This window comes from Lissotriton vulgaris, chromosome 1_1 (assembly GCF_964263255.1).
Source record: "Lissotriton vulgaris chromosome 1_1, aLisVul1.2, whole genome shotgun sequence".
NCBI lineage: Eukaryota > Metazoa > Chordata > Amphibia > Caudata > Salamandridae > Lissotriton > Lissotriton vulgaris.
The window spans coordinates 180,575,675-180,719,853 of NC_141685.1; the positions used below are offsets into that span (position 1 = coordinate 180,575,675).

The following is a 144,179-nucleotide window of genomic DNA, read 5'->3' on the forward strand; positions in this document are numbered from 1 at the left end:
ACGGTCGCTCCCCCACGCTCCTGATCACTTGCAGCTACGACGCTCTGTGCTTTCACGCGTAGCGCCGCACTAACTGATTGACATAATAGCGCGACCTTGCTCAGGCTGTTGTGCTTATTATTTCTATTGTTTGCATCGCTGTTGTGCATTTATTTCATCTGACTGCTCACTCGGCGCATTTGAGTATTTGCTGCCCCTGTCTCGCTTTCCCTTTGACCCTCCATTTTGTTGTTGGTATCCCCTGGCCCGCCCCTCATCCCCGCTACCGCCTCCCTGCTGCCCCTCCCACGCCCCGCCCCCTCCACTCTCCATTTATGTCAGATGTCCACACGCGCAGCGTCCACGCGGAAGGTGCGCCAAAGGTAAGCCCGTCTACGCCCGTCCGCGCCTGGACCGCGCCCAGTGCTAGACCCCCTGTCCCTCGCACCACCCATCCCTCCTGCATCACTTACGCCGCCTCCACCCTCCTAGCCCTTAACCCCGGCCATCTCCCCAACTGCGCCCTAGCTGCCCCTGGACACACTCATGGACCCTTCACATGCATCTCCTGCAAGTTTGACGGCACCAAGACCAACTCCTCATCCTCCAACACCAAACAGAGACCTGACACCAACCACCTAAAATGCATCCTGCTCAACACCCGATCGGTCCACAGACACGCTATCGACCTCTGGAACCTACTAGACACCATCTCTCCGGACGTCGCCTTCCTAACTGAAACATGAATGAACACCTCTTCAGCCCCAGATATCACCATTGCCATCCCGGAAGGCTACAAGATCATCCGAAAAGACCGCAACAAGCAAACAGGAGGAGGCATCGCTATCGTCCACAAGAATACCATCCGCATCTCATCCAGCTCAGACGTCAACCTCTCTAGCGCCGAACACCTTCACTTCCAGATCCACACCGACCCCAAGACCACACTCAGAGGCACCCTCCTCTACAGGCCACCAGGACCCCGTGCACAATTCTGTGAAGACCTCACTGACTTTATCACCCCACACGCCCTCCCCTCCGAGGACTACATCCTATTGGGAGACCTCAATTTTCACCTGCAAAAAAGCAACGACAGCAACACCACCGCCCTACTGGACAATCTCGCCAACCTCAGACTCAAACAACTTGTTCATACCCCCACTCACCACGCAGGTCACACACTCAACCCTATCTTCACCTCCAGCAAACATATCTCCTTCAGTCACACCACTGCTCTCCATTGGACGGACCACAGCTGCGTTCACTTTATCTACAATAAGACCACAACCCACAACCATCCTCAACCTACTCTGCGAAGAAACTGGAACAAAATCACCATTGACCAAATCTCCTCATCGCTTCTTCAAAACCCCCCTGCCAACTCTTCGAACCCCAACCAAGCAGCAATTCACTTCAATCAATGTCTAACCAACAGCGCCGACAACCTAGCTCCCCTGAAAAAACGTCACATGAAACTAAACAACAAAAACGCCCCCTGGTTCAACGAGGATCTCAAGAAATCCAAGAAACTCTGTCGCTCCCTTGAGAAGGCCTGGAAAAAAGATCCAAACACCAGCACCAGGGACGCCTTCAAAAATGCCACCCGCATACACCACCAACTGATCCGGACTGCCAAGAAAGCCGTATTCAAAAACCGACTAGACAACAACGCCCACAACAGCAAGGAATTATTCAACATCGTCAAAGAGTTTACCAACCCCACTGCCAACTCCAACGACATCACTCCCTCTCAAACCCTTTGCGATTCCCTAGCTTCGTTCTTCCACGACAAAATCGCAGACATCCACAACAGCTTTGACAACCAACCCGGAGACCAACCTACTCAACCTTCTGCCGTGCCTTCACCCCCCCTGAACATCCTTAACAAATGGAACCCAATATCCACTGAGGACACCATCCGCCTGATGAACTCCATCCACTCAGGATCCCCCACAGACCCATGCCCTCACCACATCTTTAACAAAGCAGATTCCATCATAGCACCACACCTCCGAGACGTCATCAACTGCTCCTTCAACTCTGCCATCTTCCCGGAAAGCTGGAAACACGCCGAACTCAGCGACCTTCTGAAGAAATCCACAGCTGACCCCACCGAACTCAAAAACTACAGCCCCATCTCGCTCCTTCCGTTCCCGGCCAAAGTTATCGAGAAAGCCTTCAACAACCAACTTGCCGCCTTCCTGGAAACCAACAAATCCGTCGACTCCTCACAGTCCGGCTTCTGAGCCAAACACAGCACTGAGACCGCACTCATCGCAGCAACAGACGACATTCGTACTCTACTGGACAATGGAGACACAGTCACCCTCATCCTCTTCGACCTCTCCGCAGCCTTCGACACAGTCTGTCACAGCATCCTGATACAACGCCTCAGAAACATCGGAATCCAGGGAAAAGCACTGGAATGGATCACCTCGTTCCTCGCCGGAGGAAGAGTCCGCCTCCCACCATTCAAGTCAGAGGCCACTGAAGTCATTTGCGACGTGCCACAAGGATCCTCGCTCAGTCCCACCCTCTTCAACGTATAAATGAGCCCCCTCGCGGCCATCGCTCGCCAACACAACCTCAACATCATCTCCTACGCTGATGACACCCAACTTATCCTCTCACTCACCAAAGACCCTAACAACGCCAAAATCAACCTTAATGAAGGAATGAAAGAAGTAGCCGAGTGGATGAAGCACAGCCGTCTGAAACTGAATTCCGACAAAACAGTAGTCCTTATCTTAGGTACCTCCCCCTCTGCCTGGGACGACTCTTGGTGGCCAGAGTCCCTTGGAAAAGCACCCATCCCGACAGACCACGCACAGAACTTGGACGTCATTCTGGACTCCTCACTCTCGATGACCAGACAAGTCAACGCCATTTCCTCATCTTGCTTCAACATTCTTCGCATGCTCAAAAAAACATTTCGCTGGATCCCCACCGAAACTAGAAAAACGGTCACCCACGCACTGGTCACAAGCCGCCTGGACTACGGAAACACCCTTTACGCCGGCACCACCGCAAAACTTCAGAAAAAACTCCAACGCATCCAGAACTCATCAGCCAGACTCATACTAGACATCCCGCGTAACGACCATATTTCTGGTCACCTGAAAAACCGCCACTGGCTCCCCGTCAATAAGAGGATAACATTCCGCCTCCTAACCCACGCACACATAGCACTTTACGAACTTGGACCCGAATGCCTCAACACACGACTTTCCTTCCACACCCCCTCCCGCCTGCTACGCTCCTCCAACCAAGCCCTCGCTGCTGTACCTCGTATCAACAAAACCACCATGGGAGGAAGATCCTTCTCCTACCTGGCGGCTAAAACCTGCAACTCACTTCCCATTCACCTTCGCCTCACTCAGAACCACCTAGCATTCAGAAAGCAACTTAAAACCTGGAAATTTGACAAGTAATCCCCCACCCTTCTCCTAGCGCCTTGAGACCCTCTGGGTATGTAGCGCGCTATATAAATTAACTGAATTGAATTGAATTGAGTGCTCGAAGTGTAGGCCCTTCACCCTCGGGCAGCCCATTTCAATCATTTTGGAGAGCCCGGGCGTTCCGCATGGGTGTATATTAAAGCCCCCCATGATCATTATACTCTTTCTTTGTAGGCCACAGTGCAGCTTAACACATTTATCCAGCTCCGTGATCTTACTGCCTTCTTCCCTATTAACAGCATTATAAAAATGTATTAGGCAAAGGCTAAGATTTCCCCGTTCAAGAACAATGGCCTGTATGTCACTATTCAGAGAGGGGATAGACCTGATTTTACAGTTTAATGCCAGGGAGGTAAAAATTACCAAACCTCCCCTAGCTCACCCTCTAGCTGCTGGGACTGCAGGGACATAAAAGGCTTTGTACCCTTCAAGAGAAAAGTTAAAATAAACTAGCCAAGTCTCTTGTAAGCATATAATTAAAAAATTACTAATAAACTGGGTCCAAGTGGGGTCAATGATCTTATCAGCGAGCCCTGCTACATTCCATGAGATTACATTAAAGTTATCAATCTTACTGGGGTCAAGTGCGGGTGCTGAAGATAGAGTCTGACTTGGTGTGTCCATGTAAGTTCCAGCCAATACAGAGGGTGAATCGTTCTGTGCCTGCACTGGCGGTGTGAACTTAACACTTAATATCGCGTGTGGGTCAAAATTCACATGTTCGATACCCTGTCTAACTGATGAGATAATTGCCGATGGCTGAGCTACCTGATATGATACCAGGGATCTTACAGGGGCAGTGGGATGTACGAGCAAGGTACACGGTTCAATAGGAGGGGAGTAACTGGGCAAGTCATCCCGCCGTCAATCGCAATCATTAAGGCCCGAAAGGGCATTAAATCTATTTGTGACCTCCAGAGGTGTGAGTTGTCCCGATGCACTCCCCATCCTGGCTCCGTTAAACCTAGAGGGTATAATATCCCACCTATCTAGTCTTCCAGGGTGTGGTGGCTTGGGTGTGTGTATCGTATTCCTGTATTTAAAGGTGTCATACAACCCTGGCCTATAAAAAAAACCAAGGGGCAGTATAACTATACCCTGTCTCCCCTCTGCTTCCCTGAGTATCCTTTCCACTGGTACCGGACTGTTAAAATTGATCACTATACAGTCTCCATCCCTAGTTTTTCTTGACCGTCCCAGCCACCCTACTCGGCGGGCCAGAATTATGTTGTGTCCTACTCTATATCCTTCACTTGTGTTTCGATGTAACCAATGTGTTACCTTGTTTTTAATCTGATGGAAGTCCTCTCTCTCTCCTTGTCGTAATGGGGGAACGTTTCCCAGGATTATCACTAATGGGGTACTTTGAGGTGGTAGATCTAAGATGGTTCGGTCACCCGCACCCATGGCTAGTTGGTCAGTATGTTTCGAGCCTCGCTGTTTGTCCCCTTCTTGGGGTATCTCAGGTAACCTCGTTATACTACCACTACCCTCCGTTCCCTGTGATCTCTCCCTGGTGCCACCCAAACTGATTTCCCCCGTCACTATCTCTGTCAGCGTTACATGCTGACCGATGTTTGCGGCATTAGGTTGTTCAGTGTTAATCAAGTTGTTAGCATGCGTAACTTGTCCTTCCGACCTCCTGCTATCTAGTACAGAAATGAGTATTTAGGTGTTATCTGCTGTAGCCTTTTGGAGTTTACCCAAGTTTTCATTAATTATTTGTAGCCTTTCAAAGATGGGAAGCATTAGGGACTTTATAATATGTTCCACTTGCCCAATCAACCCACCCTCTCCTGACCCAGTCACTAGCAATCTTTTCAGTGACTGCTGTTGATCATTGTTGGTTGTAAAGTGGGCACCCTTATTCTGGGCAGGGGCGGCATCTAATATATGGATAAGATTGTTTGTACCCTTTGATGTAACTATTTTTTCCCCTAGTTTAGGGATCTTGGCCTGTTTGCCTTTCTGTCCGCCCCCACCCCGCTTTCTTTTCCCTGTTAGATTCACAATTGTAGGTATTGCTTTTACAGCAGAACATTTGTGGATCTTCGAGGGATCTGTATTACGGTGCCCATTTTCCTCCTGGGCGATAATGCTATCTCTTGTGCTATTCCCCGCGGTGACACTACTGGATGTGCCTGACCCAATACTAATCGCTGGCAGTTCTAAGTCAAGAAGACGCTGGCTCAAACGATTTTCAGGAGTAGAGCTGTTCTTGATTGGGCCCAGTGACGAACGTTTGGAATTAAAGACTTCTAAGGAGAGCCGTTTTTCAGTATTTTCTATCTCTCGTTCAAGGGCGGCGGCTGCCCTAGTGATGAATTTGTCAATAGTTCCGGATATGCTTCCACAGTCTTGATTTTGTAGGCTTCCCCCCTTTGTCTTGTCGCAATGGCATGATGAACGATCGTCCGCTTGTCTAGGGTTAAAGTCGCGGCAGGAATCGTAAACCATAAAAGGGTAGCCTGGCCCCGCCTTCTGCGACCTCTGACGGCTGTAGACGGCCCGCCCTTTGCCCAGGCTTAGCCCGGCGCGTCCCGTGCAGGTCCTCGCGGGACGAGGGACCTGTCGCAGCTTTATGCGCCTTCTGGCGCGCTCACTCGTATGTCAGGTCCGCGTTGCCCCAAGTGATCCTGGGGATTGTAAGCAGGAAGCAATGGACATGGCAAACAACGGCAAACAACAGGTAAAACCCCAACACCATCCGATGAACAACAGGGGACTCAGCCCCTGTTGCAGCTTTATGCGCCACCTGGCGTGCTCACTAGTCCGTCAGGTCCGCGTTGCCCCAAGTATTCTGGAGATTGTAGGCAGGTGTGAGGTGATCGGTGGACCGGCGGACCCAAGCCCGGCCGGTTGTTCGCAAGCAAGGGGGCGGAGCCAAGCCCGGCCGTGAGGAAGGAAGCAATGGACAGGGCAAACAACAGGTAAAGCCCCAACACCGTCTGATGACTTAAGGAGTCACAAAACTCTCACTTTGGCAGCATTGAAACCCCTCCTGTCAGGGTCCAATTCCGGCTTACAGGTTCAGGGGTTTAAGTAATCTCCTTCAGGGAAGATCTGCCACTCCTTGCTACCACCTTGCAGCGCTTCTCTAGGTGGTTGTAACTCATCCGCTGCTATAGCGTCCTTCTCCCCTCCGCGTCAGTGTCTTTAGGGGGCCTCTCCCGAATCCCTCCACCGTCCTTCTGACCAGGTGGCCGAGGTCGGTTGGCTGAGTGTCAACACAGCACGGTGCGGAGCTCAGCGCTTTAAATGCCACACTGCAGTTCGCACATTACCGGCGTCCTCACCCGTCTCCTGGCTCCGCTCGAAGGAGGGAGAGAAAAACTGGAGCCAAGCAGGGAATGGTCGCGGGCGAGTAGATGTCACCAGGAAAAGCTCCACTGCTTGCTGCAGAAGTTCAGGGGCAGGCAGCGATTTTAGGGATACTCTAGATGGAGTTAATACAGTCTATTCGCCCCGTTCAGGTCTCCAAGCGCCCAGCGTGCATTCAGCAATTCCTCACATTGAACTCCCAGCCCCGCAGTCGGCGTTTTCAGCGGTCAGGACTTTTCCTGGAAACAGCCTGTGCTGATTTAAAGCTGGGGTGTCCAGTAGGGGTGTGGTGTTTACTGCAAAGCTCCCTGACTCCGCCCCCACTTCCTGTTTCTTGAGCTGAGTAGTATCTGATCTGGTTAGTACCCTCAGTAGATGGGTGCGTCCCCACCTGGGCCCTGTGGCAATCAGCAGTCTCGATATAGATGGTGCCCGCTGTGTCCCTCGTCTGCGCCTCAAGGGGTTAATATGCAGCCCCCTCAGTATCTCCTATTCCCGGCTTCCTCCACTTTAGGATAGGACTTTGAAAGGTGCTCTCTAAACATTGATTTTCCGAGCTAATGCAGTGGAGCTCATACGGATCACATCCGTGAGGCCATGGTGGTTGGCCGACATCAACAACTTTCATTTACATTTCCTCTGCTTCCCTGGACAGGCATCTCCTCCTCTGCACCCCTGGACAGGTCTCACCACCTCCTCTGCAACCGTGGACAGGACTCACCTCCTCTGCACCCCTGGACAGGTCTCTCCTCCTCTGCACCCCTGGACAGGCCTCACCTTCTCTGTATACTGGACAGGCCTCACCTTACAGCACTCTGTGGACAGGCCTCACCTCCTCCTCTGCACCCCTGGACAGGCCTTTCCTCCTCTGCACCAATGGACAGGCCTCACCACCTCTGCATCTGGATAGGCCTCACCTCCTCTGCACCCCTTGACAGGCCTCACCTCCTCTGACCCCTGGAAAGAACCACAGACCAGACAGGGAGAACTACACACCAGACAGGGAGAACCATACACCAGACAGGGACTACCACATACCAGACAGGGACAATCACACACCAGACAGGGACAATCACACACCAGACAGGGACAATCACACACCAGACAGGGACAATCACACACTAGACAGAGACCACCACACACCCGAAAGGGGCAACCACACACCCAACAAAGAGAACCACACACCAGACAGGGAAAACCACACATCAAACAGGGACATTCACGCCAGACAGAGACAACCACAAACCATACTGAGAAGACTAACCATCAGACAGGGAGAACCACACACCAGACAGGGAGAACCACACACCAGACAGAGACCACCACACACCAGAAAGGGGCAACCACACACCCAACAGAGAGAACCACACACCAGACAGGGAGAACTACACACCAGACAGGGACAGCCACACACCAGACACGGAGAACCACACACCAAACAGGGAGAACCACACACCAGGCAGGGAGAACTACACACAAGACAGGGACAATCACAAACCAGACAGACACAACCACAAACCATACAGAGAAGACTTACCATCAGACAGGGAGGACCACACACCAGACAGAGACCACCACACACCAGAAAGGGGCAACCACACACTGAACAGAGCGAACCACACACCAGACAGGGAGAACTACACACCAGACAGGGACAACCACATACCAGACAGGGACAATCACACACCAGACAGGGACCAGACAGAGACCACCACACACCCGAAAGGGGCAACCACACACCCAACAGAGAGAACCACACACCAGACAGGGACAACCACACACCAGACAGGCACAATCACACACGTGACAGAGACAACCACAAACCATAAAGAGAAGACTAACCATCAGACAGGGAGAACCACACACCAGACAGAGACAACCACACACCAGACAGGGAGAACCACACACCAGGCAGAGACCAACACACACCAGAAAGGGGCAAACACACACCCAACAGAGAGAACCACACACCAGACAGGGAGAACTACACACCAGACAGGGACAGCCACACACTAGACAGGGACAACCTCATATCAGACAGGGACAATCACACACCAGACAGGGACCAGACAGAGACCACCACACACCCAACAGAGAGAACCACACACCAGACAGGGAGAACTACACACCAGACAGGGTGAACCACACACCAGACAGGGAGAACCACACACCCAACAGGTATAATCACACACCAGACAGAGACAGCCACAAACCATACAGAGAAGACTAACCATCAGACAGAGAGAACCACACACCAGACAGAGGCAACCACACACCAGACCGCGAGAACCACACACCAGAGACTACCACACACCAGAAAGGGGCAACCCCACACCCAACAGAGAGAACCACACACCAGACAGGGAGAACCATACACCAGACAGGGAGAACCACACACTGGACAGAGACAACCACACACCGGGCAGGGACAACCACATACCAGACAGGGACAATCACACAAAAGACAGGGACCAGACAGAGACCCCCACACACCCGAAAGGTGCAACCACACACCAGACAGGGAGAACTACACACCAGGCAGGGACAGCCACACACCAGACAGGGACAATAATACACCAGACAGGGACAACCACATATCAGGCAGGAACAACAGACAGGGACAACCAGACAAAGACAAACACACACCACCCATGGACAACCATACACCAGACAGGGAGAACAACACTCCAGATATGGTCAACCCCAGCCCAGACAGGGACAGCCACATACCAGACAGAGACAGCATACCAAACAGAGACAGCTATCCACTAGACAGGGATGACCAGACACCAAACAGGAACAACCACACACCATAAAGGGACAACCAGACAGGGACAACTACACACCAGACAGGGATAGCGATACACCAGACCGGGACAACCACACACCAGACAGGGTCAACCACATACCAGATAGGGACAACCAATCAATCAATCAATCAGTGACACTTGTAAAGCGCGCTACATACCCGTAGGGTCTCAAGGCGCTGGGGGGGGGGGGGGGGGGGGGGGGGGCCGCTACTGCTCGAACAGCCAGGTCTTCAGCTTCTTCCTGAAGGAGAGGTGGTCTTGGGTCAGGCGCAGGTCGGTCGGGAGGGAGTTCCAGGTCTTGGCGGCCAGGTAGGAGAAGGACCTTCCTCCTGTAGTCGCTCTTCGGATGCGGGGGACGGCGGCGAGGGCGTGGTTGGCTGATCGGAGGTGGCGTTTGGGAGCGTAGAAGTTGACTCGGCTGTTGAGGTAGCTCGGGCCTTGGTCGTGTAGGGCCTTGTGTGCGTGGGTGAGGAGGCGGAAGGTGATTCTTTTGTTGACGGGGAGCCAGTGAAGGTCTCTCAGATGTCCGGAGATGTGGCTGGTTCGTGGGATGTCGAGGATGAGTCTGGCTGAGGCGTTCTGGATCCGCTGGAGTCTCTTCTGGAGCTTGGCGGTGGTACCGGCGTAGAGGGCGTTGCCGTAGTCCAGTCGGCTGGTGACGAGGGCCTGGGTGACGGTCTTCCCGGTCTCGGTGGGGATCCACCAGAAGATCTTCCGTAGCATGCGTAGGATGTTGAAGCACGCCGAGGAGACGTTGTTGACTTGCCTGGTCATGGAGAGGGAGGAGTCCAGGATGAAGCCCAGGTTTCGTGCATGGTCTGTCGGTTTGGGTGCGGTGCCCAGGGCGGGAGGCCACCAGGAGTCGTCCCAGGCGGAGGGTGAGGAGCCCAGGATGAGGACCTCCGTCTTGTCCGAGTTCAGTTTCAGGCGGCTGGTTGTCATCCACTCGGCTACCTCTTTCATCCCTTCGTGCAGGTTGGCTCTGGCGGCGGCGGGGTCGTTGGTCAGGGAGAGGATCAGCTGGGTGTCGTCGGCGTAGGAGATTATGCTGAGGTTGTGTTTGCGTACGATGGCCGCGAGGGGGCTCATGTAGACGTTGAAGAGGGTGGGGCTCAGAGATGATCCTTGGGGGACGCCGCAGATGACTTCGGAGGCCTCTGACTTGTACGGTGGAAGGCGGACTCTCTGTGTTCTTCCGTCGAGGAAGGAGATGATCCATTCCAGCGCCTTGTCCTGGATGCCGATGTTGCTGAGGCGCCGTACTAGGGTGCGGTGGCAGACCGTGTCGAATGCCGCGGAGAGGTCTAGGAGGATGAGGGCCGCTGTTTCTCCCTTGTCCATCAGGGCTCGGATGTCATCGGTGGCGGCGATGTGGGCGGTCTCGGTGCTGTGGTTGGCTCGGAAGCCGGACTGTGAGGGGTCGAGGGATCTGTTCGTCTCGAGGAAGGCGGCCATCTGCTTGTTGACGGTCTTCTCGATGACTTTGGCTGGAAACGGGAGGAGCGAGATGGGGCGGTAGTTCTTGAGTTCGGTGGGGTCCGCTGTGGGTTTCTTGAGTAGAGCGCTGAGTTCGGCGTGCTTCCAGCTCTCAGGGAAGGTGGCGGTGTCGAAGGATGTGTTGATGATGTCTCGCAGGTGGGGTGCGATGACAGCGTCGGCCTTGTTGAAGACGTGGTGAGGGCAGGGGTCGGTCGGTGATCCGGAGTGGATGGAGTTCATCGTGCGGATGGTGTCTTCGGTGCTGATCGGGGTCCAGGCGTGGAGGGTGGTGGTGGGGGGCGGTTGTTCGGTCATGGTGTGCGTTGGTTGGTTGTTGAAGCTGCTGTGTATGTCCGCGATCTTGTTGTGGAAGTATGAAGCGAGGGAGTTGCAGAGGTCTTGCGATGGGGTGATGTCGTTGTTTCCTGCGCTGGGGTTGGAAAGCTCTTTCACGATGTTGAAGAGTTCCTTGCAGTTGTGTGCGTTGTTGTCCAACCGGTCCTTGAATGCTGTTTTCTTGGCGGCCCGGATCAGCTGGTGGTGTTTCCGGGTGGCGAGTTTGAAGGAGGTCCTGTTGTCCGGTGTCGGTTCCCTTCTCCAGACTTTCTCGAGGGCTCGGCAGTTCTTCTTGGAGCTCTTGAGTTCGTCGGTGAACCATGGGGCCTTCTTGCTGCCGGGTCTGCTAGGCGGGGTCCTCAGTGGGGCGAGTTCGTCCGCGCAGTTGCTGATCCACTTCGTGAGGTTGTCGGCGGCCTGGCTGGGGTTCGCTGAGCTGGCAGGAGGGTGCTGGCTCAGGGAGGTGGCGAGCTGGTCTGCTGTGATCTTGTTCCAGCTTCTGCGGGCGGCCTGTTGCTGGTGGTGGTGGGTCGTCGTTCTCTTGAAGGTGAAGTGGACGCAGCTGTGGTCCGTCCATTGAAGCTCAGTGGCGTGGCTGAAGTCGATGTCTGTGCTGGAAGAGAAGACTGCGTCGAGTGTGTGTCCGGCGAGGTGGGTGGGGGTGGACACCAGTTGCTTGAGTCCCAGGTTGGCGAGGTTGTCGAGCAGGGTGCTGGTGTTGCGGTCGTTGTTGTTCTCCAGGTGGAAGTTGAGGTCCCCCAGGAGGATGTAGTCAGCGGAGGGGAGGGCATGCGGGCTGACGAAGTCGGCGATGTCCTCGCTGAATTGTGTGCGTGGTCCAGGGGGTCGGTAGATCAGGATGCCTCTGAGGGTGGTCTTCGGGTTGGTGTGGATCTGGAAATGCAGGTGTTCGGCGCTGGTCAGGGTGTTGTCGGTGCTGGTCGTGAGACGGATGGTGCTCCTGTGGACGATGGCGATGCCTCCTCCCATCTGGTTGGCGTTTCGGTCCCTCCGGACGATCTTGTAGCCCTCTGGGATAGCGATGGCGATGTCGGGAGCTGAAGAGGCGTTCATCCAGGTCTCTGTGAGGAAGGCGACGTCTGGGGCTGTGGCGTCTAGGAGGTTCCAGAGTTCGATGGCGTGTCTGTGGACGGAGCGGGTGTTGAGCAGGATGCACTTGAGGTGGGTGCTGCTGGTGTTTGACTTGGCGGGTGTTGGTGCGAGGCAGGTCCGGATGCAGGAGAACTTGCAGGCGTGGCAGCTGAAGGGTCCGTGGGTGTGACGTGGTGTGGCTTGGTGGCACTCTGGGCGTCGGCCGGTGTTGAGTGCGTTGAGGGTGGTGGCTGAGTACGTCCTGCGGGTCGGTCGGGGTCTTCGAGGACCAGGGGTCCTGGCACTGGGCGCGGTCCAGGCGCGGACGGGCGCAGACGGGCTTACCTTTGGCGCGCCTTCGGCGCACAATCGGCGCGCCCGCTGCGCATGACCACTGCGCGTTCGCACGGTCGCCATTTAAGGCCAAGTGCGCGGGTGGGCGGAACAGCTGGGAGGCGGGAGCGGGGAGGGTTACAGAAGAGAAAAAGGGGCGGGGACAAGCGGCGGTGGCGGGAAGGGAGGGCGGAGGGCGGCGAGGTAGGCGGACAACAAGGAAGGAGAGCCTAAAACACGGGCAAAAAGAAAAATGCTAAACAGGCACAAATAAACGACAAAACAAGGAAAAAAAGAAGTTAAACGAAGTAAAACAAAAACAGGCACAAATGATCGTCAAAACCAGGCAAAACAATCCCCGCAGCGGAGGCAGAAGGGCAAACGAGGCGGCAGCGAGGCAGAGGGCAGGCAGGGGGCACACGCAGCAGCTGGTGGCCGTGCGGCGCGGGGGTGTCCCACAAGTGGGTCACTCACTAGACAGGGACAACCACGTACAGAGACACCCACACACCAGACAAAAGACAACCACAGACCAGACAGGGGCAACCACACCCCAGACAGGGTCAACATCTCACCAGACAGGGACAACCACACACCAGAAATGGACAACCACACACTAGACTGAGACGACCAACCACCAGACAGGGACTACCACATACCTGACAGGAACAACCACACACCAGACAGGGACATACACTTTCCAGACAAGGACAGCACACCAGACAGGAACAACTACACACCAGACAGGGACATCCACATACCAGACAGGGATAACCACACACAAGACAGGGACAACCAGATAACAGACAGGGACAACCACACACCATACAGGGGCAATCACACACCCGACATTGACAATCACACACCAGACAGGGACAACCACACGCCAGACAGGTACAACCACACACCAGACAGGGACAACCACGCTCCAGACTAGGACAACCACGCTCCAGACTAGGACAACCACACTCCAGACAGGGACAACCACACTCCAGACAGGGACAACCACACACCAGACAGGGCCAACTACATAGCAGTGCCAAGCAGACAAATGCGCATTCAGTAGCAAACGTGATGGTTTGTGTCCAGTCCACACACCTCAGAACATCTTTAACATACAGAAGCCAGAGTTTGAATTGATTCTCACGTAGATTGCAAATGCCACTGTTCATTTGTTTCCAGGGACACCCAGACACACACAGGTACAAAACCCACAGGCACTCAAAGGCACATACATGCACACATAGAGGCACACACAGACACTCATAGGCACACAGAGACACATACAGGCACTCACATGCATGCACAGGCACACACAGACACTCATAGGTACACACAGTTATACACAGCGGCACAAAGGCACTCATAACAACACAGGCACGCCAGCCACACAGAGGCACACCAAGTCACTCATAGGCTCACCCAGGTATACAAAGGCACACACAGGCACTAATAGGCACACACAGGGGTACACAAATACACAGAGGCACACATAGGCACACACAGCCACACAGAGGCACTCATAGCCACATAGGCATGCCAGCCACACAGAGGCACACCAAGTTACTCATAGGCTCACCCAGGCATACAAAGGCACACACAGGCACTAAGAGGCACCCACAGGGGTACACAGATACACAGAGGTACACATAGGAACACACAGGCACTCATAGGCACATACAGGCATACAGGAACTCAGGCACATGCAGACACACAGAGTGAGATCAGATCAGAATACGCTTTATTCGATTTAAAAATTGTTAAGCCATAAAAGCACAAAACATAATAAACAATAAAAACATACATTTCATTTATATATACAAAATACAAATTCAAGCGATGCTTTAAGAAGAAATAGGACCATCCATTGACAGCCGTTGTCTGACCACCCCTTTCAAATATTTAGCAATGTGATCAGTCACAGATCTGTCATTCAGATATTGCAGCTTTAGAAAGGCAGGGCGACATTGTCTCAAGCCTAACTCATTAAAATTGGCAATATCCATTTTTTCCTGGGCATAGAACAAAACTTGCAAAAAACATAACATGGACTGTCGAATGAACAGAGATATTGTCACACAGGCATAAACATAAGGTGCGGGACCAGTCGTTGATTTTTGGGATGGTAACCCTAGTGTGAAAAATGCCAAGGCGTAGGTGCGTCAATAACAATCTATCATAAGCTCCTGCAGTGTTCAGTAAATATGGTTGTATCCCTGGTTGAGTCAAGAGTAGTTGGTGTGTACTCACTGACGGTTTTACAATGTTACTGGATAGATTAATGGACTCCAAATAGTCCAAACATAATGAGTTATATAATATTTCTAGTAATATTGTTCAAAGTGTCAGGATTAGAGAAATATTCCGGATGTCCTAAACTCTCTAAAAAATGTTTAACATAAGTCAACCAGAAGATACGATCAATCACATCAAGGGAAAAACAATCTTTAATCAGGTCCCTGTTCAAACCAATGGAGACACCAGTCCAAACTTTATGCCACAGCAAAATGGCCTGCAATTTAATCAAGTCTAAAAGATAAGGCAACCCCAACTCAACGTGGCATACGAATGCGGCTGTGCTACTGGGTACAGCTACAAGATATCTCAGGAAACTGTTTTCAACTATTTGCAGGCACTCGGCATTGGCATAATCCCAGATGCCTGCTCCATACATAGCAACAGGAATGCATTTTGCTTTATAGATTGTTATTAAGTCTGCAACAGGGTGCCTCCCCAATTTCCTGATTATAGCACCAGTGGCTTTACAAAATAATAATTTCCTAGATTTAAAAGCTTTAGCCCGTAGACCCCTTTTTTCAAAAACAATGCCCAGGTAAGAAAAATGAGCCGTGTGTTCGAGTTTCCTGTTTTCGATGACGAATTCTCGGCACTTGATACTGGGCTTACAACATTTAATTGTAAATGTTTTGGTTATATTAACGCGAATATCAAGTTCTAACATATAGGCAGTAAAGCTGTTAATTACATTTTGTAGGCCAATGGGGGTACGAGCCAATAAGACGGCATCGTCAGCATATAATAAAGCTCCTATTGGCCGTCCATTTATGCATGGCAAATCGAGACTGTCATTGCCTAATTGTGCTCCCAGGCTATTAATATAAAGAGTGAACAAGAGGGGTGCCAACACGCACCCCTGCCTCACCCCCTTCTTTACCGGTAGGGTCTTACTGAGATCACCGCCCCTTCTATAGCGCACCCGGGCCCTAGCATCTAAATAAGACTGTTTTCAAAAATTAAGAATGGGTGGATCAACCTGCATGACATCTAAAATGCTCCATAGCTTCTGATGGTTAACCCAGTCAAAGGATGAACTCAAATCAACAAAACATAAAAATAAATTCCCCTTTTTAGCCTTTAAATAGTTTCCTACCAGTAAGTTCAGATTCAGACATTGTTCAATGGTTCCCACACCTTGGCGGAAGCCGAACTGTAATTCAGAAATTATACAGTTTTCGTCTGCCCGTAACTGGAGGCGGTTTAAAACGACATGCCCAGCCACCTTTGCAAAATAGTCTAGTAATGATATTGGTCTGTAGCAGGACGGATCGCCCCGATTACCCTTCTTGTAAATAGGGACAAGTATTGATTCCATCCACGTGGCTGTGAATCCCAGGGAGAAACAAGCTTTTAAAACCAGGGCTAGTAGGGGTCCCCATAGCAATTAATCGGATTTAAATAAGTCCACTGGTATTTTGTCGGGGCCCAGGGCTTTTCCCCCCTTACTTTCATTAATGGCCAAGATAACATCCTGGGTGTCAAAGTCAATTTCAATAGGAAGATGGTTTGGAGGATTTAAACATATAGCCACCTCATTTTGGGGGTCCACCTGATTACTATAAAGGCCAAAAAAGTGGGACACCCATTTATCCTCCCCTATTTCTATTTCGATACTAGGCAGGTTACCTGGGGCAAGGATAGGGGCATTCACTGCCTTCCAGAAACCTTTTGTATCTTTCAAGGCTGATGCTCATTTTAGATCTTGTAATAGTTCCGACTTAATGATCTCCTTGCGTTCCTTAAGAGACGTCTTATAGGCTAGTCTTGCCCTTTATATATCTGCTCGATCTTTTATCGGCTTGTATAAGACGGTTATCAAGGCTGTATGGGTTTGAGAACATTTCGAATCAAACCGACCACTTCTCTTATCAGCCCCTTTCTTACTTTTTGCCCATAGTCTGTTTTGTATAGTTGGAGTTATTTTCCCAAGCGAACTAAGAATATCTGTTTTATTTGTATTTTCATCGAGGCAGGCTATAAAATCAACTTTGCAGATGTTCAGAAGATGCTTACAAAGTTCAAGTTGATTTACACCTGCCCATTTGACTGTGTAACCATTTCGTCTATCGATAGCAATATCTCCTGCCAAGTGAGTTACCGATGTCTTACTTGTTAATACTTTGGCAGGGAGTTTTAAAAGGACACTGATCGGATAATGATCGCTAAAAGCATCAGTATGTACTTTAAAAATGTGTATTTTGTCCGCATATCTGTTTGATACCAATATATGGTCTATGGCTGAAAACAAGCCACGTCCATTAAAGGTACTATTAAAAGGGGTTGGGGGTAAACAGACACTGTTTGCAAATCCCAAGTCCATAGAATATTTTAACAAATTAAATAAATCTCCAGGAGCGGTATGCAGAAAATGGGACAAATCATTTGCATTATCTGGATCTACACCACAAACATCTCCCACGATATATGGACAGGGTCCACAATTAAAACCCCGCCCCAGATTATACAGTAGTCTTTACCAGAACTTCTTTGGGTCTTGTCCAAATCTCTCTGCAAATGCATCAAGATTTGTCCGGTGTCCGCAATTGGTATATTATTATAAAAATTTGACAAGACTAAATAATACTTATTATCTAAGTTGATTTTTCAGACCTGATAATAGGTTTTAGACTTCATGAGATCTCTCTTGTGAGTATTTAACCTATAGGACACATAAATGCAAAGGCCGTCCTTATTCCTTCCCTTACTTGATGGCACTGCTGGACTGGAAAATGTCTTAAAATCATTAATATGTAAGATGTTATCAGACCAAGTTTCTTGAATACATATAATGTCAAAATTATAGATGAACTCCAGCCAGGTAGGGTTAGACAGTTTACTTTGAGGCCTGCCACATTCCAGAACAAGATCTCTATTTCTTTCAGTCTAGGGCCAGACTGTGATGTGCAGTCAAAGGGGACAGAAACTACATTGGGGCCACCAGAGCTATTTAGTGTTTCACTATAAGAAATGCTGACCTTCGATTGGGTTATTTTACTCTGGGTTTTACAATTATTACAATTATTAGTGGCATTTCTTTCCCTAATGTCAGATTGTTCAGTATTTACAAATAAGGCTGTGTGTTGCGAGGATGTTCCTTTTGATTGGCATTGTATTTGTTTGCTAATACTGTTACTGAGTCAATCGTTGTCTTCCAAAGAAGAAAGGGCCTCAAATCTCTTGTTCAAGGGTAAACTGAATTGGGTATGATGCATGTTGTTCACGTAGTGGGCTGGGGGCTGAATCTCAAGTCCTGCACATTGGAGGTCGTTAGTAGGGGGATAAAAGTAACCCAATGGAAGTACATTTATACCATAATTGTTCACATAGAGGGAACCCTGTCGGCGCAAAATTTCTTGTCTTAAACTAGGTGATCTAAAGGTGAGAACTATACAGTCACCCGGGAGCCTCTTATCACGGTTCCCCACCCATCGCACTCTCCTTGCCATTTTAAATTCCCTAAATAGGGCATACGTTAGACCAATGTTAGACCCAAGCCAACCAAGAGACTTATTGCATAAAGTCTCCCAGGATTCAATTAAATTGGACGTGGATTGTGGTACATTTGCCAGTATTATTGTATATGGTGTAGCTTCTGGAGGTAAATTCAAGGTCAGGCCTTCTTCACTTACCCTATCCCTTTCCCTATATGTGATCTCTGGGTTGGGCAATCTTTGATTACTAACGGGTGCTATATCAGATGTCACTTTGTTATGATCTAAATTAAGATGGTTCATATGTCCAACACCCCTCCCAGATTGTACGGCTGGTTGTGAGATATCTGCCATATGTGGGTTGGCTTTATTTTCCCCGTTTGATGCACTCGCTAAGCACCCTAGATGACTGGATGGTATGTTGTTTGTGCCTACACCCTGTATTTTACTCAACAGATCCTTGATCGCCAGAGTCGTTGCCAACAATTTTTCTAATGTGGCCGAGACCACTGATGGAGGTTGATGGTGTAGGGCATTGCCAGAGTTCTGCCCCTCACTGGGCACCGAAGAGTTCACAGTAGTAATACGCGACTCCGTGCGCCCAGACAAATCAGTCAATTCATCTTCCAGAAGCTTTAAACGGCCGTCCAATGAGGCAAAATTTTTGTCTATGGATTCCCTGATCCGACTAAGGGCAGTGTCCAGTACAGTCATATCGGTAGCAGTAATGACTGTGCCATCCTCCTTGGGCCAAGATTGCATAGACAATGAAACATCCATGGTCTGAGTACCTACTGAGCAACTCTTTACCTCCGTATTAGTCTGTGAGTGGCACTGGGACTCTTTTTGGATTTTTTGTTTTGACAGACCCATACCCTTCTTACGGTTCACAGTTGCCTTTGCCTTCGGCTTAGCCTTAATGCCCCCACTAGAAAAATTGCAAGTCCAAGTTCTAGAGGCTATGCTTGGTCCGATAGAGGTATCCATTTGTAGTTCTAGCGGCTCGTCGTGTACAAGGGCCAACAATTCCAAAGCCACCGGTGCTGTCCCCAAGTTGTAAGGTGATGAGCAGGATTGAATTGAATTTTGAGAGATACCTGCCGGATTATGTAATCCTAATGAGATTTGCCTTGGGTGCGATGAAGGGTCTAGAGACAACCTGCTCTCTGTTAGTACTATCTCGTGGCATAGTAAGGATTCTGCCCTCGTTATAAATGCATCCAAAGTCCCCTTGGCCCCATTTCTATTTGTCATTGCTGAATGACTCATTTTTGTGCATCAAAAAGTCACTCCCCCACGACGTTGAGTATCAATCTCGCTTCACACTGAGCAATAACGCAAGAAGGTGTAATTAAAATCTGTACCTGGGATTTGTTATAAAGTTCTTATAAAGATGGTATGATGTAGGACCACTTGTTAGAGGGGAGGCCCAGCCCAAGCCTCCTCCGGGTTTCGGCTTCGGCTTCGCTTCGCCCGCTCGGTGCTCAGTGCCGCTTAAGTACGCCTCCACTTCCTCTTAGCACTTCCAGGCGCTTGGCCTTCTGGGGAATGTAGTACTGCAATGAGGCACAAGGTGCAGCAAATCTGGCTGGAACGGCACCCACAGCGTGCAAAGCGGAGAAACTGCCCCAGAGGCAAAGTGGTGAGGATTGATCAGCAGCGTTCAGAATAGGGCCTCAAAGTCAGAAGCTCGGTCCCTGCATCAATGCCCTCAAGCGCGCTTTCAAGTAAGCTGAACAGCACCCCGGTAATCAGCAGACAGGCAGGTAGGTAAAGACTCTGAGAGACCGCCGAGAGGAGCGGCACCGCTATAAGCACGATGGCCACGCCTCTCCCTCACTCGAGGTAGCTGTGATATGGAATGGTGCACTCTGGGGGTTGCAGTCCTCCCCAGAGTGAAGATGGAGGTGCGGGCAGGGCAAACAATGCAGACAGAGCAGCGTATCCCCTGGGACCCTCATCCCATCAGAGGAGATTCCAAAGGCAATAGTTGGCGTTTCCTAGCCGGTAATCAGCAGACAGACAGGCAGGTAAAGGCTCCAAGAGACCGCTGTAACCCGGTCTCAGCAGCAGCGCCCGGCCGAACTTGGCATACCTGACAGGGATAACCACACACAAGACAGGGACAACCACATACCAGACAGGGACAACCACACACCATACAGGGGCAATCACACACCCGACATTGACCATCACACACCAGACAGGACAACCACACGTCAGACAGGGACAACCACGCTCCAGACTAGGACAACCACGCTCCAGACTAGGACAACCACACTCCAGATAGGGACAACGACACTCCAGACAGGGACAACCACACACCAGACAGGGCCAACTATATAGCAGTGCAGAGCAGACAAATGCGCATTCAGTAGCAAACGTGATGGTTTGTGTCCAGTCCACACCACCTCAGAACATCTTTAACATACAGAAGCCAGAGTTTGAATTAATTCTCACGTAGATTGCAAATGCCACTGTTCATTTGTTTCCAGGGACACCCAGACACACACAGGTACAAAACCCACAGGCACTCAAAGGCACATACATGCACACATAGAGGCACTCACAGACACTCATAGGCACACAGAGACACATACAGGCACTCACATGCATGCACAGGCACACACAGACACTCATAGGTACACACAGTTATACACAGCGGCACAGAGGCACTCATAGCCACACAGGCACGCCAGCCACACAGAGGCACACCAAGTCACTCATAGGCTCACCCAGGTATACAAAGGCATACACAGACACTAATAGGCACACACAGGGGTACAACGATACACAGAGGCACACATAGGCACACACAGGCACTCATAGGCACATACAGGCATACAGGAACTCAGGCACATGCAGACACACAGAGTCAGATCAGATCAGAATACGCTTTATTTGATTTAAAAATTGTTAAGCCATAAAAGCACAAAACATAATAAGCAATAAAAACATACATTTCATTTATATATACAAAATACAAATTCAAGCGATGCTTTAAGAAGTAATAGGACCATCCATTGACAGCCGTTGTCTGACCACCCCTTTCAAATATTTAGCAATGAGATCAGTCACAGATCTGTCATTCAGATATTGCATCTTTAGAAAGGCAGGGCGACATTTTCTCAAGCCTAACTCATTAAAATGGGTAATATCCATTTTTTCCTTGGCATAGAACAAAACTTGCAAAAAACATAACTTGGATTGTCGACTGAACAGAGATATTGTCACAAAGGCATAAACATAAGGTGCGGGACCAGTCGTTGATTTTTGGGATGGTAACCCTAGTGTGAAAAATGCCAAGGCGTAGGCGCGTCAATAACAATCTATCATAAGCTCCTGCAGTGTTCAGTAAATATGGTTGTATCCCTGTTTGAGTCAAGAGTAGTTGGTGTGTACTCACTGACGGTTTTACAATGTTACTGGATAGATTAATGAACTCCAAATAGTCCAAACATAATGATTTATATTATTTCTAGTAATATTGTTCAAAGTGTCAGGATTAGAGAAATATTCCGGATGTCCTAAACTCTCTAAAAAATGTTTAACATAAGTCAACCAGAAGATACGGTCAACCACATCAAGGGAAAAACCATCTTTAATCAGGTCCCTGTTCAAACCAGTGGAGATACCAGTCCAAACTTTATGCCACAGCAAAATGGCCTACAATTTAATCAAATCTAAAAGATAAGGCAACCCCAACTCAACGTGGCCTACGAATGCGGCTGTGCTACTGGGTACAGCTACAAGATATCTCAGGAAACTGTTTCAACTATTTGCAGGCACTCGGCATTGGCATAATCCCAGATGCCTGCTCCATACATGGCAACAGGAATGCATTTCGCTTTACAGATTGGTATTAAGTCTACAACAGGGCGCCTCCCCAATTTCCTTGCAAAGTTGATTATAGCACCAGTGGCTTTACAAAATAATAATTTCCTAGATTCAAAAGCTTTAGCCCGTAAACCCCTTTTTTAAAAAACAATGCCCAGGTAAGAAAAATGAGCTGTGTATTCGAGTTTCCTCTTTTCGATGACGAATTCTCTGCACTTGATACTGGGCTTACAACATTTAACCCCTTCCATGCTGATGACAGAACGGTTCCGTCATCAGCTACGGGTGAGCTGTGCTGATGACGGAACCGTTCCGTCATGACTCCGCCCGCGCAAGGCGGAGTCAGCACAGGCGGAAAATACGCCCCGCACGGAAGGGGTTAATTGTAAATGTTTTGGTTATATTAACGCAAAGATCAAGTTCTAACATATAGGCGGAAAAGCTGTTAATTACATTTTGTAGGCCAATGGGGGTACGAGCCAATAAGACGGCATCGTCAGCATATAATAAAGCTCCTATTGGCCATCCATTTATGCATGGCAAATCAAGACAGTCATTGCCTAATTTTGCTCCAAGGCTATTATTATAAAGAGTGAACAAGAGGGGTGCCAACACGCACCCCTGCCTCATCCCCTTCTTTACCGGTAGGGTCTTACTGAGATCACCGCCCCTTCCATAGCGCACCCGGGCCCTAGCATCTAAATAAGACTGTTTTAAAAAATTAAGAATGGGTGGATCAACCTGCATGACATCTAAAATGCTCCATAGCTTCTGATGGTTAACCCAGTCAAAGGCTGAACTCAAATCAACAAAACATAAAAATTAATTCCCCTTTTTAGCCTTTAAATAGTTTCCTACCAGTAAGTTCAGATTCAGACATTGTTCAATGGTTCCCACACCTTGGCGGAAGCCGTACTGTAATTCAGAAATTATACAGTTTTCGTCTGCCCGTAACTGGAGGCGGTTTAAAACGACATGCCCAGCCACCTTTGCAAAATAGTCTAGTAATGATATTGGTCTGTAGCAGGACGGATCGCCCCGATTACCCTTCTTGTAAATAGGGACAAGTATTGATTCCATCCACGTGGCTGTGAATCCCAGGGAGAAACAAGCTTTTAAAACCAGGGCTAGTAGGGGTCCCCATAGCAATTAATCGGATTTAAATAAGTCCACTGGTATAATGTCGGGGCCCGGGGCTTTTCCCTACTTACTTTCATTAATGGCCAAGATAACATCCTGGGTGTTAAAGTCAATTTCAATAGGAAGATGGTTTGGAGGATTTAAACATATAGCCACCTCATTTTGGGGGTCCACCTGATTACTATAAAGGCCAAAAAAGTGGGACACCCATTTATCCTCCCCTATTTCTATTTCGATACTAGGCAGGTTACCTGGGGCAAGGATAGGGGCATTCACTGCCTTCCAGAAACCTTTCGTATCTTTCAAGGCTGATGCTCATTTTAGATCTTGTAATAGTTCCGACTTTATGATCTCCTTGCGTTCCTTAAGAGACGTCTTATAGGCTAGTCTTGCCCTTTATATATCTGCTCGATCTTTTATTGGCTTGTATAAGACGGTTATCAAGGCTGTATGGGTTTGAGAACATTTGGAATCAAACCAACCACTTCTCTTATCAGCCCCTTTCTTACTTTTTGCCCATAGTCTGTTTTGTATAGTCAGAGTTATTTTCCCAAGCGAACTAAGAATATCTGTTTTATTTGTATTTTCATCGAGGCAGATTATAAAATCATCTTTGCAGATGTTCAGAAGTTGCTTACAAAGTTCAAGTTGATTTCCACCCGCCCATTTGACTGTGTAACCATTTCGTCTATCGATAGCAATATCTCCTGCCAAGTGAGTTACCGATGTCTTACTTGTTAATACTTTGGCAGGGAATTTTAAAAGGACACTGATCGGATAATGATCGCTAAAAGCAACAGTATATACTTTAAAATTGTGTATTTTGTCCACATATCTGTTTGATACCAATATATGGTCTATGGCTGAAAACAAGCCACGCCCATTAAAGGTACTATTGAAAGGGGTTGGGGGTAAACAGACACTGTTTGCAAATCCCAAGTCCATAGAATATTTTAACAAATTAAATAAATCTCCAGGAGCGGTATGCAGAAAATGGGACGAATCATTTGCATCATCTGGATCTACACCACAAACATCTCCCACGATATATGGACAGGGTCCACAATTAAAACCCCGCCCCAAATTTACAGTAGTCTTTACCAGAACTTCTTTGGGTCTTGTCCAAATCTCTCTGCAAATGCATCAAGATTTGTCCGGTGTCCGCAATTGGTATATTATTATAAAAATTTGACAAGACTAAATAATACTTATTATCTAAGTTGATTTTTCAGACCTGATAATAGGTTTTAGACTTTATGAGATCTCTCTTGTGAGTATTTAACCTATAGGACACATAAATGCAAAGGCCGTCCTTATTCCTTCCCTTACTTGATGGCACTGCTGGACTGGAAAATGTCTTAAAATCATTAATATGTAAGATGTTATCAGACCAAGTTTCTTGAATACATATAATGGTAAAATTATAGATGAACTCCAGCCAGGCAGGGTTAGACAGTTTACTTTGAGGCCTGCCACATTCCAGAACAAGATCTCTATTTCTTTCAGTCTAGGGCCAGACTGTGATGTGCAGTCAAAGGGGACAGAAACTACATTGGGGCCGCCAGAGCTATTTAGTGTTTCACTATAAGAAATGCTGACCTTCGATTGGGTTATTTTACTCTGGGTTTTAAAATTATTACAATTATTGGTGGCATCTCTTTCCCTAATGTCAGATTGTTCAGTATTTACAAATAAGGCTGTGTGTTGCGAGGATGTTCCTTTTGATTGGCATTGTATTTTTTTGCTAATACTGTTACTGAGTCAATCGTTGTCTTCCAAAGAAGAAAGGGCCTCAAATCTCCTGGTCAAGGGTAAACTGAATTGGGTATACTGCATGTTGTTCACGTAGTAGGCTGGGGGCTGAATCTCAAGTCCTGCACATTGGAGGTCGTTAGTAGGGGGATAAAAGTAACCCAATGGAAGTACATTTATACCATAATTGTTCACATGGAGGGAGCCCTGTCGGCGCAAAATTTCTTGTCTTAAACTAGGTGATCTAAAGGTGAGAACTATACAGTCACCCGGGAGCCTCTTATCACGGTTCCCCACCCATCCCACTCTCCTTGCCATTTTAAATTCCCTAAATAGGGCATCCGTTAGACCAATTTTAGACCCAAGCCAACCTAGAGACTTATTGCATGAAGTCTCCCAGGATATAATTAAATTGGACGTGGATTGTGGTACATTTGCCAGTATTATTGTATATGGTGTAGCTTCTGGAGGTAAATTCAAGGTCAGGCCTTCTTCACTTACCCTATCCCTTTCCCTATATGTGATCTCTGGGTTGGGCAATCTTTGATTACTAACGGGTGCTTTATCAGATGTCACTTTGTTATGATCTAAATTAAGAAGGTTCATATGTCCAACACCCCTCCCAGATTGTATGGCTGGTTGTGAGATATCCGCCATATGTGGGTTGGCTATATTTTCACCGTTTGATGCACTCGCTAAGCACCCTAGATGACTGGATGGTATGTTGTTTGTGCCTACACCCTGTATTTTACTCAACAGATCCTTGATCGCCAGAGTCGTTGCCAACAATTTTTCTAATGTGGCCGAGACCACTGATGGAGGTTGATGGTGTAGGGCATTGCCAGAGTTCTGCCCCTCACTGGGCACCGAAGAGTTCACAGTAGTAATACGCGACTCCGTGCGCCCAGACAAATCAGTCAATTCATCTTCCAGAAGCTTTAAACGGCCGTCCAATGAGGCAAAACTTTTGTCTATGGATTCCCTGATCCGACCAAGGGCAGTGTCCAGTACAGTCATATCGGTGGCAGTAATGACTGTGCCATCCTCCTTGGGTCAAGATTGTATAGACAATGAAACATCAATGGTCTGACTACCTACTGAGCAACTCTTTAACTCCGTATTAGTCTGTGAGTGGCACTGGGACTCTTTTTGGAGTTTTTGTTTTGACAGACCCATACCCTTCTTACGGTTCGCAGTTGCCTTTGCCTTCGGCTTAGCCTTTATGCCCCCACTAGAAAAATTGCAAGTCCGAGTTCTAGAGGCTATGCTTGGTCTGTTAGAGGTATCCATTTGTAGTTCTAGCGGCTCGTCGTGTACAAGGGCCAACAATTCCAAAGCCACCGGTGCTGTCCCCAAGTTATAAGGTGATGAGCAGGATTGAATTGAATTTTGAGAGATACCTGCCGGATTATGTAATCCTAATGAAGTTCGCCTTGGGTGCGATGAAGGGTCCAGAGACAACCTCCTCTCTGTTAGTTCTATCTCGTGGGATAGAAAGGATTCTGCCCTCGTTATAATTGCATCCAAAGTCCCCTTGACCCCCTTTCTATTTCTCATTGCAGAATGACTCATTTTTGTGCATCAAAAAGTCACTCCCCTACGACGTTGAGTATCAATCTCGCTTCAAACGGATCAATAACGCAAGAAGGTGTAATTAAAATCTGTACCTGGGATTTGTTATAAAGTTCTTATAAAGATGGTATGATGTAGGACCACTTGTTAGAGGGGAGGCCCAGCCCAAGCCTCCTCCGGGCTTCGGCTTCGGCTTCGCTTCGCCCGCTCGGTGCTCAGTACCGCTTAAGTACGCCTCCTCTTCCTCTTAGCACTTCCAGGCGCTTGGCCTTCTGGGGAATATAGTCCTGCAATGAGGCACAAGGTGCAGCAAATCTGGCTGGAACGGCACCCACAGCGCGCAAAGCGGAGAAACTGCTCCAGAGGCAAAGTGGTGAGGATTGATCAGCAGCGTTCAGAATAGAGCCTCAAAGTCAGAAGCTCGGTCCCTGCATCAATGCGCTCAAGCGCGCTTTCAAGTAAGCTGCACAGCACCCCGGTAATCAGCAGACAGGCAGGTAGGTAAAGACTCTGAGAGACCGCAGAGAGGAGCGGCACCGCTATAAGCACGATGGCCACGCCTCTCCCTCACTCGAGGTAGCTGTGATATGGAATGGTGCACTCTGGGGGTTGCAGTCCTCCCCAGAGTGAAGATGGAGGTGCGGGCAGGGCAAACAATGCAGAGAGAGCTGCGTATCCCCTGGGACCCTCGTCCCACCAGAGGAGATTCCAAAGGCAATAGTTGGCGTTTCCTAGCCGGTAATCAGCAGACAGACAGGCAGGTAAAGGCTCCAAGAGACCACTGTAACCCGGTCTCAGCAGCAGCGCCCGGCCGCACTTGGCTACACTTGGCTCCGCTTCCCACCGGCTCCGCTTACCACCACCGGCTGCCCGGGAAAACCAGTGTTTGCGGCCCTATCAAGTTTAGCCAAGAACAAAACGCTGCATTTTCTTCGGGGTTTCCCTCGGCACTAACCTCGGTGCACCATCAGCACCAGTGTGTTTACAAACATCCGCAGCAGAATTTTACTATTAATTGTGCAGAGGGGAGTTAATTGCAAAGAAAATGAGGTAAGACAGGAGCAGCGTATACACCATTATTGCTTTCATGACCGGAGCTGCAGCGTCGGCTTACTTGAGGCCTCCTACGGCAGAGCTGCCCCGGGAGTGGTTGAGGCACATTGAGGAGGCTGGAGAAGGAGCAGCATGGCAGCACTCCACACGCTGAACGTGAGGCATGCTTTCTCAGTTAGTCACACTCAACTACCTGGTATTATCAGATCATAACATCAGACAGGAGACAACAAGTCACAGTTGGGCAGATTTAGAACAGCATCCAAGAAAGTGTTTGCATCACCTGATGTTTTATCATTTTATGTATGACTTTTATGGTTTTCTTATATAAAACCGAATGAAGTTTGTTGATAATAATCACTAGGGGTTTCATTTACAGGGTAGCATAGTATCCCTCACAATAACTCCAGGAGTCACAGTCGACACAATGTACATGCGTTGTTCCCCTACTCCAACCTTACATATACCCCCAATCACCTACCCAAACCTCTCCCTGCTGATGCCAATGTGTTACTCCGTCATCCCGCAGACCATCTTTTTGGCCCCTTTGAAAGTGCCCATACAATAAAAATGCTGCAGTTGTAAATACTTATCAACTACCATTTGTTGTGTTTGAAACATTTTATTGAATAATAAAACCTAATAAACATAAGCTGGTTATTAAAGCAAAACAAAGCATTAGTTGCTATACACATAATTGACAAAAGTTGTACATAAAAATCAACATACTGTAACACAGCAAAGTTAGGTAGAGCACAATTCTTAATTTCGGGCAATCTTTAAAGTTCAACAATAGAAACGTTCATAAAGAACAGTAAAGGAAAGAAGTTAGGATAGAGTGATTTCATTAATGTAATGCTTTCTACATATAGAAAAACAAATACTAATTATTTTCCTAAAGCAATAAAGTCCGCACATTAAAATACTAAGAGAAATATATTGAACAATGAACATTTCATAAGTAATTAGAATTCAATTTGAATATTTTAACCTCCTCAGCATTCTTTGTTTCATGATTACAACCTGAATGTTTTCTGGAAAGGAACCACCTCATGGGGTTCAAAATCACATCTTTTCCACCAATAGGATTCATATGATAAACTTGAATTTCAATTCAATTTATTGATTTAGGCCTTTTGGAGATCAACAATTTTAAATATATACAACATCCATACACTTTTGCGAAATTGCCACCTAAACTTTAATTCAACCGACCTTCTAATCAAATACTTCCCATTCCAGCAAGCATCACAGGACCACTTGTTGTTATCTTCCTAATTAGTGATAATTTTTTTGGATGGCAACAACAATAATTAGATTTTGAATTTTACCTCAGAAAGCAAAAACATGCCATTTCTGAATCATGGCGCACAATAAAATATAGGAACAGAAGGGCATCTTTTGGTGTAGCATTCATTAAGGTTTGACCAGGCTTGAAACTAGAATTCCTGAACTTTTGGAAATTTAAATGCCATATTTTAAAAGAGTTCAAACAGACCCTGCACGAACTCCGCAAAAAATAGATGACTGAATTGTACTTAGAGAAAATGTACTGATAAGTAATCTATTGATGTAAAATACAGTGGTCAGGCAATGCTTGTGGATCTAATCAATTCAGATTTTAACTCCATAGTTTGTTCAATAAATTGACTGAGCATAATACTTGAAGGTCCATCTCTCAGATCGGTTCTATTACAGTTTTATTTGCGATAACACTAATAGAGATCATTGATAAATAGACTTTAAAAGCCATGGGTGGAATTGATCCTTGGTCTGAATCTAGATTATTGTCTGCAATAGAAACCAGTACAAACAGATCAAATCTAAAAGGATTGAATATGTTTATTATAGTAGTTTAGAGTAAACCCAGAAGACACACATTGTTCCTGAAACTCAGAAAATGTATCTAAAGATTATGATTACATCCTATTTTATGTCCAGAGACTGCTTTAGCCGCTTTTCTGTTTAAGTGACAACATTTGCAAATATATTTAACAAAACATTAAAGCAGGATGTCAGAAATTCTGTCTTTAAGTATTTTGTAAGTTATGTGTGGTGGTTTTTATTTGATCTGAAGCAACACTAACCCTAAATAGGTACGTACACCTTTTATCATTCAACCAACATTATTAGCAAACTTAATTTGGATAGAATTGAGAAAAATGTAATTCACAGAGTTTGCAAATGCTAAACCCCTTTTAGAAATGTACTAAGCCCATTTAACAATTCAGACTTTGGAAGGGGAATGTTAATAGTTTCCCTTCTGAATATTTAATACATCCTTAAGGTATGTATTATGCTTTGAAACCATATGTGCGCTGAAAAACAGTAACAGGAGGTAGTAACCCAAGGGGACATTTGTGAATTTGAAAGTAAAATGGGGTGCATTAAAAATGCCTTTATTTAAAAGCAATCACAGACACAGTAGTGAGCTGAGTCTACAAGCAACCACTTTTTACCAAATTGATTATTAGTACATGAACCTCAGTATTTCCTATATTGCCGAAATGTAGTCTGTAATATTTTTGTAATGTGGTGTAAATATTTGTTCCTGTTATTTCCCATTTCAATATTGTCATGAAATGTAACTATTTTTTTGTCAAACATATTGAAGTATCTTTTTAAAAAAAATCTGTTTTATTGTCTAAATCAGGAGTAGAACATAGGTCCAGATGTACACAGCATTAAGCCCACAACCCATTTAGGGCTGGCCGCGTTGCTTTCAAGAGTTTCCCAGCATAGAAAAAGGCATTAATAAACTAGTTGGAACACAGCATGTCGCCTACAATCCATGTTAGGCCGGCCGCGTGATCTAGTACATATAACAATATTAGCGTGTTGTGAGAAGTCTCAGGACCTGTTTAAAACCAATAACATTGAGAACACGGGCTAGAGGCCCATATAAAGTGGATAACGGTAGATGGACAGAAAAGGGTCGGAAAAAGAGATAGTAGAAAGGAGAGGTATACAGCAACGTAGGCGGTTGGGTGGACGGACGTGATTAGGTGTGTGACGTGTCAGGTGTGGAGAATGAAGGCCTTAATGTTTATTGAAGGGATTGGTGTGCACGACTGTTCTAATTATGTGAGAAGCCTGTTAGGATCTGTCGGGAGTATAGCATCCTCAAAGAGTCGCAGCGCTCTAAGCTTGGAGGGTAAATAACGTGTATGTTCTATTTTACAGAGGTATTTAACTAAGGGTCGCCAAACAGCGGTGAAGTGGGTGTCTCGTGATTGCAGTCACGCTGTAAAAAGTTCCATAGTTATTACATACCACAAGCACACGAACCAAGCGGCAATTGGGGGAGTCTCCGCTTTTTTCCAATATAGTGCTATAAGTTGTTTAGCCGCCCCAAGCATGTGAAGTGCTATAGTCCAATCGCTGTGAGTGAGTGATTTTAGGTTATCAGGTTTAAGGCCCAAAAGGATCGTATTTGTGGACTCAGGCAGGGGGTAGCACAGTACCTCCTTAATATGACTAAGGACTTCCTTCCAGAGCAGGGTCAGGAGCAGACAATCCCATCAAATGTGAATGAAGTCTCTAGATGCATTCGAACATCTCCAGCACAAGGGGGACGTTGCAGGGAACATTTTGTGCAGTCGAGCGGGCATGTAATACCATTGTATCATAACTTTGTATGCATTTTCCCTCTGTGAAATGCTACGATAGACCCTAGTGTTGTAATTTGGCAGCGATTGGGTTAGCATTAGCAGAAGCCATCTTGTATTTAGAGGCTATCTTGCCCGTTTTCTGGAATCCATTTTGTATTTCTGGCAGCCATTTTGCCATGTGCTACCATGTGCGTGCCATGTGATCTGTCCTACCTTGCTGTTATCTGCTCTTGAAATCTGCCTAGAGACAGGTTATATTTAGGCTCTTCTGCTTCGCACATGCTCAGTTGAGCTTGCAGCTGTCCCTAGTATGTAACTGTCAGGATGTGTTCACGAGGATTAGCAACTGCTAGATCCTCCCATTTGTTGACTGAGCCTTTTCTGTATGACCTTATATGTACCTAAAACCTTCTTCTTGTACTTGTACCGCCTTCTTTTGAGCCCCTGTGTGGGTATAAAAGGACCAAGCTCCTTCTATTCAGTGTGCTACTTCATACACTCCGAAGGGTGTTGTGTGAATGTAGTTCCACCTCATGAGGTTTAATAAACTTTGTATTTTCTATTCCAGTTTCTGTGCCAACTTCTTTCCTATTGGTCTGGGGACTTGTGTAGAGAAGGGCGAACTCCTAGCACTGGTAGGCCTGGCTGATGCCCACCTCTACAAATTGGCGCTCCAACACGGGGCTCATCGGCGACTAGGATGCCTGAAGGAGTAGTCGAAACGAAGGATTGGAATCTCGCTTTGGACGCGATTGCTGCCCGAGGAGACCCGAGTCTTGGCAACCACGGTGTTTTTCCTTTCTTTCTGATCTGACCATCCAGGTGGTGCCAGTGCTCGACTGCGATCTCTTCTGTTGATTCTCAGTGCAGTGACCATTTGGTCGATTTTGAGAACTGGCAGTTGGAACCTGGACACCAAGTGATTGGTAAGAGTTGTTCTGTGGCGCTTGTTGTTGGTTTTGATGCCTGGGATTGGTAAGTTAGTTTAGCCACACTTACTGTGGCTTTTGGAATTTGTGTTGGCCAACTTTGGATTTGTATGTGATGTATATATAAATTGCAATTTATATAGGCAGGTAATGAGGAGACTTTTCTATATTTGACTTGATTTGAATGGCACATTGTACTAAAGGTACCTTAAGTGCTACTTTGGTTATTATACTGCATATTTTGCACTTTTATTGGCATGCCTGTTTCTAGCACACTTCATAGGATATGTTGCTTTTGTAGTGGTACCAGTTTGAGACTTGATGAAGTACAACCGGCCGCCCCGGAGGGGTCGCCTAATAGGGATATGTAGATTAAATATGGTATTTCTTCTGTAATGTACAGTTCGTTATGGAATAAATAAACTCATAAGGATCCTGTGTTGCGTTGGCCTATGCATGGATCATTTGATTTGCGAAAGATTCAGTATGTGGAACAATGTAGGTTTGAGTGAAAGACTAGGCAAGATATGTTTGACTGTGTGCGAATGTGGGCGAAAGAAGAGCGTGAACAAATGAAGCGTAAACAAGCCTAGATTGAAAAAGAACAGCGAAAGAACATCCATGCGAAAGCATTAGAAATTAAAAATAATTAAATAAAAGAACTAAAAGAGAGAGAAGAGAGGGAGCGCCATTTACAGGTAACTGGCCAATACGCTGTTCGGCGACCACTCTATCCTATTCTGAATAGATCGTTCTCCGCCTCCGTCTATTTTTTCTTCTGCTCCTTATGAGTCAGATGAGGATTTTTCTACAGATCGGGATAAAGCACGAGCTACTCGTTCTATGTTGATCACTGCACGTTCTGCTGAGCTTAGATCTACTGCTCGCAAAGCCGCCCGTAGTACTGCTTCTGCTTCTGAACTTTTAGGTGACATGAAGGATTGGCAGGAAAGGGAGCAAGTATATTTTACAGAAGTGTTTGCTGCAGAAGTTGTTGAACGGTTTAGGAAACATTCTGACGATTTGGAGCCTGTTGATTTAGCAAATGATTGTAAGCAAATGCGTGATGGTCTTTTTGTCTTTTCTCAGGTGGCTGACTCAATCAGGAGTTTGGTTAAATTGCGTGTTGAGGCAGTCCGTTTGCAAGAGGAGAAAAAGGCAGCGAACGCAGCTGCACAAACATCTCAGACCGGCGTAGCACAAGCTTCTATCTTCGAAACAGATAAGACTGATAGTTCATGCGAAACCTATGCGGGAAGCCGCACCTTTGTTTGTTCCTCCTAAAGGAGCTGGTACGAGTGATGATAAGGCTTCCTCTGATGCAAAGGGTCATTTTATTTATAATTGGGTTTACACTCCTTGGAATAGAGCGGATGTTATGGCTCTTAAAACTGCATTACCTGATCCGCTGTAAAATCCAGCAGCTTTTTATGAGGAAGTTGAGGGAGCCATTAGCTCTTGTACTATGACTTTGCCCGATATAATTTGTTTTTCAGATTTTCAGATTGATATTACCCCCTGATATGTGGAGAATTGTACGTAAGGTTGATGATCATGCGACTTTTGATGCTAATACACGTGGGCAGGATGGGTTTAACACTTTTGATAGAAGGAACCAATATCAAATGTCCGACTATGTGCCGTCTGGTTTTCAAGATTATGCTTATGCATAGGATTGCCTAGGGTGGGGTAAGGAATCAGTTGAAGTTCCCGTAGATCAGAGGGGTCCCTATGTTACAGCACATGTTTTGGGTTCTACTGATCATTTTCTGGTTGATATAGGAGCTACTCGTAGCGCCTTATCTAAATAATTGGTTCCAAGGGCTCCCCTGTCTGGCTCAACCATTACATCGATAGAGTTCGATGGAACACCTTCCCTTAGCCCATTGTCACAACCACTTGCATTCCATGTTGATAAGTCCACTGCTCCATGTCCATTTTTGCTCTCTCCGAACACACCAGACAATATTGTGGGTCTTGTTATGCTCAAGTATTTCAGGGTTACGATACGATGTTCTCCTGAAGGAGTACATGTTATTTACCCCACAATTGAGAGATCTTATCTTGTTAAAGAGGATACTGCATTAGCTTCACTCCCTAGTACTTTGTGGGCTACTTCAGACACAGATGTAGGACAGATGGTTATCCCACCAGTGCACATTAGTGTCAAGGAGCCCGATTCACAGAATGAACTTAAGACTCAATCCTAAACTAACTACTATTTTGGTATTCACATGATGAACTTACTACTTTTGGTATTCACAGAAGTTAAGAATTTGTCTTAAGTTTGTCTTAAGACAGAAAGTAGTAAGTTCATTCTGTGAATACCAAAATAGTAGTAAGTTTAGGATTGAGTCTTAAGTTCATTCTGTGAATCGGGCCCAAGGAGGGCACTTCATTGCCACGATTGCCCCAATATAAAATTTCACAGGAAGGCATAGAAGCACTTATACGCATTGTTCATAATTTGATTAAGGCGGGGGTTGAGGAGGTAGTCCCTTACAATGTTTGCAACAGTCCTATTCTTTCTATTTTGAAAAAAGATACTGACACAAGGATTTACAGATTCATTATTGATCTGCGAGAAGTTAACAAGATTGTAATACCGCAATATCCTGTGGTTTCGGACATAACAACACTACTTACTTTGGTTCCTCCGACAGCAACTATATTCTCCGTGATAGACTTGAAGAACGCTTTCTTTTCGATCCCTATTCATCCTGATAGCCGATATTTGTTCGGTTTCACTTTGAATAATCAATCGTATAGATTTTGTAGAGTTTCTCAAGGTTATACTGAGAGTCCTAGTATTTACAGTCAAGCATTGAAGAGACAGCTTGATTCTTTCGTTTTGCCTAAAGCAGTGGCTCTCATAAAACATGTCGATGACACCTTGTTGGCAGGCAATACGCCTGAACTGTGTGAAGAGGTGCACTTTGTCTTTGCTTTCTTCTCTTGCTACACACCATCATAAAGTGTCAAGGAAGAAATTGCTATATTGTAGACCGAAGGTAACCTACTTAGGTCACCTTCTGTGTAAGGAGGGCCGTGCACTGACACCATATCACATTCAAGCAATTTTAGACACACTAGTACTTTCTGGCAGAACGGTCTGGCAGAACGGTCTGGACTGTTCCCATGAGGCACAGGGTCAAGACTGATTTGCACGTGGCCTGGTCTGAACTGGGGTTGGCGAAGTGAGCTAAACAACGATGATGGACTCAACCCAGATCTGTGACTGGGGGTGAGTGTCTGAAAAGTTTCAGTGCTCCGTCCATCATTTCCTTGTGTTTGCTGGTAAAACTTATTTCAAAAAGCAACCACTTCTGCTCTAAAGTACGTGCAACTAAAAAAAAAAAAAGCAACAGAAATGAAATCACAATGTAAAGCTTTACACAAAGTAATGAAAGAAGGGCAAGATCAACCACCTGCAAAGAAAAGAAAAACAAAAATGTTTGAAGTAAATTTGTACAAACCGAGTTTAAATATAGCTGCATAGAAGTCTATTGCAGTCAGGAAAAAAAACAGAATAAGATCAGGTGACAAGGGGAAGATGAATTTCAAATACAAATTCTGCCTTATGGTAACCCAACGTGATTAGGAAAAAGTCAGAGTAAAAGTGCATAAGGAAAGTCCGAATTCATACCAAAATCACCCGCAGCAAAAAAGGGAAACAAATACTGAAACCTATGCACTATGCAACATTGGTAGTGCCAAAGAATGGAAAGAAATTGTGAACAGTTTGCAAAAAATCCACAAAAGAGGGTGAAAACATATCAACTGAGAGAAAAAAAATTAAACCTCGTCAATTCACGTTCTTAGAAAATGTTTTTAAAAACACCAAAAAAAGGAATACAGTGTAAACAGGAATACAGTGGATGCAAAAGAACTCAAGATGTAACATGCATTGGCATAGCCAATAGGTCTCACTTTTGACACCTTATAAGTGTTTAGCCATGCAACAGTTGATGTTGTTGCACCAAGGATATTGTGCTGCATAACTAAATACTTATAAGGTCCCAAAAGCGTGACCTATTAGCTATGCCAATGCTTGTTATTATAGTAATTTGGCAATTCAACTGGCCTCAATTAAACAAGCAGTAGAATATCTTCAGAAATCCACTGCCAGCGAAATGTAACTGTCTTATAAATGCAACTGTAAATTCCTTATTAACGTTGTAATACAATGCCATGTTTATTTATTTTTTCAAAGGCTGATTAAGAGATTTGTTTTAAAAATGAAATACTATGTTCTGGTAGTAAAGAATTGTGAGATTAAATAATCAGGTTATGGATTAAAAAAGCAACTCCACAATGTTTAATAAAGTTTGATAGCCCTCTGCCTAAAACTACACTGCGTGTTGAAGGTCCTGAACCAGAGTGATGGGGGGTTGGTAGCTAGAGGGTCTTTAACAACTGCTATAGCCCGAGGCTGAAAGTCTAGTCCATCCACTGAAGGTAATATGTTATATATTAAAAAGGGAGAAAAAGAAAGTCAAACCTTGGAATGTCTGAGCAGGTCTATACCAGTCACTATTGGCCTGAGCAACTCCACTGTCTTCAGCTCTTAGCATTCCAATATTCTGATATTCATTTTCTAATATGCCACCATCTATCAGAACATGAGCACCCTTGGCATCACCTGCTGTCAAAGACCCCCCTCGCTCTGTCATAATCCCTTAAAAAAAATCTTGCTATCGAAGTGTTCTCAGTAAAAAATATAAATTAGCAGGATGGAAGAGAAAAAATATCAAAGCAAGATTTAAATGTAGAAATTGAAAAATCAGACACAAAACGCCTAGTTCTTGAGTCAAACTGTGTTAATGCTATAGTTTTATATAATGGACTAGAAGCATTCAAAACCCTCAACCTGTTTGTCTCAGGTAATACCAGAAAGGATCCAGGAGGTTGTACTGTGGCTGACCTGGGAAGCTAGACCTGTCATCCTTTACCACAGTAAAATAGTCAGTGCACCTCTAGAGTTGTGGATTGTGATCCTCCTTAAGAGATCTCGTAAGAGGTTTCAATGACCCCTCACACCTGTGGACTTTAATCCGTAATTTAACCCAGTGAACACTAGCTTCTGCCTCAAACGCAGGATGGATTTACATTGCAGGCTTCCTGAGGACATGTTTCTAAAGATACCTAAGCTTCGTTAATGGACAAGCTATTCGATGGCGCTCACCTTTTAAGCAAGAAAATGGACTAGGCCCCAGACAGATTACTTGGGTCTGTCTGCCTCCGCCACGCAATTTCATCACACATCTCGTCCCCTTTTGGCTACAGTAGTGTTTTTCAACACTGCCAGCGCCAGACCCTGCTGCAAACCCAGCAGGTCTCACAGTTCTTTCATGGCCATGGCACACAAAGGCAACGTCCAGGACATCATGCCACTGTGTGACCTGCTGCTACAGCTGGCACAGCCGTAAAACCTCTTCGTGTCCTTCCAGACACTGACTCACCTTATTGTAGGCAGTATCCAACATTTTCTCCAGTGAATTAGATTGTGCCAGTGGCAGACCCCTCTCCCTATTCCACCCAGACTTAACAGTGGAGACGGATGTATCACTTCTGGGATGGGAAGGCCATATGGGAGACATAGATTAGGGAACCCTGATCACCGGCAGAGACCCAACTCCACATCAAGCTGTTGGAGTTGCGAGCATTTCACTTGGCGATGAAGGTCTTCCGGCCCACCATCACAGGAGGGCTGGTGCAGCTTCTCACAGAGAAGACAGTCAATGACGGTGGTCTCAGCAGGAAGTGTCACACAAACTTGTTTGACAGCAAGCCGAGGATTTACTGGCTGCAGTTGTTTGGTCCGGCGAACAGGACCTGGAACTACTTAGTTGAATTTGACTTCCTCCCAGGTACGCTGCCCCGAGATACAGAAGAATCCTTACTGGGTTGTATTGAATATAGTTGAGAATTATATTGGAGAGGCCGCGATCTACCGTCCTGATGAGACCACGGTAATTAACTGGAACGGTCGAAACTTTGACTATACAGGGACTATTTCATAGAAATGATGTCTTCTAAGAATAGCCTTTGCTTAACTTGTATACTACGAAAGTATTTACAGCCCTGATTTTGTGTACAAAATGTGGATCGGACGGTTTTATCATCATATCTCTTTCATCTTGAGCACTGCGCAGTCATCACTCAACGATTTATATATACACTTGCTGCTGAGAATACAATTACAATTTTTGGAAATGAAAAGGCCTCATCTAAATTCTAACCATGATAAAAACGGTGAATTAATATCTGCCCAGGGCCTGCATATGTGATACAGACCAGTGAGATAATGAACTCATAGGCCTTTGTAGTTGTTCACAGTGCGCATGGGAAGTGCTTCTATGCGTCTACGCTTGTCACTTCTGCAGCAGGATGATGTCGATACTGAGATGCATGATGTCTCCTACTGCAAGCAGGAAGACTGCTTTAAAGTTTGAGGATCCAGTCTGACGTGTGGGGAATATTCACAAGGTAAGGAATCTGCAGGTAAAGGAGTATCCACCAGAAAGAGCGTTATCGAAGGCAAGTAACTGATTTGTTATGTTTTCCTGCTGTTGTATATTATCTCATTCTGGGTGGTGAACTTTGCTCGTGGAGTTTTCTGTACTCGGCGGAGCTCGCATAGTTCCTAGAAACTCTGCTCCATGGAGCGTAGCAAGGTTTTTTTTTCTACGCTCGCGCTCTTCAATGTCATTTGCCCGAGCAGGGAAAATCCACCTCCTGATGAGATTTTTCCTTGCTCGCGCTCGCCAACGTCTAGTTGGCGAGCAAAATCAACCTCCTTGCGTGATTTCTCTAAGCGGGTCGTCGGATTTCTGTGAGTGGTCGCGGCAGGTCACAACCACCTCGCGTTGAGAAACCTTCCTTCGCATTGACAAAGCTGCAGTCCGACTAGAAGCAGCTGCACCCTCTTGTACGGCACAAGGTGCTATTTACGATTATTTTTACAGGGCGGGACAAACACCAGGAGATCAAAATTACCACGAACAGTATGACCCTTACGCACTCCGCTGCTTGCGGAACTCCGCGTAGACCGCCAGAGTTTTCTTGTCACTTCGCGGAGTTCTTCACTGAGGAACTCCGCCTAGGCTTAATCTTATCATGAAAATATAGATATCAGTCATATGTTAAGAAACAAGGGTGAGTAGAAACCTTTTGGGTGGAGTAAAATTTAAGACATTATTATTGTGATTTTTTTGACAATTAGTTGATTTTTGCAAGTACTAACACTTCTCTGTGTAAAGTAAAGACCTTGAGAGTTTTTAACTTTCAGATACTCAAATGGTGGATACTGTTGCAATTAAAAAAAATTCCAGGCCAGAAATTTCTTTGGAGGTAGCATGCGGGCAGCCTTAGTTATCCTGCAAGAGTTTCTTGATGAATCCAATTGCAACTACAATATGTGCTCTCTCATGTAAAGTCAGGTTGTTAGAAGCTTTTCTGCAACCCAAGATATGCCTTACTTTTCACCTGGTGTGGATGCATTTCTCATGTGTAGTGAGATCTCCTTTCCGAGTATTACGTTCTGGCTTTCCCCTCCTGTTTAAGGCTTTAGACCAGTGTGAATTCTCTCATGTGAAGTGACATTGTATTCGTGATTAAACCTTATCTGACATTCAGAACACACATAAGGCTTTTTTCTCCCGTGTGAGTTCGCTCATGTCAAGTGAGAAGTAATTTGTAACCAAAACTTTGCTTGCATTTCGAGCACTCATAAGGTTTTTCCCCAGAGTGGGATCTCTCATGAAGCATAACACGGTCTTTCAGATACAAGCTTTTATGGCATAAGGACTTTCTCCAGGGTGGAGTTTCTCATGGTGAGATATCGTTTTTCTCTGAGGAACTCCGCCTAGGCTTAATCTTATCATGAAAATATAGATATCAGTCATATGTTAAGAAACAAGGGTGAGTAGAAACCTTTTGGGTGGAGTAAAATTTAAGACATTATTATTGTGATTTTTTTGACAATTAGTTGATTTTTGCAAGTACTAACACTTCTCTGTGTAAAGTAAAGACCTTGAGAGTCTTTAACTTTCAGATACTCAAATTGTGGATACTGTTGCAATTAAAAAAAATTCCAGGCCAGAAATTTCTTTGGAGGTAGCATGCGGGCAGCCTTAGTTATCCTGCAAGAGTTTCTTGATGAATCCAATTGCAACTACAATATGTGCTCTCTCATTAAAAGTCAGGTTGTTAGAAGCTTTTCTGCAACTCAAGATATGCCTTACTTTTCACCTGGTGTGGATGCATTTCTCATGTGTAGTGAGATCTCCTTTCCGAGTATTACGTTCTGGCTTTCCCCTCCTGTTTAAGGCTTTAGACCAGTGTGAATTCTCTCATGTGAAGTGACATTGTATTCGTGATTAAACCTTATCTGACATTCAGAACACACATAAGGCTTTTTTCTCCCGTGTGAGCTCGCTCATGTCAAGTGAGAAGTAATTTGTAACCAAAACTTTGCTTGCATTTCGAGCACTAATAAGGTTTTTCCCCCGAGTGGGATCTCTCATGAAGCATAACACTGTCTTTCAGATACAAGCTTTTATGGCATAAGGACTTTCTCCAGGGTGGAGTTTCTCATGGTGAGATATCGTTTTTCTCTGCAGATTTTCTGGCATTCTGAGAACTCATAAGGTTTTTCAACAGTATGGAGTCGCTTATGGTTAGTGAGGCTGTGCCTATCAAACAGGAATTTCTGGCTTTCACAACATTGATGATGTTTTTCCCCTGGGTGCGTCTGCTCATGTAGAGTGAGATTGAGTTTAAAATTGAAGCTTTTCTGGCATTCGGAGCACTGAATTATTTTGACAGTGTGTTTTCTTATGGCGCTTGTAACCATCTCTACCTCTGAATCTTTTCTGACATTTAGAGCACTGATATTTTTTTTCACCAGTGTGGATTCTCACATGTTCAGTGAGATGAGATTTTTGGCTGAAACATTTTTGGCATTCGGAGCACTGATATGGTTTTTCCCCAGTGTGGATTCTTATATGGTAAGTGAGACTGTTTTTTGCATTGAAACATTTGTGGCATTCAGAGCACTTATAAGGTTTTTCCCCAGTGTGGGTTCTTATATGATGAATGAGATTGATTTTTTGACTGAAACATTTGTGGCATTCAGAGCACTGATAAGGTTTTTCCCCAGTGTGGGTTCTTATATGCTGAGTGAGACTGCTTTTTTCACTGAAACATTTGTCGCATTCAGTTCACTGATAACGTTTTACCCAAGTGTGGGTCCTTGTATGTTTAGTGAGTCTTTTTTTGTCACTGAAACATTTCTGGCATTCAGAGCACTGATAAGGTTTTTCCCCAGTGTGGAATCTCACATGTGCAGTTAGAAGTGATTTAAGTTTGAAATATTTTGGGCATTCAGAGCACTGATAAGGTTTTTCCCCTGTGTGGGTTATTGTATGTTGAGAAAGACTTCTTTTGTCTTGGAAATATTTCTGGCATTCAGAGCACTGATAAGGGTTTTCCCCAGTGTGAGTTTTTATATGCTGCGTGAGATGGCTTTTTTCACTGAAACATTTCTGGCATTCAGAGCACTGATAAGGTTTTTCCCCAGTGTGGGTTTTTATATGCTGCGTGAGATGCCTTTTTTCACTGAAACATTTCTGGCATTCAGAGCACTGATAAGGTTGTTCCCCAGTGTGGAATCTCACATGTGCTTTTAGAAGTGATTTAAGTTTGAAATCTTTTGGGCATTCAGAGCACTGATATGGTTTTTCCCCAGTGTGGGTTCTTATATGCCGAGTGAGCCAGCTTCTTTCACTGAAACATTTGTGACATTCAGTGCACTGATAACGTTTTTCCCCAGTGTGGATTCTTATGTGCCGTGTGAGACTACTTTTTATACTGAAACATTTCTGGCATTCAGAGCACTGATAAGGGTGTTCCACAGAATGGGTTATTGCATGCCGAGAAAGACTTTGTTTGTTACAAAACCTTTCCTGGCATTCAGAGCACTGATAAGGTTTTTCCCCAGTGTGGAATCTCAAATGTGCAGTTAGAAGTGATTTACGATTGAAATGCTTTGGGCATTCAGAGCACTGATAAGGGTTTTCCCCAGAGTGGATTCTTGTATGTTCAGTAAGTTTGCTTTTTTCAATGAAACATTTCTGGCATTCAGAGCACTGAAAAGGTTTATCCCCAGTGTGGGTTCTTCTATGCCGAGTGAGACTGTTTTTGTCAATGAAACATTTCTGGCACTCCGTGCACTGATAAGGTTTATCCCCAGTGTGGGTTCTTCTATGCCGAGTGAGATTGTTTTTGTCACTGAAGCATTTCTGGCATTCAGAGCACTGGTAAGGTTTTTCACCAGAGTGGGTTATTACATGTCGAGAAAGACATTGTTTGTTACAAAACCTTTCCTGGCATTCAGAGCACTGATAAGGGTTTACCCCAGAGTGGATTCTCATATGTTCAGTGAAATAAGATTTACGGTTGAAACTTTTTTGGCATTCAGCGCACTGGTAAAGTTTTTCTACAGAATGGGTTAATGCATGTCGATATAGACTCGGTTTGATACTAAACCTTTTCTGGCATTCAGAGCACTGATAAGGTTTTTCCCCAGTGTGGATTCTCATATGCTCAGTGAGATAAGATTTACGCCTGAAACTTTTTTGGCATACTTTGCACGGAGAGTGGTTTCCCCCAGTGTGGATTCTCATATGCTCAGTGAGATAAGATTTACGCCTGAAACTTTTTTGGCATACATTGCACTGAGAGTGGTTTTCCCCAGTGTGCATTCTGTCAAATTCTGTGAGATAAGATTTATGGCTGTATCTTTTTTGGCACAGGTAACTTTTTCCCCCAACTTCGGTTATTTTGCCTCGAGTGAGGCGAGTTTGAACACTGAATTTGTTTTCACACTCCGTGTTTTTATAAGGTGTATTCCTAGAGTTAATATCTCTACGTTTAGTTTTCTCTTGCTTATATGCCACGGTAAGAGTGAACCTGATTTTAGAGTCGGGCTTGTTTAGATAATTTTCAGCATTTATCCATAAAAGAAATTGTGCGTAATTTTCTTAACACTTGAATTGAGCAGAATATGTCTGGAAGCAGGCCTGTAACACCTGTTGAAATTTTTCTAGCAAATAATAGTGTTTAGGTAGTAGCCTCTCCGGCAGCAACTTATTTTGTGACTGAAGTTTTTTTTTTTTTTTTTTTTAAAACCTTTATTTTGCATCAAAATCAGAACAAATACGGGCCTACAACCTACCGGCCGGCCACGGAAACAGTAAAGCACCAATGCTACGTTACGGCGACACAGTAATATCTCTCATTGAAGCAAGCAGTAAAAAGGTTACACTGTAGTTACCGTATTACCATGTCTCAGAATCAGTGAAGGTTAATTTTAAAGGTTTTCATCGCTACCATTAAGAGCAGGTCATATTTATCCGTACTAATAAAATTAAGAGAAAAGAAACGAGGTCCGAGTAGGTGGGACTCACTATAGACACCTTTACCAATCAGCACAGTTCGCAGCATGCAGGACCCAACCAGAGGATGGCCACAAAATATGAACACCCCTAAAGAGGACGCAACATCCCAACTAACACCACGCTACCACCCATCCCCCAATATGCCTAACACGGGCCAAGAGGAAAGAAAAAAGCATATAATAGCAAAAAAGGCACCATAGAAAAAAACACGAACTAAAAGTTACCCCCCCACCCTACACACATGCAGAGGCTACGGCCTACCCCCCCCCCCCCCCCCCCCCCCCCTAGCAGAGTGTTTGGCTCCCCATAACCCGAAATATAGCGAGAAAAGAGAAAATTGAGAAGGAGGAAAAGACAGGGAAAAGGGAAGAAAGATGAAAGAGCACAGTTTACCTAGAGAAGAGTTCCGTTAGGAAAGAGAAATAAAGGAACATAAATCACAGAAGACCGGGGGAGGGCCATAAGAACATGTCCAAAACTGTCAAAGTACATCATTCCGGCCACCCTTACCCCGACTCCACCACCAATACAGTACCAACATATGAAATCCACCGGCAGTCCATCAGTGTCCCAGCAGTACAAGGAAGACAGTTCCGAAGGGAAAGGGGACACCCTCAACCTTGCCCCGTACGGTAGGATGCAGCAACGCAGTCCAACTGGATCGAAAATGACACAGGTGAAATAAGGGGATGAAGAGGCCTCGTCAGGATAGGAGATTGGTCCCACACGTTCATCCAGTCCGTTGCCGAGAAAACGTCAATGACACAAGAAGCGTTGCAAGGTGCGGGGTCACCCCGTACAGCCAGTCCCAACATTCGCCACCAGTCCAAGGAAGGGAATTGCATTCCGCTAGCCGCCATTGAGAGATCTTCAGAAAATGGCGCCCGATACCGTCTTGCCAGCCGGAAAACAGCCGCAGACATTCCGGGTCTACCCAGGGGTGTTCTCTCCAGTACGCTTGCAGGATCGGAGTTCCGCGCCGTCTCCATGTCAGCGGGGACCGGGGCAGAGGGGCCACAAGGATGCTTCACCGGGTGTGGCGTAGCGGCCAGACGCTGCGGATCGTCACGAACAGACAGGGGGGCCGCGGACAATATCGCGTCCATCCGACCCCCCAGTTCCCCAGCGACGGCGCGCAGGTCAGCCCTCACGGCGGACAGGGCGCTCAGGATATCACTTAGCCGCAATGGCGCCGAGGGGAGAGAGGGCGCAGCATTGTCCTCCAGTCGGTGCAAATATGTGCAGTGTCGCGCCGCCGGTCGATAGCTCTCCTTGCCCGCATTCCCAATTAGCTCCAGCTGGTTCATGATAAAGTGAGCCCAGACGGGGGGGGCGCAGGGCAATAGTTACTATCACCCCCGCAGCAATGCTGTAACAGACCCAGTCCCGGGTGTTTACCTTCGGGGATTGAAAGCAGGCGACAAGATGGCGCTCGTCCCAGCCCTGCAGCGAAACAAAGTAGCGGCGGATTCAATGCAGGTTCCAGGGAGTGTTACAATGTTGCGTCTGGGGCTTCTGCGCGCAGGTCGGAGAGAGCGGCAAGCAGGGCTCCAGAATCAAGAAGCTGCTGCGAGACACGGCAGCCAGCCCCGTCCAGCAGCCCCCGGCGATCGTCGTTGCACACGGGCAGGGGGCACATCAAGAACAAAGACGCCGAGCCTGCCTCGCCGAGTCCGGAGGAGGTGAGGGCGTTGCAGCGCTTCCACTGCCGGGAGCCGACTTCGAGGCACAGCGGCAGGATCAGGCTGTCCTCCCGGTTCCGCCAGCGCCGATTAATCCAAGAAGTGCGTGCAGGATGTCGCGGAAACCGGGAGAGCAGTTCAGCGGTAAGCGGAGCCGAGGAGTCAGGCGGCCATCATGGTCGCTGGCCAGGCTCCTCCCCCTCGACTGAAGTTTTTCTTAAATCTATTTGTATAGGTTCTTAGTAATGCAGAAATAAGGTGTTAGTCTGATATTTAATGATTAAACTGATAAGTACCTTTTTGCACTGACGTAATGGCAGTAACTGAGGGCGTTAGAACGGCACAGTACTATTGTGGATCATTAGTCGCAGAACATCAGCTCCTTTTACCCTTTCTATGTTTGGTGTAAGGTTAAAGTTTGTAGTTCTAAAGACGAGGATTTATTTACATTAGCTATAGCGCAACGGTGCGCCTTTAATGCATTTTTATATTTAACAATATTACATATCACTCCTGCACAACAGATAATGTTGAGGCGATTTACATAGAATTACAGAACAGTACACAATAAAAAGGAAACAATCTGAGATGGTCATGAACACAATAAAGTGGTGAATTTTTAAGGTTTTTGCAAGGGAGCAGAGTGGGTCGAGGTGTTATATCCCGAGGCAGATAGTCTCAAACTTGCGTAACTGGTTAAAAACGGTTGTTGAACAAAGGTGATTTTCCAATCTTTTGGCTGTTAACGTGTCAGCTTCGGAGTCTTCTTTCAGTGTCTTTTCGTTGATGGTATCCAGAAGAATCCTTTTATTGTAACTTTCTTTTATGCTGTGTGCGCTTCCTCTCTAGAATTACATGATGCTTTAGATGAACATTATTCTGTCATGCTGAGGCAATTTGTCTTTCTGATAATATTTCAGATGAGGATGCTGAAGTGGTGTTTCTACATATTTCTCATATTGTGTGCACAGATATGGCTTTGCTCTGGGTTAATGAAATGCAAAATTAGAGACTTCACTTACAGGTATAGTACTTTCCTCGCCACACTTAGATTTTTGGAAATTGTTTAAACGTAGAATGCTTGATGTCCTTCAATTTTTCAAAATAATCCTTCTTATGGCAATGACAGTTGCTTAGTGCTAAATCTTGCGTTCTTCGTCCATAATTTCAATCACCTGTAGTATTAAAATTAAATAGTTAATACATGTACATTTCCAAAAATATAATTTACAAGCCAAATCAAGGCACAATTTCGAAAATGTTGAGCTGTTTTTCAGACAGAGCAGAGTGTAGAATGGTAGCATGAGAGTACTTGGATGTAGGAGTGAGGATTTGTAGAATTTTCAGCATTTTATTAAGCTCACAAAGGATACATGTACCCTATGGAGTTGTAACATAGAATCCCAAAGGCAGATATTAAAGTCATATGGACTGGCACCAAACTGATATTAAAAAATATACACTATTAATTAATTTGTAATGCAGATTTCTGAGACGCTAAGGACTCCGCCACGGACAACAGGCATTCTCCCCTGCCCTGAGTTACCACCTACTTGTATCTGCTATCCTGACTTTTGAGTTTTGGCCTCTGCCTCAAGCAAATCTATTGTGTGCTGCGAGGACTATGCCAGACCTATCCCTCTACTATGGCCCAGAGTATGAACTTAAGGGCAATGAAACTATGGCGTACTTTCATGTGTTCATTTTATTCCACCTGATTATCAGTTGTTAGGTTTTTCTGCACCTGTATTTACTAGATGCAGAAAATCAGGACACAATTTTTTTCCAGTCAGAAAAATTAGATTGAAAAGACGTATAAGACTCTGGGTGCAGCAGAAGGAGCCAAGACTTATGCTGTTTTCTTTACTAACTGGGGGAAAAACACAATTCTTCCCTCTGTTGGTGTTCACAGTCATTGTCGGCCTGTGATTCGGCATTGAGTGCAGAGCGTACCGATTAGAGTTGTGAGGCGGAGCCGAGGAGGAGTTAACGAGCAAGAGAAGCGGAGCCTGGGACGACTGCCCGGGTTTGTTTTGTGACCGGTTCCCGCTCCCGAAGGTTTCTCCCGCTTCTCCCGTGTCCTGTTATACGGGTGCTTTAAGTTCGACGGATCTGCTTTGGGGGCAGGAACGGCCGCTGCCGGCCCTGTAGTGCTAAGGCACTGCTGGTGCTGCAGGTGCAGCAGCCACTGCAGGGGTCAAAGTAGCCATGGCCTGCGGTGCTGCTGGTGCGGCGGCTGCTGCAGGGCACAGAGGAGCACAGAGGGCCCAGAGGAGCCTTGGCCTGCCGCCTGATTTTACGTATTTACTAAGCATTGAGCAGAGCAGAACTGAGCCGAGGAGTGGAGTGAAGTGCCTACATCTGCTGTCTGTAGTGGGACTGGCTCTGGATCCCGCACTTGCTCCTCAATGATTGCCAGCATTCTCCCTTGTACTCTTGACAGCGATGAATAGCAACGAACAAGCAATGAAAAGTGAGTGGTGAGTGACAAGTGGCAAGAGGTGTGTGGCGTATGGCAAATAGTTAAAGTTGATCAGTCCGTAAGTCGCTGAGCCATTGGAGTCTGTAATAAGTCTCTAATACAAAATCTGAGAAATTATTCAACGGGGAAAGTGACAATAGACTTTGACCCTGTTGAAGCACCCCTCGACCCCTGAATTACTCTGGATGCCTAGACTACACTCCTACCAGGAGCCCGGATATTAATCAATCCATTAATTAATTAATTAATTAAGTAACCAGCAGTACCAGTGGATTCTGTACTGAGGTGTGCCTTGGGGGTGTTTTCCCTTGGAGGTGTTTTTGTCCTACCAAAGCACCCTTTGGTCTTGTCACTGGCCCGTTTGATTCTCTGAAAGAAGCAAGGCTTCTTCGCCTTAGAGGGTGTATTATGAGGTCAGGAAAGGAGCGGCCACCTTTCCCTCCTATCAAAAGAAAAATACAACAAACACTAATATTAGATACGTTTAAAATAAAACAGGCAGGTGACATACAGTCCTTTAAATCATCTAAGGTCCATACATTTGGGAAACTGGGAAAGTCGCCGTCAAAGTTTGATTTTATGAAAGATCCAACTGGTGCTATGCTAACATTGCTAACTGACCCATGGGATCTTCAAACTCCAATTAAACCACTGAGAAGAACAAATATTATATTCCCTTAGCAAGGAGTAAGTGAACCAGGCCACATTGAGTCTGAAACTGAAGTCAAATGAATGTCAAATTCAACTAAGGACCAAGTCAACCACTAGGGCCAAATAACGGACCTAAAGATGTTAACTATTCCACTTACTGGTCGTTCACAACAAGAGGACCCAAAATGCACAAATCTAACAATGTGAGATACTCAGCAATTACTACCAACTAAGCAGCCAACGCCAATAGAAGAGCTAACGGTATAGGGGAACTGTCTAATTTGGGCCAAATAAATCAACCAGAGCACGAAGCTCCAAATGAACTAAATGGTGGGGTGAAAATCATAAGGGAAGCCAATACCCCACTGAAATCGGATCTTACTCTGTCTAAAATAAATTCCGTTCAAAAAACTGAACCAGCCAAAATTTAATCAAAATAACGGATCTCAAATTAATAAGGACGAATACACAGCAATCCAGAAACTCTGCCTCGTTGGAGTACTCCATATCAAAAAGACGTTTTGAATAGTAGTCCACAATTCATTAATTCTTGGAACGAGGGTCATGATTTTCAAGGACCACAAAAAGAGGAGTATAAGGACCTATCATTCATAAATGGGCAACATCATAGCCCAGGTACTCAGGTACCTGGAAGTGGGAACGCGGGAGCAATTTGGGATTTATTCTTCAAAACCTCGCAATTAACTCTGGAAGCTTTAACATATCAGTCCAACAAAATCGAGGTCCAAATAGATCACTTGAGCGCTATAGCATCCTCTGTTACCAGAATTGAGCAGAAGATAACAACGCAAAATAATCTAATAGTAAGGGCACAATCTCAGTCAATATCTACGTATGCAGAGTGTAGTTGTGCCCTACTAATTAACAAATTTGCTACCATTCCGGATATTTTAAAAACGATAATTGACAATGCAAAAGGGAATTTTCCTAATGTGGGAATTCAACCCATCAAGACCGACTGCCCCTCCAAAGATACAATAAAGAGTAAAGACAATACTGTTGTTGTTAAAGAAAAAATAGATGATAAAACAAAAGATCAAGAAGTGATAAACCTATGCTCGACACAATCAACATGGACAGACGCAGCTCCAGAAGTTCATCTATCAAAAAGACAGAGGAAAAAACAACAGAAACCAAGAAATAAAACTTCTAAAAGTATAAAAAATACAAATGCATCAGATATAGTGAGATTGAACACTGGAAACAACCATGACCAAATATCATATTGTGAAGGTGAGGGTAAACAAATGTTACCAACAAAACCCTTTTACCCTCTATTTAATAAGGATCCATCGGAGGTACAAGCAGTTATGAAAAATAAATGCTTAAACAAGCAAGCTGATAGTATGGAAATGATAGAGAATGGGAAAATTCAGTCCTTAGAAATGCTGCAAGTGGAGGAAAGTAATAAACAGGTGGAAAATAAGCCATCACAATTGGAAACAAATAGAGCAAAGAGTGGGAGTATAAGAGAGGATGAAACGAATAGAGATTTGTTAAAAACCTGGAAGGATATTAAATTATCACAAGATCTGGGAACCGAAATGAAGCAGTTACATAAACATCGACAATCATAGTCTCAAACTGTTAGAATTCATAATGGAAGGTTAATTTGACATGCTCAAGGTGAAAATAGCCTGCAACAAATTAAATTAAAGAACCCAGATCAAAAAGAAGGAGTGGTGCAGGTAATTCTTACGCCGGAGTATAAATCTAGGGGTAATAATGATATCTTGACTCTTGGGAACATATTAAAATTGTGTAATGCAGTACCCTCATTAAAGAAAATTAAATGTACCGACATAGAATCAATTCAATTCCTCATAATCAAGAATAATAATCGAGAATCGACATTAGTAATTTGGACATCTTCTACTGCCGCCAGCCTTATTATGCAAGAACATAATCTCTTTCAGGACTGGGGAACAAAAATAACTCTCCTGAAACCTTTCTATCCCAGCCCTTTTGTTTCAACAAAATTACAAAATCATAACCAAATGAGAACCGAGAATAATAAGAAATACTCAATATTTAAAACAAACATAGGTATGACTAACGGGCATCTTTTAAAATAATGAGAGGAAAAAAATAGGAGAATTATTATTTGACACTTTCAAATTAGGTTGGCTAACAGCAGCCCTCCATAATGTCTGGCCGGAATGACATCTACAATCTGAAGTTCCTTTAAGGGGGCCAAGAATTATGAATGAAAGGGTCAGATTATGTTTGTGGAATATAAATGGCGTTTAAGCAAAGATTCAGAATAACCAATTAGCTACTTTGTGCTGTTTTCAAATCATTTGTTTACAAGACACTTGGGCTTTAGTTCCTTTTAGATTGGAAGGGTATATGGTTATTACTCATTAGCTAAGAGAACAAGTAACTATGGCAGACCTTGTGGGGGTTTGGCTATTTTTATATCAACTGAACTAAAAATGGAAAGTGAAATGGACGTCCCAAGTCAAAAGGATGATCTAATTGCCAAAATACGATACAAGGAACAAAATATAATTAAATCTCTTGTAGTAATCAACGTATATAATTACGAAGAACAATGGCGACCAATTTGATAATTATGATATTGCAGCAACTGGACAATGACACCCAAACTGAGATTATTATTACCGGGGATTATAACATGAATATGCTATGTTCTTACGATAGAGATGTTGAAATACAATGGCAAAATTACTCAGATCTTTGGACTGGGGTGAATGTGTGACATTGATCCACATTCTGTCCATCACCTGTTTTGTTTGCAAATTCCGCCCTAAGTGCGCTGGGGATGCTCAGACGTGGGTCCCAGGCACTCCACACCACTGGAGTCAAGCTAGCCGGGCTGATGAGAGGTGTTACCTCGAAACCGGTCCGGTCCTCGGATGCTTGATTCCGTTCTGGGAAGGATATGGCTTTTGTAGTTCGGACTGGACTGTTCCCATGGGGCACAGGGTCAGAGCTGATTTGCATATCGCCATTGTCTAACCCAGGGTGGTGTGGAGTGCAAAAAAACGATGGATTTGGGCCCAGATCTTTGGACTGGGGTGAATGTGTGACATTGATCCACATTCTGTCCATCACCTGTTTTGTTTGAAAATTACTTAGGGTCGATTCCAAGTTTTTCATCAACAATGGGTATGAGGGAACAAAAGAATGAAAAAATCGGCAAGACTCTTGTAAAAGAATTAGAAACCATAGGTCTAAGGGTGCTAAATGAGCAACTTCCCCAAGATTCGCCATCAGCATGGACTTTTCAAGCAGAGTATCATAGGTCTAGAATAGATTATACAATAGCATTGTTGAATCTATTTCATAGCATTTTGTCTTATCAAATAGAGGGAATATATATAAGCGACCACGATCAACAAATAATGGAGTTAAACCTAAATGGCCTAAGATTTAAAAACTATAAGACACTTCCGGGAGAAATAATGAAAGTAAATTATAAGAAACTATATTGGTCAGATAACACCAAAGATTCTATTACAAACACTGCGCAGGCAATTGTTGATTTTCACTTCGAAGGATAATATTCGAATGCTGTCGAAAAATGGTCTCTCTTCACAAAGTAATTAATTACCAGTCAATCTCAATAATATGCTGATAAAGGTCAGTGGAGGAAAAAACACAGCATGTTCATTGGTGAAAATTTCGTTTGAAAGCCATCAATTAAAAAAAGGACGTAACAGAATCCTGAGATTGGTAAAAAAAGTTTGAAGTTAATTTAATTTACAGAGTAAAACTTAAAAAGATAAATAGAAGAGTAAGGAAAATGGTCTGGAAAGACAAAATGCAAGAAAAGCAATAGTTGTGGGCAAAAGCTCTATATGCTTGCAAAAGGAGTAAGTCAAGAGGCTTCTGGATTGTATTAAACAAACTGAGTAGATCTAGTAGGAAATCTACTTCATCAACAGTAACTGAATCTGAATGGGTATCGTTCATAGATATGCATTTGAATCCTACTCCTAACATGGCTGTGAATTCTACTGATTGGGCTATAAATGGAATAGGAGGAGAAAAGAAAGATAACAGAAAACCAAGTATGTAAATTAATAAAGAATCGGAGATCCAATGGTGCTCCCGGCCCACATGGGATTCCCGCTGTGTTGTATAAGGAGAAAGCATCATATTGGTCGAGCTATCGAACAGCAGTATTTAATCATGCTCTCCAATCAAGAACCGTCCCCGAGGCATGGAAGGGATCTATCATTTCTCCTATATTTAAAAGTTGGGACTGGTCCCTCCCATCCAATTACAGATTAATTACGCTCCAAGATATTGAAGCTAAATTAGTTGCATCGGTTCTATTTAAGGAGTTAATTGATTGAGCTAATGAAAACCATTTAATTCCACTGAACCAATCAGGTTTTGTACACGGTCAAGGTACAACAACAAATGTGTAAACACTGGGAATTTTAAAGGAAAAATATAAAACAAAAAAACAGCCATTATATTTATGTTTAGTTGATTTTAAAGCTGCTTTGACTGCATAAATAGGCAGATTTTATGGAGGAAACTGGATCGTTATGGCACTAGCTCCAGCCTTTTAAATGCAATGCAATTGTTATATACTGATACCTGGACAAGAGTCCGGCTAGGGAATGGCTCAAAGCTTTAGAGGAAAATTTTAAAAACTCACGGCCTAAAGCAAGGGTGTGTTTTAGCTCCATATTTATTTAATCTATTTTTATCAGACTTTACCCTTGCAATGAACAATGAGTTAGCAGACTCACCAAAGCTGGCTGAGAAACAAATATCAAACTTGTTATACGCTGATGACGTCGTCCTGCTAAGCCAAACAAGGATAGTACGTCAGCGATAAATAAACAAAACATCAATGTATTCAATTAAGAACAAAATGACAATAAACGAAAACAAAAACAAAATTAATGGAAGTCAGTACCAAGTATCGCAAGGGCAGCAAATCGTACCACCAAAAGCGAGAGCTAGAAAAAGTTCAATGTTATAAATATCTTGGGATACTGTTTGACGTGAAAGGATCTTTTTCATATCATAAAATGGAGATGAAGAAAAAAGCCAAAAGTCTACAAGGGGCTTTTCGCCTACTTTATAGCTTCTTGGGGAGGCCCAACTTTTACCCCATTAATAAAAGTAATAAAAGCGAAATTGCTCCCGAGCCTTATATGGAAGTGAAATACTCGTGGCTTGATGCCGCCCAGGCGGCGTGCTCCAGCCCTGAGACGCTGGCGCTGCTTTGCCAAAAGCATACCGTATTCTCGGGTGAAGCCGGCTGTAAACTGTCCTTCCTTTGTAGAGAGGGTCGAGCGCGCAGCTTTGGGGAGGGTGACCGCCCGGGACGTACCCGTGCTAACCTCCTAAGTCCACCGCGCACTGCCTCCTATATACCTGCTCTCAGTGATAGAGCCTGGACAGGACCACCTCTGAGGTAGATATTAAATCCCGTTTTCTCGACTTTTACTCTCTCCTCTATTGTGCCGGCACTCCCTTGCCACTGGAGGAGTTCGACCAATATTTTGAGTCCTTCGCCCTCGTCTGGATCGAAGACTACCATAGAATATTTCTTGAAGAGCCAGTCTCCAGGGAAGAAATATTGGCAGACATCAACAGCTTACCTAGCGACAAGGCCCCTGGCTTGGATGGCCTGCTTGCCTCGTTCTACAAATCGTTTGCTGACATCCTGGAACCGCATCTGGCGGCCATGTATAATGAGTCTTTCGACACCGGGCTATTCCCGCAGTCCCTGCGCGAAGCATTGATAAATTTGCTCCTTAACCCTAACAAGCCTGCCGACCGTCATGACACCTACCGTCCTCTTTCCCTTATAAACATAGATAATAAAATCTTCGCCAAATCTCCCTGATCAATCTGGCTTCATACCTGGCAGGGCAACCTCACATAATCTTCGTACCATTTTCTGTCCTGCATCAAACTAACCCTAACTTGCTGGCAGTGGCCGCACTACTCGACGCCACCAAGGCGTTCGATATCTTGTGGTGGCCGTTCCTGTTCAACAATCTACCGCGTATGGGTTTCGGCGCTCACTTTCTGCGTGATATCAAACTCCTTTACACCAGTCCCTCCGCACGTCTCCTCATTAATGGTCAGGCATCTGACCCGATCAACATTGCCTGCGGCACTCGCCAGGGGTGTCCGTTATCGCCCATGTTTTGCCATCGCCATGGAGTCCCTGGCTGCCAGGCTACGGCAACACCATACACACAGGGGCATTGGTTTCCCTTCCCGCTCTCTCCTGGTCTCAATGTATGCGGATGACGTCACCCTATATGTCCGCCACCCCCAGGAAAATCTTAGCCCCCTGGTTCGGGAAATCATAAATTTTGGCGGGCTTTCGGGCATCCAGATGAACTGGAGTAAGTCGGTCCTATTTCCCCTGACTGATGCTACTGTTCCCTTCACACCGGACTTTCCATTCGTGTGGGCATCCGGCCCCACGTGCTAGTTGGGCATCTGGTTAAGTAGGGATTTGGATGAATTGTGGAGGTAGAACTTAAGGTGGGCTGTTGATTGGCTTGAATCGAGAATCCCTTCGTGGAGACGACTGCCGCTATCCTTGGCTGGCCGTATCGCCATAGCAAAAATGGTGGTCCTGCCTAAATTTCTCTATCTCTTCTTGAACATACCTATCCCCCTCACCTCTCATTTCTTTCGCAAACTTCGCTCTCTAGTCATTTTGCTTATTTGGGCAGGTGAACAACCCAGGGTGGCCTATGATATCCTCACCCTCCCTATGTCTGCTGGTGGGATGGGTGCGCCTGACTTTCGGATCATCGCCTGGACTCAACCCACCCCATGGAATTGACATTTTGGAGGCCGACTGGTTGTAATCAAACCAAAAAGTTGTCCCCGAATTACCGGCTCCGCCTGATCCACTTCAAGTACTTGCACAGACTGTACCGCACCCCAGTGAGGCTCCACCGGTTCGGGCTCACCCCCGGAGATACTTGTATGTGTTGCGCTGCTCCCGCCGCAGCCCATTAGCTTGGCTCTGCCCCAAGGTCTCTGAGTTCTGGCAGGCGGTGTGCTCCACCGTCTCTGACATCACCGGTACTGCAGTGCGCCCAGACCCTCCCCTGTGCATTCTTGGCTTTGTTAAGTTTTGCCCTGATGCTTCCCGCCGCCTGATTTCGATGCTTTTGGTCCTCGCCAGACGTAGGGTGGCCATGTGTTGGGGTTGGCGGCCTGCTCTTAGGGTCGAGAGTTGGTTGGAGGATGCCTATCGATGCCAGACTCCTCTCTGAGTTTTGGGATTTAATGCCTGCCAGGTCCCGCCCTGTCGACATTTGAGCCCCCCTGGTCGCCTATCTCCTTTTCCCGCTCCTCTCCGCTACCTCTCCCGCGCTCCCCGCCGGGCCTGGGTCCGCGGCGGCCGCCGGTGTTGGTTAGTGAATGCTCCCACCTCCCCTACTTCCCATTAGCACCCCTGCTACTTTAGACTTTCATCTGTCATTGTGCTTCTATGCGTGCTTCCCCTTGGGAGGCTGTAGCCCTGGACTGTGGTTCTGTGACTTTGACATTCCTGGTTTTACTGAATTGCTGTAAACGTAACCCAATTGCAACTCAATGTCTGTATTGTAATTTATCTTGCTACCGCGTGCGGCGGTTCTGCACGGTGTATTGTGTCTGCCATGATGATATTCCTTAATAAAGGTTTTTGAAAATGTCACTTTTAAAAGACAAAGAACTGTTTATTAAGAGATCCCACGCATGGATGTTGGTCCAGGAATATACAAGTCTTAAGGTCCAACCATATTTAGAAATACCACGGTCTCTACAAACTTTATGAAAGCACGATCCGGCAACTTACCTATCTTAAAACATGTAGTGCCCTGGTTGAGACCATCTAAGCCGACAATGCAACCTATAGGACGAAAGTATTTTGCATTTTGTTTGTGTATGTGTTCTAATGATGGCGGAAAGAAAACGATATTTGAAAAACTGCTTCATTGGCAGAGGTGTTCGTATCTGCAGACATGCCATGGTAGTTTTTTTTAGACCATCGAATATTAAAATGAACGCCAATTTTACTAAATTTTTAATACTTGTTAAAAAGAAGTTGGATACTTGAGAGTTGCCCACAGGAAATCTAGAAGTCTAAGATAATTAAGGACAACATTTAATAATATTTTTATATCACACATCAATTACAGAAATATTAATTGACACAATTTATATAAAGTCCTGGAAAGATGACGATCTGATGTAATGTCTATAAATTGTGTTTATGTTATTCAAGAAAACTAATTTGGATTTTTTGAAATTTTAAAATTGTTGGTCTGTATTTAAATTGGTGTGTTTCCTTTAAGAATGCAGTAATTGTACGATTTTTGTTAATCATGCAAATAAACTCTGTTAGAAAATGCTTTCCCCTTCCCTCCCCTGCTTCACCTATCTCCCCCAACCAACCACATGCATATATCTACCACCTGCTTAAAACAAGTGGTAAATAAAAGCAAAAAAACACTATGAAATAGTGAATGGCATGTGGTTTGACAAGCAGAAGAATCTGTTCCTCGTGGCAACTGCCCAGTCCATGGCATCAAACTTGTAAATGGACGTTACTGGGGTAAATCCACCACAAAGTAAAAAAACAACAATTACATGAGATTTTTCTGCCACTCCAGTACTGTGCAACTTCTAACAAGGGACTATGAGAGGTTTTGGACAGGTCCTGTGACCTGGAGGGTCACACCAAGTGTTCCCTTATTTAAGGCAGAGGACTGTCATGGGTTTAACAGCTAGAGCGGTTGTGGCAATGGAGCCTATTGTAAGGATCCATAGCCTAATGTGATCTTTGCATCATGGTCAGTGGAGTGATGTCCTACTGACACACACATGTAATGCTACATTTCTATACCTGTGCCCAAACTTTGAGCTAACATCATGTGCGTGTTTAGGGTGTTGGTGTGCGTAGGTTAAATGCAATGTGAGAGTGCGACAGAGTAAACCGCTAGTCTAAGGGACACCCCCCATCACCACCCTCAAGACTCTCCCAATAGTTCAGGGCAGAAAATAATACTCTACGACAACGTGATTGTTGAGGCCCAGTTGGACGATTGTGTGCTGCCAACCGAGCCGTTCAAGGCTGCACAACAGGGTCTGAATCTACTGGCTTCCTGGAAAGCCTGAGTTGGGTTTTTAGTGGCCGAATTCCTGACTACTCTGTGTCAGAGGCCCATGAGGGACTACACTTACTCAAGTGTCGAACACCCTATCTGAGCTTACCCCTGTGGTCCACCCGGCCTCCAGAGGAGCTGCACTTACCGACAGGCCAGGTGTGACTGCTACCTTGGGACTGCTGATCTTCAGGCAACTGCAAAGAAAAGACAGAGTGGTGCCCTACTGAATGCAGCACTACCTCCAGGACAAAAGCACTCCACAAAAGCCTGCTGGTGGGTCACTGCTCTGTCGAGTGTTTGGGCGTGCCGGGAAACAGGAAAGAGACCCAGACAAGACTGACTCATCCTGTGAAAGGGTAAAACGCTTACAACAGAACATACACGCATTGGGGTAACTGGAGTGACAGAACTGCACCTATACTATATTCATGATACTCCTAAATGCTCTTAGAGGGTAAGGGGGTATCAGAACCGGACGCACCTGTCTGCAGCACATGATAGTCTGGCATGCCTGCACTATCTTTTCAGCCAGACTGTCCATAAAGTTGATTTTAGAGCCGCTACACACATAGAAGGGGGAATCTCAGACCATTCGCTGGTGGAGGTGCAACTCGATGGTCCGGTTGTGGACTTCATCCTACCCCCAAGGGTTGACCTGGGATATTTATAAGACAAGAAGTTCAAAGCTCGTATGAGAGATGGAGCAGACCTCTATTTTAAGTAGAACGGGCGGCCTGTTGAATCAGCTTGCGTGCTATAGGATGAATTTAAGACAGTGATTCGAGGCCAGACACAAGCCTTGATTGGGGGAATGCCGAAGGAACGTATATTGAAGTGCGAGGCTGAGGACAAGGAATGTGCTTTCCTGGAGGCACGCTGGGCAAGTGGGGAATCAGTTTCTCTCCCATTACACCATCAACTGAAGCAGCACACATTAAGAGCACTAATGGAAAATAGCGGGCACTCATGCGCTGGCTACCCAGAATTGTCTCTATCATGTCGGTGATAAAGCCAATGAGTTGCTTGCATGGTGTTACGGGTGCGGGAGGAATAGGCAACACGCTGATCTTAGTCTTAGTGGGTTTTATTTTGATATACCAGTCTGAGCTTTTCTTCTTAGTTGTTATCTTTCCTCTCGGGGAACGACTTCTCGCAGTCTTCCTAATCTCAAATTCTGCCGACGATGCTCTATGCTCCCTGTCGAATCTTCTCCGCGGAATAGGATCTTCGGTTTCCGTCTTGCCGCTCGTTGGAAAACAGGGAAAAAGATAACGGGTATAAGTGGTCTGTTTGCTCTGTCTAATTGATAAAGGGTAAGGGAGTGAGGACCAAACTACCGGTGACACACAAGTAAGCTATTGCCGGCGTGAGGGGTTTAGTGCTCAGGGAAGGGGGTGCCAGGAAGAGGGGGGGATATCCCAGGTTTAATCGGTACCAACTGCTTTATGTATGACCCAGCCCCTGAGTTTATCCCGTACCTGGCTGAGCCATACACCTCCCGCGGGTGTATGGCTGGGCGGCTCGTGGGGTCGGTGGCCTCCTGGCTTCTCGTCCTCCGCGTCCTCTTCAACGGCTCTTTGTCTTCTCTCTTCATACGCTGCCGAACTCCGCTCTGCTCCGTCTCTCGCTCCGTCTCCGCTCCGCTCCTCCGTCTGCTCCCTCCGGGTGAATAAACACCCACCTGATTCGTTGTCCCTGGAATAAGACGTCTCCATGTCCTGTTGTGACTCCTCCCACTCGTATTCCCAGCCAGCATTAAAGGGCCAGTGTTCCGATTGATTGTCTACCTCCGTGTCGACGTTCTGTAGAGAGTACAATGAGTGAGAGGTAGTGGTGGCCAATTGTTCATTTGCATTTTGTCTATATTCCTGTGCTTGTGACGACCCCAGGTTGTTACATACCTCCCCCTCCGGACACTCACGATCGGTGAGTGGGTGACGGGATAGAAAGTCTGCCCCCACATTCTCAATGCCTTTCCGGTGATGAATGGAAAAAGTGTACGGTTGTAGCGATAAGAACCATCGTAGGACTCTAGCGTTTTTAGCTTTATTGCGGGCCATCCACAGTAGCGGTGCATGATCTGTGAAGAGGTCAAAATGCCGTCCTTCGAGGTAGTACGCCAATTTCTCAATGGCCCACTTGATCGCGAGGCATTCCTTCTCTATAGTTGCATATTTCAATTCCCGGGGAAAGAGTTTCCTGCTGACATACAGGATCGGGTGGTCATGCCCATCACACCCTACTTGGGAAAGCACTGCCTCAATGCCGTAATCCGATGCATCCGTGTGCAACGAAAAAGGGCGAGAGAAATCTGGGGAGGACAACACTGGAGTTGAGGTAATGACGGACTTCAATAAGCGAAAAGCCTCTTGCATTTGTTCCGTATGACGAACTTGGAGTAGACGCCTTCCCTTTTTCTTTTAAGGCATCGGTAAGGGGTGCGGCTATATCCGCAAACTGTGGAATAAACCGTCTGTAGTAACCAACAAGACCTAAAAAAGACCTCAGCTCCCTCCTAGTCGATGGAAAAGGAGTGTCGGCAATTGCCCCCACCTTTTCAATTTCCGGCTCAATCAGTCCATGTCCCAAAACATAACCAAGGTATTTGACCTTTTGAAACGCCAATTTACATTTCTTAGCGTTCACAGTAAGACCTGCGTACCGTAGAGTCCGCAATACCGTGGATAGGTGCCTGAGATGGGTCTGCCAATCTGGACTGTAGATGACAATGTCGTCCAGATAAGCGGACGTGAAATCCGATAACCCAGCAGAACAGTGTTCATCAAACGTTGAAATGTAGCCGGCGCCCCATGGAGGCCAAACGGTAGTACAGTAAATTCAAAATGACCCTCATCCGTCAAGAAGGCAGTCTTTTTGATGTCTTCCTGCCATAGGGGAACTTGCCAATACCCCTTAGTTAAATCGAGGGTAGATATGTATTTAGCGTTGCCCAGTTTTTCTATTAATTCGTCCACTCTGGGAATGGGATATTCATCGAAGAGCGAGATGTCATTCAAAGCACGAAAGTCCATACAAAACCTCCGACTGCCGTCAGGTTTAGGGACCATAACAATGGGACTGGACCAATCACTTTTGGAGGGACGAATCACTCCCAACCAAAGCATTTCCTCCACTTCAGATTTAATAGCTGCTCTCCTGGCTTCGGGGACTCTGTAAGGTTTAATCCTAACTTTCTTGTCTGGTGGGGTATCAATACAATGTTCAGCAACAGACGTTCTCCCTGGGCGGCTTGAAAAAACGTCCCCATAATTTACCAGCGTATTTCTCAGTTCCAACTGTTGCTGGGTCTGTAATTCCTCATTGTGTACCAGCAGGTCAATGGTCGAGCTATCTGATCGTGATCCGTCTGTCAAGTGAATGTCGGCGGGGGGCGGGCCCAACCACTTTTTCAAAAGGTTAATATGATATGACTGTTGTTTATTGGGACCGATCTGCAGTTCATAGCTAGTGCGACCAATTACTGCGACTACTTTATAGGGGCCCATCCATTCGGCCTTAAATTTATGTGAGGAGGAAGGCAGTAGAACTAAGGCCCAGTTATCTACATTGAGCTGTCTCCACTTTTTACTCTTGTCATAAGCAGACTTTTGGCTATGTTGGCTTGCCATAAGATGATCCATCGCCAAATCCCTTAATTTCCCCAGTTTAGCTTTTAGGGCCTTGGCGTAATCAAGGGTTTTATTTATTTCCTCTGCATTTTCGTTAACCCAGGCGTCCCTGGTCATTTCTAACAGGGAGCGGGGTTGACAGCCGTACAGCAGTTCAAAAGCCGAGACCCCCATACTGCTCTGTTTCTGCGCCCTGATGGCGTATAATGCTAGGGGTAACATTTTATCCCAATCACTCCCGCTGACTTCCATCATCTTACGGAGGGTTGCTTTCAGGGTACGGTTGTAACGTTCCACCAGTCCGTCCGTCTGAGGATGGTAAACAGAGGTACGGATCTGGTGGATGTCCAACGTATTACAAATTTCATTCATCAACTTGGAAATGAACGGAGTACCCTGGTCCGTCAAAATCTCTTTTGGGAAACCAAGCCTGCTAAATAACTCAATCATTTTATCTCCCACCTGTTTCGATTTGGCTGCAGATAAAGGAAATGCCTCCGGAAACCTCGTGGCATAGTCGACCACGACCAAGATGTGTTGGAACCCTTTTTTTGTCTTGGTCAACGGACCTATCAGATCCATGCCAACCCTTTCGAAAGGCTTCCCAATGACTGGCAACGGCTGCAAGGGCACAGCTGGTGGTCTGACCATATTCATCTTCTGCCATATTTCACACTTTCTACAATACGACTCAGTATCCTTATAAATCCCATGCCAAAAAAATTGCCTGAAAATATTCTGAGTTGTTTTTTCAGCGCCGGCAACAATGTGGCTGTGTGCAAAAAAAAGGGCTTGCTCTCTAAAAGATACAGGTACTAGAAGTTGAGCAGAACCCCCCTCCTTTCCAATTCTATACAATAGCTCATCCTGTATGATGAACCCGGGAAAATCTTTAGAATCTACAGCTCTTTGGTGGGCCTGGTCCCACGCATTGAACAGGGTTGGGTCACTAATTTGTGCAAATTTAAAACTTTTATCCGAAACCCACGGGTCTTGAGAAAGAACCGTATGTATTGGTTCATTCCGCGTGTCCGTGGACCCAAAACCTCTAGACCCCCGGTCTGTGTCCTCCAAACGGTCTACTTCTTCCAATATAGTAGAGGCTATACTTTCACAAATGAGTTGTGCCACTCGATCTCCTTTATTGACCCGAAATGTCTCAGGCCCAAAGTCAAACAGGAGAATCACAACATTACCCCTGTAGTCTTCATCGACAACCCCTACCCCAACGTCAATAAAATATTTAGCGGCTAAGCCTGAACGAGGAGCGATCCTGCCATAGCACCCTGTGGGGACTGCTATTTGTAAGTCCGTTTTGATCAGTGCTTTCTCTCTACTTGGTATTACATAGTCATATGCGCTGTATAAATCGTAACCTGCTGCTTTTGACGAGCCCTTCGTGGGAAACATTGCATTTTTAGTCAATTTTACAAAACTAAGGCTATTCACCTGTGGACGTTCCTTTAGTTCAGTACGCTTATTATCGGTGTGTCCCTGAATTGCCAACTTGTCTTGAAACATATTCAAGAAGCTAGGGTTATATGTTCCAACGATCAGATCTTCCGGTAAATTGTCCATCACCCCCACCCTTACCGCTTGTGTGGTTCCTGCCGTTGACTCTATGATAATGTCGGCAATTGGGTAGGGTCTGATATCCCCATGTACACATTTAATGTTAACCATCCCCTGATAAATGTACTGTTTTGAATTTACATATGGTGATCGGATCACGGACTGGCGACAGCCGGAGTCTAACAAAGCCAATAGAGAGTGTCCATTGACTTTTACACTTACTCTAAATGATCCTCCCATCTCTGCCGAGAACAGCCTTGGGGAGGCAGCCGACCTCCAAAGGTTCTTCCTCGCTTCTTTTTCTCGGACACATCCTTGCAATGTGTCCCCACTGCCCACAATCAAAGCATTGTGGACCTGAATTGATGCTGTTCTCGGTTCTCCAGGTGCGGGGTCGTGTGATTTCTCTGCCCCGGGAAACATTTTTTTCAGGTCGCACAACTATTATTCTCTCTCTGTCCTGCTCAAATGGGAAGCTTTTTGGTTGTGCGCGAGCAAAGGAGGAGGCCATTTCGACCGCTTGGGCGGTTGTTAAACTATGATGCTGACACAGCCATTTTTGGGTGGCATATGGGAGAGCCTCAAGAAACTGCTCCAAATAAATGCGGTCAAGTATTTCCTCCTTACTGCTCGTAGTGGGGGTAAGCCATTTTGTCCGCGGCCATTTTAAGTCTTACAAATAATGTTTTGGGGTTTTCCCCAACAGAGCCCTTTTCCTTCCGAAATCTTAGGCGATAGGCCTCAGGAGCTAATCCTAAATGGTCAAGTATTATTCTTTTTATCTCTGTGTATGGAGTGTTTCCATTAGGATTTGCCACTTGGTAAGCGGCCTGGGCTTCTCCTCCTAATAGCGGTGCCAAAAAAAACGGCCATTTGGCTACAGGCCATCCACAAGCCCTGTCGGCCCTTTCGAAATTTAATAGAAATGCGTCAGGATCTTCTCCTGTACGATATTTTTGTAGGGAGACTGCTGGTGTTCCAAGTGATATGGTTCTCTCAGTTGTTCCTCCCCTTAGAACGGGGTCGACCCATGGTTGTTCATTTTTTTCTTCAAATGCTTTGTTTATTACTTCTCTATCCGCTTGTGCAGATACTAAGTGCTGTTCTATTACTCACTCGATCCTTTCCTGTCCTTTTACTAGCTGTTCCACGACAGTTTCCATCTTCACTCCACAGATGGTGCCTATGCCTGCATTCTCCACCACTGTTACGGGTGCGGGAGGAATAGGCAACACGCTGATCTTAGTCTTAGTGGGTTTTATTTTGATATACAACGAGTCTGAGCTTTTCTTCTTAGTTGTTATCTTTCCTCTCGGGGAACGACTTCTCGCGGTCTTCCTAATCCCAGATTCCGCCGACGATGCTCTATGCTCCCTGTCCAGTCTTCTCCGTGGAATAGGATCTTCGGTTTCCGTCTTGCCGCTTGTTGGAAAACAGGGAAAAAGATAACGGGTATAAGTGGTCTGTTTGCTCTGTCTAATTGCTGAAAGGGTAAGGGAGTGAGGACCAAACTACCGGTGACACACAAGTAAGCTATTGCCGGCGTGAGGGGTTTAGTGCTCATGGAAGGGGGTGCCAGGAAGAGGGGGGGATATCCCAGGTTTAATCGGTACCAACTGCTTTATGTATGACCCAGCCCCTGAGTTTATCCCGTACCTGGCTGAGCCATACACCTCCTGCGGGTGTATGGCTGGGCGGCTCGTGGGGTCGGTGGCCTCCTGGCTTCTCGTCCTCCGCGTCCTCTTCAACGACTCTTTGTCTTCTCTCTTCATACGCTGCCGAACTCCGCTCTGCTCCGTCTCTCGCTCCGTCTCCGCTCCGCTCCTCCGTCTGTTCCCTCCGGGTGAATAAACACCCACCTGATTCGTTGTCCCTGGAATAAGACGTCTCCGTGTCCTGTTGTGACTCCTCCCACTCGTATTCCCAGTCAGCATTAAAGGGCCAGTGTTCCGATTGATTGTCTACCTCCGTGTCGATGTTCTGTAGAGAGTACAAAGAGTGAGAGGTAGTGGTGGCCAATTGTTCATTTGCATTTTGTCTATATTCCTGTGCTTGTGACGACCCCAGGTTGTTACACATGGTTAGAGAGACAAGACAAAGGACGGAACTGGATCCTTGAGGACACTGACAACAAAGGGACAGAAATACCGGGAGAGACTTCCTGAAAGACCTGACCCTGCCAATGCTAACGAATGAGGACAGAGATGCACTAGACCAAGAGCTGACAGTACACTAAATAAATAAGACAATAGGAACAAATAGGGCAAGCGACGGGGTCCAATGAGCTCCCCATAGAATTATATAAAAGCATGATGGATAAAATCAGAGAGTGCCTCCAGAGGAGGTTTCAGACTGCCTGAAAATAAGGGTGTCTCCCAGAGGACCAAATAACATCTGAGGTGGTGGTCAACCCAAAAAAGGATAAACCAGCAACTGAGTGTGTGTCTTATAGACCTACCTCCCTGCTTAATTTTGAGACTAAGGTCCTTGCGTAGGCCCAGGTGATCTGCCTGCGGACAGTAATTGCAACAGTGGATCATCCTGATCAATCGGGCTTCATGCCACACCAGGGAAAGCGCTTAAATCTCTGACACCTTAATGGCGTATCACATGCAACAGGGGATTCCTAACCCAGTGGCGCTGCTGTCAAGCTCTTGTATGCGGCCCCTCATGTGCGTGGGTTCGCCAGGACCTCTCATATGGGGTACTCCAGTTGATCAGGAGTTGGATGAGAGAATCTCCCTCTACGCTGACGTTTTGCTATATGACACTCAACCAGCCTTTCTCGAGTGAACGAATCCTACAAATTCTTCACATATTTGGAGGCCATTCAAGATATAAGATCAATTGGAAGAAGTCCTTAATATTCCTGCTGGAGGCAGGGACCCTGCGGCTGCACTCTAGGTGCACAGTTCGGGTGGCACTACATGGCTTTAAATATTTGGGCGTAATCTGTCTTTCCTACTACCTCTTCTCTTTCTGACACTTTTCTGTCCACTCATCACTGCTCACTTCTTATGGGCCTCTTGCCCGTGTTCTTAGTGTTGTTGTTTTTAAAGGGCCCTGCCACTTCCCACAATAGACCAAGATTGCTATACATAATGTGTCACGCGGCCGGCCCAACAAGAGTTGTAGGCGACATGATGTGTTCAAGCTACTTTTGTTGCGTGCTTATCTAGGTTCCTGATCGATACTGTGACCTTATGCCCCTATTCGGCTATAAATCCATTTATTCCCTATATTGGCATAACCGTTCAAGTGCGATTTTCTGAAAAGTCATCTCTGGCCTCACACGAACAGAGCCACATTCCAGCATGACTCTCTGCTACTTCCTTTGCGACCAATTAGTGCAATGACAGAGCAGCAGTCACTATCTGATATTCCTAGATAACACTCCGAGTTCTTCAACAAGATAAAAACTTAGCAAACCTGGAAATCCCCGCTTGCTATGTTTTGATTAGTAATGGAACTCTAATGAGCAACTGATAACTGTCACTTCCTAGTGACATCTTTAATTGACGTCTTATGTCCAGCAAACTTGCGTCAAACCCGGCACCTGTCAGGTATAAATATTACCAACGTTGCCTTAAGCAATGTGAGCTGCAAGCTACTGTTGCTGATGCTGGCTGCCTGCAAGACCCCGTGTTGGTAAATCTAGCACTCTGTCGCTGCAGCCTGCTATCCTGTGGTGGTGAAGCTGCTAATTACCATTATCGCCGCTACAGCGCGAACTATGGTGCAGTACGCTTAAGGAGCTGAACAGACGTCCCTCTGCGAAGACATCCAGCAGATTCCAGCTGCCCGCGGACGCTGTCCCCCCTCCTTCCTCGACGCGCTGAAGAGAAGCCGCTGCATTTCTCGTGCAGAGAAATCCAGTCCCGGCGCTTCCGGTTTACCCTCGCGGGTGACTGGGATATCGAGAGAGACCCCTGAAGGAGATACCAATCCTCCATCATTCTATTCAGAGGTATGGTGTTGACTAAACCCTTAGACGAGAATTCTTGAAACAAACCTTGGCAAAACCAACTTAACTTAAAGCTACTTACTTACTCCCCTTCCACGTGTTAGGCTTAGGTCAGGCACACTGGGGTAGGCTTAGTTAGAAGCACCAGTTGAGTATGTTAGCCTAATGTATATATGACTGTATATATGTTTTATTACTTTTAAACCATTGTATGGCTAAGAAACCATATCAATGCTTTTACAGTTCTATTTCGCAATACTTATCTTACTGTACGTACTTTTTATAATAACAATTATTGCAATTGTGGCAATACATTTCTCTTGTACGAGAAGAAAGACTGTTCAATAAATGTTAACCCTTTATTGATACACGCCCGTCTCTCTATTCTCTACATCTCGTGAAAGTAAACTGCACTAGACTGACTGAGTGAAATACATGTCTATTGTTTCACACGACCCTAGAGATTGACTCTTGATCTGAGGAGCAAAGTTGTCATGTTGCACGGTTGTTGGAAAACTGAATCCCTTCTTGTCTGTGCCAAGGAAGCTGATCACTTCCCATGCAGAGAAGAAAGTTTCCAGTGACCTCTGAGCTAGTTGGTAACACAACCCAATTAAGTTTAGCATAGTCAGTGGAGGCCTGGAATATCCGCAGTTCCACGTCGATACTACTGTTTATGTTATTCCAATGCGCAGGGCCTAGTGGGAAACTAGGAACTACACTACATGGCGCCCAAACGTTTGGAAAGGCGATCAACTAACGCAAGACTTATAGAGTAACTCAGTCGTGCATATTTCACACCCCTTTCTCCCGTAAATACTCCAATAGACGTCTGGAGTGGGTGAAAGGTTAAAATCCGCCCGACCTTAGTAGGAAGAGATTCCTATGTAAAGCTCTGGTTTATTCAACGTTGAAGGATACAGTGTTCCAAAATATTGTGCACCTAATCTCTGTCTCCTTGGAGACCTACTCTGCAAACCTCGCATTTTTACAATGCCAGGAGAAAATAACGGAACCTCTGGGGCCGCAGCAGATGCGACTCAGCAAGGTCCCGAATACACAGACCCGGATGCAATAATCATCCCGGCACATTTAAGAAAATCTATAACTTCAAAACTTATAGTAAACGGACTGACACCTCAGGGTGGTACAGTAATGTTCGTGATAGAGGCTCACGAGTATCGGCAGACAGAGGTATTCTATTCATGGATAAACTTTCCAGCGGTAAACGCTATAACAAAAGAGTTTCACTATTACAAGATAGAGGATCCTCCGGAAGAGTACGCTCCTTTCGAGGAGATTGAAATTCCACTTAAATTTCAAGAGCACCTGCTCTCGTTTAATGGCGCCCTAAAACACAATGATCACATAACCAGGCTCGGTCCACTAGGTAGACCAGGAGCCACGTGGCCGGTTCTAGCCAGCTACACACCACATCCTGACATTGAAAAAATGTCAAAAGAAGATCTCTTAGTTAACATAGGAGAATTAACAAAGGCTTATAGAGAGTTAGTAAAATTATTTATTAAAAATAATTTAAACACTCCTAAAAAGAGCTGGGATGGAAATAAACAATCCACTCCCAAGGAAAAAGTTTTCCAGTCCAGAGGAAGGTCTCCTCGACGGAGGGAAAGAACTCCGACTCGAGAACGCCAGTCTCCCCAGCGGGAGCCCTCTGAGAAAAGATATAACCTTAGAAATAGGGATAATCTGAAAAAACCTGATAGATATCAAAGTATTGATACACGTCCCTCTCGATCTCTTCCACAGAATTCGGAAAGAAGAGGACGGTCAGACCCAGGAGAGCACACCAAGTCCAAAGACAAGGAACCTGCTCAAAATAAAAAATCTCAATTTCAGAAAAAGAAGGTAGCCAGTATTAGAGTAATCAACCATGCCGAGAATACTGAGGACACAGTTGAAAAACGGGGAGTGGGCATTGACAATGTTGGACAGTGCAGCAGAAATCAGTATAGCGCGCAAGATCTTGATGAGTCATCTGGAGACAGTGGACACGAATGAATACATTCAGGTTGAAACTGCCGACGCCAGACTTAGCGAGCCCCATAAAATATACGAAATAACATTGCGTATAGAGGGTGATAAGACTAGGAAAATTAAGGGTCTATTTTGGGATAAGCTCTCAAAAGGCTATGATATTCTGTTAGCTGAAAAAGATTGGCCCCCAGAGTTTGTCAGGGAGTGCCCTCGTGGCGAAGAAGTGATTATGCCTGCCTTCTCGAATCACATTCCGATTCACAAAAAATATACATATTCAAGGAAATGGGCAGTAGCCCAGGCACCTGCATTATATAAAAATCATGTAGGATGGGATGAGGATTCACCGGCTCACAAAATCCAATTAAAAAGTGAACCAACTGCCCAACGGCAGTATCCCATAAAGCAAGAAGCTAAAAAACAGGTCAGGGAGATCTTAGATCAACTTGAGTACCAGGGGGTGATTGAAACATGCACCTCTCAAATGAACAATCCTTTGTTTCCTGTCTCCAAGCCAGACAATTCATATCGTCTAGTTTTGGACTACAGACACCTTAATACATGTTGCAAAACTTTTGCAGTACAAAAACTCGCATAGTGCAGCCCTAATGAATAACATAGTTAGGAAAAAATACAAAACGACATTAGACATTTCTAATGGCTTCTTTTGTCAAAACATTGCACCAGAAAGCAGATATTTGACCGCTTTCTCCGCATTTGGGTCACAGAAAAAATTCTGTCGACTCCCACAGGGGTTCAAGAACAGCCCAGGACTATTCTCAGCTAGGGTAACAGAGTTACTACAAATGTATGATGATGAAGCATTATCTTACGTAGATGATATTTATCTCACAGACGACGACTTGGATACTCACTTGAAAAGAGTGAACACCATTATACTTGGGTTCGCAGCAGAGGGTTACAAATTCAACTTTAAAAAGTCCCGAATTGCCCATCTGACAGTACTGTTCTTAGGGTACGAATTATCAAGTGAAGGGAAAAGCCTAGCGGACAACTTCTTAGAGAAGTGCGCTGTACTCCAAGCTCCAAAAACGCTGAAGAATTTACAATCCATACTAGGTTTTCTGAATTTCGGAAGAACTTACATTCTAAATTACGCAGAGAGGGTTAAACCTCTCTACGAACTAATAAAACCTGATTTAAAACAAATCAATTGGACTCAAAAACACACAGAAATTTTGAGATCACTGCAAACAGACATGTTAGCAAAAACAAAATTAGATACACGTGATAACACGATCGATCTTGTAATCCGAGTCATCCCAGGAAGATGCGGATTCACGTACCTAACCTCTAATGAGGGAGAAAAGGTACCTATTTCAATTAAATCTCACTTGTACACACAAGCAGAAAAAACATTCAGTCGCACAGAAAGAACTGTGAACGCAGTGCAAATCGCATTAGCAAATGAAAGAGAACTAGCACACGGCAAACGGATTAATATCCTTACAGCGGAATCCGCCTTCGAGGCGCTATTCAGCCCAGTAAACCTGCCTACAGTGTCACTGGATCCGAAATGGATACAGTGCATAGATTCTCTAGGAGCGGAAGATGTGAAATACTATTTCGCCCCGCAATTTGAAGAACTGAATGATTTAGAATATGAAGAAGAATATCCTCTGCCAATCGAAATTCTGCCTCTCCCACTATACGCCTGTATAATCTATACAGATAGCTTTGTACAGCATTTCAACGTAGAGAGAAAATCCTACGATGCAGCATGTGCGATCATTAAAGGTCGTTGGCTGTGCGGTAAATTCAGACCGAAAGTAACAAAAACTGAATCTGTAAGAAACTGTTCGGTTCAGAGAACTGAAATCAGATCTTTAAAGATGGCGCTCGAAAATGCAGAACGTGAATTCCCGACACTTATAGTGTGCGATTCTCATTTTTGCGTCAACTCTTACAACAATAAACTGCAGAGTTGGATCGAAAACGACTACAAAGATGACACAGGTGCCACAATAAAGCATAAATTGCTCTGGAACGAGGTAGCTCTTTCATACAAAGAACTACAAAAGACTCACGTGATTCACGCACAGAGTCTTCAACGTGATGGCGTTCACGTTGCAGGGAATTCATTGGCTAATACAGCCAAAGCGGAAGCAACTAAACCGGCTTCCGTAGCCACAAAAAAGCGTACAGATAAATACATAGACGGGGAAACCATGCTGGCAGTAAAAACGACCGTAAAAGGCGACTGTGCAGCACTACCCGTAAACTATCCACTCAATTATGCATACATAATCGATGCAAACTCCGTTCCTTTTGCTCGAATCCCTGGAGTGGGGGATAGAGTAATTCCAAACATGAACAGGAGAATATTTTTAATAGCAGAGGCACACATGGGTTTGGGTCTAAGGCACAGAGAGATCAAGGAATCACTGACTGAATTACAATCAGTATTCTGGTGGCCGGGAATGAGTGTAGAACACCAAATATATGCAAACAACTGTGAAAACTGTAATAGGGATCGCAGTAAGGAACCATGCTACCGGCTACCAGTCAGAAAGAGCGTAACGCTGCCTACACCCCATCCTGCGTCCTATTAACAGTTAAGACGAAAAGCACTTAAAAAAATGAGGCCTCCAGCGCTCGGCTGACGCTAGAACGGTTATAAAAGATTTGCGAGTCTATATCGGCATATACGCAATTACCACGTTCCATTCTGACCAGGGTCCTGCTTTCAGCTCTCGAGCTTATAGGGAGGCCATGGCTAGCATGGGAATTGGGTTGCGGTATTCTTGTCCGTCATACCCCGGAAGGGAATAGTGTGGTAGAAAGAAAAAACCGTGACATAAAGCAATCTATAACAGCGAAGGTATTAGGTTCAGGCGCTGGGTGGGTCAAACATTTAATAAGTGTCCAGACTAGTCTTAACAACATGCCAAGAAATTCTCTAAAAGGTTTCAGCCCATACGAACTATTGTTCCGAATTAGAATGCGCGTTCAGGACCTCGATAGTCAGATGTCAGTGGTACAAGAAGAAACAACGCACTTTGATGTAAAAGACCGTTTGGCTGTTTTACAGGAACTGAATGAAACAAGAAAATCATTAAGCAACATAAAGTTAAAGCAACAGCCAAGTACCACTGACGAGGCACCACCCGCAACAGCCCCAGCAAGGCCTGTCTGGATTCCAAAGATTTGGGATCTAGTCAGAGAAAAGATCGCGGTTAAGAAGGAATTTGGGCCTTCTTACAGAAAAGCAGTACCTGTCTTAGCAGTCACCGGAACAAGATCAGTTGTGCTACCGCCCCTTGCTGGTAAAAAGGAGAACAGAGTCGTGTCTATCGATCTGGTAAAACCACAAGCATGTGGCCTATAATCAACAGTAGGCCCAGTGGACTCCCAAGAAACAACAGAATACCCAAACTTGCAACAATCCAAGAGGTTCAAACTGAAAGACTCATCACATTCGATCAGCCTGCAGTGCACAATGAAGGACTATGCAATAATGCCATGGAACTCGTGCCTCTTGAAACACAGATTGAAACAGTTCGTCAAGAAACAACACCAGTCTACAATGATGTGGCATCAGAAAGTGCTACCGAGAGACAGATTGAAAGAACAATCCCATCAATTGACAGAACTGCCTCTGGTTATTTCATCAACTTCGACAACTTCTCTGAAGATTTAAATGACCCCGAAGTGATGCCAGAAACAAAAAAGTCTTTTAAAGAAAAAGCAACGGAACTCTTTCATCAACTGAAGGAAATCTACCTAATTTCCCCTTGGCTAGAGTTCTGGTTCGGTCTAGGTGTATTTTTCCTCCTGCTTTGGCTCATCATGGTACTATGTTTGGGAAAATTCATTGAAGGAAAATATATTACAATGGACACAGCAAGTCAGAACATCAACCTAGTCCTGAAACCACACAGATCATCCCACGTGAAGAAAAGAGAACTGTCAACAGTAAATGTCACAGCAATTCCAATACCTGGTGGGGTAGTATGGGAGAAAACAGACTATGAGATCTATGGTCCGGTCGAAATCCTGAAGTATCCTCATCAACTAAAGGTTTCCTTAAGTGACTTTGTTACACCAAGTACATTCTCTGATGATTGGGACTTTAACAGTATTAATGACATGATGTCTGATTTAGTAATGTCAGCTAGATTCACAGATCATGATTATTTACAAGGTTCATCTAGTTATGAGCAGTTATTCTGTTACACCCATTATGGGGATCATTACTTGCATAAATCTGCACAGCCTAGAAATGTTTTTATGTATAATCAATGGGAACATTGTGCTACACCACCTAAAAGCAGTTCTAAAGCATTTTTTGAGAAATTCAAATACTTCTCAGGGTTTAACACCAGTGATGCAGAAACGTTTTATTACAGACTGTTAGATAAAACAGGTATGAAAACAATGCTGACAAATTCTAAATTGATATATTCTGAAGCATTTTATGACAAAATGATGACATTTGGTTTTGATTATTGGAAAAATAATATTGAAACGAAAACAATTTGGGGTACAAAAGATTGGCAGGTGCAAGGCATTGAAGCACTGTTTAGAACCTGCATGATACCTGAACAAATGTTATTTTTAAATGACACAATACACCAAACATCTTGTCTTGGCCTAGCTAAGATCAAAGACCTTAAAGCACCGTCTATACCGAAGCCAATACCAGAAAATGCAACCGCTGATATTGAGTTAGACGTGTCACAAATTTTACATTTCAACAGAACACATCCTGATTGGAAAAAGTGGTTAATCTGGCCTACAGACACAAATAGCTGTCAAGATAGGTTCCTGAATAAAACACAGGGGTTAATAATGACCAGATTAGACCCTAGATACTCCCAGAGACAACATCCAGGGATTATAACAACATACAGTGTAGGGAAACTCTGCCTAGAATGGCTAACTACATCCACACTGGCTGAAATTAAGCAACACTTGTCTTTACTAAAAGATGGTGCTGATTTGCGCGATTTCATTCTTGGACCACGCAAACAGCGTCAGAAGCGTTTCATAGCGACCAGTATCTATGCTGCGTACAACGAGGCTTGGAAAGTAAAGCAAATTGAAACTGCTGAAAAAATACGAGAAATTGATCGTATTAATTTGGAGAAATCACTTTCTGTGGTAGACAATGGGTTAATGACTCTGTCTTCCAGAATATATTCTTTGGACAATATTGTATCCTCTGCCTTTGATGTGATAGACAGAGATTTGCTAATGTTACAACATGGCCAGTCTCAATTACGCTCTATTATAGAATTAGGATGGACGCTGCAAAATCTTCGTTCAGGCTATGTGCCTTGGCGTTTAATCAACACGACGTCATTATTTTCCAGTTTTAACCTTACTGATAAACAGATCAGTTTGGCACAGAAAGGAGCAGACTATACAATCCTGAGCATCGAAAAACTCAAGAGATTACCATTGACAATGTCAGAGAGTCCTGTCATTGAATGGATAATACACGGAATTATCACAATTCCGATTACAACTTTCCGATTTAAAAAGTGCCTTGAGTACATACCTGCTGGCCAGTATGAACAATTGGGTAAGGGATATGTAAAATCCGAAAGGAAATTACCATACACTCATTCTTGCTATAGTGACAGTGACAAAAATGTATTTCTTAGTGGTAACAACTGTAAACACTCACTAAGCGGTATACTTTTGTGTCAGGGTATTAATTTACACGGAGCATGTGATGGAAATTCAAACAACCTTTCATGCCACCAGCTAGTCACACCTGCAACTCAGATAGAGCCCTTCTTTATGCAACTCGCAAACGGGAGTTACATTCTTAGAACGGATCACAGATGTTGTGGCCTGACGCCAGGGAAAAGTTATCTAGTACAAGTAACGTCCATGGTCAAATGTTGTATGCAAGCATTGTTCCCGAGCGGGCCTCCAGACATAGTGACTCCCCTCTGGCCTCGTCTGAATCTCTATTCTATACGAATTGATACATTAAGCAAAATGAAATCTGTACTTTTACAGACAACAGTGCCTATAACGTCATCTAAAGAGACGTATGATCTTCTAGTCGCAAGGACGGCTACTGAGGTTCATGACCTTTTATCAACAAATTGCCCCGTGCATTTCGTAGAAATGTTCAGCCAACTCCTTAACATGTCTAGTGCAACAAGCATCCCAGGCATATTTAAGACAGTCTTTACGGGACTGCTAACACCCTTCCAGGCAATTTTGGGAATCTTTCCTAATTTTGTGCACTCCATTTTTGGCGGCATACCATTATTTTTGGGACTCGTTGCAGGGATTCTATTTTTGACCCTCCTGCTACGTTATGGCAAGCCTCGGCTCAGCCATAGCTCCCATGGGAATGGAAGAGACAATCCTAGCAATGCGCTACAGGGACAGGATAACTAACGTCCTCGGATTGGCCAGGCTGAGAGATCTAAACATGACCTGGTTCCTTTCATTCAGACCGATATGGCAAAATTGCATTTTACCTGTGCTACGGTGTATGCTTTGCGGCGATGAATGCGTGTTGGACATCTGTCTTTCACTTCCATCAGCAGTACCAATGGACGTCGATACTTTGCTCAGTCCAATAACGGCTCACGCATTGTGTTGTCCCCAGCGGCTACCAATCCTGATGACGGCATTTGTGGAGACTCCTGTACTACAGCAAAGTTGTAACAGTGGAGCGAGTGACAAAAGCAACATCATCCAGGTACAACGTTCTGTGAGCATTGCTGGTCCTGCCTTCGATGACAGCAATCATTCTCACACCTGCCAAGTTACAGCGCTATCTAATTTGGTTGAACTATCACCTGATTTTGTAGACCAATTCTTTGAGAGCCTGTCTGATACGATGTTCTCACCCATAGAGAAACAATAACTTTTGAGAAGCTTTCCGACACACAGCGTTCCCATGAACTCTGAATTCGGCCTTCAGTTTTGATCAACAAAAACTGCCAAGAGCTTTGGAAATCTATTTTCTTTGAATTGGACAATTTTTCTAATATTGACCTTTTTTGGCACGAACAATTCTTTGCTTAACGTAAAAACTATTCTTAGAGAACAGAAGCTTCACACTTCTATTTCTAAACACATCTAGAGACATAACAACATTACACCAGCCTCTAGCACACATGTTATTACAATGCATTTTTATGTGATGATTTATCTCGCCTTTTCTTCTGTCAGAGATACTTCATGTGTAATTCCCTTTGCATAATCGTTCATTGATCTCATATGCAATACTTTTTGAATGATTACTTTGCTTTAAAAAAAAAAAAAAACGTACAGTACAGTACCTAAATTCCATGTATTACAAGTACGCCTATTTCGAATGCATTTATGTATTTTGGGGTGGGCAATGTTACACATGCATCTTATTGCTTAGTTTTAGTAATTTTGATGGACATGAAAACGTGGAGTGGGTGTTGCGTGCTTATCTAGGTTCCTGATCGATACTGTGACCTTATGCCCCTATTCGGCTATAAATCCATTTATTCCCTATATTGGCATAACCGTTCAAGTGCGATTTTCTGAAAAGTCATCTCTGGCCTCACACGAACAGAGCCACATTCCAGCATGACTCTCTGCTACTTCCTTTGCGACCAATTAGTGCAATGACAGAGCAGCAGTCACTATCTGATATTCCTAGATAACACTCCGAGTTCTTCAACAAGATAAAAACTTAGCAAACCTGGAAATCCCCGCTTGCTATGTTTTGATTAGTAATGGAACTCTAATGAGCAACTGATAACTGTCACTTCCTAGTGACATCTTTAATTGACGTCTTATGTCCAGCAAACTTGCGTCAAACCCGGCACCTGTCAGGTATAAATATTACCAACGTTGCCTTAAGCAATGTGAGCTGCAAGCTACTGTTGCTGATGCTGGCTGCCTGCAAGACCCCGTGTTGGTAAATCTAGCACTCTGTCGCTGCAGCCTGCTATCCTGTGGTGGTGAAGCTGCTGATTACCATTATCGCCGCTACAGCGCGAACTATGGTGCAGTACGCTTAAGGAGCTGAACAGACGTCCCTCTGCGAAGACATCCAGCAGATTCCAGCTGCCCGCAGACGCTGTCCCCCCTCCTTCCTCGACGCGCTGAAGAGAAGCCGCTGCATTTCTCGTGCAGAGAAATCCAGTCCCGGCGCTTCCGGTTTACCCTTGCGGGTGACTGGGATATCGAGAGAGACCCCTGAAGGAGATACCAATCCTCCATCATTCTATTCAGAGGTATGGTGTTGACTAAACCCTTAGACGAGAATTCTTGAAACAAACCTTGGCAAAACCAACTTAACTTAAAGCTACTTACTTACTCCCCTTTCACGTGTTAGGCTTAGGTCAGGCACACTGGGGTAGGCTTAGTTAGAAGCACCAGTTGAGTATGTTAGCCTAATGTATATATGACTGTATATATGTTTTATTACTTTTAAACCATTGTATGGCTAAGAAACCATATCAATGCTTTTACAGTTCTATTTCGCAATACTTATCTTACTGTACGTACTTTTTATAATAACAATTATTGCAATTGTGGCAATACATTTCTCTTGTACGAGAAGAAAGACTGTTCAATAAATGTTAACCCTTTATTGATACACGCCCGTCTCTCTATTCTCTACATCTCGTGAAAGTAAACTGCACTAGACTGACTGAGTGAAATACATGTCTATTGTTTCACACGACCCTAGAGATTGACTCTTGATCTGAGGAGCAAAGTTGTCATGTTGCACGGTTGTTGGAAAACTGAATCCCTTCTTGTCTGTGCCAGGGAAGCTGATCACTTCCCATGCAGAGAAGAAAGTTTCCAGTGACCTCTGAGCTAGTTGGTAACACAACCCAATTAAGTTTAGCATAGTCAGTGGAGGCCTGGAATATCCGCAGTTCCACGTCGATACTACTGTTTATGTTATTCCAATGCGCAGGGCCTAGTGGGAAACTAGGAACTACACTACACTTTGCTACTACTTCTCCATACTCTTGGAGGCTCTCTTACAATACGCTGACGGCCCTAAATAGGGTTGTGGGCTTAACGCTGTGTCTATCTGGACCTGTGTTCTATTCTTTACCTACAAAAGAAAAATATATTTCAAACAAACTATTTGGGCGTGTTCATTACAAGAAAGCCACAGGCAGGAACATACTCCCGAAATTAGACCGGTGTCGCAGGGATACCCCAAATTGGCAGGCACTCCGGCTCTCCTTACTGGGCTGGGTGGCCATATTTAAAGTGATAACCCTCCAGGATCTCCTGTACATCGTGCAAAAAACGTCCTTTAAGATCCCACCGGACATTTTCTTCCAAAAGGTAGACTGAGAACTTCGGCTCCTGTTGTGGGATGGTGGCACTTCACGCTGAGTAAGTTGCAGAGGGGAGTTTATTAAGGTGGACTGGCGGTCCGGAGCATTCTCAAGTATTACTGACCCACGCAGCTGGTGGCGGTCAACAACTGGGTTTTTGCGGACCGTGAGGAACCTGCTTACCGGGTAGATAGATTGGCCATGGGCAAGAGAGGTTACCCCACCCCGGTGTTGTATCGAAGAAAGTTCCGCCAGCCTCGGCCCAGAATGTGACGTAGGGGGTCCGCCGACCCATGCGGCGCCGTCAGGGCCGATTCAACCTCTGACTCGACCTCCGACAGCCACCTGAGTGGAGGGCCCGAGAGGGGCCCGAGAGGGGCCCGGAGGGGGACGAAGGGCCCCCGACCAGCCTCGACCCAGAGCGGGACAAGGTGGTCTACCGACCCCTGTGGCGCCGCATGGGCCAGCAGGCGCCGACGCCGTAGCAGCATCAGCTCAGCCGTGGACAAGGCTGTCGCCTGTCTAGAGGGCCGAACAGGGCTCTGGGATGCAACCCGAGCCTCGCTGACCTCCTGAGACACCACAGCGACTCTGGCAGGAGTTTGCGGCGAGGCAGAAGCGCCGAGGTCCGAAGGTGGGAGCCCCGAAGGGCCGAACCCCAACAGCACCACATCCTCCAAGCCTGGAGACGAGCCAGGCGGCGCCGGGGCGCCGCGGAGGCCCCCGCGCAATGCAAGGGATCAGCCAATGTCCTAGGAGGGGAAGGAGAAGGAGACACCAACGAGGCCTGCAAAGACGCCGCATATGTCTCCATCTGGGCTCACGACGCTCCCTCACCGGGAAACGGTGGATAGGAGGACGACACGCAAGGCTGCATTACCCATGAAGAGCCCTTGCCCCCGGCAGGCCGAACACCAGCCCCCGGGGACAAGCTGCGACACTTACCCACTGGGGAGCGACGCTCTTGCGACATCGGAGACGCCGACGATGACGGACGCTTCTGATCCATCCGCATAGGCTGATCGAGGGGATCTTGAGAGACGTTCCCGCCGTGACTTCGGCTTCAACTGTTGGCACGCCTCACAATCAGTGGTGCCCTGATCTTACCCTAACACCACATGCAAATGAGGTGAGGGTCCGTCGCCGACATAAGGCGCCCACACGACGTGCATGTCTTAAAGCCCGAAGGCATTCCCACACTGTTCCACCAAAAGATATCACAATGATGAAAGAAGAATGGGCCTAAACAGGAGCAAACAGAGACCGTATCTGCGTTGCATGCAGAAAATAAAAAAAACAACATAGGCGCGCCGGGGTGGGACTTATGTGACCTCGCTTATGTCTTGTACGCAGACGACACCTGGGCGGAGTCGCCTGATGCCATCTCCCCGGCACGCAGGGATGCTGTGGCAAAAAGATTTCCAGATCCAGTCTCATGCCTGGGGATAATTCTATGTCAAGGAATCTGCAGCTAGTAGTCTCTATCAGATACTGAGGCTTTTGTGCTTAGTACAGGTTTAATCTTACGGTGTGTGTGTGGGTTAATTTGAACCTTGTGGTTTATTCTGCACTTGTTGTTTATGCGGTGTTGTCACATCCTTCTAATTATAAAAGGTATGTTACAGGAGACTAGGTGTCTCTTGCCTGTGACTTCTGAGAAAGTAATGGTTCACAGTTAACAGCAGCAACATTGTAAAGTGTCAAGAGCTTGATTTAGAGTTCGCTAGCCGAGTTACTGGCCGGGTTACTCAGACACAAACGTGACGGATATCTTGGCCGCCGTATTACAAGCACTACTGAATATATTATAGGGGAGCCTTGTTTCTTTCCTTCGTACTTTCTATTTCTCTTGTTTTTATTATCTTTATTTTTTTTTTTTTTTTTTTTTAACATCATTTTTATTGCATCACCAATATAAATGTACAGACAAGATATGCAGCAAAAGATTGCACGACATGAACCGATTCGGTTGATGACATTCGATCTTCATCCGAAGGGATCACCCCGCTCTTGACGCGGGTGGCTTCATTTCCGTTCTGGTCCCGTACTTCTTACATTGTCTGACCGCTTCATTTTGCACATAACCCTGGAATGCTTTTGTGATTTACGCCCCTCCCCCTCCCCCAATTTCGGTACCCCAACATCCCTCCAAACGAGCTTCCTACCCGCCCTCCCCCGTGGTCGCGCTGCGCTTGAGTAACCATGTATTAGTGCCCGGTGTGTTGTAGGAGGAAGCAAACAATCGCTAAGGTGTGTTCTCCTGTATAGTGTTGGGGTCTGCTCCGGCTAGTTCGCTCTCGCCTTCCTGCCCCTCATCGTCCACCTCCCTGAGCGCCTGTACCATCACTTCCCATGCAGTCGCCCTTTCCAGTGCTTTCTCGTCATTCGACCTCCAAGCCATCTGGTACCGTAGGGTACTATCACACGCTGCCCATCTCAGACACTCCCCATACCATCTTTTATACGTGGGCCCCACTCTGGACTTCCAATTTCGTGTGATCTCCCGCTTGGCCAAGATAAGCCCTAAATCTATAAATTTACTTGACATCGTATTTCTAGGTGTATGTGGGAACCAGTGAAGGATGCCAACTGCTTTAGTATACTGGATATCCCTGTCCGTCGCGCCGTTAAGGGCCCGTCCAACTTCCTGCCAGTAGTCGCCTAAAGAGGGGCAATCCCACAGCATATGACATAGATCCGCCCCCGCTGTATTACATCTGGGGCAAGCAGCGTCGGTCGCCCCAAAGTACTGTTGGATTTTCCCGGGCGTGAGGTATGCCCTGTGGATAACATAAAAGTGGATCAATTGGAACCTGGCATTCCTCGAGCTCTTCCGCGCCCTCCTCAGCAGTTGGCCCCAGGTCGTGTCTGGTATCTCCACCTGGAGGTCCAGTTCCCACTTGGCCTTCAGGGCTGCCAAAGGTTGCAAGGCCTCCCGCTGCATCCTCGAGTATAGGCACGTGACGGCCTTAAAAGTTCCCGCCGCCATCATGGCGTACTGGCAAGCCATCGAGGTGCCTGGTTCCTGCAGCCCTTCCCCCCAGTGGGCTCGCATGGCGCCCGTGACTGCCGCGTGCAGCAGGTAGTCACCCCTCGGTAGGTCAAATCTCTCCTGCAGGTCCCGAAACGGTAGCAACACCCCATCTTCATAGAGGTCACCCAGCACGTGCACTCCCGCCTCCTCCCACCCTAGCAAGCGTGACCAATCACCTCCATGTGGGAGGGCAGTGATCATTCCCAGCGGTATTTCGGGGGCATACATACGGCGGACACCCGCCCGCTTACGGGCCCGGTCCCAACATAGCCGGAACGTCTGTTCCTCGACCGTCAGGTCTCCCACTCGGAGTTTCTGGTGCAGCGTAATATAAGCCAGAACGTGTCGCGGGGTGCCTTCGGCTCTCGCGTCCTCGGGACCTCTATAAACTCTCGCCACCTCCTGAGTAAAAGTCTGCAGCTGCGCGGCGAGGTAATATCCTTCGAAGTCCGGCACTGCCATACCTCCCTCATCTTTGGGGCGTAACAGCGTGTCGAGCGCTATGCGTCTCCTACCCGTGCCCCACAGGAACGCTATAATCAGTGACCTCAGGCGTTTGAAAACCGAACTCGGGATCCATACTGGCAGTGTCCTAAAATAATACAAAAGCCTGGGCAGAGCTATCATTTTAAGCAGGGAAATTCTACCAGCCAGGGAGAGCGGTAGAGTCGCCCAGAAGTCCATAGATCCACGCAGGGCGTTAATACAGCGAATTATGTTGCCATCCAGCAGGTCGGACGGGGCGTGGTAAACATAAACCCCTAGATAATGTAGGCAGCGCGGCTCCCACCGGAGTTCCTGAGCAGTGAGTGGGCACGGCTCTCCCGGCCTCAGGGGAAACAGACAGGATTTAGGCCAGTTGACCCTCAGGCCCGACAACCTACCGAACTGCTCCAGTAGCCTCCGCGCCCCCTGAAGTTCGGCGCCGGCATCGGCCAAAAACATCAACAAGTCATCCGCATATAGGGAGATGAGGTGTGGCCTCCCCCTAAAAGGCAAGCCTGCGTAGTGGCGGCCCAGTCTGGCTACCGCAGCGAAGGGTTCCATTGCCAACGCAAACAGTAGCGGAGATAGGGAACAACCCTGTCTAGTGCCACGCCTAATCGGGTATTGTCTTGAGATCAGTGCGCCCACCCGGACCCTCGCTACCGCCTCAGTATAGAGGACCTTGGTCCACTGTATATATCCGTCTCCCAACCCGAAGCGACGCATTACCTCATACAGGTATCCCCACTCGAGGCTATCAAATGCCTTCTCAATGTCGATGGACAGGACAAATGGGGAGACGGTGTCTGGCCAGTCCGCACCCATCAGTCTCGTAAGTCTACGGATGTTATGAGTGGTATTGCGCGTCGGTATGAAACCGCACTGGTCACCATGAACCAGGCCCGTCATGTGCACTAGTAATCTGTTGGCCAGAATTTTACTGAGGATCTTGTAGTCCGTCGTCAACATAGACAACGGGCGATACGAGGACAGCTCCGCACCCTCTCTGCCCGGCTTCAAAAGTGGGATCATAAGGGCCTCGCACATAGAGCCCGGGAGTCGGCCCTTCTCCTGCGCCTCATTGTATACCTCGCGCAGCCGCGGAGCAAGATGCTCTAGGTATTTGCCATAAAATTCGATCGGTAGACCGTCAAGGCCCGGGGTCTTGTTTCTAGCCATCTGTTTTATAGCACAACCTATTTCTCCTAGGGAGATGGGCCGCCCTAACTCTTCTGCCTCCGAGTCCTCCACTCGCGGCAACTCTAGCCCGTCCAAGAACTCCTCAAGCTCCTCCGTCCCTCCCGTGTCACCACTCAGATAGAGCCCTTCATAATAAGCTCGGAACTTGTTCAGGATCCCGGGTTGGGAGTGGCAAGGCTCCTCCCCTGGTTCCTGGATCTTCATGATCGGCCCTCCCCCCCGGATAGGGTTAGCAAGCCAAGCCAACATCGCCCCCGCCTTATCACCTTCCGCATGCGCCCTCGTCACGTACGCCTTGTGGTCGAAGCTACGCAGCCGCTCCAGCTCCACCGCCAGCCCCTCCCGCGCCCCGCTAAGCCCCTCCTGCAGTTCAGGGTGATTCGGGCGCCTCTTCTCAAGATCCCTCAGCCGTGTCTCAGCCTTGTCCAAGTCATCCAACAGAGTCTTCCGCGCCCCTGCCGTGTGCCCAATACAGTGTCCCCGCACCACCACCTTGAAAGTATCCCATTCAACCGCCCTCGTGGAAGCCGAGCCACTGTTCTCCTCAAAATACCTCTCAATACGTTCACTCAGGGCCTCCCTGAACAACAAGTCGTCCAGGGTGTCAGGTTGCAGGCGCCATGTTGGCACGCAGTTCACAGTCACCATCCATTCCAGAGACATCAACAAGGGGTTGTGGTCCGATATCGTCCTGGCCAAGTATTCCGCCCCCCCCACCGCGGGGAGCACACATTCCGAACAAAGAAACGCATCCAGCCTCACATGTAAATCATGCAGGTGCGAGTGGAAGGAGTAGTCCCTAGTGGTGGGGTGCAACGCCCTCCATGCATCCGTGAGGGCCCAGCTCTCCTGCCATTCTAATCTACGCTTGGCGATCCTATGTGCTGGGGACGCGCGCAGCGGGGGATGGGACCTATCTAGTAGCACATCCTCAACTGAGTTGAAGTCCCCTCCCATGAGGACCGGCCCTGCCAAATAACCCGCCAATTTGCCCGAGATGTTAGACAAGAAAGCGGGCAGATCTACGTTAGGAGCATACACATTACAGAGAGAAATCATCCTGCCTCTCAGCCTTCCTTCCACTGCCACATATCTGCCCTCTGGGTCTACCGACGACTTCGAGACCTGGAAGGGGACCCCCGCCCGTATCCAAATCAATGTCCCCCTCGCAAATGCTGAGAATGTCGTGTAGAATAACTGCCCCCTCCAGCGCCTTTGTAGAGCCGCCCCTTCCTGCTTATTGAGGTGCGTCTCCTGCAAAAACGCTATGTGAACCCCCCTACGCTTGAGGTATGCCTGGACCTTATGTCTGCGCGTCATGGATTGCATACCCCGCACGTTCCAGGTCACACATTTCAACGCTCCAGTACTAGCCATTCCCCCCTACACAACCGGACCCCACAGCAAAGAACAGTGTTCGTATAAGTCCCGCGACCACGGGCCCCCCCCCCACCCTCTCCAAACAGGAAGCCAAACCCCTCCAACAATTACAACCCCCTGAGCAACCCCAACTGCTCGCAACTCCCACCCCCCCAGGACAGGCCCCCCCGCAACTGGAAGTACCCCCATCCAAACCAACACTCCCGACCACCCCTCAAGGAAAGGTGGTAATATTCGCAGTCCCCACTGCGATGACCTTAGGGGCCAGTAAGGCGCGGCTCAATGCTATAAGACCTCCAACAAATCAGCCCCGCGCGCTCCACCCCACAATCCCCACATTACAGCTCCCCAAAAACCTCAAGCAATATCTTTCCACTGCTGCGGGTCCATCGCCCCGGTGTCCAACCAGCGAGTCCATTCCGCCATACCAGTTCATCACGCCTCCAGTATCTCTCCCGAGGTCTGCGGCGTCACAATAGGGCCCCGGGCTCCACCAAATTCCGATTGTCCTGTCTCTGAGCCCGTGCCCGGGGCCTCCGAATCCGTACCCTTCCCAGATTGAGTCTTGGCGGCTCTAGATAAGTCCACCACCGCCTGTAGGGCCGCCTGCCTCTCCGCCTCCGTCTGCGACATCGAAGGCTTCCCGGTCCTCTTGCGGTTCCTTCTGATCCGTTGGGACTGCCTGATCGGCTTTTCCACCTTAGCCTCTTCCTCCCTGGCCTTAGCACCGTCCGTTCCTGCCTTATAAGTGTCCCACCAGTCCCATGCGTCCGCGGAAGTCGTGAAGAATAAAGACTTCTCATCCACCACCACTCTTAGCTTGGCAGGAAACAACAGGGAGTACTTGATGCCTTCCTGGCGGAGCTCCCGTTTGAGGGACAGGAAGTTTGCTCGGAGTCGCTGAGTCTCAAACGTGTAGTCCGGGAACATGGTGACTCTGTTGTTTTCCACTTGAAAGGGCCCTGCCTCTCTCGCCCTCTGCAAAAGCCAGTCTCTGTCCCGGTAATGGAGCAACTTGAACACCACCGGGCGAGGAGGAAGGCCCAAGGCTGGCGGACGCGCCGGAACTCTATGTGCCCGCTCTAGGGAGAAGAAGGGGGATAGGCCTTCTGGTGCTACCTCCGTCCGCAGCCAGTTATCCAAATAGCCCACCATGTCGTCGCCCTCAATTTTCTCCGGCAGGCCCACTAGGCGTACGTTGTTGCGCCTGTTCCTGTTTTCTGCATCCTCGGCCCTCCTTTCCAGCACCTTCAGACGGTCCATCACGTCGGCCATCTGGGCCTTCACCGTTGCCTGGGCCGGGGCTAAGTCCTTAACCGTGGACTCCACGGATTTCACCCTGTCCTTGAGTTTGTCGTGGTCGGCCTTCAGGAGGCCCAAGCCCGTTGCCACCTGAGCTATATCTTGCTGCAGGGCATCCTTTGTGGTGGCGATGGCTTCCAGGATACGATCCTGCATCCGCTGTAACGCCGCTTGGTCTCTCTCCGCTCCTTCCGCCGCCTCAGTGTCGGTCGCGCCATCTCCCTTCCCCTTCGGCTTCCCCATCTGGACCGGGATGGGCGGTGGTCCTCAAGTGTGTACTTGGTCGCCCTCCGAGCGTCGCCGGGCACCGTCCTCCGGCCGGGGTCTCCGGCCCAGAAATGTCACCGAGAAGCAGAAAGCACCGAGCGGTCGTGGCCCGGCCAGCGCCAGTTGCGCCAGAGGTCTGGGGTCCTCGTCTCTGGGTCACTGTCGCACCGTTGTTCCCCCAATCAGGAGACGGTCCTCAACCACCGCCCAAGGGCGCGCCAAGAGTCCATCCGGCACCTGGGGAGAGGCGCGACTCGGCCGCCAACACCTCTAGCGTGTCTGGGAGTGGTCTTCAGTGGGTCTCCGGGCAGATGTCTCCGTCACAAGCTATTCCATGCCATCGCCGCCATTTTGGGGTCCGCGACTTCTCGACCGAGTTCAGCTTTCAAAGTTGAGATACTGCTTTGGGAAGGCTCGGTGTCGTCCTCCGTGGGTCCCGGACCCTCCGCAGTACCGTCCAGTACCGGATAGTGTCTTTTATTCCGGGGTTCAAATGAATTTTCAGGATATTTTCCGGGATCGGGCACGGAGCTCCGAGCTCACGCTGCCTACCTCCTCGGCATCCAAGCCACGCCCCTCTGTTTTTATTATCTTTATTTTACTGCTTTTTCTGTTTCCCTCTATTCCTGATTATCTTTCTTTCATTTCTTAATTTAAGAGTGCTCAGCCTCCTAAAGCATTTTGCTCATTCATTTGAATTTCTTCTTTCCTGTCACGGGGATGACTGCTCAGATATCCTTATAAGTAGGATCTTATGAATTCTGCATGAACCTTTTTACTAATGGCCCTAGTTGAAGGTGTCATTTAGAAGTTAAATACATGTTTCTGATGTGAGGTAGGGTGGGTATGTGTGAGAATGTGTGTGAGAGAGAGAGACAGAGAGAGTGTGTGTGTCTGTCTGTCTGTCTATGTCTGAGTGTGTGTGAGTATTTGAGCTTGGGGAGTCGGCTCTCACTAGACTATACCAAAAAGAGGTAGAGTGTGCAGAGAGTCCAGTGGATCCCCAGAGATTTTACAGAGGCTAAAGTAGATAATACTAATGCTCTTTTGTGGTAGTGTGGGGGAGCAGTTAGATGTATAAGAGGGTAGTTTTAAGCATTTGTTGTGCACACAGTGGCAATAAATGACACACACTGTTGTACCCACAGTGGTAATAAATGACACACACTCAATTAATAAATCTGAGACCAATTTATAAAATGACACTTGGTTTGATTTATTTTGCGGAACCTCAGAATTTCATCTTGAATAAATACGTTTTGCAATAGAAATTCTGTTCAATATAAAAAGTGGACAATTAGTGCTATTTCCAGACTTTGCAATGTTAACCTATGGGGTGAAGAAAACATTCAACATACGTACAGGCAACATCTACTTACAAGACCATTCTTCGGAAGCTACGGTTAGTATTGGACAAGGTTCAGTTCAGAACCAACAGTGCACCACCAGCTGCACAGGGGCGCCCGGGTGCAGGTGCAAGTTCAAGGTTGGAAACCCAATACAAACTAAGGGGGACTGGGGCAATCGGACTGAGGCTGCTTACAGGTAAGTAACAGCGGCTTGGGGGCACTAGTCTCTGGGGGTTGAGGCCAACACTGGACATGGCCCAAGGCAGCACCATGACAACACCACAGCACCAGCGGTACGGGGACACAGGGTGCAAGATGCCAACACAGCATCAAAGACAGGCCAAATTGGAAAAGATCTACAGGCTCAGGCCAGGAGGCCGGTCGAAGGAAACCAAAAGCTGTCATGGTAAGTTTCGATTCTCGGGAACGTAGCAACACCCTTTGTCCTCTTCACCAAAGCCCAGGACGGATGGTTACAAGGGTGCCTTTTTGGTGTCAGAAAAGGCATACCAGAGCACGTCAGGGTTGAATGGGGTCTCCTTGCAGAGGCTGAGGTAACGTCGAGGAGTCCAGATGAGGTTCGCTCATGGTGGACTCTCGCTCTAGACTGACTGGGAGCGATCCTCTAGAAAGGAGCTAATCTAACTAAGGGCTGAGCCCTGAATGCCAGCCTTCTTGACACGGTCCACCAAGATCCCATGGTCGACCCTGTCAAAGGCGGCCGAGAAATCCAACAGCACCAGGGCCTCAGGAGTACCCCTGTCAGCCTTCTTTCACAGGGAGTCCAATACCGCCAGTATTACTGTCTCCGTTGAGTGGGCAAGCCGAAAACCAGCTTGGTGTGAGTCGAGATAGGTGGATTGTTCAATAAAATTGGACAGGCAGTTCACCACATGAGCCTCCAGTACCCTTGCCAGGTGTGGGAGCAAAGAGATTGGGCGGTAATTCAACAGGATCTGGGGGTCTGCACCGGATTTCTTCAGAAGGGAAACCACAATTGCCTCTTTAAAGGCCTTAGGGACACAACCCTAGAATAGAGACTCATTCAGAAGAGAGAGGGCTGGAACAGGGAGGACGGTGAAGGCTTCTTTTAGGACGTGTGATGAGAGACATAGACATCATGTAAAGTCAGGTTGTTAGAAGCTTTTCTGCAACTCAAGATACGCCTTACTTTTCACCTCATGTGGATGCATTGCTCATGTTTAGTGAGATCTCCATTCTGAGTATAACGTTTGTGGCTTTCCCCTCCTGTATAAGGCTTTAGTCCAGTGTGAATTCTCTCATGTGAAATGACATTGTATTCGTGATTAAACCTTATCTGACATTCAGATCACACATAAGGCTTTTTTCCCCTGTGTGAGTTCGCTAATGTCAAGTGAGAAGTAATTTGTAACCAAAATGTTGCTTGCATTTCGAGCACTCATAAGGTTTTTCCCCAGAGTGGGCTCTCTCATGAAGCATAACACTGTCTTTAGAAGTGTGGCTCACTGGTTAGAAGCGGCAGACCCTGAAGCAGAGGTCAGGCCCGGGACCAGGGTGCAATTCCCGACGCGGCAGGGTCTTGGACTCAATGTCCGCGGACTCGATAATTCTCGCTTCGGTGCCTACTCTAATCATAGGTCCCACTCTGCAACTCTGGGCAATGGCTTGCTTAATCTCCACAATGGCCCCAACAGTGCTGGGATGCCTGGCTTCACCTTGGGGGTGATCAGGAGGGGGCATCTCACAGGGAAAGCCAGGAAGGGTTCCACAGCGGTATACATCGCCAGGATGCCCTGAGATGGGGCGGCAGTGCGCTTTTACAAGTATACACACATTTACATTCTCATTTAAGATTCAAGCTTTTATGGCATACGGATTTTATCCAGTGTGGAGTTTCTCATGGTGAGATAGCGTTTTTCTCTGCAGCTTTTCTGGCATTCAGAGCACTCATAAGGTTTTCATCAGTATGGAGTGGATTATGGTTAGTGAGGCTGTGCCTATCAAAATAGGGATTTCTGGCATTCACAGCATTGGTAATGTTTTTTCCCTCTGTGTGTCTGCTCATGTAGGTGAGATTGCATTTAAAATGGATGCTTTTCTGGCATTCGGAGCACTGAATTATTTTGATGGTGTGTTTTCCTATGGCGCTTGTAACCATCTCTACCTCTGAATCTTTTCTGACATTTAGAGCACTGATAATTTTTTTTCTCCAGTGTGGATTCTGATATGACAATTGAGTTGATATTTTTGGCTGAAACACCTTTGGCTTTCGGAGCACGGATAAAGTTTTTCTCTGTGGATGCTTACATGCTTAGCGAGAGCCATTCTTTCACGGAAACATTTCTGGCATTCAGAGCACTGATAAGGTTTTTCCCCAGTGTGGGTTTTTATATGCTTAGTGAGATTGAATTTGTCACGGAAACATTTCTGGCATTCAGAGCACTGGTAAGGTTTTTCCCCAGTGTGGATCTTTGTATGTCGGTTGAGTTCTCCTTTTAGACTGAAACATTTCTGGCATTCAGTGCACTGAAAAGGTTTTTCCCCAGTGTGGATCTTTGTATGTCGTGTGAAATCTCTTTTTATACTGAAACATTTCTGGCATTCAGAGCACTGATAAGGTTTTTCCCCAGTGTGGATCTTTGTATGTCGGTTGAGTTCTCCTTTTACACTGAAACATTTCTGGCATTCAGAGCACTGATAAGATTTTTCCCCAGTGTGGATCTTTGTATGTCGTGTGAAATCTCTTTTTACACTGAAACATTTCTGGCATTCAGTGCACTGGTAAGGTTTTTCCCCAGTGTGGATCTTTGTATGTCGGTTGAGTTCTCCTTCAACACTGAAACATTTCTGGCATTCAGAGCACTGGTAAGGTTTTTCCCCAGTGTGGATCTTTGTATGTCGGTTGAGTTCTCCTTTTACACTGAAACATTTCTGGCATTCAGTGCACTGATAAGGTTTTTCCCCAGTGTGGATCTTTGTATGTCGGTTGAGTTCTCCTTTTACACTGAAACATTTCTGGCATTCAGAGCACTGATAAGATTTTTCCCCAGTGTGGATCTTTGTATGTCGGTTGAGTTCTCCTTCAACACTGAAACATTTCTGGCATTCAGAGCACTGGTAAGGTTTTTCCCCAGTGTGGATCTTTGTATGTCGGTTGAGTTCTCCTTCAACACTGAAACATTTCTGGCATTCAGAGCACTGGTAAGGTTTTTCCCCAGTGTGGATCTTTGTATGTCGGTTGAGTTCTCCTTTTACACTGAAACATTTCTGGCATTCAGTGCACTGATAAGGTTTTTCCCCAGTGTGGATCTTTGTATGTCGGTTGAGTTCTCCTTTTACACTGAAACATTTCTGGCATTCAGAGCACTGATAAGATTTTTCCCCAGTGTGGATCTTTGTATGTCGTGTGAAATCTCTTTTTACACTGAAACATTTCTGGCATTCAGTGCACTGGTAAGGTTTTTCCCCAGTGTGGATCTTTGTATGTCGGTTGAGTTCTCCTTCAACACTGAAACATTTCTGGCATTCAGAGCACTGGTAAGGTTTTTCCCCAGTGTGGATCTTTGTATGTCGGTTGAGTTCTCCTTCAACACTGAAACATTTCTGGCATTCAGAGCACTGGTAAGGTTTTTCCCCAGTGTGGATCTTTGTATGTCGGTTGAGTTCTCCTTTTACACTGAAACATTTCTGGCATTCAGTGCACTGATAAGGTTTATCCCCAGTGTGGATCTTTGTATGTCGTGTGAAATCTCTTTTTACACTGAAACCTTTCTGGCATTCAGAGCACTGATAAGGTTTTTCCCCAGTGTGGATCTTTGTATGTCGGTTGAGTTCTCCTTTTACACTGAAACATTTCTGGCATTCAGAGCACTGATAAGGTTTATCCCCAGTATGAATCTTTGTATGTCGGTTGAGTTCTCCTTTTACACTGAAACATTTCTGGCATTCAGTGCACTGATAAGGTTTATCACCAGTGTGGATCTTTGTATGTCGTGTGAAATCTCTTTTTACACTGAAACATTTCTGGCATTCAGTGCACTGATAAGGTTTATCCCCAGTGTGGATCTTTGTATGTCGTGTGAAATCTCTTTTTACACTGAAACATTTCTGGCATTCAGAGCACTGATAAGGTTTTTCCCCAGTGTGGATCTTTGTATGTCGGTTGAGTTCTCCTTTTACACTGAAACATTTCTTGCATTCAGAGCACTGATAAGGTTTTTCCCCAGTGTGGGTTCTTATATGCTGAGTGAGATTGCCTTTTACACTGAAACATTTCTGGCATTCAGAGCACTCATAAGATTTTTCCCCAGTGTGGATCTTTGTATGTCGGTTGAGTTCTCCTTTTACACTGAAACATTCCTGGCATTCAGAGCACTGATAAGGTTTTTCCCCAGTGTGGATCTTTGTATGTCGGTTGAGTTCTCCTTTTACACTGAAACATTTCTGGCATTCAGAGCACTGATAAGATTTTTCCCCAGTGTGGATCTTTGTATGTCAGTTGAGTTCTCCTTTTACACTGAAACATTTCTGGCATTCAGAGCACTGATAAGGTTTATCCCCAGTGTGGGTTCTTCTATGCCGAGTGAGACTGTTTTTGTCACTGAAACATTTCTGGCATTCAGAGCACTGGTAAGGTTTTTTCCCAGAGAGGGTTAATGCATGTCGCCATAGAATCTGTCTTAAACGAAACCTTTTCTGGCATTCAGAGCACTGATAAGGCTTTTCCCCAGTGCGGATTCTCATATGCTCAGTGAGATGAGATTTACAGCTGAAACTTGTTTGGCATTCAGAGCACTGAGAGAGGTTTTTCCCAGTGTGCATTCTCTCAATTTCAGTGAGATGAGATTTATGGCTGAATCTTTTTTGGCACGGGTAACTTTTTTCTGCAACTTGGGTTATTTTGCTTTGATTGGGGCGGGTTTGAACACTGAATTTGTTCTCACAGCTCGTCTTTTTATAAGGTGTATTCCTAGAGTTACATTTAGTTTTTGCTTGCTTATATGCCACAGTGAGAGTGAACCCGATTTTAGAGTCGGGCTTGTTTAGATAATGTTCAGCACTTATCTCTAAAAGAAATTGTGTGTAATCTTCTTAACACTTGAATTGAGCAAAATATGTCTGGATGTAGCCCGTTAAAACATGTTGAAATGTTTCTAGCAGATAACAGTCTTTTGGTTATAGCCTTTCCAGCAGCAACTTATGTTGTGACTGAAGTTTTTCTCAAATCTATTTGTATAGGTTCTTAGCAATGCAGTGATAAGGTGTTAGTCTGATATTTAATGATTAAACGGAGAAGTCCCTTTTTGCACTGACTTAATGGCAGTAACTGAGGACATTAAAACATGCACAGAACCATTGTGGATCATTAGTCGCAGAACATCAGCTCCTTTTACCCTTTCTTTGTTTGGTGTAAGGTTACAGTTTGTAGTTCTGAAGACGAGAATTTATTTACATTAGCTATAGCGCAACGGTGCTAATTTAATCAGTTTTACATATCACTCCTGCACAACAGATAAGGTTGAGGTGATTTACATAGAATTACAGAACAGTACACAATAAAAAGGAAACAATCTGAGATGGTCATGAACACAATAAAGTGGTGGATTTTTAAGGTTTTCACAAGAGTGAGCAGAGTGGGTCGTGGTGTTATATCCCGAGGCAGATAGTCTCAAACTTGCGTAACTGGTTAAAAACGGTTGTTGAACAAAGGTGATTTTCCAATCTTCTGGTTGTTAACGTATCAGCTTCGGAGTCTTCTTTCAGTGTCTTTTCTTTGATGGTCTGCAGAAGAAATCTTTTGTTATAACTTTCTTTTATGCAGTGTGTGCTTCCTCTCTAGAATTACATGCTTTAGATGAACGTTATTCAGTTATGCTGAGGCAATTTGTCTTTGTGATAATATTTCAGATGAGGGTGCTGTGATTGGTCTTTCTGGCATTATTTCCGAAGCTGTGTGAACAGATATGGCTTTGCTCTGGAATGCAAAATTATAGACTTCACTTACAGTTATAGTACTTTCCTCAGCTCCCACTTCCTCGCCAGACCTAGGTTTTGGAAATTGATTAAACGTAGAAGGCTGGATGTGCTTCAGTTTTTCAAAATAATCCTTCTTATGGCACTGACATTCAGTTGCCTGTGCTAAATCTTGCTTTCTTCGTCCATAATTTCCATCACCTATAGTATTAAAATTAAATAGTTAATACATGTAGATTTCCCCAAAAATAACTTACAAGCCAAATCAATGCAGAATTTTGAAAATGCTGAGCTGTTTTTCAGACAGGGCAGAGTGTAGAATGGTAGCCTGAGAGTACTTGGATGTAGGAGTGAGGATTTGTATAATGTATTAAGCTCACAAAGGATACATGTACCTTATGGACTTGTAACATAGAATCCCAAAGGCAGAAATTAAAGTCATATGCACTGGCACCAAACAGATATTTAAAAAAAGAATACTATTAATTAATTTTTAATGTAGATTTCTGGGACGGGAATTTCCCCTCCATGGACAACAGGCGTTTCGCCCTGCCCTGAGTTACCACCTACTTGTATCTAGTATCCTGACTTTTGAGCTCTGGCCTCTGCCGCACGCAAATCTATTTCGTATTGCAAGGACTATGCCTAGACCTATTCCTCAACTATGGTCCAGAGTATGAATCAAGGGCAATGAAATTAAGGCGTACTTTCATGTGTTCATTTTATTCCACCTGATTATCAGTTGTTGGGCTTTTCTGCACCTGGATTTACCGCGTGCAGAAAAACAGGACACCATTTATTTCCAGACAGAAAAATAAGACTGAAAAGACCCACAAGACTCTGGGTGCTGCAGAAGCAGCCAAGACTTATGCTGTTTTTTTACTAATTGGGAGAAACACACAATTCTCCCCTCTTTTAGAAAATGCTTTCCTATTCCCTCCCCTGCTTCACCCATCTCCCCCAACCAACCACATGCATATATCGACCACCTGCTTAAAACAAGTGGTAAATAAAAGCAGAAAAACACTATGAAATAGTGAATGGCATGTGGTTTGACAGGCAGGAGAATCTGTTCCTTGTGGCAACTCCCCAGTCCATGGCGTCTAACTTGTAACTGGACGTTACTGGGATAAATCTACCACAAAACAATTACATGAGATTTTTCTGCCACTCCAGTACTGTGCAACTTCTAACAAGGGACTATAAGAGATCTTGGACCTGGAGGGTCACACCAAGTGTGCCCTTATTTAAGGCAGAGGACTGTCATGGGTTTACCAGATAGAGCGGTGGTGGCAATGCACCCTGATGTAAGGATCAATAGCCTGATGAGATATTTGCATCGTGGTCAGTGGAGTGGCGTCCTACTGACACACCCATGTAATGCTCCATTTATATACCTGTGCCCAGACTTTGCGCTAACATCAAGTGCGTGTTTAGGGTGTTGGTGTGCTTAGCATAAATGCAATGTGAAAGTGCGACAGAGTAAACTGCATCTCCTGCCTGCCAGTTGTCTATACAAGTGGGACCATCTATGAGGAGGCGCTAGGGGGGCGCACAGCGGAATGGCTGCCTGAACTGCAGCTCCGCCGGGCGATATCACACGATGTGATTCATTGCCACTAAAACCCCACCAACCCACCCTGCGCGACCACGATCAGGTGCAGGAAGATGTGGAGCACAGTTGGATGTTTGCGGAGGCGGCCGCTTCCCCTGCATCGCGGAGAAAAACCGAGGTCGCTGTAACCCGCACCGGACTGCCTGACAAAATGGCCGGCGGCCGACCGGAGGTATGTCGCGAGCAACGCACGAGCGGTAGCAGGCAAACCGCTTAACCCAACATCAGCGCCCATCCTTGCTCACGGACCGCCAGGACCAGGGAGCACGTCCGCACCGCTGCAGGCCTGTGCACTAGCGGCGGTGTCCGCTTCCACATTGACTGGTTTGCCTGACAAGATGGCGGCACCCCCTCCCGGTACGGCGATTTCGGCGGACTAACGCGGGCGGGCCCCAGCTCGTATAACGAGGTGCCCTAACGGCGGACCGGCGGGTAGTAGGACTGGGCACACTACCGCGCGCATAACATCTGGGCACAGCGCATTGGAGGCCTTCTGACGTCCGCCGATTCGGAGATCAAGACGCAGGGGACTAGGGAGCGAACAGGCATCGGGGGCAAGGAACCACGCGAACAAGAGGCAGAGGCTCCGGATGGACTAACAGCGAGGCGCCCTATCCACACAGGCACGTAAGCAACCATCTCCCTCGTCCCTCAACGCTGCGGCACTGGCCAGTGCACATCGCTTCCATAGACCTGCTGAAGTACTACAACCAGAGAGGGCTACCGTGGGAACGAACTAGTCATCGAGTGCATCTGCTGACTACCACCAGAACGGAAGCACGGCGACGTCGACCAGGGTAACGAGGGCGACTAGACCCCAGTTGAGTAAAGTGCCTTCACCGCCCGCCACCATGGGCAAGCCAGACAAACAGCAGCCAAAACTCTCCTTTGATAATAGGAAGGGGACTAAGCCAGTGGATGACGCAACGGAGGCCGGCGGGTCCTCGGCCTCGCCACCGTCGACCAACATGGAAAAGATCCTGCTGGCGATTCAATCAAATCTACAGGACATCAACGGGAAGTTGGACAATCTAACGTGCAGGATGGATGGCATGGCTGCCCGACAAGAAAAGCACGGCGAACGACTGGATGAAGCCGAAACCAGGATCTCGGCGGTCGAAGATGAGGCGCGCACGTCCACCTCAAAATGCGCGGGAATGGAGCGCATCCTGGAGGTAATAAAAGCAAAGGAGGAGGATTTGGAAGCGCGCTCAAGGCGCAATAACGTGCGAATAGCGGGCCTGCCAGAATCCACCAACACAGGCCGCATGGAACAGTATGTCGAAGGGCTCTGTAGGGATATCTTTGGAGCGGAAGCCTTATCGCAGATCTTCATTGTGGAACAGGCCCATAGATCGCTAGGCCCCAAACCACCACCAGGTGCTACGCCCCGACCGATAGTAGCGAGGATCCTAAATTACAGGGACAGAGACGTGATCCTCAGGATTGCAAGGGAGAAGGGCAAAATCATTCACCAGGGCAACACTCTGGAATTCTACCCAGATCACACGGTCGCTGTTCAGCAAGCACGTAGAGAATACACCGCGGTGAAGGCCAAGCTGCAAGAATGAAACGTTGGGTATTCCATGTTGTATCCTGCCCGGCTGCGTGTGGTGTGGAAGGAGCAGACGATAGTGCTAACAACACCTAAGGCGGCCCTCGAACTTGTCATGAAAATACAGCAGGAGGCGAGGTCGGAAGCCAGACGAGACCAGAACAGAGACTCAGACTGAGGCGCCTAGAACACTCAAACTTCGCACAGCGGTAGAGACTTCTGCACAAATTACCGCGAGGTACTGCTGCACTGCCACTTTCGGCTGTCTATGCAAGGTTTGTTGATGAGGGACTACTTGAGGTGAGCTGCTGGCGTTTTATTTTTGATTTGTGCATTGGGCGATGAAAGGGTGGGGAGCGGCTGAAATAACTGTGACTGTAGCCCTATCCTGCCCTGACCTATCGCAAGCACTCATGTCCGTACTAAGCTACCAGGCCTTCCTCATGGGATTTCAGAAACAACGGCCATGTTGCGACTGCTCCTGCCGCTCATGAGGGCACTGGGTCGGGTCTTTTTGTGTACTCTGTGCTCGCATGCCCTCAGAACTGGAAGGGGGACAACCTAAAGGGTCGCAGAACAGTGGACGTCGTGCTCCGTCCCATATTACGAGATGTGCACTAATGGAGGTGTCTTGACCGCACAGGCTGCTGGGGTCCAGATTGGGTGTGGCCGGACAATTATTAAGTGCGGGGAAAGAGATACACTGCATTAAATGGGAATGGCCCCTCCCCGACGCGTCTGTGCATTGTGGAATGGGGTTATGTTTTCTCTAGGTCTGCTTCACTGCCTACATCCAGTGCGGGGGTGGTAATGGGAATGTGGGCTTGTGGATTAATGGACACATAATTTGCGTTTTAGTTTGATTCAAGTTAATGTCGCCTGCACCTGTATATCGGGTGAAGTGCTGGGCCACTAGCGGTCCTCCATGAGGGTACAACCCTACACAAGTTTTGCTATGAGCACCAAGTTGTTGGTTACACTGTTGAGGGAGTTGTGCTCTGTGAGGGCGAGGCTTCGGCAGGTTGGGGTTGCTGGAGTGGGAGGGACTTGGGGAGGGGGGATGCTTAACTGTTTACTAAGGCCGAAGGTATTGCAAACCAGTACATTCTACATGTTGGCCCTGCTGGGCCTTGTGTGTGCAGGTGGTGATCATGGAGCTGGATGGGGTCGGGATTGGGGCGGACTGCTTGCGTGTTTAGGAATGAATGGTACTGTATCAAATGGGTACGCCAGGCTCTAGACCTGACAGCAGGAACGGGCTAAACGTCCTTACGTGGAATATACGGGGGTTCTCACGCCCACAGAAAATCAGGCAAGTGTTTGCCAGTCTCACCAGATGGAATATTGACATTGCATTCCTGCAGGAATCGCACCTGGCACCGCATACTCACGCTACATTGGGGTCGAAATGGGCGTGATCGTCCTACAGAGCCTCATATTCTTCCTATTCCCGGGGGGTGCTCGTCTTGGTCAAGAAAGGGGTACACTTCGAAGAGAGACATGTGACACAAGACCCAGCTGGCAGATACGTGCTAGTGTCCGGCAAGCTTAGGGGGCAACACATAACACTCCTCAACATATATGGCCCGAACATTGATGCACCTGACTTTTATCGGGAAATCTGGGGACACTTGCAGAACCACACTGGCACACACATTTTATGTGGGGGGGACTGGAACGTAACGCTGCGGGACGGGCTGGACCGGTCTTCCCAATCAGTGGAACAACACAAGCAGGCGAGGCTTATGATAGACCACATGATGAGCGATCTAGCGTTAGCAGATATCTGGAGACTACAACACACTGCCGATCCTGGCGCTACTCACATCACAGCATCACACAATAGCTGGTCCAGACTGGACTATTGGCTAGGGTCCAGGGATATTGCACTATGGGCTCGTACGGTAAAGGTGCTCCCACGCACATTGTCGGACCACAATCCGGTTCTATTACAGCTGGACATTCCGCACTACACACCCCCCCCCTTTCACTGGCGATTTAATTCCCAGGCCCTCACGGACCCTATATATGTCGACACCCTGACTAAGGCGATCAAGGACTACTTCGCTGATAACTCTCAAACTACGGACGACCCATGTCTACTCTGGGAAGCCTTTAAGGCCACGATCAGGGGCGTCTGCATTGGCACCACCATAGGGGTACTCAAAGACATCAGGAGCCAGATCCGCCGCTGCGAAGGTCAGATGAGGGATCTTGAACTGCAATATGAAAACACACAGGACATACTGTTATTACCCCAACTGCGAGACTTACACACAGAACATGCCGACTTCCTGGCGTCAGAAATCAAATATCTAGATCGCAAACATACAGCCAGGGCTTTTGGAGAAGGGGGCAGGCCAGGGCGTGTACTGGCGCGGAAAATATGTGAAGGGCGGGGGCATTCGGCTATCCTTCGGGTCAAATCAGGGGCAGGTGTAGTTCAAACGCACTCGGCAGACATAGTCAAATGTTTTGCAGACTCTTACAGCACACTATACCAATCTCAACCAACAGCTACAGCGGAGGAAACTTACGAATACCTCCATGATGTGGCGATTGGCTGGCTGTCAGATGCCCATCGGGAATATCTGGCTCGGCCGATCACGGTAGAGGAGGTCAATGAAGTGATCGCATCGCTCCCAAATGGTAAAGCGCCGGGCCCGGATGGATACACGTCCGAATTTTACAAGAAACTTGTGGATATCATTGCCCCATATTTGGTGGACATGTATGGCACCTCCTTTGAGGGTTCGCTGCTCCCCCCCACTCTGCGGGAAGCTATGATCATTGCACTCCTCAAACCGGCCAAAGACCCAGACAATTGCGACTCCTACAGGCCCCTATCCCTAATAAATGTGGACTCAAAAATACTTGCAAAGTTGCTAGCTGTCAGATTGTCCCCCCTGATGACTCGCCTAGTGCTCCCGGACCAAGCGGGGTTCGTCCCCACAAGATCCACCTCACATAACACAAGGTCCCTGTTTGCTCTGGCGCACTATCTAAAACCCTCGGTTAAAGCTGTGGCTGTACTACTCGACGCCGCCAAAGCGTTTGATTCAATCGAATGGCGTTACATGTTGACCGTCCTTAATAGGATGGGTTTTCCTAAAAGATTTGTTCAGTGGATCTCCTTGTTGTATACCAAACCGTGTGCGAGGGTCCGGATAAATGGGTACGTTTCGGCCCCGTTTGACATTGGCCGGGGAACAAGACAGGGTTGCCCCCTGTCACCCCTGCTATTCGCACTGGCGTTGGAGCCACTGGCGTGCATAGTGCGTCAAAATTACAGGGAATCGGCGTTGCAATTTGTGTCCAGACCACTGCACATATCACTCTACGCGGACGACATGTTGCTTTATGTTCGCGATCCAGAAACGCATCTGAACCCGCTCCTCAGGGAGTACATCCGATTTGGGGGCCATTCGGGGTTGGCGATAAACTGGTCCAAGTCCTCACTAATACCCCTTACCGATTCCACTGATTCCTTTGCACTAGATTATCCACTAGAGTGGCAGCGGGACCCAATACGCTATCTAGGTGTCATGTTCCATAGGGACCCGGACAAAGTCATGCGTGCGAATTATGGAGTGGTAATCACCAAACTGGAAGATAACGTCCGTCGCTGGATACACCTGCCATTATCCATAGCTGATCGAATAGCGATCGTCAAAATGAACATCTTACCTAAGTTGTTATATCTATTTAACAACATTCCCATCACGCCAACACGGGAGGTCTTTAGGCGCATAAAATCGCTAGTACTAACCTTGATCTGGGCGGGTAAACAGGCTCGCATTGAACTACAGACCCTAACGCTTCCGGTAGCAAAGGGCGGTTTCGGGGTGCCCGATTTTCTCCTATATTACCTCTGTGCCCAGGCACAGTACGCAGCGTACTGGTACCATGAGGTCCCCTACGTTACACACGTGGCCATTGAGGAGGGAGATGCCCATCCAGTCCCCCTATCGGCGATATTGTCACACACTAGACCCCCGCTCCATTCAAAAGACATAAACACGGTAGACACCACGATCAAGGCATGGAATAAACTAGGACAATTGGCCCACAAGACCCCATTATATGCACCGAACATGCCGCTACAGCACCATCAGGCTCTATCAGTCACTAGCGAGAAAGTGGGGATGTCGCTACTGTCCAGTGCTGGGATCGACAAAATGAGCGACGTATTTCAGGGAGGCACGTTTATAGAACTTGATAATTTGGATTATATACAAAATCAGACTCTTATGTTCCGCTTCACATATTACAGATTGACAAGGGCATTGAAAGGCCATTACCCTTCATTCCCGGAGGAGCCGGAAACACTAGCGCCATTACAAATGCTGATCACCACGAGTGATCTGTCTCACTTGGTATCCAAACTTTACACTGCTGCACAATCGGACATAGCAGGCCACACACTTAAAGCCAAGGAAAGGTGGGATGCACTACTGGATGCTCCACTGACAGAGGTAGAATGGTACAGTTCATGCGCACTAACACAGATACTGACACCAAACGGGAATCTGAGGATTATCCATTTCAAGTTCATCCACCAAAGCTATTACACACCGGTGAAAATGCGCAGATACGGGCTTCAAGAGGAAGACAAATGTAAGCGCTGCAACAGGGATGGGGCGGACTTTGTACATTTAGCATGGAAGTGTGAGCGTGTAGCGAGTTACTGGGAGGAGGTCACTGCCGCGTTATCGGTCATGTTAGAAGACGAGGTGCACTGCACACCACAGATCTGCCTGCTCGGTATTTTTACCCCAATTCAGAGCGCTGAAGCGCAAATTCTGTGCTATCGCACTCCTGTTAGCCAAAAGACAGGTGGCACAATGCTGGCACAGCCGTAAGGTACCGACTGCAAAGGTGTGGATGCATAGCATGTCTACTTGTAGGGATAAACTACAAACGTATGAGGAGGACTTGCCTGTTAAATCTAGGCCTAAGGATGTGTGGTGCTTTTTGACGGACTATCTGAATTCCTTACAGGAGAATGGGGAGGATTAGTTGATGTGCGGGTGACGCTGTGAGGTGAATGACTGCCGTGAGGTTATGGCCCCTGAAGACAAATTGGAGGGAATTACGGAACAATGCTTAGCTCACTGTATAGGATGTAAATGAGAGCAATGAGAGGTCTTAAGTTGGGGAAGTTAGAGTTCGGTTGATAAAATTACAAAATGTAAGACTCATGTCGATTGTAAAATGCGTGCCCTGACTGGAGAATACCGGATGGTTCTATCTTCCGCCAACATGTGGCTCTACATAGTTATCTATGATTGTACTGATCTAACATGGTGAAATGGCGAGCCGGCCTCAGGGTTGTAGGCTCATGCTGTGTATTCTGCTTTATGTTAATAAAGGTCTTACGCAAAAAAAAAACAAAAAAAAAGTGGGACCATCTATCCCTCTTTTATACCCCAGTTCAAAGCCCTCTGTTACCAACGAATAAAGTGCTCTACAAAGTACTCAGGTGCCTGTCAGGCTGTGTCTTAAGTACAGTGGGAGGATTGCAGGGCTTTACAAAATGGGGATTGATTAGCTTAGAGGGGCCGGTCGATGTGTGGAGGGGACAGGCGATTGTGTGCTTCACGATCCTACAACAAAGGTATGAATTAGGTGACTAAAAACGATTCTGAAATTTGCAGGTGGGTCACGCTCAGCAAGGTCACATCTGGGACGGGGGGTAGTTGCCTGATGCATCCCCACTGGAGGACCAGCTGCTAACCAATCCCCTGACCAAAAAAGCAATCTCAACCATCTATAAGACGTTGAGCTAATATTCTCTAGATCCCTTGGGGATGTTTCAGGCGGCCATTCACCAAAACTTTTATGTTTTTCAAGAACAAGCTTCCAAAGCTGGAGTTTGTTTTTAAAAACCAATAACTAATCACCCTAACACCCTTGGAACTGTCTCCCTGATTAATTTAACTGACCGGTATTCCCTGGTTGGTCCTGAATAAGAGAAAAATACATCAGACTGCTTGATCTAAAAAGGAATGGTCGACCGATATATTTACAGGCAGACCATCCGTTTGTTGGACGGGATACTCCACCATGCTTGTGAAGGAGTACCCTGCTCGCCAAACTCTAAATCAAGACCTTTATCTTGTCTGTGCTATGCATGTATCTCTAGGTCTGCTTCATTATGTCCATCAGTCTTTCTATGATGTACCTGTTATTGAGGCTTATGATTGAAGTACTGGTTTAATCTTACGGTGTGTGTGTGTGGGTTTATTTGAACCCTGCGGTTTAATCTGCACTTGTTGTTTATGCAGTGTTATGTGGTCTTGTCACACCCTTTTAATTATAAAAAGTATGTGACAGGTGACCAGGTGTCTCTTGCCCGTGACTTCTGAGGAAGTAATGGTGCACAATTAACAGCAGTAACATTGCAAAGTGTCAATAGCCTGATTCAGAGTTCGCTGGCCTTGGACACAAACGTGACGGATATCCTGGCCGCCGTATTACAAGCACCACTGAATATAATATATGGGAGCCTCATTTCTTTCTTTCGTACTTTCTATTTCCCTTGTTTTTATTTTCTTTATTTTACTCTTTTTTTTCTCTTTCTTATTTCTTTTTCTGTTTCTCTCTATTCCTGGCTTATCTTTCATTCATTTCTTTATGTAAGAATGCTTAGCCTCGGGGGCGCTAGAGGGCGCGCAAGCAGCATGGCCGCGCTGAGTTTGAGGCTCCTGCTTCTTGGGACTATTATCCTCCAACTATCCTATGCAAATGTGCACAACGTTAGCTGAAACTTTAGTGGCGGGAAGAACTGGTCTTCATGCACACTCGGTGAAAGTTTGAGGGAGATCGGAGATTGCTGTGGGTGTGGCGGACATCGGAAGCTGGGACCGGTGAGACTGCAAGCACAGAGTGGGGCTGAAATTCGGCCACGGTAACTGCGCGACACCGAGGCTTCACACGCGGCTGCTAGGCCACACGTCCGGCGACCGACTATAAAACAGTACGCTACCCGGAGGAGTTGTTGGAGCAGAAGCATCGGTGTTGGAACGACCGGAGTAGGGCAGGGTTGTGCCCACCACGGAAGCGGTAGGCCCTGCAGAGGTGCGACGTTATGTGGCCAGAATAAGAGAGGCGCGACGCCTCCAGACAAGAGTTTGCTGCCATCGGGTAGTGAGGGTGCCAGCAGTGCGAAAGCCACTAGAGCAGTGCACAGGAGACGGTAGGGTGCCGCACGCCCCCCTCCTCCCACCGCCTGGCAGTGTGAATATCATTGCGGGGCGCAAAGAGGCGCTACGTTTGCGAGAGCACGGGGGCCAGCCCTGCAGCTTACACCGTAGTCCATTATAGGAAACTCCTTGGGAAGTGGTGACTTCCAGACCAGACGGCTGGCAATTGCGGGACCCAGTGAAACGACAAGAGACGATCACTGCACCTTGATCAGTCTGGAGCTACGTGAGTGGATGTGCCTGAGAGACAGAAGAGCAGTGGCGACGGTGAGCAACAAGGCTAGAGCGACATGCGCCAAGGTACATCGCTTTAAATTATGGGCCACGTTGCTGGTAAGATACTAAGAGCGCAGGACGTCTCTGCATAAGCTTGAGGCTGCCAACACCGCGAGAGCCAGTGGGGAGAGGACCTACTGAGAACCACGTCTGTAGACCATAGAAGATACATCTTCATTGCAATATGGGGAAACCGGATAACAGGGAACTCAAATTGAACTTTGAGGCGGACAAAGAAAGGGACAAAAACTGCGGAGGAAGAGCCAGAACAAGAAACTATGGCGCATGGCAGTGGCGGTACTGGCGCGCAGATGTCGGACATGAATGATATCTTACAGGAGATACGGCAGGGGTTTGCGACAGTGGTGGACAAGGTGGACCGCATGTCGTCCAGGATGGACGCCATTGCGCATAAACTGGACGGGCACGAAGACAGGCTTAAAGAAGCGGCACGCCGCATGGCTGACGTTTATGATGTCACTGCCCACCACACAATGCAGCTCACGAAAATGGATAATGTGTTGCGTACGATAGCGGCCAAAAACGAAGATTTGGAAGAGCGCAGCCGGCGCAATAACATCCGCGTCATAGGCATACCGGAATCGACAAACACTGGTCGCATGGAGGAATATGTAGAGAAATTACTGCTGGCAACCATTGGACAGGAAGCTTTCTCCTCCCAGTTCATTGTAGAAAGAGCACATAGGTCACTTGGACCGAGGCTGACACCCGGTAACTCCCCACGGCCCATTATTGCAAGATTATTAAACTATCGAGATCGAGACGTGGCCCTCCGAGCGGCACGCAACAAGCAGGCAGTCATATGAGGGAAACACCTTTTCCATCTACCCTGATTTTACACCCCTTGTGCAGAGGAACAACGAAAGTTTCTAGACGTCAAGAGGAAGCTACACACAGCGCAGATAGACTATGCATTCGCAAAACTCAGGGTGACGCACCAAGGGAAACAGATTCTTCACAAACCCCCAGAAGGTTGAAGATTTCCTACGAACTGTGAGGCGTACGAACAGAGGGGGAGGAGCGCAAGGACCCCCGCAGAGTTCGGATCACGTTGAAGACAATGCAGAGGTGGAATGACCACGTTGATTAGGACTATGGTTCTATAATGCAGGATGCCTCTGGAGGGCAGATTTATCGCAATACTCGAGCCACCTGCAGACCGGTGAGGCCTTTCAATTGACTCATTTGCATATGTTATGAACGTCCCAAGCACCGTTTTCCCCCATTCCAAGGCCTGTCATACCATCATAGAGTGGATTCGGGAGGGGGGAGGGGTAGGGGTATTGCGCTGCTATCTAGAAATGTCCCCAAATGGGTATTCCCCAACGGCAGTATGTCACACAATAGGTGAGGGGACGATGAGATGGGGTATGTTGAAGTTGAGGGATGACGTGGGGGGTGGGATCAGGATGCTGGCAAGATTGGGTTGCTTCAGTGGGTGGGCTGTCTGGGGGGGTGGATGGAGGGGTTGTTTGGTGCACATGGGTGTCGATACACGACTCGGAGAAAAGAATAATTTCCTTGTTTCTGATTGATCTTCTTGTTTGGTTGTTAAGATTACATAGACGATGCATTGTCACTATGCGATTTATTTGTCAAATTGGTACTGTAGAGGCTGACAGGGTATGGGTTACATGCTCGAAACTGAAATGCTGCCTTCTAATAGACTACTTTAGGTATATGAACTGCCTGACCCATGTCCTCCACTAATAGCACAACATTGAATATTCTGATGTGGAACATATGGGGGCTGGGGGATCCGCGTAAAAGACGCCACATACTGTCCTATCTTGACAGGCACCAGGTTCATGTGGCGATGCTGCAAGAGACGCACTTTGACCCGAGGTGCCCTAACACATCTGCATGTAAGTGGGCGGCCCACAGGATATTCTCTTCCTTTTCCTCTTATGCTAGAGGAGGGGTGATTCTGATTAAAAAGAACACGCCATTTACGTTAGTGGGAGCTACATGGGATGACCAGGGGAGATACTGTTTGGCCTGGGGCAGGCTGGGGTCGGACTCAGTCACGTTAGCCTGCTGCTATGGTCCAAATGTAGATGACCCGCAATTCTTCACGGAAGTATGGGCAAAGATTGTTGATATTGGCTCCAACCATATCGTATGGGGTGGGGACTTAAACATTGTGCGTACCCCGGAAATTGATAGATCTCATCCTGCTCCCCATTATACCAAGGCCCGCGCCACGCTCCACTCATATTAACTGACCACAATATGACAGATGCGTGGAGGCACTTACACCCCAATGACCTAGAGGGTACTCATTTTACCGCGCACGCACCAACATGGGCGCGGCTAGACTACATATTCCTGAGCATTGAGCTATGTCCGGCTATTATGCAAGTGAAACACCTGGCCAGGACTTACTCGGACCACTCGCCGGTCCGGCTTACCCTGTCTTCTGCAAACTATGATCCCCCGAGGAACAGGTGGAGATTGCAGCCTACTATATTGTTAGACACTGTGTTCCAGGAAGAACTTAGGGGGGAAATTACAGACTACGTAACAAAGACTCGGTTGACAGTGTGGAAATTGTATGGGAGGCGTTTAAGGTGACGTTGCGCGGCTTTTGTATTGCGAAAGGAGCTGGGGTACTTAAAGATATTATGAATACACTCCGCACGCTTGAGTCCGAACTCAAAACTTTGGAGGAAAAATTGGCAATAAGACCAGATGGCATAACTCAATCTCAATTCCGCACCAAACTCACAGCTTATACGGAAGAGGCTTATAGAGAGGCAAAATGTTGAGGGCGGTATTGGACAGCCCGCCGCTATGGCGAGGGGGAGAGACCAGGGAAGGCATAGGCGGAGACAATCAGGAGATTACGCAGTCAGAATATAATACTGGAGTTGGAGGGTTTAGATGGCGTCATGTACAGGGACACCGCCAACATACTCAACACCTTCACTGCACACTACACGGCATTGTATACAACCACGAGAACGGAGACACTTAACCTAGATGAGTATTTGGGGGACGTATCGCTGGGTTTGTTGAGCGACGTACAACAGAAAATTCCTGTGTGCTTCGTTCGAACTTGATGAAGTCCGGGATGCCATCATGCATATGCAGGCGGGTAAGGCTGCAGGATCGGATGGTATCCCTGTTGAGTTATATAAAACTTATATCGACTTGATGGCCCCCATACTGCGCGAGGTATATGAAGACGCCTTGGAAGTAGGCCATCTTCCCCCCTCTATGAGGGAAGCAATTATCATTTCACTTTTAGAGCCAGGGAAGGAGCCACACAATTGCGATTCCTATTGTTATGGCCGGATTTTCTGATTAGATGGGATCAGCCCCTAGGGGCCCCTCCAACCCAGCCAGAACGTAACCACATCCCTCCTCAGGACCATCTATCCAGGCACCTGGGTACCTACCTGAGGATGGGGAACTCGCAATATACAAGCTCATATTATCAGAAACACCACTAAATCTATAGGGATACTAAGAATACTCACTGATTACTAAGGATATCCATGCCTTACACCACACTCATACCCTATAGTCTCGCGGCCACTCAGACCCAGACTAATCTACCCCAGGGCAGATATGACACACAATCCGGTGTGTCTACACATGGGCCTGCAGAACCCAATGCTCTCTTTTCCAAACGGTTTACAATCCGGCAAACCTCCACGTTGGTAATCCCCCCCAACGCTCTCACTTACACAAGCCACAATCCTGTGGGTATACACGTTGGTAATCCACCCCAACGCTCTCACTAACGCCGTATATCAACGACGACCACATTCCTATGAACACCTTCAGTTATATATTGGGAAGTCTCTCTCTCCCTATTCACTAAGGGCTTGCTACTACAATATTAGGAGTTAGCCAATTAATATAATGTACCTCTTATTCTTGGCATCAAAGGTTCACTCGCTCCCTATTTATTTGATCACTACTTACCTGATCGGGATTAATCATCCGTTCATATAAACAACAACCAACTAGGAGATACATTTACCCGGATTGAACAAGAATACAAGGCACATTTCAGTTCACTAAAAACTGGGGGTTTTATTAACAATATAAACACCTACACAGATTTGTATTATAATGGACACATCCACATGTAACTGACAAAGACTATAGATAGAACACACCGCTGCAAGGAAAAGGATTAGCAATACAATAGCCTAGGGAATAAAGACAAGATTAAGATGTAAGTGTAAAGTAAACTAATATGACAGGACCGATATCACCTGATTAGTGTGAAGTCTTGTTCTAGCTGTCATCTGGGTTCCTCTCTCGTCTGTGCCTTGGCTCATCTCAGACTCTCTCTCTCTCCTGCACTCTTGGATACACCTCTGCGCTGATCACTTTGCACTGGACTCCTCTCCCCCACGAACTGTCTCCACCTTCCAGCTTCAATCTAATGGTTTCTGCCGCTCTGATGCTCTTCATTCCACTAGCTTGTTCACTCTGTTTTAACTGTCTCTGTGCCAATGTCCAATTAACTCCAGCTGCTCCCACAGGTTAGTCCACGATCTCTCCTCCGTCTCTTCTAAAAGGCATTACTTCAGACTCCAGCTATTCACACCTCCTCCTGATAAGTAACTGCTTCTGACTGCTTCCTTCAGTTCCAGCTCACTGACTGTCTGTTTGTCTTCTCTCTGTTTCAAGCATGTCCTGTCTCTTCTCCTCTTGCAATTCCACTCCTCCAACTCTACCAACACTCTCTGCTCCTTCAATTCAACTCAGCTCTCTCTAGCTTGAACCCTCTCTCTCTCTCCTACTCCAACAGCTCCTCACTCTTCTACCACTCCAGCTTGACTCCTCTCCGCTCCTCCAATTTCACTCGACTCTCTGGCTCCGCCAACTCCACTCGACTGCCTGACTCCGCCTCTGCACTTCACTGATATAGAATGCTGTTTCCTCATGGAAAGTTCCAGCCAGCAGCTTCCTCCCACCAATCCCATGCACCAGGCTCCTTGCGCTAGACGCTCTCACAGTGACCAGTCTGCTTGTTTCGTCTAGAGACCTGAGCCCGGGAACAATTCCTGATTAGATTCAGCTCTGGCCGGTTCTCTCCGGTTCGCTTAGGGCGAACAACAGCTTTAACTATAAACTTTACCTTTACTCTAAAAAGCCTCTCAGCTCCATCAAGATGGAGTCCCTCTAGTTCTAGGCCTGTAGGCCTGAAAGGGATGAAATACCCCTTAGCTCTGTCAGAATACCTACATAAACCATACCAATGTGTCAAGTATGTCAAAGCCAATAGGCAATAGACAGGTTAGAGTCAAGAATAAGGGATCTATCATCATATTAAGCAGCTATCCTCTTTTAGGTCTGTAAAAAGGGCTTAAAAGGGCCAACACAAGCTAAGAATACCTATCCTAGATGTGAGCAAGATTAAAGTCTATATCACTGCTAAATAGAGCCAAAAACCCTGCCAAGACACCTATAGACCACTGTCGCTGCTCAACTGCGATGTAAAAATTTTGGTTAAGCTCATAGCTACCCGCCTTGGTCTACTCATGGAGCATTAAATATTGCCTGACCAGTCGGGCGTGCAACATCTCATAACCTAAGGACCCTATTCACAATCTTGAATAATGTATCTTCGGAGTTGCCTTTAGCGGCGGTTTTTCTGGATGCCACAAAGGCTTTTGACTCCATCGAAGGAGACTACATTTTTGACGTAATGTCCCGTATGGGATTCCCCCCCCTATTCCTATCCTGGATACGATTATTATATTGTTCACCCACGGCTAAAGTGGTCATTAATGGTAAAACCTCAGAGAGTTTCTCGATAACGAGAGGTACTAGGCAGGGCTCCCCCTTATCGCCCCTCTTATTCGCAATAGCCGTGGAACCACTGGCGGCTAAATTGCGACAGCGACATCGGCACAAGGCACTGCAATGTAATACGAGGCATATCTTAGTTTCCCTTTACGCGGACGACATCACACTCTATATACGTGACCCCCAACAGAATCTGAATATCATCCTTAGAGGATTCATAGTGTTTGGTAGGCTCTCGGGAATCCAGATTAATTGGGGAAAATCCTGCATCTTTCCCCTTACGGACTCAACAAGCCGCTTTCCCTTAGATTACCCAATGGCATGGTGTGATGACGAATTGAAATATTTGGGTATTCGCGTGAAGAGGAAGAGAGAGGAATTGATGCGTCTCAGTTATGGTACTAGTCTGATGCGCATCACAGATAATATATCAAGATGGATCACCCTCCCTCTTTCTATGGCTGGCCGAGTGTCTTTAATTAAGATGGTCATATTGCCGCAGTTACTTTACCCGTTACTTAATATACCTTTCCACCCGGGAACGTTCTTTTTTAAACAACTGAGATCAGAACTGACACGACTAGTGTGAGGGGGTAAAGTCGCAAGACTACAATGGAACATGTTAACAAGGCCATATTCGCAAGGAGGGTTCGGAGTACCTAATTTTGAATTATATTATTACAGTGCGCAAGCACATTATGCCCATTTCTGGATACATCAACCACGCTTTATGCCCCAGGTGGCAGCGGAACATAGGCTACCCTTACCTATCCCCATTGAGGGGGCTGTATACACAACGGTCCCAACGCGGGATAAAGAGCCAACTACGGTGAGTTGCACGGTGCCTGCCTGGGCACATGTGAGTACAATACTTTATTCTCCACTTCTACCATTAGTGTATCATCCCACCATGCCTCTACTACAGGAGACACTCTTATATAGGTTTCAGGCACTAACTCGGATACAGACGTGGGGAGACATGTACCACTAGGGCAAATTTCGCTCGGTAGAACATGTATTCCAGAATATAACACAATCTCCACTGGATACCTTCCTGTACATTCGATTACGGCAGAGAATTCGCTCTGTAACGCCTGATTTCCCTGCGGAACACCGACTTTCATACCACTACATCTGACACTGCAGAACAAGGGAGCCAAACACCTGGTGTCTATACTATATAAGGCAATACATACACAAAAAATTGTGAAAGCTTCAGGGGCAAGGGAGAGATGGGATAGTGAACTGAATATGCTACTAACGGACAAACAATGGGAGTTCTGCTCACTACAGACTGAAAGAATCTCAGCTAGTAGTAGGCTATGGATTATCCACTATAAATTCCTGCATCGATTGTATTATACACCAGCCAGACTGCATAGGTACAAACTTCGGGAGTCGAATTCTTGTGATAGATGTCACGCTGAAGGCGCCGATTTCCTACATCTGGCATGGAGCTGTCCAACGGTGAATGAGTATTGGACGCATGTTTTCCAAGCACTGTCCACTATGATAGATTACCAGATTGATATGTTGCCGCTGATGGCCTTGCTGGGATATGTAGAAAAGTCTACGGCCGGAACACCGTAAATTTGTTGCCTTGGCGCTGCTCCTGGCTAAAAGAAGAGTAGCATGCCGATGGGGGAGAGGTAGGGCGCCTAAGTTTAAGATATGGTTTAAGGATTTAATATATTGCCAGGAGCAGTTGTCGACCTATGTGAAACTTCTACCAACTGCGTCTAGGCCCAGTGACATCTGGGCACCGCTGCAATATTACTTATTGTCGCAACCGCAGACTAGTTCTACTGTGAAGGAATAAGTCAATTGAAAAACAAGGACTGGTTTATGAAACTGTGGAATTCCAGGTATTAGATATATCTAGACATACCCTATGGGGTAGAAGGCTAGCAAATGGATGATTGGGTAATTAAGATCTGACCGACTGATGCCCTGCAAGGTTGTGAGGGAGGACCTCCCTGCTTATTCTGTCTTCTCCCCACCTAGCTTTTTTTCTTTATATATGACAAAGCACCCCCCTCCTGGAACTATCCCCTAATGTCCCTCAAGTACTGAAAATGTATGATGATAAAGTTATGTGTGTTATTATAATATCATTGAACATTGTACTACAGTATAGTCATGTATGTTAGTGACAGTTGCTCGTGTAGTATTGAAACATTGAGGATGCTATAAGTGTATGATTATATGTGCACCATGTTTGTGATGGTTTTCTTTTTGAAAAATCAATAAAAAGAGTTTTAAAAAAAAAGAAAAAGAAAAAAAAGAATGCTTAGCTTCCTAAAGCATTTTATTCATTCATTTCCATTTCGTCTTTCCTGTCACGGGGATGACTGCACAGGTATCCTTACTAGTAGGATCTTTTGAATTCTGCATGAACGTATTTACTAATGGTCCTAATTGAAGGTGTCATTTAGAAGTTAAATATATGTTTCTTATGTGAGAGCCGGCTCTCACTGTACTATACCAAAAAGAGGTATAGTGTGCCGAGAGTCCAGTGGATCCCCAGAGGTTTTACAGAGGCTAAAGTAGATAATACTAATGCTCTTTGTGGTAGTGTGGGGGAGCAGTTAGACGTATGCGAGGGTAGTGTTAAGCATTTATTGTACACACATGTGCAATAAATGACACACTGTTGTACACACATGTGCAATAAATGACACACACTCAATGAATAAATCTGAGACCAATTTATAAAATGACACTTGGTTAGATTTATTTTGCGGAATCACAGAATTTAATCTTGAGTAAATACGTTTTGCAATAGAAATACTGTTCAATATAAAAAGTGGACAATTAGTGCAATTTTCAGACTTTGCAATGTTAACCTATGGGGTGAAGAAAACCTTCAACATACGTATAGGCAACATCTACTTACAAGACCATTCTTCGGAAGTTAAGGTTAGTATTGGACAAGGTTCAGTTCAGAACCAACAGTGCACCACCAGCGGCACGTGGGCGCCCAGGTGCAAGTGCAAGTTCAAGGTTGGAAACCCAATACAGACTAAGGGGGACTGGGGCAATTGGACAGAGGCTGCTTACAGGTAAGTAACAGCGGCTTGAGGGAACTATGTGGTCAGGAACTGAAGTTCATGGACTGGGGATGTCACCTTAAAACTAGATTTAAGGGTGTAACAAGGAAGTGACAGGTAGTGTCCAATAGGCCCTTTGCCTGGGTGCCTTGGCCATCTAACATGCCCACCTTCTGTGAGAGGGGCACACAGTCCTAGCCCTAATTGAACTAGTCCCACCATCTTCAAGATGGTGGGCACTGAAAAGTGTACTTGACCTAGCCTCCAGCACCCGAGAGGTGGAGTTGGCAGAGGGGGGCACATCTCCTATTCTATCTAAGGTTTCCGGCCTGTCCTGCTGCCAAAAAGGGGGTGAGGACAGGATGGAGGCCAGCTCCTTCGAACAGGAGAGACTGGGGTCGCATTACAAAGGACACAAGACCTCTGAAGCTTCCCACCACGGATGGCTCTTTCTGTCCAGTGGGAAATGTGAACCCCTCCACCCAGGAAAGGCATAGTTCTCAGCCTCAGAGTGCACAGGCACTCTCCCCTGAGGTCAGAACACACTCTGGTGGTATCAGGCTGGCTCGGGCCAGCCAATGACCACACTAAGGATTGGTAGGTTTCAGGGGACCCATCTAAGGGGCCCTCTGTGTGCAATTTTTAATAAAATCGACACTGGAATCAGCACAAGTTTATTATGTTGAGATGCTTGGTGCCAAACATCACATATTTCAGTGAGGCCATCATGGAGCTGCGAACTCATAATGACGAGTGTCCAGCCTATGCACTTACTATGACTTCCCTGGTCCCTTACAATATCCAGGAATCGACTAGGATATTGCAGGGGCATCAGGGGCATTTCATGCAGATATGCCCTCACAGGAGGGGGGAATGTGGTGCAGCAGCCAGAGCTGCTGACTCGGTAACTGGGGATCCGGGTTTGAGTCTCTGCTTCAGCGCGACATCCTGTGATTCTGGCCAAATCACTTTATCACCCCGTGACCATAGACAGCGTCTGGAAACCCTCACAGGTAATGAGCTGCACTATATAAATCTGTGAACTTTAACTCACTGCCTGAGATATGGGTAAGACGCTCCTCTATCAGGGTTCATGGGTATGGCACACAGGTTGGCTCTTTAGTTTTGTCTGCACCAAGACACTCAGGATGCTGTGGCAGTGTGCCCGTGCTAGGTGAGGGACCCCTTAGGGTGGCATAATTTGTGCTGCATCCCTTAGGGACCCTTTTTAACCACACGGCACTTGGTACCAGGGGTAACTTTTACTAGGAACTAATGTGAGCTAAAGGGGTGCCAATTGTGGAAATGACGGGAACGGTTCAGGGAATGAGATCTGGCACAGGGGACCTGGTTGGCAGGGGACTCTTTGCACTTCCAGTTGAACCCACAATATTTTCCAGGCAACAAGTGGGGCTAACTATGTCCAAAAGATGCACGTGTATTCATGACGCCCTCTCCTCCAATGAAAGAGGATGAGACTAACCTTCCTCTACAGCAGAGGTCTTCAAACTTTTGGATGCCGAGACCCCCCTGTCAACATTTTCAAGCGTAAGGACCCCCTCCTGACAAAAATTTCTAAACCTCTAGGTTATGAAGAAGGTGAGGACCAAATTATGCGACAGGCTTCACTAAATTGTGTGAGTAGAAAATGTAAATAATGTTCTGTGATGCTGCGTATTTTGGGGTATTTACAACAAGGGGTGGTGAGGGACAGAGTCTCTGAATTAAGCAGAAAGCTCTCACCCAGTCAAGAGATCAGGGCTAGATCCAACACCGTTTTTTAGCTCACTGCACCATCCCAGTTTCAGAACCTGGCTGTATGCAAATTAGTCTGTTCCTGTCCCAGTGCATGATGGGAACAGGGCAAACCAAACTACAAAAGCCAATTCTTACACTGGGAAGGAAACAAGCTCCCGGGGACCGGTTTCTGGCATTACAGCCGTCTTCGGCCCGGTTTGCTTGAATCCTGATGGTGCAATGAGCAAGGGTCTCACATCTGAGAATACCCTTCCACGCTTAGGGTGGACAAAAATATTTACAACAAGGGGTGGTGAGGGACAGAGTCTCTGAATTAAGCAGAAAGCTCTCACCCAGTCAAGAGATCAGGGCTAGATCCAACACCGTTTTTTAGCTCACTGCACCATCCCAGTTTCAGAACCTGGCTGTATGCAAATTAGTCTGTTCCTGTCCCAGTGCATGATGGGAACAGGGCAAACCAAACTACAAAAGGGTAGCATTGCTTTATTATTTAGAATTTTTTTAAACACAGTAATACTGAGGAAAGATTTCACCCCATCAGTACCAGTTTATAACCAAAATACAGCAAATAACATCAGAAAGATGTCTAGTCAACCTCTGTGAAGGGCCTCCCAATCCGCAGGAATACGCGCTGCCACATTAGAAGCTCACCTGGCCATGGCCAGGAGCAGCAAGGGTGCATTCAAACCGTGGTGGTCTTGTGCAGAGTTAAGCAGTTTACCCATGCCCCTTTCCTCTCACCCCCTTCCTTCCATCCCTCTCTTCTCTCCTCTCCCAACCCCGGATCCCTCTCTCACATTGCAGGCAGATGGTTATTAGCCCCAGGAAACCTTTTGGTAACAGTAGCCCACTACAAATGTAAATAATAGGCAGAAGCAGGGGATCCACTAGACCCGAACTTCGGCGAGGGGGGGGCAGGGGGGGGGGGGGGGGGAGTTAACACTCCCAGCCAGGGCTTGTCCAAGCACTGGTCGCACACGGTGCAACAGTATTTCCACCTTCTCCATGAATTCCCTCACTACCACTCACCAACAATACACCTCATCTCTCTCTAGCACCTGTCTGACAAACATTTCATTTTTTTATAGCGCTACTCATAGTTTACTCACACTCAGTTCTGTGATGTGCATGGTACATCTTCTTTGTACCAGGCACTTTACCCTTCTGCACTGTGTGGGTGACAAGAGTGCCCATGTGACTGCACGGAGAGCAATGCAACAGTGTGAGAGTATGGTAAAAGGTGTGACTGCAGGGTGAGTGAGGTGATGATATGAATTTGGGTTCGGCTGTAAGTGCAGAGTGGGACGAATTAGTGCATGGTTTGTGATGGCCTTGTTTGAGTGAGCTACAGATTGAGCAGTAAGGGGGGGACAGGTGAGTGGAGTGTCACATGACTGCAGGGTGAGAAGTGTGCTCGTGTGACTGCATGGTGAGGTACAGAGTGAACAATGCAAGCGCATTTTTAGTGCAGAGTGATCACTGTGAGAGCAGGGTGAGCGGGTGAATGTTGTGAGTGCCTGGTGATCAGTGTGAGTGCAGGGAGAGTGGGTGAATGTTGTGAGTGCATGGTGATCAGTGTGAGTGCATTGTGATCAGTGTGAGTGTATTATGGTCACTGTGAGTGTAGGGTGAACGGGTGAATGGTGTGAGTGCATGGTGATCAGTGTGAGTGCAGGGTGATCAGTGTGAGTGCAGGGTGAGCGGGTGAATAGTGTGAGTGCATGGCGATCGCTGTGAGTGTATTGTGATCGCTATGAGTGCATGGTGATCAGTCTGAGTGCATGGTGATCGCTATGAGTGCATGGTGATCGCTATGAGTGCATGGTGATCGCTATGAGTGCATGGTGATCGCTATGAGTGCATGGTGATCAGTGTGAGTGCATGGTGATCGCTATGAGTGCATTGTGATCAGTGTGAGTGCAGGGTGATCAGTGTGAGTGCAGGGTGAGCGGGTGAATGGTATGAGTGCAGGGTGATCGCTATGAGTGCATTGTGATCGATGTGAGTGCATGGTGATCAGTGTGAGTGCATTGTGATCGCTATGAGTGCATTTTGATCGCTATGAGTGCATTGTGATCGCTATGAGTGCATGGTGATCGCTATGAGTGCATGGTGATCGCTATGAGTGCATGGTGATCGCTATGAGTGCATGGTGATCAGTGTGAGTGCATTGTGATCGCTATGAGTGCATGGTGATCAGTGTGAGTGCACTGTGATCGCTATGAGTGCATGGTGTTCAGTGTGAGTGCATTGTGATCGCTATGAGTGTATTGTGATCGCTGTGAGTGCATGGTGATCAGTGTGAGTGCATGGTGATCAGTGTGAGTGCATGGTGATCAGTGTGAGTGCATGGTGATCAGTGTGAGCGCATGGTGATCAGTGTGAGCGCATGGTGATCAGTGTGAGCGCATGGTGATCAGTGTGAGTGCATTGTGAATGCTGTGAGTGCATGGTAATCAGTGTGAGTGCATGGTGATCAGTGTGAGTGCATTGTGATCGCCGGGAGTGCAGGGTGAGCATGAAAGTGAAGGCGAGAATGAGAAGTGAGTAGTCTGAAAGCAGGGTGCCTTCCCAGAAACTTGAAGCGTAGTGTTTTAGATATGTTAAACTATTGCGATAATGACATTAATCAGGGTTCGAGGGTGGAGGAAATAAATAATGTGCTGATCCTGCAACAAACTTCCAGTCTAATGATTAGGGTTACCAGCTCATTATTTTGATGGCCCAGAAATAAGCAGTCACCTACAGCTGTATGTTTTGCACTTATCTGTGAATACTTAGAACAGCAAATATAAATAGAAAGCACTTTTAATTGTGTTCTAGGACTGCCTCAATGATCCATGATTGATAATTAAAAAGAACAAACACAGAAAAGTCACATAACTAATTAATAGATACTTTTTTATTTATAACTCAATTTAGTGTCAAGAGCAGGTCTCTGCAGGATCTTTAAACAACACATAGCAGGCATGTTTCTTTTGGCAACCCAACTTTATATTTCTTTTCATTAAATGCATTCTCAAACTACAGCAGTGAGTGTAAAAATACAAATGTAAGGAATAGGCAGAGTGGGGGCCCAGGGGGTACTGGAACCATAAAAAAAAGCCTTGGTAATGAGTTAACAAAGGCATGTAAATATGCTAATGGTCTTTAAAGACCTGTGAAAAACTCGGCCGGAGATAAAACTCCAGACACTGCCCAGCCGAGGCCCCAGGAGCGCGAGCTGCACTGCAGCAGCCTGGGCTGAGACACAGGATGGGGGAGGAGGGAGGCTGAAGCCCTGGAGGCCAGGGCAGAAGTGACACTGTGAAGGCGTGACCCCCTTTGCATCGCTCCACGGCCCCCCTGGGGGTCGCGCCCCACAGTTTGAAGACCCCTGCTCTACAGAGTCTTCATCGTCCTCTTGGTGGACAATGTGAGTAATGTAGGGATACAGGGCCTGGCCCTTAAGTGGCTTACGTCTTTCCAAGAGGATCGCACTCAAGCTGTACGCTTTGCCCAATTCTCTACCTCTAAAGTTAAATTGACTTGTGGGGTGCCGCAGGGCTCCTCCCTGTCACCGCACCGTTTCAATCTGTATCTGTATCCTCTAATTCAATCCTTAGGATAAAGAAAGATATGCACTTTCAACTACGCAGACGATCATCAACTGACCTTGGAAATCGACAAGTCTGCAGCCTCCGTTAGTAACTTTCAAACTACCATGTGACATATTGGTAGCTGGATGAACAGCAACCACCTGCATTTAAACCCAGACAAAACTGAAATGATCCTAATTGGTGGGTCATGGAACTCTAATTTTTAGCTGGCTGAGTTGGGAAACCCACCCTTACCATCTAGATCAACTAAAAGACTTAGCATCACAATCGCTGCAATCTGTCTATGAAATCCCAGATTGGGACGGTGGTCTCTACCTGCTTTTATCCGCTCCGGAAGATCAGGAAAATTAGCATAAGTTACTTACCTGTTAACTGTGGTTCTCCAGTATTTTTTTTTTTTTGAAAACCTTTATTGTGCAGTTCTGTGAAAAGTACAGCAACAGGCCTACAACCCCAAGGGCCGGCCGCATTATATACATAATCCACAATACATCCATGTGACACAGCTATTCAGCCGACATCCCTGGGGTCCGGCCGCGTATCAGGATAAAAGTTTGTGCAGATCAATCAATTCTTCTCCGGATTAACATATGGTTTTTTATTTTATGTTTCACCCCCCCCCGATAACCTATAAAAAGGAAAAAGCAAGGAACGAATCAAACCTTTCAGACTGCTTGAGCCAGACGAAGGCAAAGGAATCACAACACAATCCCTCGATCTAAACATCCCTAGATGGGCGGTGAGGGTGGAAAAGGGCACCGCAAAAAATCGCCACTAATGCAGGGTCAGGGGGCAAGTGGAATATCAAAAGTTAGGATCTCAGGTAGTACACATATGTCCCCACGATAGCGATTCCAAGGACCCCATATCCTGTGCCATTTTTTGGGACGGCCCCTGGCTAGATATACCGTTTTCTCTCTAAACATACTCCAGTCCATATTCTCAACCCAAACCTCAAGAGTAGGAGGTCTTGGAGATACCCACAGTTGAGCAATATTTTGCTTGGCAATCATAGTCCCCAAGGTCACCCATTGAGTCTGGGACACATCATGATCTGTAGGTTCCCAAACATTCAACAAGCAGCGCCTGGCCTCCGGAGCAAGAGCCATACCAGTCACTTCCTGATCACCTCATGAATTTCTTTCCAATAATCAACCACCCCCCAACATTCCCAAACGATATGGAGAAACGTCCCCGACAGACCACAGCCCCGTCTACACAGTCCCTCCTCAGACAGACCCATATGAACCAAACGCGGACCCGTGACATACACCCTGTGCAGTATCTTAAGCTGAACTAGCCTAAGCCTCGCTGGGATCGCCACCTCCTTAGGTAAGGAGATCGCCGACTGCCAGTCCTCATCATCAAGTTCGAGGCCATCACGGGTCCACTGATCCCGCAAATGAAGTAGAAGGTCTGCCGTATTATTGATCAGTTTTTTGTAAATCAATGAGATGGTGCTATCTGGCATATGACCATCTAACACTCGGTCCTCCAACGGAGTGGACTCCGGTATTTCCTCCCCCTCCGAAAAGACAGACCTCAAGGCATGTCGGACCTGTACATAACGGAAAAACTCTGATCCATCCAGCTCAAACTCAGTTTGTAGGGCCGCAAATGACTTCACCTGCCCCTTGACCCAGAGGTCCCCCACCTTAGAGATACCAATTAGATCCCACTTATCAAACCCCTTAGTGTTCCACAGGCTACCGAGCCTGTCGGAACCAAAAAGTGGGGTCACCAGGGTCAAGCGGTTTCTCCATCCCAAAGATTTAGTCTCATCCCCCCAGATCCTCACAGCTTCTTTCATCGGCCCCGTCAAAGATTTCAAAACCGATTTGGAGTACAGCGCCCTGTAATAATTACCGCCAGGGAGCTGCCACCTGTCCATCGCAAAACCAGGATTCAACGCCGGACCATAAATACCGTGGTTTATGACCCCCAGTTGAGACGCCCAATAATATCTCTTTATGTCTGGAAGAGCAATACCCCCATCATACCAGGGGATCGTTAATTTAGCGAGAGCAATTCGCGACCTGCCATCCCACAACAATTTCCGCTGTAGATCCTCCACCACTCGGAAATAGCCAGCGGGAACTACATCCAGCGTATTCTGAAGGGCATACAAGAAACGCGGAAGAGACAGCTTGAAAAGAGCAGCACGCCCAAGTAACGAAAGAGGAAGCCGATGCCAACCCGCAACATCCCGTTTCAAACGATTTAAGGGCGGGAGGAGATTCCTTTCATACCGCACTAAAGAATCCATAGAAATACAGATACCCAGATACTTGAACCCATCCAGAGCGATCTGGATGGGGCAATTGCGCGGGAGAATCGGAGTATCCCCACTGAGAACATACAAATAGGATTTGTTCCATTTAATAATCCGGCCCAAATTCCTGCCAAAGGAGGTCAACACATCGCACAGCACAATCAACGATTTCCTTGGAGAAGTGAGATATAACAGAATGTCATCTGCGTATAACGAGATCCGGTCTTCATAGTCCGGGGACCACCGAATACCCCTCATCGAGGGCTCCCAGCGGATCCATGCCGCGAGAGGTTCGAGGGCCAAAGTAAACAAGAGAGGTGATAGAGGGCAACCCTGGCGCGTGCCCCTACCGAGATCGAAAGGCATAGATACACGGCCGTTCACGACTACTTGCGCAAGGGGTTCCGCATACAAAAGCCTCACCCAGCCAATAAACCCAGGACCGAAACCAAACTTTGCCAGCGCCGCCCATATGTACCGCCACTCCACAGTATCGAAAGCCATCGTGGCGTCCAAAGACGCCAAAATGGCCGGCTCATGCAGCGTCGCCGCCCTCGCAAGGATCCCGTGCACGCGCCGAAGATTTAACGCCGTGTTTCTGTGGGGAATAAAGCCAGACTGGTCTGGGTGAATTAGATCACTAATGACTTTGACCAATCTGTTTGCAAGTAACTTGGCCAGGATCTTAGGTTCGGCATTTAACAGCGAGATCGGACGATATGAGGCACACCTATTCCTTGGCTTCCCTTCCTTGTCTATGACTACAATCGTGGCTAAGCGCTGGTCTCGGGGGAGACTACCACGCTCACCAGATTCTAGGAACCTATTACGTAAATATGGCGCAACCTTATCTGGGCGCAGCTTGTACAACTCTATCGGCAGACCATTAGGACCCAAGGCTTTACACGAACCTGGGAACGGATCGCTAGAGCTATTTCATCTACTGTAATAGCACTATCCATGAGGGCTTTATCCTCCACAACAGTAGCAGATGTGAATCCTCCTCCGGCCTGTCTGAAACAGAGGATTACACATCCCAGAAATGGTCAGCGAAACACTCTACGATTCCCACCGGATCAGTAATCACTCTTCCAACCATTGTCTCAACCTCAGGCACCACACGACTAGCCTTCTTCTTCTTATCCAGCCACGCTATTAATTTACCAGCCTGTTCTCCAACATCATAGAGCCGCCCCTGTTGCTCTCGACTAATAACCTTAGCGGCGTCAGTGACCAGCTCCTTATACTCCAATTGTTTCAACCGAAGGACATGTGTCTTAGCGCGGGTGACCTCCAGCTCCAAACCTAGCTCCAAATCTGCAATATCCGCCTCAATTTTCTCTACGTCCTCATTTTTCTGCTTCTTAACACCAGCTATATGCAATAAGGCTTGACCCCTGAGAACCGTCTTAAAGGCTTCCCATGAGGATGTTGCGGAGGCAACCGATCCCTCATTCTCCTGAAAATAATGATCCACTGTTTTCACCAGCTCATTACGGGTCTTACGGTTCCGGAGATACCAAGGGTTAATCGGGGCCAACCGCCCTTCGGTCCCAGATGTCAATTGAGTACTAAACCATATCGGGGAGTGGTCAGAGATACCCCGAGCCATATGTCTGACCTCCGTAACATAGGAGGCTTGCCCAGGAGGAACCAGCACCAGTGGGCGCCACCCCACTGCTTTCTCGCCATGCGAGAAGGCAGAAACAAATGGTAGTTATTACCGTAATAACTACCATTTGTTTCTGCCTTCTCACACGGCGAGAAAACAGAAGTTCCTGGTTGAGGGAGTGGGCGGTGTTACTCGAGGGCAGGGGGGAGTGGCTTGCCCACTGTTGTTAATACTGTCTGTTTGGGCAGCCCGAGGCTGTCCAAACAGACAGTATTAACAACAGTAGGCAAGCAACTCCCCCCTGCCCTCGAGAAACACCTCCCACTCTCCCTGTTCTCTCTGTATGCTGCAGCATGCTGCAGCATACAGAGAGAAATGACGCGGGTAGGGCAGCCGGCCGCACCAATCACAGCGCTGTGCTGCGCTATGGTGGAGGGGAGGGGAGGGAGGCTGCCTGCAGCCTTCCTGAAGATGAGCATCCTGGGAATTCGAAACCAGGACGGCGGGAGTCGGGAGTCTCAGGACCTAAGGAAGCGGGAAGGTACGTTTTAAATATCATATATTTTGTTAATACAGCGGTTTTGGGGAAATTGTTATTCAAAATATCTTGATTTTTCTTGAATCCCCGAAAATCCCCGTATTTGGTCTGCACCTCCTCTTCTCGGCCTTATGGTGGATTTAACAAATGTTACTGTTAAACAAGCGAATTCTTTCCCTCTGTCGAGTGAGACTGATGCCTTAGGTTTTCTGTAAGTTGTAAAATGCTGCTTAAACCACCGTATGATCAGACTTTTCTCAGCCAGGTTGCAGTTGGTGGTAATTTTACACGGTGGACATAATGCAGCTATCGATAGGAGTCCAATCCCCGCCTCCCACCTCCTCCCCTCAGAGCCAAGAGTTGTTTCACCTCATTAAGCCCTTGTGCAGAGAAGTTGCCCAAATACTGGGGTTTTGCTTAGTCACTGTGCGCTGATGAAAGGACGACAAACGGAGGCCTTTGAGTCTCAGCTGAGCTAGGTTTGACGTGGAAAGGATTGAGGGCATTACAGCGCTTTCTGCTCATCCCGCCTGATTCAGAGCTATGCTGTTCAGATCAACTGCGGACACCGAAGGGCTGCAGACGGAGGGTCTGGTTGTGCTTATAATGAATGCAGACCTGATGCTCTTGGTTCATTCTGTCATTCACCTCCCTTCTAATATTGCCCAAGACGGCCTCTATTCTTAGCTTACTTCTCTACTGTGAATACAAGTACTGGGCACTAACAGCTAAGTTTCATCCTCAATGTATCGGTAATCACCTCTCATACTGCACATCGGCACGCATTAGAAAAGCACTCCATGTGCAGGAAAAAATGCGTATGTGCTCATTTGAAAACACAAAGCAGCTGTGCATGGTATAGCCGTAACCTATATCAACAAATTAATAGCAGCAAACCGGGCACGAGGAAGTTGGAGTGGCCGAGTCTTTAGTATTGCACTCAAAGGCAGTAAGTACCTTGTAACCAGTGGTGAAACACAGAGGTGCGAACTGCACACCCTTCTACGTTTTCTTATAAATCACGCGACAGCTTGGATTGCAGAAATGTACTAGTTGCCAGGTTGTGTTATTATCGGCAAACACTGGCTGAAATAGCCCAGGCGGAAGGAATGGTAATATATGTAGGCGCAAATGCGATTATATGATATAGTCCACAAACAAGGTTGAACATTCCAATGGACTTATTTACTTCATAAATCATTTCAAAGTTCATTCAACATTCTCTTAGACTTTCATTTCAAATCAGAAAAAAAATTGTTTTCATTCGTCCAATGCATTTCGGGCTTTGCGGCCCTTCAGAGACAATAAGCTGAAACAAGGTACGACAATGATGCTGTCAGTATCAAAGCATATATAATACATAGTAAACAATATGTAAATGACTGTAAAAAAAGTACATGCATGGTGTGCATGCGTGATTCACCCCAAGTGACTAAGTGCAATTATCACAATGAATGGTTTTGCCATCCGGCACTCACTTAAGATCGTTGTCATATGGCTCTTAGTCAAACACTTTCACAGGTGACTGCAAACAATGAAGACTATGGTGAGTATAAATTCAAGGCTTATTGGTAATCCACAAATGTCGTGGACTGTAGACCAGGGGGGGCATATACAGAGACCAAGGAGACAGTGCGGCCCTCCCATCTAGCAAGAAACAGCAGCGTAGCGCCCTCTATCATCCAGAATGGTAGCATCTACTTCCAGTGGGAGAGAGTTTTTAACAAGAATTCCAGACCCCCGTGACCCGGAGGAGAACCCCGCATGAGCGATAAGGCGATATCCCTTCCTATTCATAGCATGGCATGTATGTCCTATCAAGTGTGTTTCCTGAAACAACACCACATCCGGAGAGTGACGTTTCAACAATTGCAATACCACCCCCCGGTTAAACCTATCCCCCAACCCATTAACACTCCAACTCATCAGTTGCAACCCTCTACCCCCCATCCCAACAGAGAAAAAGGATCCAGCCTAGGTCCCTCACCCGCATTAAGAAGTCCTGAAATATGGTGGCTTGCATAAACAATAACGTAAACCCAACCATCCCCTCATCCCACCCCACCAAAAAACCAGTTGCAACACCCCCCACCCTGCACCCCTGCATGATACTAAATAGCCACCCCAACTTGCAGTGTGCCTGTCGCCCCAAATTCCAACTGATCTACGAAAGACAAGTGGAGGAGAAAAGAAACCCCCCATTATCTCACAGCCCCCCCTAATGTCCATAGCGACACGATACCCAGGGTAGAACCCTCACAGTACAGATCACATTGTCCCCCGAACACAGAGAGACAGTACTCATTCCAACCCTGTCGAGCCACCCTCTGCTACACCAGGATGCTCCTCCACATCTCTTCGGGCCGGCAAGGTATCAAGCCAGTCACCCACCACCTCAGGCTTATCAAAAAAGTAGGCCCGCTCTTCATATTCTATCCGAAGCTTGGCTGGGAAAAGCATAGCTTACTTGAGGCCCATATCACGTAGTCTTCTCTTTACCCCAAGGAAACTGAGTCTCTGCTTCTGCACCGCTTGAGTGAAATCAGGGTAGAAACTGATGGTAGAGTTCTCGAACTTCAAAGAACCATTCGCTCGTGCGGCCTGGAGAATAGCGTCTCTGTCCCGAAAATTGAAAATCCGGGCTATCATAGGCCGTGGCGGAGCACCCACCCTCGGTTTACCACCTGGGATCCTATGAGCCCGTTCCACTGTAAAGAACTTGCTCAGTCCCTTGGGCGCCAAATGAGACAATAAGATTCTCCACAAAGAGGTCCGCTGCCGAGTCCTCGGCCTTCTCCGGAACCCCTATTATACTGACGTTCTTCCATAGGGCCCGTTCTTCAAAGTCCTCCAGGCGCCGCTGAATGAGGTTGTTAGAGGGCCTCAAGTTACCGACCTCCGTCTGCAGATCCACGACGTCAGTCATTAGGCTAGATGTTTTTAAGTCCAGCTTCTTCCAGTGACCTACCCGGTCCACTCGGCGACCCCTTGACATATGCATATCGGTCCATTACATTGGTTTGGGTATAACCACCCCGTCTGGTGGACTTAGTCTTCTGCCTGTCTCCCTCCGGTTTCCCGGCCATTGCCGCCGGAACCCTGTCTGAGATGCGAGTCCGATGAGGAAGGGGGTTCACCAACAGATACATTAGAGAACGGGATACAGTGTCCAAGCAGTAGAACTGACAATATGCACGATAGCTCGAAGCCCACTATGATGTTAGGAAGAGCCAGTTACGGCAGCGCAAGGGAAATGTTCCCGGTCCGGTCTTGTAATCAGAAACCGAAAGTGAAAGCGAAGCCAGCCCGGCAATCTCTGTCTCTTCAGACTGATGTTGTTCAACTACCGCTCGGGCGCGATGCCAACTCCAGTGCCGGGCATCACGTTGATGAAGGCCGCAAACTTCACTCCCTCATAACTTCGGTCCCCAGAGTCGGATCTCGACGCAGATTGCAGAATACCAATCACCTGTGGTTCATCCACACGAAAAAGTCGCAAGAACCAGGATAAACGACAGGATATATTCGGGAGGCTACGAGGGTCTCGGGAGCCCTGTGCTCACACAGCCATCTTGGTCACGCGCGAAGCTCCTCCCTTGGTTCTCCAGTATTGGTAACTTTTATAGATTCACATACTTGAATCATTCCCCGTCGCCGAAGTGGGTGTCCCACAGTACATAGAATAAATAGCAATATAACAATAGCATAGCGAAAGCATAGCTAAAAGAGCAATAGAAAGTATTGTAACATAGAAGTTAATAGGAAAAAAACTTGTCACTTTAATAACTTGTCCAAGTCATTAGATATGGTCCAAACTCCAGCCAGTCAGGTGACAGCACCCTCTGGAACCTTCTCCTCAGAGGCTCGGGCTCTCCGATTTTTTAGCACAAGTGTGGCATAAGAGCCAAGGAGAAGAGGGGAGCCTCTGAGGGGAGGTGGGTGGGTCGCATGTGAATCTATGAAAGATACCAAACACAGTTCTCAGGTAAGTAACTTATGTTCATCTCCAGTATTGGGGTATATTTCATAGATTCACATGCTTGAATCAGAGTAGATAGCAGTAATTCGAGAACTGTGCATAGTAAGCCATAAGTACATTGTAAACAGAGTATGGAAGAATACATATACGTATATTACAGTATAGCAGTAAACATGGGCACATCTGCAAAAGCAGAAATATATACATATATACAATATGTGCAGGAGGAGGTAAGAAACCGAGGCTCACCTTACTTAAAAAGATTACGTAGCACCGGGTGCCCCACAGCTGTGTCAGCATTGTTGGCAGCTTCCAGACAGTAGTGCTTGGTCGCAGCTCTGCATATCTGATGAAGAGGCACACCAGCAAAGAGAGAAGTAGAAGAGGAGACTGCTCTAGTAGAGAGCGCTTTAATGATTGCATGAAGTGTCTTGCCTGGTTGCTAATTCCAAAAGGAAATTGCTCTAGATATCCAACGTGCAATAGTCTGTTTAGCAACTGGAGGTTCTTTACGCATCCTGCCATAGGCTATGAAGAGCTGATCAGTTTTACGGATGCTGGTTGTTCTTTGCAAATACAATTTCAATCATCTCTTAACATCTAGAGAATGTAAAGTCTTTTCAGCTGGCAACTGTGGATTAGGGAAAAAAGTCTTTAAGTTGACCGGCTCATTTAGGTGGAAATCAGATGGAACTTTAGGAATTAGGGCTGGATTAGTGCGGAGCGCCAAAGCGTCTTTGGTGAATTGAAGAAAAGGTGGTTTGATAGTAAAAGCTTGTATCTCGCTGACTCGAAGTAAGAGCTAAAAGCAGTGATGTCTTCCAGGAGATGAATTTAAGATCAGCCCTACCAATGGGCTCAAATGGGGGCTTCATGAGTTGTGCCAACACAATGTTCAGATGCCAAGGAGGAGGCGGGCGTCGAATTGGAGGGAACATCTGAAATACGCCTTCGAAAAATTGTTGAATAATTCTTGAAGAATAAACAGAATTGGAGCCATCCTGCCGGAATCTGGAAATTGCATCCAGAAAAACCTTCAGGGTAGAGTGATAGAGGCCGGATTTTGCTAATTGTAAGAAAAAAGGCAGAAGCTGCTCTGGCGTAAAGCAAACGGGGTGAACATTTATTTATTTATCATTATTTGTAAAGCGCAACTGACGCCCTACGGGTAACCTGGCGCTGTGATACAGGGGACTAGCTTAGGGCCGAGAGACTGTGTCCCCTGCCAGGAAGGAGTTAGCAGGATGCCAAGGAGCATATTCGAGGGTAGAGCCAGGTTTTTAACCTTTTTCTAAACTGCAGGATGTTATCTATTTGTCTCGTATCAAATGGAAGAGTATTCCAAAGGCGGGACGCTGCCGCTCTGAAGGCCCTACCTCCTGATTTGACTTTCCTAACTCTAGGCACCCTCACCAGATTAGCCAATGAGGAGCGCAGTGCTCATGGAGGGACATACCATGTCAGTTTCTCCTGCAGAGATCTGGGACCGTGACCATGTGGAGCCTTAAATACTATACATAGTGCCGTGAATCGTATCCTCTGCGAGACTGGCAGCCAGTGTAAATCTGAGAGTGCCCGGGAGGCGGAGGAGCGGCGTGGTTGCACTAGTACCATTTTGGGCGCCATGGTCTGTACTCTCTGCAATCTCTCAATCAGATATTGCGGGGATTCTAGTAACAGGGCATTACAATAGTCCAGCTTACTGAGGATGGTGCTCCGGTCTATCAGCGCTCCGTTCTGTTAAGAGAACATCGGAAGGATTTTCCGAAATGCTCTGATCAGAGTAAAACAACTTCCAGCTGTTTTGTTGACATAGTTTTCTAATGTCAATTTGTCGTTACCCATGACTCCCAGATTACATACCATGCTACTGGGAGCCAATGGAGTAGCAGTGGATGTTGGCCAAAACTCAAGCGAAAGTGTAGGAGGGATTTTACCTACTGCACAGTGTAGAATCTCTGTCTTCTCATCAGATTTAAACTGAAGAATGTGAAGCTTCACACCAAAGATAGAACCGTTTCCACTTGAGTTTGTAGGTTGATAGTGGAGGGTGCTCTAGCGTTAGTGAGGACCTCCCTGCAGTCCGGAGGAATAATCAAATTAGCAAACTCATAGTGTTCAGGCGCCAGGCTGCCAATCGCAGAGTAGTTGGATCCGGATGGCAGATCAGGCCGTGGTTCATAGTAAGGAGATTGGAAATTGGGTGCAGCCAAATTGAATTGCACTCCGACAGAAGAAGGAGCTCTGTAAACCAGAACTGGCGAAGCCATCTGGGGGCTATGAGAAGAATGCAGCAGGGTTCTTTCCACATTTTCAAAAGTCTCCTTGCGACTAGAGGAATCGGTGGAAAAGTGTAAGCATACATTTTTGACCAGTTCATCAAAAACGCATTCCCGCACGATTCTGGGTGGGGAAGCCAACTCGCATACAATGGGCATTTGCGGTTCAGGTTGGTCGTGAATAAATCCAGATTGGGGTGTCCGCAAAGTTGAAAGATGCGGTCCAGCGTCGGCGGATGAAGTTCCCACTAGTGCTTTGACGAGACCGATCTGCTCAGGGAGTCCGCTAGAAGTTTGGACACTCCCAGAACATGGTCAACTGTTAAAGTGATCTGATGTCGAATCGCCCGATCCCAAATTTGCTGAGCTTGTAGGGATAGCAAAGTGGATCTTGTGCCCCCTTGTTTGTTCACATAATGCATGCTTGTTTTGTTTTCTGACCTACAATGAAGCTCCTTGAATGAGGGTTCAAAAAGACTTCAGATGCAGGAATATCGCAGTTACTCAAAAAGATTTATGTGCCAAGTTTGTTGGTGGGTGTCCCGTTTCCCCTGGACTGTGAGGGCTTGAAGAGGCGCTACCCACCCTTCGAGGGAGGCGTCTGTTGTGAGGATGAAACTTGGAGAGTCCACTACAAACGAACGGCCTACTAAGATGTTTGGTATGTGAGTCCACCATAGCAATTCTCTTTGTTTCTGAGACATGATGTTGATGACATCGTCGAAGGACCCTGAGACGTGGTGCAATTGATCGTCGAGTTCCTCCTGTTGGGGTCTCAATTTGAGGCGACAGTTGGGAATTAGGGGAATACAGGAAGACAGCATCCCCAGAAGCGATTTGAACTGTTGAACAGAAACATAATGTTATGTGCCCAGGAGATTTGCCAGTTTGGAAATCCGCTGTTGTCTTTCGTTTGAGACAAAAGCCCTTGTTTGCTGTGTGTCTATGATGGCCCCCAAGAAGGTCGTCACTTGAGAGGGGGTGAACTGAGACTTCTCCAGATTGATGGAAAGACACAGAGACAGGCATGACTGAGTGTGTCTGGTTGCGACTGCGAACGACTGCGCCTTTATAAGGCAGTCGTCGAGTTAGCAAAATATTTGGACACCATCTTGACCAAGATGTGCTGCCAACGGTGCCAAGACTTTAGTGAACATTCGGGTGCAGAGCGAAGGCCAGATGGAAGGACTTGGAATTGGAAATCTCAGCCAGCCGCTCTGAAGCGCAGGAATTTTCTGTGTCTGGGTAGGATAGGGACATGAAAATAGGCATCTTGAAGGTCCAGCGTTGGCTTGCAATCCCCTTGAGACAGTAATTGAAGCACTTCTAGAAGAGACAACATCCGGAAAGTTTGCTTCTTGAGGAACTTTTTGAGGGAACGAAGGTCCAGAATAGAATCTTGAATAGAAGCCTGCATCCCTTTGAAGATTTGGGACAGTTTGATCGCTCCTTTCTTTAACATGAGATTGATTTGGCATAAAAGTTCCTTCAGACGGGCAGGAGGAGAACCTCTGGGGGAGAATTTGGAGGGAATTTCGCAAATTCCAGAGTGTAGCCTCTGGACACCATGTCCAAAACCTATCGATCTGTAGTTATTGAGGACCAATTGGAAAAGAAATGGGAGATCCGCCCTCCAACTTTGGTCGGATCGATGGGAAGAGCGGTTGGCAGTTGGCACTGCTTTTTTGAAGAATCTCTACCTCAGCAGGAGGATTTCCCTCTGTACTGCTTGTAAGAGGCAGCCTGCGGCTGGGAGGAGGAGTAACGCGGTTGGCCCTGATAGGGTTGTTACTGCTGGTATTGGTTGTAACCTCCCCGAAAGGAAGAGGAGGAGCCACGACCCCTCACACCCCCAAAGGGCTGCATTTTAAACTGTTCAGTAGACACTACACACTACACACGGACCAGAGAGGACTGGAATTTAGACTTTGACATTCCAATGGAAGATCAAGCCTGGCAGCGGGCCTGTGAACTAACATGCATGGTTTCTAGTAATGCCCATTTTCGACTGATACATTATAATTTTCTGCGAAGAACCTACTTAACGCCACAAGACCTTTATCGAATGGTCGTGTCTTGCCCAGATATATGCCTGTGCTGCAACACTGTGTGCCACACAACTAAGTATTGAGCTGACACCCAAATAATGTTTATATTGGTATTATAAGTCTATGTATACTCTGAATGCCAGGCTGTATGTTGACAAAATTAAAGTAACGTTCTAAAAAAAAAAACAACAACAAAAAAGCCATTACATTGTGGGTGGTAGAGGGCAGTGAACCGGTAATTCACGCCACACTCCTTCGATATGTGTTTCAAGTAGCCAGACATGAAGTTGGTACCTCGGTATGACACCACCTCCTTAGGGAAGCCCACCCTGGTAAAGATGCTAATGAGGGCTCTAGCCACTGCACCAGCAGTGGTAGTCCTGAGGGGAATAGCCTCAGAATACCTGGAGGCATGCTCTCCTACCAGCAGAACTGTTCCCTGATGCTGTAGGGGGTCAAGGGGACCAACAATGTCAATCATTGCCCTTTTAAAGGGAACACCAACCACTGGAAGCGAGATTAAGGGGGCCTGTGGGTGCCCACCTGTCGTGCCACTGGCTTGACAGATGGGACAGGAGTTACAAATCTCCTCCACCTTCTAGCCAAGGTGTCCAGCTACGGGGATGCAGGTGGACCAGATGTATATTTCTTGTTTTTACAGCCAGAGTCTCAAGCTCAGTGCCCAAGTGACCTACAGCCATGGCACCAAGCCTTCTCAGGATCCCAGTTCTTACCCTGGTACCCACCCTTTGGCAGGTTTTTGGGGGCCTGAAGTAGAATCTTTCTTTTTCGGGTTACCCCATTTCCCTAGGGTCGCTTTCTGGCCTCTTTCTTTTGGTCTCACCCCACCAGCAGGAGTCTTGGTCACCCTAGTTTTGACCCAGTGGTCTGCCTTTTTCCCCAACTCTTGAGGAGAAAGTGGACCAAGGTCTACCAGGAATTGATGTAGCTTCCCTTGGTAACAATTACTTAAAAGATGCTCCTTCATTATCAAATGATAAAGCACTTCAAAAGCATGCACATTCTTACCTCCTAACTAACCTCCTACTGATTTCAGTGAATAGTCTACAAAATCTACCCAAGCCTGGCTTTGGGTTTTTCGAGCCTCCCTGAAACTGGTGCTATACTCCGTACTGAATCCAAAGCCCTCACTTAGGGTACCCTTCATGAGGTCATAGGATTCAGCCTCTTTCTCACCGAGTGTCAGGAGTCTATCACTGCACTTTCCTGAGAACATTTCCCACAGGATAGCACTCCACGGCTTCCTGTGGACCTGCCTGCTAAGACAGGCCTGCTCAAAAGCAATGAACCACTTGGTGATATCATCACCCTCAAATAATGTTGGGCCAATCCCTTTGGGGTTTTTAGGGTCAAAGGAATCTACTTTCTCCTTATTTATGATTGTGATGCCACCAAAGATGGGTCCTAGGCCAAACTCCTTTCTCTCTCTTCTGTAGCTAGGAGTTGGGCTTCTAGAGCTGCCCTCCTGGCTAGTCTTTGAAGAGCACGCTCTTCGTCTGAAGAGGCTTCTTTGTCTTGGGGTGTCACACGGTCACTCCTACTGTCAGTATTTTGATCTGTAAGATCAGAGTCATCCTCTGGATGCTCTTTGTCATATTCCGCCAAAAGATCCTGGAGCTTTGCTTTGGTAGGGTTTGACCCAGTCCTGAGCCTATGGGTTTTACCGAAGCCTCTGAGCTATTTTATATTTAAAGACATAAGGTGTGAGGTCGATTTCCTTCACCTGTATCAGCTCTTCTGAGTGACTACTTCTAGCACTCATTGTCTTTACAAAGTTGGGAACCTTTTTGGAAAGGAAAAATCCCTAATACTGGTTTCCAAACTACAGCAAGAGTTTGACTTTGAAACAGCTGTACTCAAGGGGACCGAACCAGGGTCTGACATATTTCAAAATTTGGAAAAATAGTCAATTTGCAAAACTACAATTTAAAGAAAGGCAATTTCTGGATTGAATCTTGTTGTCACTTATTGTCAGAGTGGTCCAGCAAACGCAAAGTTGGGTACCCTACCGCTGCGCCCCCAGTGTAGGAAGCTGGCTCTCTAAATACTATACCAAAAAGAGGTAGAGTGTGTCGTGTACCCTACCGCTGCGCCCCCAGTGTAGGAAGCTGGCTCTCTATATACTATACCAAAAAGAGGTAGAGTGTGTCGTGTACCCTACCGCTGCGCCACCAGAGTAGGAAGCTGGCTCTCTATATACTATACCAAAAAGAGGTAGAGTGTGTCGTGTACCCTACCGCTGCGTCAACCAGTGTAGGAAGCTGGCTCTCTATATACTATACCAAAAAGAGGTAGAGTGAGCAGAGAGTCCAGTGGATCCCCAAAGGCTTTACAGAGGCTCAAGTAGATAATACTAATGCTCCCTTTTGTAGTAGTGTGAAAGAGCAGTTAGGCTTATCCAAGGGTAGTCGTAAGCATTTTTTGTACACACTGTGGCAATAAAAGAGACACACACTCAATGATTAAATCTGAGACCAATTCATAAAAATGACACTTAGTTGGATTTATTTTACAGAACCACAGAACTTTGTCTTAGGTAAATACATTTCGCAATATAAATAATAATATACATAATTTTCAATATAAAAAGTGGACACACTGCAATTTTCCGACTTTGCAATGTTAAGCAATGGGAGGAAAAAAACATTAAACATACGTATACGCAACATTGACTTACAAGACCAGTCTTCGGAAGTTAAGGTCAGTACAGGGCAAGGTTCAGTCCAGCACCAACAGTGCACCACAAGCGACAAAGGGGTGGCCGGGTACATGGTGAAAGTTCAAGGTCAGTCACTGAATACAAATTAAAGGGGACTGGGGCAATCGGACAGAGGGTGCTTACAGGTAAGAAGCAGCAGCTTGGAGGAACAGTCTCCGGGGCTGAGGCTAAAACTGAGCAGGGGCCAAGACAGCACCAACACTACAACACTAGCGGCACAGGGGCGGCTGGATGCAGGGTGCCAACACAGCATCGGGTGCCCAATGAAAAGCAATGGAAAATCTGAAAAAGGCTGCAGGCTCCAGCCAGGAGGCCGATCGAAGGAAACCAACAGCCACTGAGGTAAGTTATGATGCTCAGGGACGTAGGAACACCTTTTGTCCTCTTCACCAAGGCCCAGGATGGACGGGGAAGGGGTGCCTTTTGGTGTCAGAAATGGCTAACCAGTGCACGTCGCGGTTGAGGGGTCTTCTTGCAGAAGCTGCAGGCAACTTCTAGGAGTCCAGGAGAGGTCAGCTCATGGTGGAGTTGGGCTCTTGAGAGCAGGGGAACCTTGCTGAACAGGTGGGCCACTTGGACTCGGGCTGGTGGGATTGGGTGCAGAGGTAAAACCAGGGGGGCAGGCTGCGCAGTTCTTCAGGTCACAGAGTCTTTACTTTGAAGAGGGTTGCTTTGTGAATAGGTCTGCTTTTCTCTGGAGACCTTGGTCTTTATCGAAGGCAGGCAATCCTCCCAAGGTTCTGGAGGTCGCTGGGCTGCAAGACGAGTTGACTTTTGGTTCAGGATCATCCAGGGATGCAGGCAGGCCAGTAGGGCTGGGACCATGTCCGTAGTTCTCTACCGAGCCTCACCAGCAGAGAAGGCTGCTGTGCACGGCTCTTCTTAGGTCGCCAGGAACTGAAATTCAGGGTCTGAGGATGCCACCTAAAATCTTGATTTAAGGGTGTTACAAGGGAGTAAAAGGTAGTGGCCAATGGGCCACTTTCCAGGGGTGTCTACACCTTCTTATCATGCCCACCTCCTGTGGGAATGGGGACATAGTTCTAGCCCTGATTGGATAAGTCCCACCATCTTCAAGATGGTAGGCACTACAAAGTGTACTTCACCTCACCTCCAGCACCTGAGGGGTGGAGTTGGCAGAGGGGACAGGGGGAGGGGGAACCTCCTATTCTATCTAAGGTTTCCCACCTGTCTTCGCGCCAAAAAGGGGGTGAGGACAGGAAGATCACTTGCTCCCTCTAACAGGAGAGTCTGGGGTCGCATTACAAAGGCGGCAAGTCCTTTGAAAATCCATGCCACAGATAGCTCTTCCTGACCAGGGGAGGAGTGAACACCTCCACCCAGGAAAGGGATTGTTCTCGACCTCAAAGTGCACAGGCATTCTACCCAGGTGGTCAGAACACTGTCTGGTGGTAGCAGGCTGGCTTAGGCCAGTCGATGATCACACTAAGGATTGGTAGATCTTGGGGGACCCCTCTAGGGGGCACTCTGTGTGCAATTTTTAATAAATCGGACACTGCAATCGGCACAGGTTTATTATGCGGAGATGTTTGGTAGCAAATATCCCATATTTCAGTGAAACCTTCATGGAGCTGTGGAACTCGTAATGACAAGTGTGCAGCCAATGTACTTACTATAGAGCTTCCCTGGTCACTTGCAATATCCCGGAATCGACAAGGATATTGCAGGGGCATATCTGCTCATGCAGATATGCCCTCACAGGAGATATCCCTAAAGCAGCGTGCACTATAAGGCCTGCTAGAGGGGTGTCTTACCTATATCTCAGACAGTCCCTATGGGCATCGCATACAAGGATGTGTGCCATGTTGACTCTTCAGTTTTGTCTGCACCAAGACACACAGATGCAGTGGCAGTATGTATGTATGTATGTATGTGCTTGGTGAGGGGTCCCTTAGGATGGCATAATGTGTGCTGCAGCCTCTAGAGACCCTCTTAAACAACAAGGCCCTTGGTACCCAAGGTATCTTTTACAAGGGACTTATATGTGAGCTAATGGGGTGACAACCGTGGAAACGACAGGTACACTTAAGGGAAGGAGATCGGGCTCAGGGGACCTGGTTGGCAGGGACCCTGTGCACTTCCAGTAAAAACTATATCATTTTCCAGGTAAAAAGTGAAGGCTAACTATGTCCAAAACAGGCCCTTCCCTACATTGAGACATTTTTCCTAGGATAGTGAAAACTCTACAGCAGGTCTTGCTCACAGTCCTTATACTGTGACTGCCACTACTGAACATTAATCTTGAAGTTTTAAAGCAGGGCCCGGATCTGGGCAGGAGCCAATGAATAGGAGGGCAACTCAGCAGATAATAGAAGTCTTCTGTCTTCACACGCACTTAGAGAGAAAAATGCCATCCCATGTATTGCATGACAAAGAGGCCACAACCCTCAGTGAAACACTCACCTCTCAGATGTGATTCGTTAATAAAATGAACATAACAGGTCCCTGGGGACCCCACAGATACACCATTCCTACCAGTACCATAAATGCTTGGGGTCCCGCAGGTAAACTTAACAGTGCTACAAAGGCTTAGGGGCCCGACAGGTAAACCTTTCCTAACCCAGTGCTACAAATGCTATGTGCTCACTGCAAAGAAAAACCAAACTGAGTATGGGTTTCCAGGCAGTAAGGCCAAACCCTGCCTTAACAACTATTCCAAAAATGAATGCCAATACTGCCAAGTAGATTCACAGTCCTTATTTCATACTCTGCAAATGATCAAAACTATATGCATCAAGGAATTTTATCACAAACCTAATCAATTTCAATTTGCATTTTATTTGCAATATTCTTCTTTTTGTATTTTTTCAAAACATTTTTCTGTTTCGACAAGACTTTTTGAAGCACATAAACAATTAAACAATACAAACAATAAACATGTCACTACTTACTTTTATACACCATTCATACCAAAAACATTGCAATCATACTATAAACACATTCACACTACTAACAATGTAAAAGGGGATACATTTTTCATACAATTATATACAATTCATGGGAAAGAAACCATAGATATGCGTTTTTTTGAATCAGAATCAATTTGATCAACAGAATAGTTCAATTCTCTTATGGTTTCCACGTAAGAAACGTGATATAAAGGGGTCTACGCGTTTCATACTCCTTGGGTTTGGAGTTCTCGTCAGGACCAAAAGCTGTGAATGACAAGAAAACGGGGACCTCTGTTCATATGAGAACTATATCTGTGTGTACCGCTAGGGGTTCAACACCCACTTCCCTGCTTCTTACCTCTCTAAGTGGAGTTAGATGTGCCTCAAATATTCATCATGTTCACGGAGCGGGACCACCTAAGTAACAAATGTACCCCTTGTTGGTATAACTTTCTAATATCAACAATCCATGACAGGCATGCTCAACCTCATACTTACTTCTGGCGTGATATCTTTCTCTCCAGTTCTATGTGGGGAAAGGACAGGGGTTCTGTCAGTGGTTTGTATTTAAAAGACTTGTGTTTTAAATGGAGCATGAATTAACAATCATATCGTGGCGCGTCTTACCGGTTATTTGAGTAGAGGGCGCCGTAATTTTAGATCTGTGCTGGGTAGATTAGGGGTCACAGGGCGTCTGTGGGGGCCAAAAGGCAATACATGTCTTAGTATTTTTATGCGCAAACACACAGCCGTTGTACACGTTGGAGATTTTAACTGTGCTTCCTAGAAGGTCTTACCGGTTAATGCTTTACTGCACGCCGGAGTCTGTAACTGATCAAGCGGGAAATCGAGTCGCGTCTGTGAAGTCAGAAACAGGATTGGTTCAGTATTTTTGCTCGCGCCTTTGTGGAATGTTTAGGGGTCCCCCTATACAGGTTTACGAACATACCTTTAGTTTGCGGTGAGCTCCGTTAGGGTCCCGTCTTCCGATCTCGTAGCGAAGGCGCCCGATGGTGTCTTAACTTCCTGGTTTGAGCGTCACATGACTCACTCCTGTATTGCGGTCGCCATGTTTGTGTAGTCAATTTTCAATGTCGGTTAATGGCATATATATTTATGGAGCATTAACTGGATGTTCCTTGGGATTTTTAGGCTAGTCATCTGTAGATTTCAGACTTTACTGATGAAACGTGTTTCATTTCGGGGTCAATCCGGTGGTGTCTCCGTAGGGGGCCATCTGGATAGGGGACCATTATCAAGGATGCCAATGTGTTCTTATAACTTAAACATTTCGGACAATTCGTTTAATCCATTGGTTGCTGTGTTAAATCTGACAATCAGTGATGCCTCTCTTCTGGATAGTTTAGTGTCTATATCACCTCCTCTAGGGTCTTGTTCCACCTTAGTTAATACAGTCCATCGGAAATCATTGTCCTCATGATTTTTTTGATTGCCAGTGACTGACTAATGGGGCGTTGGGTACCTTCCGTTTTATCCTGGATTTGTGTTGCTGGATGCGGGAGCGAACCTCCTGATTGGTTTTCCCAATATATAGGAGATTGCATGGGCATATGATCCCATAAATCACATATTTTGTTTTGCAATTCGTAAATTGCTCATGCTTCCACGTCAATCCATTGTGTTTGAAAACTGTTCCTTCTTCAGTTGAGTCGCAACAATTACATCCTCCACATTTGTGGTGACCCATCACTGGGGGTAGGCCCATCATGCTTCTTATATTGGAGGGTGGTTTGGTTGGTAATGCAGCTCTCACCAATTTATTGGCCAAATTAGACTCTTTTTTAAAAGCGAATAAGGGTTTTTTTTTTAGTTCTTCGCTCAGATTTTTGACCAAATGCCAATTGTTGTTTATAACCTTTTTTTAGCATGTTTGAATTTGGGCAATAGGTAGTCACTAGGACTATTCGATCCAGTTTCTTTTTTGTTTTTTTTTTCCAGCAAATGTTCTCTTGGAGTCCACCAAGCTCGCTTTTTGGAGCGATGTACAAGTTTTTTGGGGTACCCCCGGTCAATAAGACTGTTAGTCAGTTTTTCCGCATGTTTCTCATATTCTTCTTTGTCGTGGCAATTTCTCCGGATCCTAAGATATTGGCCGTAGGGCAAATTTTCTTTTAGACTGCGGGGATGATTACTGGTGAAATGCAACAGTCTGTTGCGATCTGTTTCTTTTTTGTGGAGGGTAGTTTTTAGATCTCCTTCATCCGAAGGGTATATCTCTACGTCCAGAAATGGAATTTTGTTTCTAGAGTATACGAGGCTGAATTTGATCTCTTGAGTTCTGTTGTTAAGCCATTGGTTAAACAGCTTTAGTTCATCCTCACGTTTCATCAGTAAAAGTCTGAAATCTACAGATGACTAGCCTAAAAATCCCAAGGAACATCCAGTTAATGCTCCATAAATATATATGCCATTAACCGACATTGAAAATTGACCACACAAACATGGCGACCGCAATACAGGAGTGAGTCATGTGACGCTCAAACCAGGAAGTTAAGACACCCTCGGGCGCCTTCGCTACGAGATCGGAAGACGGGACCCTAACGGAGCTCACCGCAAACTAAAGGTATGTTCGTAAACCTGTATAGGGGGACCCCTAAACGTTCCACAAAGGCGCGAGCAAAAATACTGAACCAATCCTGTTTCTGACTTCACAGACGCGACTCGATTTCCCGCTTGATCAGTTACAGACTCCGGCGTGCAGTAAAGCATTAACCGGTAAGACCTTCTAGGAAGCACAGTTAAAATCTCCAACGTGTACAACGGCTGTGTGTTTGCGCATAAAAATACTAAGACATGTATTGCCTTTTGGCCCCCACAGACGCCCTGTGACCCCTAATCTACCCAGCACAGATCTAAAATTACGGCGCCCTCTACTCAAATAACCGGTAAGACGCGCCACAATATGATTGTTAATTCATGCTCCATTTAAAACACAAGTCTTTTAAATACAAACCACTGACAGAACCCCTGTCCTTTCCCCACATAGAACTGGAGAGAAAGATATCACGCCAGAAGTAAGTATGAGGTTGAGTATGCCTGTCATGGATTGTTGATATTAGAAAGTTATACAAACAAGGTGTACATTTGTTACTTAGGTGGTCCCGCTCCGTGAACATGATGAATATTTGAGGCACATCTAACTCCACTTAGAGAGGTAAGAAGCAGGGAAGTGGGTGTTGAACCCCTAGCGGTACACACAGATATAGTTCTCATATTAACAGAGGTCCCCGTTTTCTTGTCATTCACAGCTTTTGGTCCTGACGAGAACTCCAAACCCAAGGAGTTTGAAACGCGTAGACTCCTTTATATCACGTTTCTTACGTGGAAACCATAAGAGAATTGAACTATTCTGTTGATCAAATTGATTCTGATTCAAAAAAACGCATATCTATGGTTTCTTTCCCATGAATTGTATATAATTGTATGAAAAATGTATCCCCTTTTACATTGTTAGTAGTGTGAATGTGTTTATAGTATGATTGCAATGTTTTTTGGTATGAATGGTGTATAAAAGTAAGTAGTGACATGTTTATTGTTTGTATTGTTTAATTGTTTATGTGCTTCAAAAAGTCTTGTCGAAACAGAAAAATGTTTTGAAAAAATACAAAAAGAAGAATATTTCAAATAAAATGCAAATTGAAATCGATTAGGTTTGTGAAAAAATTCCTTGATGCATATAGTTTTGATCATTTGCAGAGTATGAAATAAGGACTGTGAATCTACTTGGCAGTATTGGCATTCATTTTTGGAATAGTTGTTAAGGCAGGGTTTGGCCTTACTGCCTGGAAACCCATACCCAGTTTGTTTTTTCATTGTGTTAGCAGGCAGCCACCTGTGTGGTAGCCCCTTCGCGTGGAAGCGTGGCAACTGGATATTTAAGGAATTGTGTTTTCTCGTTTGAGAATCAGGAACATTGTCCTGCGTCGGTTTTGTCTCATGTAAATAATTGTTGATACGAATTAGAGTGAGTGTGCATAGAGTGTCTGGGAAGTATGTCAGAGAATGAAACTTTCGCTTATAGCGAAGATCACATAAAAAACCTGCTAGCGGATCCACCCCTCTTTGGATCGGCCTCTTTAAGCGTGCCAGCACAAAACCAAAACAAAACAGAAAAACTGCTAAGACTAAGGAAAAAACAGATCCGGACAGACCTACACGGTCATTTCCTACTCCAACATTTAAGAGCAGGAACCATCCCAGGAGGTCTACAGATTAAGAACATACCAGTGATATTTACGGAGGACCCTATTTATAAAAAGGGATATAGTTTCATTGAAACAAAGTGTAGTCGGGACCTTATGGTCTTGACTATTGAGACAGCACATAGAATATCTAAAGTGCAATTGGAAGAAATCGAGAAGTTACAAACAAGCATTTCTACCAACGAACTGATATCTGATGCGAAAGGACTACTGGACAAAGTGGATAAAGAAATTAGTGACTTCAAAGACTACACCATTAACCAAAAAACTAACCAATTTGATAAAGACCAAAAGAGTTTCAATATAGAAAAGGTGTACCCATATCTCCAACAGGACTTCTACTCACGGCCAGATTCCCGAAGATATTTACAAGAGAATCAGGGAAGATCATTCCAAAAATACATCACGTTCTCAGATACATCTTCATCAAGTGGTAATAGCGAGGGAGAGAACACAGAACAAAGAAGAACTAACAACAGGAGAGGCTCCTTCCAACAAAACCAACAGGGTCCTTTTTTAGGAAGAGGCCAAACGAAACCACGAGGGAAGCCGAGATACAATCAGCCATGGGAGATGTCAACTCGACGTCAGAATTACAAAAACTGACGCCCTCACTGATTTTTAACATCTCCAATAAAGTCTTAACTAAAGACGAAGAAAATATACTCCAGAAAGGACTCACATTTGTTCCTCCTAAAGGACTGACTTTGTAAAACTAAAAACGGAAACTATCGAATTCTTCCGGAAAATGAGGTTAAAAACCTACTTCTCAGAAAATCCGACCACGACTAATATGGAAATCACTGGACTGCATAATAAATCCACTTTCTGCCCCCCAAATTACTAAACACCAAAGGAATTGCTAACTTTTGAAAGAACCATTCTCTCAGCAATAGGCGAAATGGAAAAAAAGACCAAGTGGGTGAAATACAACATCACGAAACCAGAGTCTTTAGCATTAATAAATTTAACCAAAGACACATCTGTAATAATTAAGCAAGCAGATAAGGGTGGTGCAATCGTGATATGGGACCGCCAACTGTATCTGAATGAAGTCAAAAAACAACTAAGTGACATTAAGTGCTATCGCAAACTGAACAAAGACCCTACAATGGAATTAAAACATCAACTACATTCCATTATTGATGAAGCTTATCAAAAAGGATTTCTCGGAAAAAAGGAGTTCGAATATCTGAAAATAAAACACCCCAGAATTCCACTCTTTTACGTACTCCCAAAAGTACATAAGAACGCCAGCGCTCCACCCGGACGACCCATAGTATCCGGGTGTGAATCCTTGATGGAACCGATCTCCAAATTTGTGGACTTTTTCCTGAAGCCATTTGTTCCTAGTGTCAAGTCCTACATTAGGGACACAACAGATTTCATTAATAGACTACAAAATGTGAAATTCGATCAAAGTAGTGAGTGGCTGGTTACTATGGATATAACATCCTTATATACCCAAATTCCACAGGATGAAGGAATACAGGCTCTCAAATACTTTTTGGATACACGAGAAAAACCGGAACATGTCCCAACGGAATTCATCATACAGCTAGCACAGTTTGCCTTAAAGTACAACTATTTTCTCTTTGACGGGGAGTTTTATTTCCAAACAGGAGGAGTGGCTATGGGCTGTCCATTCGCCCCGGAGTTAGCCATCCTCTTTATGTCCATCTATGAAGAAAAATTCATTTACCATAACAATCCTTTCGAACATGCCATCAAACATTGGAGTTGTTTCATCGACGACGTCTTTTTCATATGGTCTGACACTGAGGATGAACTAAAGCTGTTTAACCAATGGCTTAACAACAGAACTCAAGAGATCAAATTCAGCCTCGTATACTCTAGAAACAAAATTCCATTTCTGGACGTAGAGATATACCCTTCGGATGAAGGAGATCTAAAAACTACCCTCCACAAAAAAGAAACAGATCGCAACAGACTGTTGCATTTCACCAGTAATCATCCCCGCAGTCTAAAAGAAAATTTGCCCTACGGCCAATATCTTAGGATCCGGAGAAATTGCCACGACAAAGAAGAATATGAGAAACATGCGGAAAAACTGACTAACAGTCTTATTGACCGGGGGTACCCCAAAAAACTTGTACATCGCTCCAAAAAGCGAGCTTGGTGGACTCCAAGAGAACATTTGCTGGAAAAAAAACCAAAAAAGAAACTGGATCGAATAGTCCTAGTGACTACCTATTGCCCAAATTCAAACATGCTAAAAAAGGTTATAAACAACAATTGCCATTTGGTCAAAAATCTGAGCGAAGAACTAAAAAAAAAACCATTATTCGCTTTTAAAAAAGAGTCTAATTTGGCCAATAAATTGGTGAGAGCTGCATTACCAACCAAACCACCCTCCAATTTAAGAAGCATGATGTGCCGACCCCCAGTGATGGGTCACCACAAATGTGGAGGATGTAATTGTTGCGACTCAACTGAAGAAGGAACAGTTTTCAAACACAATGGATTGACGTGGAAGCATGAGCAATTTACGAATTGCAAAACAAAATATGTGATTTATGGGATCATATGCCCATGCAATCTCCTATATATTGGGAAAACCAATCAGGAGGTTCGCTCCCGCATCCAGCAACACAAATCCAGGATAAAACGGAAGGTACCCAACGCCCCATTAGTCAGTCACTGGCAATCAAAAAATCATGAGGACAATGATTTCCGATGGACTGTATTAACTAAGGTGGAACAAGACCCTAGAGGAGGTGATATAGACACTAAACTATCCAGAAGAGAGGCATCACTGATTGTCAGATTTAACACAGCAACCAATGGATTAAACGAATTGTCCGAAATGTTTACGTTATAAGAACACATTGGCATCCTTGATAATGGTCCCCTATCCAAGATGGCCCCCTACGGAGACACCACCTGATTGACCCCGAAATGAAACACGTTTCATCAGTAAAGTCTGAAATCTACAGATGACTAGCCTAAAAATCCCAAGGAACATCCAGTTAATGCTCCATAAATATATATGCCATTAACCGACATTGAAAATTGACCACACAAACATGGCGACCGCAATACAGGAGTGAGTCATGTGACGCTCAAACCAGGAAGTTAAGACACCATCGTGCGCCTTCGCTACGAGATCGGAAGACGGGACCCTAACGGAGCTCACCGCAAACTAAAGGTATGTTCGTAAACCTGTATAGGGGGACCCCTAAACGTTCCACAAAGGCGCGAGCAAAAATACTGAACCAATCATGTTTCTGACTTCACAGACGCGACTCGATTTCCCGCTTGATCAGTTACAGACTCCGGCGTGCAGTAAAGCATTAACCGGTAAGACCTTCTAGGAAGCACAGTTAAAATCTCCAACGTGTACAACGGCTGTGTGTTTGCGCATAAAAATACTAAGACATGTATTGCCTTTTGGCCCCCACAGACGCCCTGTGACCCCTAATCTACCCAGCACAGATCTAAAATT

General features: G+C 46.4%; 1 protein-coding gene across 1 annotated transcript; it reads right to left on the minus strand.

Annotated features, from left to right (window-relative positions):
• Window positions 1–41,161: 41,161 nt before the first annotated feature.
• Window positions 41,162–92,029, minus strand: LOC147738078 (uncharacterized). The gene is given in 4 exon segments (XM_086925025.1): window positions 41,162–42,341; window positions 42,510–42,735; window positions 73,289–73,293; window positions 89,635–92,029. Coding segments are annotated over 4 exon segments (3,756 nt in total). The 3' UTR covers window positions 41,162–41,211.
• Between the last annotated feature and the right edge of the window lie 52,150 nt (window positions 92,030–144,179).